General features: G+C 35.8%; 5 protein-coding genes across 6 annotated transcripts in view; 3 read left to right on the forward strand and 2 right to left on the reverse strand.

The window, feature by feature from the left end:
• LOC149794370 (homeobox protein BarH-like 1) overlaps positions 1-1,558 on the forward strand; it is a 13,821-nt gene extending 12,263 nt beyond the window's left edge. The window contains exon 3 of the mRNA XM_089966564.1: positions 163-1,558. Coding sequence (XP_089822690.1) covers positions 163-363 — 201 coding nt within the window. The 3' untranslated portion in view covers positions 364-1,558. The remainder of the gene's footprint in view (positions 1-162) is intronic.
• Positions 1,559-17,672: 16,114 nt separating this feature from the next.
• Positions 17,673-72,315, reverse strand: LOC149794371 (uncharacterized). 2 transcript variants are annotated; one of them, XM_089968545.1, is made up of 12 exons: positions 72,173-72,315; positions 65,276-65,357; positions 63,913-64,097; positions 61,722-61,904; positions 56,707-56,896; positions 55,665-55,753; positions 54,530-54,648; positions 45,618-45,796; positions 42,409-43,215; positions 33,119-33,287; positions 23,292-23,382; positions 17,673-17,964 (listed from the first exon to the last, which is right to left on the reverse strand). In XM_089968545.1, the coding sequence occupies exons 1-12, from the start codon at positions 72,205-72,207 to the stop codon at positions 17,928-17,930; spliced, it is 2,166 nt and encodes a 721-aa protein (XP_089824671.1). In that variant the 5' UTR covers positions 72,208-72,315; the 3' UTR covers positions 17,673-17,927. The 2 variants fall into 2 exon arrangements, with proteins under 2 accessions (XP_089824671.1, XP_089824670.1); XM_089968544.1 differs by having other exon boundaries at positions 56,701-56,896.
• Positions 72,316-72,537: 222 nt separating this feature from the next.
• LOC149794372 (prefoldin subunit 2-like) lies at positions 72,538-79,530 on the forward strand. Its single transcript, XM_089968546.1, has 3 exons — positions 72,538-72,689; positions 75,108-75,231; positions 76,173-79,530. Exons 1-3 carry the CDS (start codon positions 72,550-72,552, stop codon positions 76,347-76,349), a joined length of 441 nt encoding a protein of 146 aa, XP_089824672.1. The 5' UTR covers positions 72,538-72,549; the 3' UTR covers positions 76,350-79,530.
• A 16,407-nt stretch (positions 79,531-95,937) lies between these two features.
• Positions 95,938-119,876, reverse strand: LOC149794373 (ubiquitin-fold modifier-conjugating enzyme 1). The gene is made up of 5 exons (XM_089968547.1): positions 119,743-119,876; positions 113,366-113,497; positions 107,682-107,758; positions 102,691-102,781; positions 95,938-100,148 (listed from the first exon to the last, which is right to left on the reverse strand). The coding sequence occupies exons 1-5, from the start codon at positions 119,863-119,865 to the stop codon at positions 100,065-100,067; spliced, it is 507 nt and encodes a 168-aa protein (XP_089824673.1). The 5' UTR covers positions 119,866-119,876; the 3' UTR covers positions 95,938-100,064.
• A 14,438-nt stretch (positions 119,877-134,314) lies between these two features.
• LOC149794374 (protein yellow-like) lies at positions 134,315-135,259 on the forward strand. The gene has a single exon (XM_089969106.1). It carries the CDS (start codon positions 134,315-134,317, stop codon positions 135,257-135,259), a length of 945 nt encoding a protein of 314 aa, XP_089825232.1.
• Positions 135,260-144,179: the final 8,920 nt, after the last annotated feature.

Raw genomic sequence — 144,179 nt, forward strand, 5'->3', positions numbered from 1 at the left:
TATCGGTGGCATGATATAACGGAATTGCCGTAAGGACCAGCACCAAAACCAAACGAAACTTTAAAAAAAAATATCTTAATGAATTCGTATTATAGTGGCAGTATTGGCAGTAGTAATCATAATAAAATAGCGTTAGTGACATGGAATTTTCTACCATTGTAGGTTTTAAAGAAAGGAGCCACAGAACCACCGACCAAACCCAAAGGGCGTCCGAAGAAGGATTACTTCTTTGAAACAACACCATCCTCATATGGCGCACAAGACAAAATCAAAGAGGACGATATGAATAAAAAGCATCTAGTAGACAAGTATGATTCCCAATTGATGAACACATACGGTGATGATCACAATCATCAAGGATGACCGTGCGTAGTAACATGAACTAGAAATGTGCGCGTGCCGAAAATAAATGTAATATTTATCAGAATATCTCGGCCCATTTATGTGAACCGACTGCAAAGTTTCGAATGATGGAATAACCTGCATGGGGTCAAGCAATGTTCTGAATGCTGTACAACGTCTGACAGTAACACAGGGTAGTAACGCTTGTATGTGGCTTTTCCTTTTCTTTGTTTTGTTTATTGTTTTGTGTTTTGGATTTGTTTTATCTTTGTTTTTTGTTTTTGTTTTCTATTTTTTTGTTCCTGTGTTGTATTTCTTTCTTTGGGGTGGGTGTACAATTTTATTTTCGAAGCTGTTTTATTGCCATGACGGATCCCAATTGATTCGCAAACCTAACAGATTGTACAGGTCGAATGACGATGCAGTCGATTTTTCTTAAATCACCTAGATAACAGTGGTTATACAAAAATAAATCGTCAATAAATTATCATTCCGCAATATATCTTTAGGTTTCCAGTCTACAGCATAACATATTTTAATATGTAATAAGAATCATAGATGCTAAAATCATGCCAAGAAATTGCAACTTCTGGAAAACATGCAGTCGTTACTACATTGTGAAGATAAAATAAAACTGAAGTGAATGATGAGTTACGCTAACTGGGACTCTGATCTTGCAAGCTGCACGAGATTCAGAAATTGATAACACACGGACGTTGCAAAGGAATGTGTTCTTTGACTGCATTACTTGCGCAGAAACAAGTACATACGATGAGAAATGAAATCCATTGAAGAAAGGACAATATTACCGTTTTGGATTAGTTATTCTGTTAAAAAGGAACAAATAAATGATTACTGCTGAATGGATACAGCATTAGGTTGATGCAACCCAATGGTAACAACGTCATTCTAGTGAAATTTTACTGCGCTGAAAATAAACAATGACATGTCCAAGAATGAAATTACTCTGTATGGAGAGAGAGAGAGACAGACAGACAGACGGACAGACAGACATATACAGAGAGACAGACAGAGATAGACAGACAGAGATCTTAGATGAGAGGAGGAACTCTATAGAGATTTTATAAAGAAACTACAATTGTACATATGTATAAAGAATTCCTGATGACCTGGTGATTGAATCATCATGGTAGTAGATTCGTTATTATCTACCCATGTTAATTTTTTCATTTTCAAATAAACAAAAATTACTTAGCTAAAATATGTTGTCGATCATTTTATTAATGGAATTGAAAATAATGGTCTAAAATCGTAAACGTGACTATTTGCACGTACATATATGCATGTCTTGCATTCATGCATGCATACATACATACATACATACATACATACATACATACATACATACTCTTTCTTTCTTTCTGTCCCTAGCAGCTCCGGTGGCTTAAGTGGTTCTAGCGTCCGCGTCGGATGCGGGAGGTCGCGAGTTCGAACCCCGGCTGAATCATACCAAAGACTTATAAAATTATACTAACATCTGCCTCGCTAGGCGCTCAGCATTAAGAGGTTAATGTCAGTACTGGTCGGTCTAGTGTAACGATAATGTGGCTGGGCTGGGCATGATGATACAGGTCTGCGGCATGATGTCCCAGGACTAAACATCACTATAAACTGCCACGCTGCAGACAGCGTAGCGATTTGACTGAACAAGTGTTAAAGCGACCTTAAAAATCCAAATATATATCTCTCTCCCTCCCTTCCTCTTTCTCTCTGTTCTGTTTGCCAAACCAAAAAGTCTCAAGTTTCTTTTAATTTTGTTTATTAATTTTTCTTATTCCCGTTATATGTAGAATACAGAGTGAAAATTTAAAAAGAACTTACAGTAATGCGTACTAAATCCAAAAATAGTCCAAAATGTTATATCGCCATTTCTAATGAATAAAGTTCTAATTAAATTTCAGTGTTGTTCGAAATAGATCCAACGCTGAAGTTGCTGATGTGCCTGTGGTGGCTTGTGACTTGGGGATGTGACAACAGTCTTTTGATAAATCAGAATAACGTAATCAATGATGTCCTTGTTGGAATTCACTATAATTCCCAGTTAATATATCTGTCCAATAATATTATCGACGGGCACTCTGTGTTTCCAGTTAATAAATAATTTGAATAAATAAATTCCATCCCAAATGAAATACTGAACAATCACAGCTGTAATTATACAAATACTAAAATTAATAATGTCCTTGTTCCAAAATACAATTATCCATAGCATATAATTAATTGAAACCATATACGTCAATATTGTATTCCTGCAACATCAAACTGCACCTTAATAATCTCTGATTTTTGTTTTTCCTCTTGAAAAGGGGTTTGTTATCACTAAATACAATATTCGGATGAGCTGAACTAACTTTAAAGTGTAGCAATGCCAACATCAAAAGCCAAATATTCCTTCTCGATTGTGGAATAATTTCTCTGGTGCTTATTTAGTTGGGTTTTTTTAAATAAAAATAGCACACGGATGATCTACGCTATATTTTGTCTTCTGGAATCAATACTGCACCAACCTCAACATTACTTGCATCAATAAACATTTTAAATGATTGATTGAAATTTGGAGTTGAAAGCATTAGTGCACTCTTAAGTATAGCCCTGAACTTATCAAACGGCTCCAGCCACTTTTCATACCGATAAAACTTGGTTTTCTTGCTCAACGAGATGATCAGAGGTTCAGCAATTATTGAAAAATTGAAGCAAAATTTCCGATAATATCCAGCCATACCAAAAATGGCACCAGTTGCCTTTTACTGATAGCACAGTGAGTTCAGAGATAGCCTTGACCTTAACAGCTTTAACTTGTTTGTATTCTACGATGTGTCCTAGAAACGTAAAATGAGTACGTCAAAACTCCGTTTTGGTTAAATTAATTGTCAAATTTCCATCACTGAGTCTATAAAAAAAATATCCAAATTGTCTCTAAGCGATTTACCCTGGTGTCATTGTAGATGATGATATCATCGATGTAAGCATCACAATTATATAGACCAGTTGTAATCGTGTTCATTAAAGGTTAAAAAGTACAAGGCAAACTTTTCACTATAAACGGCGTTAATTTATATTGATAAAGTCCATCGGAAGTTACAAATGCCTAAATTTCCTTCGCCTTTTCCGTCAGTAAAATTTGCCAGTATCCTTTCACCGCGAATAACTTGGTAACATATTTTTGAATTCCAATTTTATCAATTCAGTCATCTATTCTTGGCAAAGGAAATTAATCTGTTTTGGTCAAACTGTTCATTTTTCTATAGTCAGATTACACACGGAAAGTATTGTCTGGTTTAGGAAAAAGAATGCATGTTTAACTCCAGTCACTTTTACTCGGTTCTATGAAATAATTCTCCAGAAAATACTGAATTTTCTTTTTCCAACATTCCTTTTTGAGAAGGTGCATCCTGTATGAATGCTGGTTCACAGGTGTGAACTGTAGAATTTAATAGTCATGGTAGATTTCATTTGTTCGTGTTTGAACATTTGGAAACAGGTGCTCATATTTAAGGAATAGCTGTTTTTTCTTATTAATGCAGATATAAAAGTTTCTGGTTCAGATTAATCATAATTTTTGAATTTCGAATTTTTGCCTCCCAGGAGTATTAATGGCATAATTTAAGTCACGTACTTTCTTTAACTGCGTAAGGATCATAGTACTTACCCGGAAGAGGCTTTTGAGGTAAGGGCAAGAGAGCCAGAACTCACCAGGCTGAAAACTCATTTCCTTTGTATTTTTTTCAAGCCTGAAATTTATTTACGATCGAGTAGAGAGCAGATTAGTTCTTCCAACTTCACAAGCCTTTGACAACTTATATTTAAAATTAGAAACATAGTCGAGAATATTCATTTCTGTATCTTTATTTGAAAGACGTTTCTCATTTAACAATTTCAATGGTCCACGGACAGTACTTTTTACACCCGAGTTGTTAGGGAAAAGTGCATGCTGACTTTGTGGCGTTGTTAAATAGCTGAGCACGCACTGCACACGATACTAATAGTATGTCCAAAAGTTTGTTCAAAGGGACTAAATCCTGAAAATTGCTTGACTGATCCCTGAACAGCAAACAACAGTAAACGAATACCTTCGCCTAAATCATTTTCAATATCTAAAAAATATGACCGAATTATATTTTCCAAAGTTTTATGAAATCTATCTAAAGTACCTTGGATTTCAGGGTGATAGGCAGATGACTAAATTGCTGAATGCCTAATTCATGCACAACTTACTGGAAAATTTCAGTCATAAGATTCTACCGCTGGTCCGACTGAACAGAATTGAAAAGGCCAAATTATGTATAAAGAAAATAAAACTTTATCAAAACTTTTACGTTGGTCTTAGTTTTAATATCCCTCCAAGTAATTGCCTCTGGGAATCTTGTGGACACACACTTTGTGGTCAGCAAGTATTGGTTGCCTGACTTGGTCTTAGGTAAGGGACCAACACCGTGTACCATTATTCTGCTAGATGGTTAATCAAATGTGCGAATAAGTTGCAGATGAGCCTTATGTATCTTCTGATTGGATTTTCCTACCATTTGACAGGTATGACAACATCCACAGTATTTACAAACAATTTGTTTTATAATTCTCGGTCAATAAATATGAATCAAGACCTCGAGATAAGTCTTACTGACCACTAAATGACCAGCAACAGGATTTCCTTGGGCTAAACTAAACATTTTCTGTCTATATGAATTAGGAACAACAATTTGATAGCTCACTGACCATTCGTCATCAGTCGGTACCTCATGTGGTCTCGATTTCCACACAAGGGCCCCATTTTGTAACAAAATAACGAACAAATGCTCCTTTGTTTTCAATATAGCTAATAGCTCTGTGCAACAAACAGGAGATCTCAGGATCATGTTCTTGTTCGATTACAAGTGAGTGTCGCTTGTCACCCTGATTAGAATGAAGAAACTGAGTAGTTCAAAGAGGATCACTGTGATCAATACCTTTTGATTGCTCCATACCAAGAGCAAATGAGCCATCATCAAAAGCCTGACCAATAATGGTATCATATGAAGGAGTAATTTCCTGATCAACATCATTCGCAAGACTTTTCTTTGCCATAGCACTAGCAACTGACGAAGCTGGGTATAAATCATGAATTCCATTTTCAATAGGATCGACTTTCTGATCCAAACAAGGCATGTCATTTTAAGGTGGATTAATCAGAACCTTATTCCCAGCCTAGTAATAAATTAATACTCTTGATGGGTAAAGACTTCACTGTCACGATTGTTGCGGGTTCTAAGACTAAGTCTGATGACAAATTTACACAATGGAGAGGAACATTAACAAAGCCGCATTCTACTCCCTGAATGAAACACTTTCATTAGAGGAAAACTTCTCAGAAAAAGGCAAAGTACCTGGTATTACAAGAATCCTTGAAGCTTTTGTATCCCTTAAATTGTAATAGGGATATGATTGGCAGTATCACTAATAAGTGATACAGAACCGTACGACATGGATGGTTCATAATTGTCCATAATAAAATCAGACTGGTTATTTTTTTTGACCCAACAATTGTATTGCTTGTAATATATCACCTTAACTTTAACCACTTAGAAATAAAAGCATTTGGAATATTTATATCATTACTATCTTGCTTATTTTTCATCTTATAGCAATCAGAGATAACGTGTCCTTTTATGTAATGATTTCATATTAAATACACCAATGTCTTCCAGTATGAGAAATATCGTAAAAGTTTTCACTTTATTGATTTCATGCTAAATGCATTTCCCAGTGTGAGAAATATCGTACAAGTTTTCACTTTATTGATTTCATGCTAAATGCATTTCCCAGTGTGAGAAATATCGTACAAGTTTTCACTTTATTGATTTCATGCTAAATGCATTTCCCAGTGTGAGAAATATCGTACAAGTCAATCCTATTGAAAATGAAATTCATGATTTATACCCAGCTTCGTCAGTTGCTAGTGCTACGGCAAAGAAACGTCTTGCGAATTATGTTGATCAGGAAATTACTCCTTCATCTGACACCATTATTGGTCAGGCTTTTGATGAGGTCTCTTTTGTTCCTGGTATGGATCAATCAGAAGGTATTGATCACAGTGATCCTCTTTTAGTTACTCATTCTCTTTACTCTAATCAGGGTGACAAGCGACAATTAGTATGACAAAGATCGTACACGTTTTCACTTTAACGATTTCGTGCTATTAACACCACTGTTCTCCAGTGTGATAAATATCGTACAAATTTTCATTTTAATGATTTCGTGCTGCATGCATTTTCTAGTGTGAGAAATATCTTACAAGTTTTAACTTCAATAATTTCATGCTAAATATTCCAGAGTCTTCAATTGTTAAGTCATCATACAATTATTCACTTTCATGATTTCATGTTAAGTGCATCAATGTGTATGGAAAAATAAAACTTGAAATTTCAAAACCTATGGTGTCCACACACGAAGATGAGGGACATTTTTTACTCAACCAATATATGTCGTATGTGCGGTCAAAAAAAGGCAAAATGTAACAAGGTTAGAGACCATTTACCGGCAAATATAGAAGCCCAGCCAATGACAAATGCAACACGAAATACACATTTAGAAACTACATCTCGTTCTTCATTGTCGGGTTCTCATTATAAAGCAGTTAAATTTACGACATCCAAGTCAGATTATTCTGAACAACGATGAGAACCAAATTTCACCAAGCGACGACTTCAGAGTTGAGACCTTCATGAAAAAAAGAAAAGAAATACTCAAAAGAATATTTGTTTGTAACCAGTTACCGATTTATCGAATAAGCACTGAGGTAATTATTGAAGATTTAAAGCGTACATATACATACATGTAGAGACATATATATATATATATATATATATATATATATATATATATATATATATATATATATATATATATATATATATATATATATATATATATATATATATTTGAATTACTAAAGAAATACTAAATCATATTTCCACCAGTAACATGTCAATGCTGTCATAGAAATTATATTCAAAACTGAGTTTATAATAATTCTTCCTATTCGTTTCTCGTTTCTGTTCTTCCTTTTTCCTTTTCTTCTTCTCCAAATTGTCTCCATTATCATCGTTTACTGATCTTTCTCGAAGTTTTTCTTGTGTTTCCTTCATTTCCAGATTTCTTCTTCCTTTTTTATTTTCGCTCTCTGTTGCTGTTATTGTTGTTGTCGCTGTGATCTTTTTTTAGGTTGGTGAGTGGCTCTAAATCCTTGTGGCATTTCCTTTTACTCCTTGTTGTTGCTCTTCATTAATTTCCTCCTGTTGTTGTCGTTGTTTTTGTTGTTGAATCTTCAGTTGCTGTCCTTCTTGCTGTTGGGGGGGGGGCCGAGTGGCCTAGTGGTCTAAAGCGCTCTCCGTTACGAATCACTGCCATCTCACCTCTGTCTGCGTGGGTTCGAGTCTAGGATTCGGCCAATGTGGGTATGTGAGAAAGCTTGCCTGTAGCTTCTCGTGGGTCGGTGGTTCTTCCCGGGGTTTTCCTGGGTTCTTCCTCCACCATTAATTCTGGCCGCCATGTATAGCCTATCGTGTGCTGAAAAATGGCGTTGAACCCCATAACAACAACAACAAAAATCTTGCTGTTAGGTTTGTTTCTGGGTTGTCGTTGTCGATCATGTTTGTTGTTGTTGTTCGTGTTGCTTTCCAGTATTCTCTTCCTTTCTCTTCTCCTTCTGGTTGGGACAAATTGTCATTTCTGTAACATATACTTGTCCCTCATGCGATCTGCAATTATCTAGGGATGTTGGGCATTTTCTCGGTGCATGCCCTGTATCGCCACAATGTTTACATTTTTTGTGGTATATGCAGCCTTTATACCACGATTTCACTGGAAAGCTATGCAAGAAGAAAACTGGTTTCATCTTCTTCATTTTTCCTTTTTCAATTTCAATAATCCTTACCTCATTTTTTATTGGACTTAGGGGATAAGTGTACATCCTAGTACTTGTTACTTTAATTTTAAATTTCTTTTCAAAGCGATCTACTGTAGCCTAAAAGGGTATTTCCAGTGGCAGGTCCGATAAGTGCAGTTCTCCCGTCTTTGTCTTTATTTTTCTTAGGATTTGTGTTGGTTCCTTTATGTACACCGTTTGTCCTCCAATATTCATTTTTCTGTATGGAATTATCGACTGGGTTCCCTTTGGTCTTAAGATGTAACTATTGGGTTCTTTCCTGTTTAATCCGTCTGTCAACTTAATAAAATCCTTATTTTCCAGTTCTAGAGCTATCATAACTGCTGTCAGTGATGGTCTTCTTTCCGTTGCTATCTCGGACATATCTATTTCCAGTGTACCCTCATTATATGCACATTCCAAAAATCATCCTTCTATTGATTCTAGTCTTCTTGTTCTGAAGTATTTCTCTAGTTCCGTCAGTTCCTTTCAGTTCGCCATTTTGCACGTGCTGCACGTTGTTTTGTTTCTTCTCCAGGTTATTAAACTTCTCGCTAGTTGTTGTTGTTATAGGGTTTAACGCCATTTTTCAGCACAAAATAGGCAGCCAGTATTAATGGTGGAGAAAGAACCCTGGAAAACCCCGGAAAGAACCACCGACCCACGAGCAGCTACCGGCAAGCTTTCTCACATATCCACATTGGCCGAGCCCGAGACTCGAACCCAAGCAGACAGAGGTGAGATGGCAGTGATCCGTAACGGAGAGCGCTTTAGACCACTCGGGGCCCCCTTCTCGCTAGTAATGTTGCTTTAAATTTTATTGTTACGATATGTTTTCTGCTTGGTTCTTGAAACTTCTGCTAATTTCCCATTTGGTGTCTGTATTTCTTCTCTATCCTGTGGACTTACGGACAGTTTATTTCGTTCTTGCCGTGTCAGTTCAATATCCCAAGATTTTACTTCTCAAGAATAAGTGACTTTCAGACATCCAAATACATCCACACACACATCCGGGTATTTTAGTATTTGAACAAACTACCTAGGGTATCCGCATGAATCCACATGTTGACGTCCCAGCTTCACATGTTCGGGTGTTTTCTCAAATCCGATCACTTCTTTCTTGGTATTATAGGATTGCGGTCTGCATGCAAAATTTACCTGCCTCCGAAACTGAAGAACTTGATAACATCAATCTACGCACCTCAGAGTAAAGATTTGACAACTGGCGTACTCCAAAAAACATGAGCATAATATGTTTTTAAAAACACGTGCTAATGCATTTTTACGAAAATTTGACCTTGTCGAAATTATAATCCAGATATATATCAGACTAACTTCAGCGAGTAATGAAAATAAAATTGTGGAGCCATATGCTTAGAACTAGTTTGTTACTCTTAACATACAGACGTGTCCTCATGAGCTTGTCGGCGTACGGATACTATCCAAAATTGGATATCAAAACGCCAGATAGCAGAGTCGCTTATTTAATGAATATGGTGCAGAGTGGTTAACCACTTTAGAAATCGGAAGCAGCGTGTGTCATTAGACATTGCATTGACGCAGACGAGTATTTATTTTGAAGCGTCTAGTGAACGCAGCTTAAACGCGAGTTACGTTTATCTTCTTATTTCATCCAGATGCACGTGTGGTCGTCAAAAACAATTCACCGCTATATTTTTTACTTGGTTTATAGTATTTTTTAAATATAAAAAAAATGTTTAGATTAAATTTACTTGATATGCCTAAAAAGACAACTGGATAGATGTGCTGGCTAGACATGTTTTGCCCGTGTACGCCGTGCAATTGCCTAGGACTAGTGGCAATTTGGCAGTCTGGTCAAGCGCCAGTTTCTACTTTGGAAAAGATTAAAAAGTCGTTCCTACCGAGTTTACGCATACGCAGTGAAGCAAGGAAGGTTATAAATTTCCTTGAAATAGTTTACTGGGATACTTGTGTATCCGTCTCAAGAATGGTATTACACAGCCTTGTGTAACTTCTATCCGTTTGCATTGTGTACTCATCCAGTGCATTTACAAATGTCAATAAGCACAAGAAAAAATTTAATTTATGATATAAGAAGAAAATTCATAAGATCTTTACGCACTCTTTCTGCATAGAAGATAACTATTTAGAGACCGGATTGTACAGGAAAAGAAAATTATTCATCTTCTAAAGAACCGAATGGTTTGGTTTGGTGCTTTTACGGTAGAACACTACTATATAAGTAGATGGTACCGACCCATCCTGCAAATACCGATCCGTGCTGCTCTGGTTTTGGGAATCGAACCCGCGTACTTTTTGTCAAGAACTACATGCCCTAACCACTAAGCCACCATGAGTTGCTTAAAGACAAACGGGCAAATCATACTTAAAAAGCCAAACCAAAACTAATCATGATGTCATTATTGATCTCTGCAAGAAGAAAATTTCAAACTCCAAATAATTCATTATCAAAAATTTGTGTAACTAGATAGAAAAGATCTAAGCTTTCCTGAACGCATGTTATATATATATATATATATATATATATATATATATATATATATATATATATATATATATATATATATATATATATATGTGTATGTATGTATATGTATATATATATATATCTATATATATATCTATATATATATCTATATATATATATATATATATATATATATATATATATATATATATATATATATATATATATATATATATATATATATATATATATATATATAAAATCTGTGTGTGTGTGTGTCTACATAGCCATAGCTAAGACAGACAAATGTACGGACGTAAGACGCGGTGCCGACCTTGTGCGGTAGGTAATCCCCTTTAAAATGAAACAAGAAGCGACAGGGCCTACATCGCAAGACTGAAATTTGATCTCTTCTCCCTGAGAGTTTCCAAACATCACCTGATCATGACGAGATGCGTTAATGATTACTAATTGTTCCTAACAGCCTTGTCAGCGTCAATTCTGGGTAGACAAATTGTTAATCCAGTTCTAGCCGCCGCGGCTAACAAGCCCAGACAGATGGAATCTGCCGACATGCTGTATCGTTTGATACCAAGTCTGGTATCGGAAATCTCTCATATGAACTTGCTCTTTTGGAAGATGAGGCTTGGCCATCTTCGAAATGGTTGATCGTTATCAAAATCGGAGTCATGTTTTGACAAAGTGAGATGCACACTTCTCATCCTACAATTACTTTCCAGATAATTATAAACACTTATTTAAACTAGTCATCCATCAATCCATCCACCGAGTAATATATTGATAGATTACTATAGTGATAGACTGATTGGAACATACATACATACATATATACAGACACACACACACACACACACACACACACACACACACACATACATACATACTTACAATACCGATCTGAATAACAATGACATGCAAAAAGTACTTTTCTTTCGAGATTGTAGTACATCTATTTTTTTAATGAAATTCCGCTCAGGACTTAATTAAGTGACATAACTATTTTTCTTACTGCAAAAATTTCAAACTCAAAAGAAACAAACCCACCGCTATATTTTTCGCACAAAATATCACTTGCAGATTTCTTGCATATGATCAATCTCAAAATCAATTACATGATCTCATGAAACAACTTCGTTTAATATGATTCCAATATGCATGAATTGTTACCTGTTGCTAGGGTGACTACAAATAACTTCCGAACGCTTTATTTCAGTTATTATGCTGCTATATGTCATTATGTTGATTTGTGCCATTGTCGATTTTGTAACAAACTCATTCATTGTCGTAGTGTGTGTGTGATTTTGGATTTTAACGCAGCTTTAACAATTTTGCAGTCATATCGCTACGATGTCTGCAGTGTGGCAGTGTATAGTGATGTCTAGCACTGGGGTATCATGCCGCAGACATATAGCACGATGCCCCAACCAGTCACATTATCCTGACACCAGGCCGACCAGTCATAATACTAACCTCTTAATGCTGAGCGCCAAGCGAGGCAGATGTTAGTACCATTTTTTATAAGTCTTTAGTAAGGATCGAACCCACGACCTCCCGCATCCAAGGCGGACGCTCTAACCACTAGGCCACCGGAGTGGTTCCATTGTCGTAGGTTAATCCAATTGATATTTACTGTGTTTACACCTTAGCTCCTGCTTGACTTTACATGGGAGGTCACCATTCGTTGTTGTTTTGTGGGTTTGGCAGGGGTGGATGGGTGGTAAGATAGAATAATAGTGATTTAATATTGATTAATTTATAACATATTACTCAAATGAACTGAATTCTACTTTATAATTTACTTCATTAATGGTTTTCACATATATTTAATTTAGGTTTTTTCGTTTTTGTAGTTGAAATTCTCCTTTCATATATACCGATCACAGTATCGTGTAAGTGTATAATAAACGAGTCACTTAAGATCTTAAAGTAGGAAAGAGGACGGGGGACAAGCTCCCCAAGCTCCCATAGTTCATGTGGTTAATACGCCCGTGTTTTGACCAATTCATCAGAAAATAAAAATAACAAATTGTCTTGTTCTTTCCAACAACGAATTCAATTACACCTGTTTCCACCAGTTTGCATCAATACGGTGGTAAAACAGAATAACAGCCATTCAGTTAGTCACTAACTGGCATTAAACAATTCAGAATAGATTGCGTATGACGCCAAAATACTGCTTTCCAAGCCGAATTCCTACCTTATTCATAACATATTGTTCTCAGTAATATGACAAAGATTAACATACGCTGAAAATGAGTGGTAATTACCATATAAATGGGTATTGAAAATAGTGCAAGTATTGCAAGGGAACAAAAGAAAAAACATTCAGATTACATATAAATGTAATTTTCACTGGATTCATTAAAACAATGTCATTTGTGTTCGTGTCATTTTAAATACATTGCTTTTTTGTCTTCTTGAAAGTATGTTGTGGTGTCCCAATTTTTGCATTAATTTCTACCGCGCAATAATTCTTGAGTTTGAGGTGTGGGGAAACAATAAATAAATAAATAAATTCGCAAATTACCAACACGCTTCGTTAGAAGAAAATTTAAATGGCACAATAATGATGGGCCGCTTTTTCCATCAAAATTCGAGTTTCGAAAATTGAAACAAAAAGACTCCATGGTTCATCTACATTCCTACAAACATGATATACCGCTCCGGTGACCTAGTGGTTAGAGCGTCCGCCTCGGATGCGGGAGGTCGTGGGTTCGATCCCCGGCTGAGTCATACCGAAGACTTACAAAAATGGTACTAACAGCTGCCTCGCTTGGCGCTCAGCATTAAGAGGTTAGTGTTAGGACTGGTAGGCCTGGTGTCAGGATAATGTGACTGGGTGGGACATCATGCTACATGTCTGCGGCATGATGCCCCAGTGCTAGACATCACTATAAACTGCCACACTGCAGACATCGTAGCGATACGAATAAAAAATTATTAAAGCTACGTTACAAAATCCAAATCAGGGGGCCCCGAATGGCCGAGTGGTCTAAAGCGCTCTCCGTTACGGATCACTGCCATCTCACCTCTGTCTGCGTGGGTTCGAGTCTAGGATTCGGCTAACGTGGGTATGTGAGAAAGCTCGCCAGTAGCTTCTCGTGGGTCGGTGGTTCTTCCCGGGTTCTTCCTCCACCACTAATACTGGCCGCCATGCATAGCCTATCGTGTGCTGAAATATGGCGTTAAACCCCACAACAACAACAACAAAATCCAAATCACACACACACACAAACACGATATAGTCTTACTGAGTAATATTCTTTGATCTTAAGACATTTAGCTCACTTACATTATATTTTATGTCTCGACTAAACGTCTAGATCGTTAGAAAGTTTGGTAGTCCAGTCGAAGCACTCGATTTTCACCTATGCGACCGCTAAGGCAATTACTTGAAACAAGTTGGTGGGCTTTTCTCTGGATAATACGTTTTCCGGAAAGACAATCATCTAGGCTTAGCAGGTATGTAATTTAAACTCGCAGCACTTTTTGAAGGATAAATGTGAAATAAAGTTAGATTATCTACCTCTATTTATGTCTAATTATCAGTCTGTTCATCGGCGTGCGTGTGTACAGACAGATAGAAACAAATACACACTAGAGTGAAATTTGTTATTCCTGGATACAATACAAGGAAGTATGATAATATAGTTAACTTGTTTATATACTGAGAGAGAGCATATCACAAAGGTTAGAGAATTGTTGAATTTGTCCCTAACAAAATTCGAACCTCAGTTACGGCACCAACTGCCTTGCGGTCAAGTACTAACTTTCATACCACATCGACCGTGCACACATCCCACCCATCCACTCCAAAAACGGAAGATAGCCCCTGATACGAGCATTCATTCGTAGCAGACACACGTTCATATATAAATTAATATAGACAGGTACAAATATACACCAGAGTTGAAAAGTGCTTTACCTGGATCCTACTTGAGGATGCGTAATAATACAGAGTGAAATAATATATAGACAAAGAATATTATCAAACAGGTTAGATAATAGAGAAAGAATATTATCAAACAGGTTAGATAATCTTGTAAGTTGTCCAAGCCGAGATTCAAATCTTGGTTCCAGCAAGTTAAAAGTCAATGCAAGTTCCTTTTCAAAGACCAAAGACCTTCGGTCGAGACAGACTGAAATTGGCTGAAGGTCGGGTCGGAAAGGTATTTGTTCTGGCGTGTGTCATCCCTTCCACGAGGGCGAAACATGTCGAAAATCATGGAACGATGGATTTCGATTGTGATCGGACCAACTTTTTATCTAAGAACCTCAGAAGGAAGTTAACGACTTGTGTTACCGAGGTTTTTAAATTCAATGCTTTATTGTTTTTTGGAAGATCCAAGGTAGTGCGATCAAACGGGTTATTGTTTATGATATTAAAGTTCTGTGTTCGTTGTCCGTGCCTCTTTCGTCTACCGATGTACGTACCTTCAAAGTAGTCAGGATTGGCTGTGAAGACGTTCCCTAACAAAAACTTCAAAGGACTCAATGACAAGCAGTGGGAACCAATGATATCGTCACTATCAGGATAACAGATGCTTATGTAAAGTGAAATTTTAGTTAATTCGATAATGCTGTTGGAGATAAAGCTCAAGAACTTTTCAATGTATATTCTGCTCAGCATTTTTGTACAGAGAGAGGTTTTTGCCCTGAGGGCAATTGTCCTAGGGTGTTAATGTTGGGAGGATGGGGTAGGGTGAGAAAGATATTCCCACGAGCGGGGATGTCAGAGAGTTAGTGTCCATTCGGGAAGGTGGGGTTGCCCTAAAACCCCGTCGGAAAGTAGGCTGGACTCTGTTGTTTAATATGTCAAAGGAGGCATATGTTACATAGGTGATCATTAATGAAGCTAACGAAAGAGGGAGAGCTTTGGGGACATCAGACGGAAAACTTCTTGTGTGGAGGCACAAAGGTTGAGTCTTCCCTAAACACTGTCTGTCCAGGTAGGGAAGGGACTTGTGATTGCCCATCTATTATCTCAGAGGTGTGTGACGACCAAGAACAATACTGTGATGATAGCCAAGGCTGAACTGGAGAAGCAAGTTGTTAGGGATGATAAACATGGCCGAGTGTCTGTACATGCTGAGAAATGGTAATCTCATTGCAAAGTGAGTCTGATACTGGTATTATGTACCCAGGAATGAACTCACCATCACCATATTGTGCGTGAGTCATGATGGAACTGAGCTCAATAAGAAAACAGCCCAGTACCAGTCCATGCTGCCATTTGGAGATTTGGTTCTACACATCATGGGATGCTCAACTGCTAAATCTAGTGCCAGTTGCACCATGCACCTGTGACAAATCTGGAAATGAAAGTGGCATGACCAGATGTCAGATGCCATTATCATTCTGAATCCAAGACTGGAAACTTTGGGAACACCATTTACCATACCCACAGTAAATCCCACTGGTCCTAAGACAATGCAATTCAGGGCATTACTGGATGAGCTATGATGTCAGCATATGTCAGGTCCCAAGGCCAGGTATTGGTTATATCTAAGGATTGCTCACTACAGCCATGTGGTACTGAGGGTTTAAATGCAGTAAGGGATTCAGTACTCTCAAATGCACCAACATGTCATGAACATATGCAAGGCTGCATATCTTGAGCTGAGACGCATCAGCTCAATTCGCAAATATCTTTCAGTTGATGCCACTAAAACACTTGTGTGTTCATTAGTACTTTCAAGACTGGACTATTGTAACTCAATTCTGTCTGGTTCATCTCAATATCTGCTCCAGAAACTTCAAAAAGTTCAAAACACAGCTGCTTGGATCATACTTAGAGTACCACGATCAGAGCACACCTCCCTGCTGCTCTGTACCCTACAATGGCTATCCATTCGATCCAGAATCAAACACAAAATTTGTTCTCTGTGCTATGTTTCACTGTTGGACTCTAGTCCAACATACCTATCTGACCTCACCCATGTATACACACCAGCAAGATACTTATGCTCCTCTTCTGACAATCGTATACTCATTATTCCAAGTATGAAAACAAAGTCATATGGACAGCGTTCTTTTGCATACCAGGGCCCAGCAACGTGGAATGAATTGCCCACTGAACTTAGACACAAAGACACAGTGATCCCATTCAAGAGGGCTCTCAAAACTCATTTATTTCGACTGCAAGAACAAACTTAAAGACCAAATAATGTTTCCTACCTTAAATATTCTCAGCATGTTTTTTAATGTTTTCTATTTTTATGGTGTTTGTTTTTGTAACCATATCATTATATGTTTTTTATTTTATAGGTGTTGTCTAATGTTATAAAGCGCTTAGAGCTTCTAAAGATTAGGCACTATACAAAGTCCTCATTATTATTATTATTATTATTATTATTCTCTAGAACTGATCCATATGGGCCACTGTACATCGTATATCATGGCTAGGAATCTGAATACCACTGGAATAACCAGAAGAAAGTGGTGGTAAAGTGGATGATAATGATGATGATATCTATAGTTCCCATGTGATAAAAAACTCAGGATGGCGCAGACATGAAAAAGAACACAAAAGAGAAAGTATTTGCCTCTTGAATAAACATGCTTACTAGAGTAGTAACTGATGATTGGCAAGATTTAGAGCCAAGCCTCTAATGAAAGGGCAACTACTCTTATCTGATTTCTGTCTCAATAAGCTGATGTTGAAGAATTTTGATTGCTAAAACATGCCAAAAGATACTGGCATTTGTTTGAGCGGGCTGAATATAAAAAGTAAAATGATCTGGAAATTTATCTGTAAAATAAATAAATACAAAGATGCAAGAATGATCAATTAGGTACGAATAATGGAATACAGAAATGAATATGGCAAATTTATATTTGCAGTTTCATATACTGGTAATATATACATTCTTTAGATTAAAACAAAATGAAGGTGAAAGAATGAACAGAACATATGGATATATACGAGAACTTTATTGATGACAATCATAAATATGTAAAGTTGTGTATTGATTAAAATGAAATTAGGTATTCCCCTTAGAAATGCATAGTTATAATTAATCTAAACTTAATATCTTCGATACCAATACCCGTGTACTTCTTTTAAAAAATATATGGGTAGAACTGATACTAGATTAGTCTCTGCATCATAATGCAGCTGATGAGGTTCAACAATCAATAGTAATGTCAAAAACTTCCAGCAACATTTTGTTGTCAAGACATCAACCTTGATAGTGCTCCATCAATTTCCCTGAAACAGAAAGTAACTGTATTAAAGCATTTTGCACTTTTGTTCTGATTTTTTAGGATTATCATTTTGCAGCCTTGGTCATGACTGGTAGATAACACTTAAAAAGCAACAAGATTAATCTCAGCATAAGAGTAATGTTCTTAAGTGTCAATAAATACATTTTAAAATGTTCTGAAAACGGTCCTATGGTAGCATATGTTATAACTATTTAGTCAAAACCTAGCAATAATCCAAAAGTTGGATAATCTGATGCCTGAAACCCTCAAAATCTGGAACAGGGCCCTCTCATACTCCAAGTTGCCTATTGGCATTGACAAAAAAGTGTTATCTAATTTGACTGATAAACCCTGAATGAAAGCTGTATTTTCAGTTTGAAAATCTTGAAAGACACTGGTAAATTATTAATATTCAGCTGGGACTCAATTTGTAGATTCATCACCCTTAAGAGGATCATCTGCTTACCTGTATGGTAAGCTATAAACTTTTTATAAAAAGCAAACCACATAAGCTATGTGATACGGTATCTGTTCTCCATTTCTTCTGTCACTCATCCTTCATGTCACTTACACACACCAAGAGAGCAATGCATTATTGGTTAAATATATCAATTGGTGCCTATGCAATTGTTTGACAATGAATCAAAGCCACAGTTTAGAAATTTAGAAAAAATAGTTTTTCACCTTAAAGAAACAGAGTTACTTAAACTGTATTTTTAAATCCATTAGTTCAAAGAGTTGGTAGCTACTGATTCTACTGATATATGAAGTGAGTACTGACTGTAATTGTGACATGTCCATTGAATAACTGTCATGATAAGGTACATGTCATGCAGGTCATTAAGACAACAGACTATTTCCATAATGGGTGTCATAATTTAGAATTTAATTATACATGATTATTCACTTTATTCAATATTCTTGCATCCATTTTCCTTGGAAGATCATTTTATACATGTCCTGTGAAACAAGTACATAAAAAACAATGATCATGTATCTGGATATTTTTGGATGAAGTCAATCCAAAGGTGTTATCCAGTACAACCCAGATTGAATGTTGTACACTGTGATGTGGATATTTTTGGATGAAGTCAATCCAAAGGTGTTATCCAATTACAACCCAGATTGAATGTTGTACACTGTGATGTGGATATTTTTGGATGAAGTGAATTCAAAGGTTTGATACAGTACAAACCAGGTTGAATGTATTTTGTATTGTACTACCCTAATTAGATGCAATGTCCTCCTTACTTGACCCAGTTTAGTACATGGCCTTCACTATGATAGCAATAAATAATTTTTGTCTGGAAGTTTCTGGATGACAATTAAGGTCATTCACCAACAGAAATGAAAAGACTTTGAGTTTAACTATATTAGCATTCAATTTTTGAACAACTATTAATATTTCATTAAGATAAGTAAATAAGTCTAAATGACTACACTTACATACAATTTAATTACAAAACATGAAGCTACAGATCACATTAAATATACAAACAGTATATCTACCTGACAGCATTAATGAAGACATATATGTACAGAGATGCCAAGTGCAGGAATGTATGCCAAACTAACTGAGAATTCCATAAACAAATATGCAGAAACTGTGAAATTGTTTGAAAGCATAAAAGTTTTGAGCCCCTCTGTGGACGAATGTAAATGTGGGTCGAGATGCATGAACAACACAAAAAGTGTCGAGAGAAACTACTGAAAACAAGACAGACCTCAAGTATTTATAGACATCATCAACTCTGCTGATCCTTTCCGTTAGGAGGAAAATGAAAGAGCAATCAGGCAATAGCTGACATCAGGACATAGAGGAAAAGATTACTTTAACTGAGATGGAATCACAATTTGAGTAAACAAAGTCACCATTGTTGTTTGAAAACAATATAAAACAAATTTGCTATAGTACTGGTTTCCAACAAGACCAGAAGAAATACCACTTTGAATAAAATCAAATCCAGTCAAAATTGTTGACAACAAAGTCATGCATTTTTGGGTTTTCTTCTGAAGTACGTTAAAAGGTGAATAAATAAAGAAATTAGTCAATTTAAAGTATTTTTATTTATCTTTTATTAAAGGAAACTGGCAAAATAATACCTTGACAAGGATATCATAACAAAAAAACTGCTGTAGTGGAATTAACAGCTGCATTAATCTATAACAGGGTTGGCCAGTAAATGATCAATTTTCATTAATGTGGAAAAATTTACATGGTGCCCCAAAAACTGTTACTGACAAATCATTTTGGAAATGGACTCAACAGGACTCAATACTAAGAAGAATGTATCATGTTTAAAGTGAAATATGTTAAAGCTCAAAATAATATTTAAACTAATGGATAAAGAAACAAAAGGCACATGTGCATCTGATCTCACTCATGTGGATAGATTATACATGTCAGTTTCTAAATGCAAATTCACACACATATGTAAACTCTGAAAGGGATAAAAAAAATCTTGACCACACAGTTCCTACAATGCCTATTAATGCTGGTATCAGTTATCTTCTTTTACACACACACACACACACACACATATATATATATATATATATATATATATATATATACACACACACATGAAGCTACAGATCACATTAAACATACAAACAGTACCATATATATATATATATATATATATATATATATATATATATATATATATATATATTGTAAAAAATATTTTGCCTATTTTAATGTATGAGTTTAAATTTTTCAACAAAATTCCAAGCTAATATTTATTCCAAAGGCCTTGTTTCAAGATTCCATTGTTACAACATTTAAATGGGTAAAGCAATTTGATCTGTATTGTCAACCTGAGAAAATTAACTCAAGTTTAATGTTTTTATCACCAGATACACTGAAGCCAAATAAAAAATGGTGGTCATTTAAACAAAAAAGGCACCAGGTAGCTAAAGCACAATAATCACATTCAAAATCAGTAAATAACAAAGGCCCAAGAGAGGCACCAAGTAACAAATACATGATAATCACAATGCATTCAGATTTGGTTTCTTTAGAATCTCGGAATAACTTGGAAACCACCTAGATCCTTGCCCAAGGAGCTTCCAAGGCTAAGTTGTTGGACATGCGGCCAGAAGGCTGTGAGTTTCATTTCCACTATCTGATCCTCATTCATAGGCATGGATGTCATTTAGAGCTGAACTCATCTGAGATCTTGGCCTAAACAGTGTTCACAAACTTAGCCTCTATTACACTAGACTGTCTCATTCATAGGCATTGATGTCACATATAACTAAACTCATCTGAGATCTTGGCCTATATAGTGTTCACAAACTTAACCTCTATGACACTAGACTGTCTCATTCATAGGCATGGATGTCACATATAGCTGAACTCATCTGAGATCTTGGCCTAAACAGTGTTCACAAACTTAACCTCTATTACACTAGACTGTCTCATTGATAAACATGGATGTCACTCATAATTGATTTCATCTAAGATCATAATATATAAACTAATGAACCAAGTATGATCACAATTATTTGATCTGAAATGAAGTCTCTAGAGAATCCACAAAGAGGTGCCATTGGATGGAAGGACAACCAATGGATGCAGGGCCATACCATAAATTCACTTAGCCTTTGGCCAGGAGGCCTAAAAGATTAGTTTGGTGACATTGATGTCAATCTGCATATAATACCCAGCTGACCCATGCTATGAAATATTAGAATGGAGAATATGAAAAGCTCTTTTTTGTGTTAGATCCATTATTAATATTAAGAAGAGTAATAAAAAAGACTGGTATGCTTTTATGTGCCTGCCAAATGTCTCTAATAATACTCTATTAAGTCTGGTGTGCTTTTCTGCATCTGTCAATGTCTCTCTATAACAATACTCTGTAGACTGGTACACTCTTCTTTGCCTGTCAATGTCTCTCTGTAATAATATTCAGTAAGACTGGTAGGCTTTTCTGTGTCTGTCAATGTCTCTCTGTAATAATACTTGGTGTGATATGCTTTATTGTGCCTGTCAATGTCTCTCTGTAATAATACTCAATAATACTAGTATGGTTTTCTGTGTCTGTCAATGTCTCTCTGTAATATTACTCAATAGACTAGTATGGTTTTCCATCTGTCAATGTCTCTCTGTAATAATATTCAATAAGACTGGTATGTTTTTTCTATGCCTGTCAATGTCTCTTGGTAATAATGCTAAATAATACTAGTGTTTTATATATATTTAATTTAACTGTTTGTTATTTAGGTTTTGTTTTAGTTTTTTATTTCATTACTGTAACATTGTATTTCGGACTTGACCTTGTTCAAAATTGAGTTCATTTCTGCTTGACCCAAATAATTTTTTTAGTTTATTCATTGTAAACAACTAATACACAGCTAAATTATTCTCTATATGTATGAGTTTAAATCAGTATTATTATTATTAATAGAAGAAATAAATGTTTATTTGGGTCCAAGTTTTGGAATTTCCTAAATGAATTATACATAATCCAGGTTATTGTTTTGTAATCATCAGGATCATTCTAGAAGTCATTTTCCAAAAGTACTCAGATACAATTCTTGGATAAAGACATTCACTTGAATTTAAAGTGTACTCAAACCTGGATTTATATTTCTGTGATTCAACACTGACACACCAGGAGCTATAACAGACACATCATTGCCAGCACTTTTTGGATTTATTCTGGACTTTAAATTATTAGGACTTGTGTCTATAATTCTTGGATTATTTTGGGATTTAATTCGCAATACCGTAAGTTCTTTTTTCTCATTTTCACTTTGTATTCTAGGGAAATATATTATTTGTTAAATTTTACAAAGCTTATTGTCTTTCACTCTTTTCTGTTAGTTATTTTAAGAGCACAGACTTGTAATACTAGTATGGTTTTCTGTGCCTGTCAATGTCTCTCTGTGATAATACTCAATAAGACTGGTATGTTTTTCTATGTCTATCAATGTCTCTTTCTGTAATAATACACAATCAGACTGGTACACTTTTCTGTGCCTTTCAATGTCTCTCTATAACAATATACAATAAGACTGGTATGTTTTTCTGTGTCTGTCAATGTCTCTTTCTCTAATAATACTTGATAAATGTGATATGCTTTATTCTGCCAGTCAATGTCTCTCTGTAATAATACTCAATAAGACTGTTATGCTTTTTTGTGCCTGTCTGTATCTCTGTAATAATAAACAATAAGACTGGTACATTTTTTTCTGTGTCTGTCAGTGTCTCTCTGTAATAACACTCTGTAAGACTGGTACACTTTACTGTGCCTGTCAATCTCTCTCTGTCAACACCATCTTCTGCTTCACTAAATCTGCACATGCAAACACTGTACTCACTGTAACTGTTGCTCGTATTGTGATCTCTTTTGGCGCAGCATCTGTAACAATTGGTCATCTGAGAATTCTCCTTCCGACACATACTCTTCATCTGAAAAATAAAATATTTAAGTGATAACTTGCGCAAATGTTCTTAAGATTCAAGGTAATAATATTATTACGAAATATCCATGTGATGACTTGTACAAGTGTTCATAGGACTTGAGGTAATAATATTATTATGAAATATCTATGTGATGACTTGTGCAAGTGTTCATAGGACTTGAGGTAATAATATTATTATGAAATATCTATGTGATGACTTGTGCAAGTGTTTATAGGACTTGAGGTAATAATATTATTATGAAATATCTATGTGATGACTTGTGCAAGTGTTCATAGGACTTGAGGTAATAATATTATTATGAAATATCTGTAACAAGATAACCGGGTGGGATATTTCGGATTAACAACAGAACACGTAATGACGACACATATATATGATTTAATGTGGCGATTTATATGAATAGTGGATTATGAAGATGTGTGCGTATTTATAATCCACTATTCATATAAATCGCCACATTAAATCATATATATGTGTCGTCATTACGTGTTCTGTTGTTAATCCGAAATATCCCACCCGGTTATCTTGTTACAAATGGTGTCAGAAGTGGGATCATTTCGGATATAACAGAGCACTGAAATTGTTTTATTATATTTGTATGCTTTTTGTGTGTTTCAGATGCGTTTGACAAAGCACCAAGGTTAGGTAGATACCTAATTTTATGTTATTTTTTGTATTTAATATTTTTGTTGCATTTCGTGAAAGAAAATACGGTTTGTGGTAATTACGTATTTTGCATACAACTGCACTTTAAGGTTGGTCACCACCAAACTTTTGAAATGTCTTCTATGAAAGAACTGGTAGAACTGGGGAAACAGTTTGGTTATGAGGGGGAGTCCCTTAGAAATTTCGTTCGTGAAGAACAAGCCCGGGAGAGGGACCAAAGATTAAAGGAGAGGGAATTAGAAAGGGAAAAATTTGAAAGGGAACAACAAATAGAAAAGGAAAAAAAGGAAACCCAGAAGGAAATGATAGAATTAGAGAAGGGTAAGATAGAACTAGAGAAACAGGCTGAGAGGGAAAGGATAGAATGGGAAAGGGAAGCAGAGAGGGAGAAGTTAGAAAGGGAAAAACAGGTAAGGTTAGAAACTTTAGAGATGGAAGATAGAAATCGGCAGAGGGAATATCTAAGAAATTCTGAGCTATTGCAAGCTAAAAAAGAGGGGGAACATGACGTTAAACTGAGAGGTCCAAAATTGCCCCCATTTGAAGACGATAAAGATAATATGGATAGTTATCTAAATAGGTTTGAGAGGTATGCTACGGTACAAAAATGGAAGAAAGACGATTGGCCGCTCCATCTTAGCGCGTTATTGAAAGGTAAAGCGTTAGACGTGCATTCGCGTTTATCCACGGCCGATTCGCTCAATTACCCCGTGTTGAAAGAGGCACTTCTCAAGAAATATGAACTAACCGAGCAAGGGTTTCGCAAGAAGTTTAAGTATAGTAAACCAGAGAGAGGCGAAACATTCACTCAGTTCGTCAGTAGGACTTGCAATTATTAGCAGCGATGGGTGGAATGTGGTAAAGTCAAGACATTTGAGGGTCTTGTCGATTTCTTGCTTCGTGACCAACTGTTAACAACTTGTGACAAGGAGTTATATTTATTCTTGAAGGAAAGATCCTTCACAAATGTACATGAAATGGCCACACAGGCGGATTTGTTCGCCGAAGCTCGGGGAGGTTCGCAGAATGTCATCACGCGAGATGTCAAAGGTGGGAATCAGGTCAACGACAGAAAACCCAGGGAACCTGAAAAATCTGGTAGGAGTAACCAGGGGAAGCGGAGTGACATGCAATGTTTCATTTGCAAGGAAGTGGGTCATATCTCCCACTATTGTCCTAAGCGGAAGGGACCAGTCCAGAAAGTAGCGGTAGCCATTAGAGGCAGAAGATCGGTAAATGGAAAACTTAATGTTTCCCAGCAAGTTAAGCGGAAAGCAGTGCGTGAACCGGTGGTGCGTTCAGAGACCAGTCGCGATGTGATCCAATCAATCGGCACGTGTATTTTTCCAGAGGCACGGGTGCCGACCACAAACGGCACTGTTAACGGACAAGAAGTCACCGTTCTACGAGACACGGGATGCACTACTGTAGTCGTGAAACGGAGCTTAGTCTGCGATGATCAATTGCTTGGGTTTAAATCACCTTGCATGTTGCTTGACCAGACAATCGACCACGTTCCAGTTGCAAGGATAATGATAGATACACCTTTCTTGACCGGGACTGTGGAAGCTTTATGCGTAGCCAACCCGATCTATGAACTGACGATTGGCAACGTACTGGGTTCAAGACTTCCAACCATAGCAGATTTCCGATTCCCTATCATCCAGGCAGTGCAAACTAGGGCTCAGGTAAAGGAGGAAAATAAACCTTTGCGTAAGTTAAAAGTACTGGAAGCCATTACTGATATATCCCGCGAAGAATTCCAAAATGAGCAAAAATGTGACGCGTCTTTACGTGTAACCTCTGAGAAGGCATTAACAGGTACTGTGAGAAAGTGTAAGAACGGGGGTTCCTCTAAATTCCTTGTTCGAAAGGGTTTAATGTACAGGGAATACTCTACATCGGATAGGAAGTTCTTGCAATTAGTGGTTCCCCAGAAATTTAGGGCACATGTATTAAAGGTCGCGCACGAGTCGAGTATGGCAGGTCATTTAGGCGTAAAGAAAACAACGGATAGGGTATTAAGAGAATTTTATTGGCCTGGCGTCAATAGCGACATAGCGCGGTTCTGTCGCTCGTGCGACGTTTGCCAGAAGACGATCTCTAAGGGCAGGGTAACTAGAGTACCGTTAGGTCAGATGCCCTTGATAGATACTCCGTTCAAACGAGTAGCCATCGACATTGTAGGACCAATATTTCCGCATACAGATCGGAAAAACCGATACATCTTGACACTGGTAGATTACGCTACCAGATATCCAGAAGCCATAGCTTTGCCATCAATTGAAACCGAACGTGTAGCCGAAGCGCTCGTAGACATGTTCAGCAGGGTCGGAGTGCCCGAAGAGGTTCTTACGGATTGTGGAGCGCAATTCACCTCAGATCTTATGGCAGAAATTAGTAGGTTGTTGTCCCTTAAACAGTTACGCACAACACCTTACCATCCTATGTGCAATGGATTGGTCGAGAAATTCAACAGCACATTGAAGCAAATGTTGCGGAGAATGTGTGCGGAAAGACCGAAGGATTGGGATAGATATATGAACGCCCTTCTGTTCGCATATCGTGAGGTTCCTCAGGAAAGCTTGGGTTTCTCCCCGTTTGAACTATTGTACGGTAGGACAGTTCGTGGTCCTATGCGCATACTTCGTGAACTGTGGACAGACGAGGTCGCGGACGAAGAAGTTAAGACCACATACCATTACGTAGTTGATTTGCGCGAAAGATTAGAAAGTACTTGTCAAATGGCGCAAGACGAACTCGCGAAATCTAGTCGTAGGTACGCCAAGTACTACAACCGAGGAACTCGGAGTAAAAAATTTGACGTAGGCGATCAAGTGTTGGTGCTTCTCCCAACGAATAACAACAAGCTGCTAGTCCAATGGAAAGGGCCATATGAAGTCAGACAGGTGAAAGGCGAAATGGATTATATCATTGATATGGAGGGGAAGTCCAAGACATTTCATGCCAATATGCTTAAACTCTACGTAGCGAGACCTGGACAAACGATTGATAAAGGGATTTTGAATGTAGTATGCGTAGCGGTGATAGAGGATAGGTCTGGTGACAAAGCGGAATTCGTCTCCAGCACAGAAATACCCCTTGAATACCCCATGGACGTTGGTAAAGAAAGTATTGACCAGATAAATGTATGCCCTGAGTTATCGGAGGGTCAACCTACACAGATTATGGAGGTTTTGTCCAAATATCCAGATGTGTTCACGGACAGACCAGGCTGTACGGGTCTAATTCGACACGAGATCAAATTGAATACCACTGAGCCTATCAGGATTAAAGGATATCCGATACCCTTTAATGTACGGGAGAAAATCAGCGAAGAAGTGATGAAAATGTTAGACCAGGGAGTGATCGAACCTTCAAACTCCCCATACTCGTCCCCCGTGGTGTTAGTCAGAAAGAAAGACGGGACCAACTGGTTTTGCATCGACTTTCGGCAATTAAACAAGATCACCGTATTTGATGCAGAACCAATGCCAGATATGGAAAGTGTATTTTCAAAATTGGCAGGTCATAAATACATTTCCAAATTAGACCTAAGCAAGGGATATTGGCAGACACCCATCGCCGATAATGCCCGCGAGTTAACGGCATTCGCGACTCCCAAAGGACTGTTTCAATTTAAAGTTATGCCTTTCGGTTTAGTCAACGCCGGTGCGTCGTGCGTTCGTCTCATGCGCAAATTATTAAACGGAACGGAAAACGTCGACAGCTTCGTAGACTACATCTTTGTTTACACGCATACATGGGATGAACATGTTAAGGTATTACGGGATCTGTTCGATAGACTTCACATTGCAAACCTTTCAGTTAGGCCTACTAAGTGTAGCATAGGGTATTCCAGTTTGGAATGTTTGGGACATCTGGTAAGTGGACTAGGCCAGTTGCAACCTCATCCAGATAAAATAGGAGCAATCAGGGATGCCCCTAGACCAGAGACAAAAAAACAAGTAAGGTCTTTCCTAGGTCTAATCGGGTTCTACAGGAAATTCGTCCCCAACTTTTCGGCTATTGCCAGCCCATTAACGGATTTGACTAGGAAGGGACAACCGAATAAAGTTTCATGGGGTGTATGCCAGGAAAAAGCGTTTAACACTCTAAAACACAAACTGGTAAGTGCACCAATTTTAAAGTTGCCGGAAATAGATAAACCTTTTGTACTGAGGACTGATGCGTCCGATACGGGTCTTGGGGCTGTTTTGCTACAGGAGCAAGGGGGGATGAAATTGCCCATTGCTTATGCAAGTAGGAAATTGCTCCCTAGAGAGGAAAAGTACTCCGTGATTGAAAAAGAGTGCCTAGGTTTAGTATGGGGAATAGGAAAATTCCATACATATCTTTTTGGGAGGGAGTTTACCTTGCAAACGGACCATCAGCCGCTTTTATATTTGAATAAAGCAAAGGTCACCAATGCAAGATTGATGCGTTGGGCGTTGTCTTTGCAACCATACAGTTTTCGAATCGAGGCAATTCGAGGGTCAGAAAATGTGGGAGCTGATTTTTTAAGTAGGGTGTAATTAGCAAATCATTTCGTTCGGTCTGAAAATTGGAAGTTTTAATAATGATTCATTGTTCACATTCCGTGATTGTTCTAAAAGTGATACCACTTTTTTTAGGGGGGAGGTATTGTCACGGAATGGTGTGAATGTTGTTAATTAAATACATGTACTCGGGTTTCATTTCTTTTCTCTGTACAACGATACCCGAGGGTGATTATAATATGGTCTATGTATTTCGAAATCGTGAGTACGATTCGTCCTGTGCCACACGTACAAGGTGCCTTTGATAAAGAATAACGAAAATTCTAAAGGTATAAATACGTTACTACATGTAAAGGACCTTTACAATACTAATGGTTTTGTCAGCAAGCGGCCTGCTAAAAGGATTCGCACAACTCCAGCTGTAGGGGTAGGTAATTTTTGGGTTTTAAGTGATAACTAGTGTATTACCATATTTGCCTTTGCATGTTTTGTTATAGTTTTCTTTACATACCATTATGCGTGCATTTTTTATTCTTGTTGCGATGTACACTTATATTGGTAATGTAAAGCTACATTTTTTAAAAGAATTGTTTACTATTGTCTTATCAAGCAGGGTTAGGTTTACTATTGAACCTCTGGTTTGTAATTGCCATTATAATATAATCTTTTTAACTTACCATGTATAACGTCCTTACGTTATGTCTGTATCAAGTTTAGTACACTGTATCGGGTATATTTTCAGCTGAGTGAGTGAGTGTTTTTGATGGTAGGAATATCCGGGGTGTCCGGTGTTGTCTGAGAGTAGGAATATTCGGGGTGTCCGGTGTTGTCAGAGGGTAGAAACGTCCATGTGTCCGGAGCGTTTAAGGTGCTGAAGCGTCTAATGTCTAGCGTCCGGAGTGTCCAGAGTGACTAAGGTGACCCAGCTGTAGAGCCGTCAAAGGACCAGGGGGTCCGGAGGGTCTAATATTTCAAGTATCCGGAGGGTCTAATGTTCAAGTGATCATAGTATTCCGAGGGTCCGGAGTCTATATTGGTTGTGAAATTGATTCGGAAGAGCAGCGGATATGGTGCACAGGTGACGGAGTGCATCTCCACACATGTATTTTTAGCTGTATGCTAATTTTGGGTTAGTAAGACCCAGTGTGTTATTCAGGACTGGAAGGATAGATTGTATATCCGTTCTTGTTTAGTGACATAATTTTGCAACCTGAGCGAATACATTTTTTTACTATGTGTAAAGACTTACAATGTTTACTATTTGAGTGAACTATATTCATCTTTCCATTATTGAATCATTTGTGAAATCATTTATCCTGTGTTTTAGTGTTACTGAACTAAATTTATTTGTATATTTTTTTTCCCATCTTTGAAACTGTGCGTTTTTTATGTTAAATAGATCCAATATTTGGATTATAAATACGCACACATCTTCATAATCCACTATTCATATAAATCGCCACATTAAATCATATATATGTGTCGTCATTACGTGTTCTGTTGTTAATCCGAAATATCCCACCCGGTTATCTTGTTACAAATGGGGATATTCCTACCATCAAAACACTCACTCAGCCCTACAGCTGGAGTTGTGCGAATCCTTTTAGCAGGCCGCTTGCTGACAAAACCATTAGTATTGTAAAGGTCCTTTACATGTAGTAACGTATTTATACCTTTAGAATTTTCGTCATTCTTTATCAAAGGCACCTTGCACGTGTGGCACAGGACGAATCGTACTCATGATTTCGAAATACATAGACCATGTTATAATCACCCTCGGGTATCGTTGTACAGAGAAAAGAAACGAAACCCGAGTACATGTATTTAATTAACAACATTCACACCATTCCGTGACAATATCTATGTGATGACTTATGCAGGTGTTCATAAGACTTGAGGTAATAATATTATTATGAAATATCTATGTGATGACTTATGCAGGTGTTCATAAGACTTGAGGTAATAATATTATTAAGAAATATCTATGTGATGACTTGTGCAAGTGTTCATAAGACTTGAGGTAATAATGTTAGTACAAATTATCTATGTGTGTGTGTGTGTGTGTGTGTGTGTATATACACTAACTGGACATGAGTGTGTGTGTGATTTGGTTTTTTAACATAGCTTTAAAAAAAAATCAGTCATACTGATACATTGTTTGCAGCATGGCAGCCTATAATGATGTCTAGCATTGGAGCATCATGCCACAGACATAAAGCATCATGTACCACCCATTCACATTATCCTGAAACCAGGCCAACCAGTTCTAATACTAATCTCTTAATGCTGCATACCTACCGAGGCAGCTGTTAGAGCCATTTTTATAGGTCTTGATTTGACTGGTCGGGGTTTGAACCCACGACCTCCTGCATCCTAGACAGACGTTTTAACCACTAGACCACCAGAGCGGTCATATCTATGTCATGACTTGCACAAGTGTTGATAAGATTTGAGGCAATAATATTATTACAAATATCTACGGGGCCCCGAGTGGCCAAGTGGTCTAAAGCGCTCTTCGTTACGGATCACTGCCATCTCACCTCTGTCTGCGGCGGTTCGAGTCTAAGATTCAGCCAATGTGGGTATGTGAGAAAGCTTGCCAGTAGCTTCTCGTGGGTCGGTGGTTCTTTCCGGGGTTTTCTCTGGTTCTTCCTCCACCATTAATACTGGCAGCCATGTATAGCCTATCATGTGCTGCAAAATGGCGTTAAACCCCACAACAACAACAACAACAACAACAAATATCTACATGATGACTTGAGTAAGTGTTCATAAGACTTGAGGTAATAATGTTAATAAAAGTGTATTTTAAATGATACAAAATGCAGATCACTACTGCAAAAGCAAAATTAAGTTCTATATACTTCAGACAATAAAGTAAAGTATGTTTTTACATCTCCTCTTAAAACCACGTTAAATACACAAGCATCTGCATTACTCACCACCAGGTGTCTTGGACTCATAATTAACAAAGATACATATTTGAAAATGACAAGTAATTTTGGGACCGCTTAATTTAGAGGTTAAGAATTATTCCCTTGTGTTCAAAGTAATGTAAGCACACAAGTTTTTTTCTTCTCAAAAGAACAAATACAAACTTCTTTCTAAATATATTTTATTTAAGATCTGTATTACCTCAGTTCAACTGTCTATTAGCTTAGATAATGTTCAGAAGGTATGGGCTGTAATGACTGATTCTGTCTACCTTTCTCTCTAATTGTGCTACTAATATGTATTATTATTTCTAATGTTGTCAAAAATGAGACCAAATCAGATACTGCTTTCAAATTACTTCAAATTTGACTGTAATAGCTGGTAATTCAGATTTAGCATCTAAAACTAATTAGGCATTACTTATATAGCCCAACAAGAATGACCTTTCAATCTGAACTTTGATGCAATGATAATGAGGGCTAAGAATGCATCTTGTCTCCACAGTTTGGGGGAATTATCTTGTGTGCATACAGTATGCAGAATTCATGCATTCAAATGTACCTTTTCCTGATGTGGACAAAACACTAGAATATTCTAGGTTACTGTTGCCTGATTAAAACTGACTGAACAAGAAGCATGAGGGAAGCAGAAATATTTTGAATGTGGTAAATGTGTTTCTTTAACCTTCCACCCAAAAGCATGCATATTTTTCTCTAAAATATTAGCGTTAATGAAACTGGTCAGACAGTCGACCTTTTGTATCACTATGTCAAATTCAGTACTAACAGTTTTCTGTCATCAAGAATTTTACATCCAGTGATAAATGAAATGATCATGTCTGTGAACTATTTCAATGACAGCTTCTAGCAGCAACCAAATTAGTTTAGCATCATAAAAAAGGAATTAAATATTGCTTTGGGTAGGACAATTTCAAAATTACATTTTCTGCAATCTTTGTCTGTGAACAATAGGACTGTAAATTGAATGCAAAGGCGTTGTTATCTGAGCACAAAAAGATGAGTATATTGACCCATATTTGTGTATATTTGTAGGAACATTTCATATCACAGCATTGACCAGAAATTGAAAGAGATGAAGAGATCATAATGGCAAAGTGGTTCACCATTTTAAGAAAGGCCGTCCTCAAAGGCCAATGTATCCTGCAATGAGGCAATGCATTTGTTGCTACCATCCTAGGTCAATCCACATATGAGGCCATAATTTCTGCACCAATGGAGTGGCATCTGAGTACACAAACCACTGTAAAGCTCCCCTGTACCCATGTAAAATGAACTAAAACACACATCATGCCAACTTATTGTACCAACCATCTGTACCCATGTAAAATGAACTAAAACACACATCATGCCAACTTATTGTACCAACCATCTGTACCCATGTAAAATGAACTAAAACACACATCATGCCAACTTATTGTACCAACCATCTGTACCCATGTAAAATGAACTAAAACACACATCATGCCAACTTATTGTGCCAACCATCTGAGCAGTGTCAAAATGCTGGGGGTGGGGGAGGGAGAGGCTTAGAGAAGGTGACTTTGTCAGGAAGCTTAAATGTAAATGGAAAATTAGCATAAAGCTCCTTGGTGAAAATGTTACCTTTTTCTGCAGGCTCTACAGGCTGTCTCCCAATTGTAACATTTTGTTGTCTCTGCTTCTGTGAATGCTGAGGTTGTTGGACAGGTGACATATGTGATGGAGGAAGACTCTCAACACTGGACAATACAACACTACTCTCGGACAAGTTGAAAAGTCTGTCTTTCACTACCTTTACCAAAAAAAGGTTGTATGACATTTAAATCTTGGTTATGTGCATTCTGTGGCCTTCTACCAGTCCCCCAATTAATGTAATAATATTGTTTATTATATATTTATGAGTGAAATGTAGTCACCGTTGAATATTTTTTGTTACTATATTTTTTAAATGTTAAAAAGGTTTCTTAAATTTGCACAATCATGTACAAACACAAGATTTCCAATTAGACTACGCAATGTTTGAGTACACTATTCCTTTTTATTCTGTACTCAGATAACTCATCAGCCTACTTATAATGCAAACAGATCTATGGATTCCATTTTTTAAAAGTTGAAAAAAAATGGATGATGACAAAGTAAAACTGTTTTTTGCAGTCTATCCATACTGAATGTATTATCTGCACATCATTAATTTTAAAACTGGAGTGTCAGACTCATGATCCAAGAGTTGCAGTCGGCTGCCTCTGTGTTTCCTTGAGAAAGGTACTTAGCTCTGCATCATAAAACACATAATCTATTAAAAGTACCATTTAAACACCAAAAATAAAGAACAAATTTAAAATATGCAATTCTCTTTTGATATTGGTATATAATAAAAGAGAAATCTTTGAATATATCAGCATGTAAACATTGATACTGACAAAATACTGTTTAGCTTTTAATAAAAGGGCTTCCAGAAAAGTGTAAAATCAAATGAATGTTTTAAAAAAGCTCTACTCTTTGGCTCAACTGGATTTATCGACACAACTGCTAAGGACTTAATTGTACTTGGATATTATGGCACAAGCTAATAATGTCACTCATTCATAATATATGAAGAGTACACACATAACAATAGCATCTATATGTTGGGGAAGCTTAATTTGTTGTTAAAATCATGCATCATAGAAAATTCCTATGATCAAGCCTTGGACTAACTGGGAAATCTGAATTTTGTTCAAAAGTTAAAGTGATGTAAAAGCATTTGAAAAAAAAAAAACTTCTAAATCCTAATCAAACAAATAAAAATCTCCATGTTTTTTTTTTTTTATTATGATTTAATTTTTTTGGACTGTATGACTATACCGCATGCTGAGTTTTTAACTAAGAATAACATGGAGTTAATCAACTATTGCCATGTCCTATGAAAGAAGATATGCATGATGACATTTAGAATAGTCAACTTGAGGAATTAACCAGTGAAAACATATAGATGGGATTGACTCAAGAAGTTTATGAATTCAATTCAAGTACAAGCTTTTATATCTTGATTAATCCTGCTAGCTTCCTCCCACCCCAACCCACCAAAAACAAAACAGCTAACCAAAATCTGAGTCTTCCTATATGTATATATCTCATGCCCTCTCCATCTTAAATGCCTTTGGCCATCTTAACAAGAAAAAGCTTGGAGGAAAACTCAAGACACTGTGGATTCATAACAATCTCCACTACCCACTTCTTGATGAGCATGCAGATTGCTTGTTGCAAAAGTGTGTCGTATACAGAGTCTGACAGTACTACCATCAGGATTGAAGAAGACGAAACCGGATGGGGTTAGCAAAAGAAGAACTGAAGCCCCTTTGAGACAATTTGGATTACCCACTCATTTGACAGAAAGAAATTGATCCAACACAGTTGAAGAAACAAAAAAGACTTGAACTCTTACCAGATAACTGTCTGTGGGCAGTCAGGGACCCAAGTCGACGGTAAAAGAGTAGAGGCATGGAGAGGGGGGTAGAGAAACTTTGCATATTGTCTTCGTGTATAAGACTGGGATTGCGGCTGTTTTGGGGGTTGCACAGTGAACAATCCCATATCTCCTTGCCTCAAGTCATCATATCATTAAGAATGCATTAGAGATGATGCATAAGGCAACAGATGCTGCACAGAGAGATGGAAGGACAGTACATGTGCTGCCTATCTCTGCATCTCCTCTATCTTTCCACTAAGACAGAAGAGGTGATCCAAAGACTTGTAAGGTCAGAGCAGGAGGTGCATTGCCGGCTTTATCTGGAAGACTGAAAATTCACCAGAACCACCAAGTCCAACAATGAACATGTGGTCACTATACTGTGAACATGCTTTTATGTGGTGTGAAGAATGTTTTTATCCACCACACAGAAGCAGGCGAAGTCAGATTGACCACGGCAAAGATCTGTCTAATGCTGGGAGATCTGTGATGAGGGAAACAGAATAGGTCTTATATCAGTGAGATTACAAAGAACGCTGGAAGTTGACACTCAAAAAAGATCTTTGGAATTGCCTGGGTCACTGATCTTCCCAGACAGACTCTGCAATTTCCTTGATTTTTTTCCAACAGAAGAAAGGGCTGACTTCCTCATCATCAAAAACAACTGAGTCATTAAGCCTGAATGCTGGTGTAGAAGAGGGCGGGTGGTTTGTATTCTGAGTTCAGCCAACCCCATCAATTCTTCTACTGCTGCCCTTAAGCTATATTCAGTCAGCTCTATGGTGGGACATGAGCACGAACCGTCATCAGGTTTATCCCACACTCAATGTGTGGGTCGTCCGGGTCGGGATCAAGATGAATATCAGTAAAATACATTCCCAGAGGCATAGACAAGACATGAGTGTCATCTCTAAGACTGTCGCAGTCCAAGATGGAAAGCTCTGAGTAAATGGTTAGTCATTGAATCCACAGGATGTAGGATGTAATCATCAAATTGGTATGGACAGCATGTCAAATAAAAAACAGCCAGCTTGATTGTTGGGCATACAGACTAAAGAGTAGACAGCTGTACCGCAGGAGCAATGGTAATGTTAGGCAGATCAATGGATCTATCAGTAAGATCCCTGGTTTGAACTGATGAGACATAGGTCAATTTGTAAGAGAATCCATAGTCATGGAATGGTATGGATCAGCAGCTGGACAGTATGGTCAGTAAAATTGAAATGCAGATAGATGGTATTGATCATGAGCCAGACAGATGGATGGTATGGTCAACAGCTGAGATAACATCAAAACTGAGGTGTGGCTAGATGGTAAGGATCAAAAGCTAGATAGCTGGATGATATGGTCAACAGCTGAGATGACATCAAAACTAAGGTGTGGCTAGATGGTATGGATCAAAAGCCAGACAGCTGGACGGTATGGTCAACAGTTGAGATAACATCAAAACTGAGGTGTGGCTAGATGGTATGGATGAAAAGCCAGAGAGCTGGATGATATGGTCAACAGCTGAGACGACATCAAAACTGAGGTGTGGCTAGATGGTATGGATCGAAAGTCAGACAGCTGGATGGTACAGTCAACAAATGAGACAACATCAAAACTGAGGTGTGGCTGGATGGTATGGATCGAAAGCCAGACAGCTGCATGGTATGGTCAGCTGTTGAGACATCAAAACTGAGGTGTGGCTAGATGGTATGGATCAAAAGCCAGATAGCTGGATGATATGGTCAACAGCTGAGACGACATCAAAACTGAGGTGTGGCTGGATGGTATGGATCGAAAGTCAGACAGCTGGATGGTATGGTCAACAGCTGAGACGACATCAAAACTGAGGTGTGGCTAGATGGTATGGATTGAAAGCCAGACAGCTGGATCGTACAGTTAACAATTGAGATGACATCAAATCTGAGGTGTGGCTAGATGGTATGGACCAAAATCCAGACAGCTGGATGGTACAGTCAACAATTGAGACAACATCAAAACTAAGGTGTGGCTAGACGGTATGGATCAAAAGCCAGACAGTTGGATGGTACAGTCAACTGTTGCGATGACATCAAACTGAGGTGTGGCTAGATGGTATGGATCAAAAGCCTGACAGCTGGATGGTACAGTCAACTGTTGAGATGACATCAAACTGAGGTGTGGCTAGAGAGTATGGATCAAAAGCCAGACAGCTGGATGGTACAGTCAACTGTTGAGATGACATCAATCTGAGGTGTGGCTAGATGGTATGGATCAAAAGCCAGACAGCTGGATGGTACAGTCAACAATTGAGACAGCATCAAAACTAAGGTGTGGCTAGACGGTATGGATCAAAACCAGACAGCTGGATGGTACAGTCAACTGTTGCGATGACATCAAACTGAGGTGTGGCTAGATGGTATGGATCAAAAGCCTGACAGCTGGATGGTACAGTCAACTGTTGAGATGACATCAAACTGAGGTGTGGCTAGATGGTATGGATCAAAAGCCTGACAGTTGGATGGTACAATCAACTGTTGAGATGACATCAAACTGAGGTGTGGCTAGATGGCACAGCTCATTCAAGTCATTTATAAACCCCATACACCCAAACAGACAGACAGGTCCAACAGTCATGCCCAGCCATGCTGGGGAACTTACGCCAGCTGTGGTGACTATAACTGTATGGAAACTCCCCCAAAGTGTCAAAATTCTAAACTAAAAAAGAAAAAAGGAAGGATGGAGGAAAATTTGCCATAACTAATAAACTCTGTTGATGCTTCTTGGACCAAATAATGCACCTGGAACTCAGCAACACTGTAGACTGTGGGGAAGTCACAGATTCTTCCATTTTCCAGGCTGACCAAAGACTCAGTGTAAGATGAATGTTCTAAACATCAGTACCCTTGGTCCATTGATTTTCCACATCACTCACTGTTTCTTGCAGTTTTCCTCCAACCAACTGGCACACATCCTGCCATACACCTGACAATGTACATTGTTCATACAGGACATAAGTTAGGAGATTTCTCTATAGCTTCAAATTCTTTCATTTTTTTATTATTATTTATCATAGTTAATTATGAAGCAACAAAAAAAGAAAAAAGAAAAGAAATGCATAATTAACTGTGTTAAGAATGCCAGAGATACCTGCTACACCTGAGTGATAAATAAACAGACAGTATGCATGAACACAAACTTCAAAATGATCTATTACAATGTAACCATAAAGGAATGCGATCAGCGAACAGAGAAACTATATCCATATAGGTGCATAAAATTCACAAAATTATGGTCAAAATATTTACAAAAAATAATGTATACCACCAATAGAATAATCCTTAATGAAAGTAAAAATACAAAATCCTCAAAGGATGGGATCAAACGTAGCACAAATTCCCAATGGATTTAGGGTAGCATGGTGAAGAATGTTGTGAGTTCACGGTGAATGCTCAAAACTAGTGCCACCTGTAGGTGGCAAAGAGGAGATAATGGGCAAGAGTTATTGTCCTTTGGGTATATATATATATATATATATATATATATATATATATATATATATATATATATATATATATATATATATATATACAGAAAAGACAAATTTTTATCTTTGAGAGAGCTGGAATCAGGAGGTAGTAGGGTTTGTATTCCTAACATTGATGTGATCGGGGAATGTATTCAAAGGAGAAAATATCAAATAAACCAGAACTTTCCCATGTAATAAATGGTGACTGATCCCTTGGCTCTCTTCACAGCTTGTAATCATTAAGTTATGGAGGCAGACATAAAGTCCTCTGGTATGAGACTGACTGAGAGAGACCCAAAGATCAAATATAAAACGAATGTCAGCCACATTCGATTTATTTTCATTAAGTCTTTCTTCATACCTGGATTTAACTGCCTGATATCTTCCCAAAATTACTGAGCTCTTGGGTGTGTCATTGCCACATTCAAGATCAAATGTTTAATCTACTGACAACTGTTTTGTCCTCCGAGCAACATGACCATGATCCTCCTGGAATGATAATTCCTGATTTGGATTCCAACACTATAAACATTACCAACATGGTTCCCACACTTTTCTAAATAAAAATTTCCAGGTTTTTTCCAGATGAAATTAATTATTTCAAGGTTGACATATGACCATTACTGAATGGAATTAAAGAGAATATTGGATCATAAAATATGCATTTTCCGAATCTGAAGATATTTCTCTTTCAAGACTCTCCAAAATGTATATGTCAGAAAAGATAATCATGTATAAAACCACAAAATGAGTCACATGAAACAAATTTAACTTTATTCCTATAAATTGGCATTTAAAGCCATTTCAATGTACAGAATACAAATTCTAACTTTACTTTGCTGACCTGCATTATGTTGCTACATGGAAACAATATAATGAGCATAAATTATTTTGTTTCCTTTCAAACTTTTAATTCCAAAGAATTCTAGAACAGTATACGTGCATGCTATACAAAGTAAACATTTCCTATCGCCGTATGAAAAAAAACCACTAAATGCAAAGTATTAGAATCTTATCTTGTAATGAAAAGTTTAACCCTGAAATTATGTGTGCCAATAAAATCTCAAACAAGATTTTTCAACCAACCTAAACTCCTTAAGACGATTTAGTTAAAAATGTCATCATTTAAAGACATTTACAAAAGGGTTGATTTAAATTTTGACAAAAGACCTTCAAAATTATATGCCGTTGTATAAACAAGGACTGAATTTTCTGTAAAATCAACTTGTCTTCTTGAAGTTCAATAAACCAGTCCCAAAACCTGTACTGATACATAGACTCTTCTTGTTTCTTAATACATAATAAAAGGGATGACAATTTCCCATTTCACCTATTTTCTATTTAAGATCTGAAACCAATGGTTCAAGCTACATGTCATTGTAACAGATTTGCACCAAAGTTCCGCGCAGAGATTCAAAATTTTTCTAATCAGGTTTCCTCTGAAAATTCCAACCCCATTTTTCACTTTTGGACATTTAGAATAGAGTGTGGGTTCAGAGCAATTACCTACAAAAAACTGGAATTTGCCGCCACCGTAAGATAGCTTACCAGGTGACCTAGCAAATTTAAGCTAAGTTATATCAACTGATACCTCAAAAATGGAAAGTATTATACTCGTTATGTCTATAATCCACTGACAGACTAGACGAAACTTGGCATAGATGAAACCTGACCCTGTACTCGCCAACTGCGTTAATAGTCACATTACTTCAAAACTCACACAACGACATCGGAAGTCCAATAGTCAAGCGATATCAACAACTCCTTTTTAGTGTCACTGTACAAAATTTAAATTATTAAATGAAAGTCAGAAAGAATATATAATTCTCAACATAGTTATTTCGAGAACAACTACAAGAAACTTGGTCAGTCTGATTCATCAAGCAGAGTAGTCTAGTTCCCTGCTTTGTATGCTCCCTGTGTGAGAGAGCACATGTCACATGATACAACTGAAACTCTGTAAGTTGGTCTTGGAATAAAAATAGTGAATTTTGTGGTCTTTCGTTTTTGTATTTTTATTACAACCAGTAATCAAATTTGTTTTAATTGTTTTTCTACAACATTTGAAAATGACGGCTGTGAGATTATGTGTGCTCATGCGAATAGCAATCAAAATTGCTAGTACCAGCTAAAATTTCATCAACGCATTAGTTTTATCGTCTTTCAGCAGATTAAAGACATAACAATTTTAATACTCGCAATTTCTGAGAAAATAAATAATTTTCATATCGATTTCATGCAGGTTTAACTCAATTTAACAAAGTTTAAGTTTGCTAGCCCATCCACAAAGCAGGTATAACAGTGCCAATTGCACATGTCCAAGTGGGTGGAACCTAAGGTGTAGGAACATTGCATTCAGAAATAAAGAACAACACTAGCTGTGATTGGTGCATTATGTAAAAATTGTACTTTCTGTTAGGCTTAAAAAAGTTGTGCCTCTTGGCAACATGTGAGATTATGTTAATTCCTATCTAGATCATTTCATACTTTTTATGACTTTTTTTAAAATGTGGTACACATGGCTGAAACTGTGTCTGTTGTTACTAGATAACTCTTACCCCTGTCTAGTTCCAGCAGAGTTATCTCTCTTAAATGCAATGGAGAACCTGGTTTTATCCTTGTCAAATTGACAATCTAGCATTGTTCTCTATGACAGTGTGTGACATGCATGCTGAGGTAGGATAGAAAGTATATTTATTTCACAAAACATTAGCATTGAGGTATATGGAAAAACAATTGGTACCGTGATACCAGCGGCTATGTGTTAACACCACCATGTTGGCCTCTTGTGACGCTAGACTGGTTTTCATACCTTCCATATCAACAAAATATATGGATATCGAACTGTCTGTGAAACAAAAAGTCTACCAGACGAATCTAATCCACTGAGTGTTTGGATTGTCTCAACAAATTTATTTATGGCAAGCACCCAAATGATCCATACTGCAACTTCCTAATATTCTGGTTAGAACTCGATAAATAATAACTCATGATCAGTTCAGTTACGACTCATTTATGTAATTGTTTCAGGTGTCAAGTTGTGGAGGAAAGTTCCTGGGTTGTTCCTGACTTTCATCAATATTTGCAAAATTCAAAGACTTTTAATGGACGGGGAAAAAAATATAATTTCTCCCGACTTTTTCCAAATAGCATGGGAACCCTACAATGAAAGACTCAGGTTCAAGATTATAAAAAATTGCAATGAATAAGACAAGAAAGTTCTAGATCAACCCTTTTGCTCACAATTTGTATCCTCCCACTTGATTCTCATTTTCTGAATGTCCCCTTTTGTGAAATCTTTTGAAATATTTCTGCTTTACTTAATGTACTATTTCAGTAACTTTAAATATCTTTCATGACAGTCATTGTGATGGCAAAATTGGATGTCTCAGCAACACCATCTTCAGTGAAGACAAACTAGACCATGGGATGAATGTGTGTATAAACGTTCATGGCAATCCTCCAAGAAGATTAAGAGGAGCAGTGACCATCCCATAAGCTCTCCTGCTAAAAATATATTTTAACACCTCCATACAAAATATACTTACCCATGAAAGACACTTACATGTTTAACCTCTATATAAGCAATACCTGTTCACATAGGACAAAATTTAATGTTTTCTTTAACGTCCTTTACAGACATGTTTTGCTGTATCATAACCATCCAAAAAGAAAATGCAACCAAATAAAAACTGGAACTGGAACATGGTTGCCAATGTGACTACAGTCTTAGAATCGACCTGTATATGTTAAAAAACCCACAAATTTGACCTATCTGAAAAAAATTAGGAAAGTAGATTCAATCAGTTTTGTGAAGGCATCTTAGCTGCAAGATTGATTAATAATCCCTAAGACAAAGTGTCTCTTTTAGACACAAACAACAAAATTTGCTTTTTATAAATAATATACCTTAAAGCAAAAAAATTTCTTTTTACAATCAAGATATCAACATGACTGTCCTTTTTATCTCACCTGTCCAATGGTATCTTGAATCATAGGGTCCTTTGTGGGACTACTGGATTGTTTTGGAACAGGAACTGCCTTTTTGTCATTTTGACCTTTCATCTTACTGCTTTTACTTTTGATCCTTTCCTCACTAATAGCACCTGACTCCCTATGTTTGGATTTGTTTGAACTAGAAAACTCTAAATTCACTTCTTCAAAGTCCTCTTCTAGTTGATCCTTATCTTTCTCTTTTTTCTTTCTCTTGATCTCTTTAGTCTCACTGCTCTCTGCCCTTTGACCTTTCTTGACCTTTGACCTTTGAGGTTCTGGTTGAGTCTCTTTCTCAACATCAGGTTTCTCGGCTTTGAGGTACATTTTATATTCTCTGTCTTTATGAGCCCTTTTTTTCACCTCAGTATCACTGGATACCTCTGTAGGAGGTTCTGAATCTGTGGAATCATGTACTTCAACACTTCTTCTGAGGTAATCATCAGTATGAGGGCAAGGCAACAAATCACACATTAAATGAAGGTGAGGATCAACCTCTTTACTTGTAATTTTTTCTTCTCTTTTAAGGAATGGACTTGCTATAGGAACTTCATACTGATCTGGGTCTGGCACTCTTCGATGAAATTGTTCTGAATCTGGTAGTCTTTGATATACACCAGTTCTTTTATCTGTAACTACTCCATAAGATGACTGTGGTTGGGACATGTGAAAATGCTGTGGTGTAGGAGTGAAATGAACATGTGGCACTCTGTCTTTCTCATCACTTGAAACATTTCTGCCTGCTAGCCTTTGCTTGAATAGTGCCAACTTTTCATCAATCTTTTTCTTCAAAAAAAAGAAAAGAATAATCAGACAAACATTCCATGGACAGTGTTTCACCTGCTTCACTGGAATGATATACACTATTCCCCATCCCATGTATAATTCATAAAATATTTAACAGTTAACCTTCATCTTGATAATATTGTTGTGACTGCTGATGTTGCCACCAGAAACAAATCATACCTATGTCCACCATGCCTACACAGATTGGACAATAGAGTTAAAACTGGAGAAGGGAAATTTCAATAATATCAACAGGTTTGTTTTTGTCTGTTCTGTACATTCAAATGTGAAAAATGCCCTCTAAAACAGGTGCTTTCTTAATTATTCAGACAGTACTTTGGTACAAGGAAACTTTAACTGTTTATAGCAATCAGTTACATAATAAAAGTGAAAGTAGAAGCATTTTTTATCACACTTTTTCATACATTCAGAAATTTTTCATTTTACATTAATGTCTATGTGCCTTAAGAGAAGGCTGTGTTGGAAAATACTGAAATTCTGTCAGTATGGAACATTTTGCTAGACAACTAAAATTTTCAGTAACTTGCCATGAACTGAAGAATATGTATTGTCTATAAACTGCAGAAATTTTGGATATATTATGAACAAAAATAATGTGTTCCAAGTGCCGGTATAAATTTAGAGTATGCGAGGCAATACACACTTCAGTACAGTTAAAGGCACAATGATATGAACAATGAATACATGACAGTGTTGTCGCTAGCCTACTTTAGAAGGGTGCTCTGACATGCCCAATCTGTGTAGTTTCCTGCTCTGAGTGGGCCTAATGCTTTTTTAATCTCCAGAAGTTTAATATATCACAAATGGTAACATTCAATATGTACATCATAGGCACAAACTTAGAATCATGAGCTCTGTGTTTCACCTGCAGTTCAAATTTTGTTCCACTGTACAAGTGGAGTGTATAAAAATGCCCTTCTGTCAAGAGGGGGCCCTCATACATTTAAAATGCCCAATTGACAAACCGGATCTACCAAGTGGTTCAGAAACAGCATATATGCAACCAAGTACTCAAACAATAGCAGCCAAAAGAAATTTAATTTAGTTCCCAAAGTGTTTGGCCGATATTGTCCGTTTAAGAGAAAACTCATAATCAATTATGAGTCAGTGATATGCTGCAAATGTTTTTTGATGTTACAAAGAGAAGGATGAGAATTCTTTTCTTGCAATTTTTACTTTCACTCCCCAAAATCTACGTAAGTGAGTGCAAACAGAAGTTCTTTGAATAATGTGGACTAATACATGATAATATATTTACATGGACTATAGTGCTTGAAGATCTTGTGACTGTATGTAAATTAGATGTCTGCACTTCAGTATTATGTTCCAAGTAAGGCACTGGTTGTTTGAAACATTTCAGCTTTATCTGAAGTAAACTTGAAATGCCACAACAACCATGGTACATCCAACTGATGATGGTGCGTGTCATTCTAGAGGCCAGACTGATATATATTTATCGAGGTCATTCTGAATGTCTAGGAACTAGCTGTTGAATACGTGAAAACTTTGGCTCTTTGTTTTTCAATTCTTTATATCTTACAAAAAATGTCTATGCATCACAATACACCATATTTTATAATGAAAAAAAACGGATGCACTGACTCCTTTAAAATGTATTATATACAACTAATTCAATCAACTCTTTTCACTGAGACCATTTGCAGCAAGTACCCTATCTAGAACTAATTAAATAAAAGCACTATAATGCAAACAACTAAATGAAGAACTAAATTTTTCAACTAACTTTCATATCTCAATGCCATTTCTACTCTGTGTGATCAGGCTTTGTAAGGTCAACTTTAAACTATGCAAATCTTGGTGAATCAGATGTTTGTTGTGATAGAAATCTCTCATGGACTTGTATTTGTTGGATTAGCCAATCATTTTGTGTATATAGGAGTAAGTGCTTGATAGTTTTAGAAAAGCTTTGGTTATATCTCAAAATCAGACTCATGCAACATCCCAGGAGGCATCCTGATGTAGCTACTCCGGATCACCACGAGTAACGATGAGTTCTCTGAAATATGTGTGGAAGCCATAGTTTTGGCATTGCTAAATGGAACATTTGTTTGAAAATTTAAATAATGAAAAGAATGGAGACTCATTTTCCTCAAAATTGTAACAATGTGTGCTTCAAATTTATCAAATCTAGATAACATTTAAAACCATGATGGGTCTCGGAAAAGACCAATACATGTTTAGGCAGAAATAGATACTGTGCTTCTGTGATAACGACTGCATCAATGAATCCTTACACATGTATTTTATGGTTGGACACAGTGTCATTTATTATCAGCTCAGGCCCTACATTAATCTAGGCAACACTTTAAGCGAACACTTCCCTGGAGACAAGACAATAAAAAAAATACATATCTTGTTACCTCCTGGTCTGTTTTAGACAGGAAACCAAACTGTCTGGAAGTAGGAGGTGCTGATTCTTTGGCAGCCTCCATTTTCCTTTTCAGTCGCCACTGGTAGAGAATGTCATCTATTGGTCTTGTCTTGGGAACATCTCTGTATACCGGGAGGTTGAACTCCAACCTGGATGGAAAGCCCCTGTCTGAAAAGCAATTAAATTTATGAGTGGGTTAGTGAACAGAAGACTCTAAACTTCAGTTTTCATATACATAATAACATCATTTCATCTCTCAGATAAATGACTGGCATATTTTTGTATGTACTAATTGCAAACTGAGTGTTAAAGTAGTTTATAATGTTTATGGTATGTATTCTTATTCTACTTGTATCAATCACAGAGACAGGATTTAAGTATTTTCCTATTATTATGTACATAAAACCACAGGCACCTGTACAGTGGACTGAATCATAAACATGCACTTTCAAATACAAACTGCTCATTTTTACTAAATCAATTCAACTAAACTAATCTCTTAAAATAAAATCCAACAGTAGGCATAATATATATATTGACAGGTTTTCCAAACTGAAGGTTTTTGTACCAAGGGTCAATAAAATGGGGATATAACACAATACATTGGGGTGTACACTGTGAAGAAAGTCAAAATAGTATTGTTGAACCAAGTATAAATAAGCTAATTATTCTCCCCAACTGCCACAATAATGTACTTTACCTACATAGTCTCCTACCTTCCAAGATAATATGGTAACGTTTACCTTGCTTGTGTATCAGGTACTACATCTGAGTGATTGTATTAGTCTAGGCATGATTACTGTATGATAAGTAAAACAGCACAAACCATTAGTTGATTTGCAACCATCTGCTAATTTTGCATGCAGTTTAATCAATCCAATTTTAATAGCACCTGAAACAGTGGAGTGATTTGTAATTATGAGTGATGAAAATCATGGAGAATCGGCTGCCGTAAGTAGATTTACTGACTCTAATGTATAATTTTAAGGAACCTGATCAAATGAGATCGTCAGTGACATTGATTCTGTTGTTGTTGATGTGGGTTTAACACCATTTTTCAGTTCACGATAGGATATACATGGCAGCCAGTATGATTGATGTAGGAAATACCCACAAAACCCCACTAAGGACCACCAACCCACGGGAAGCGACTGACAAGCTTTCTCACACACCCACACTGGCTGAGCCCAAGACTCAAATCCAGATGTGAGATGGCAAAGGCAAGCACTTTAGACCATTCAGCCATCTGATGCCCACATTATTGGCATTGAAATACCAGCTGAAGAAGACAGCAGCACTGTTGGAAGTGAAATGAGACTGAAGAAGACAACACTGAATTAGAAGAAATTATTGATTGGATTGATTGATCATTATTGATAGAAACCATATTCACATTTTGGATTGATTGATTATCATTGAGAGAAACCATATTCACATTTTAGATTGATTGATCATCATTGATAGAAACCATATTCACATTTTGGATTGATTGATTATCATTGATAGAAACCATATTCACATTTTGGGTTGATTGATTATCACTGATAGAAACCATATTCACATTTTGGATTGATTGATTATCATTGTAAGGCCATTTACAAGACCATCACCAGAACCAACAATGAATTTAAATGCAAATGCATTTTTCAGTGACTGCGGTGAAGAATATATTTTGTTCTGTGGAAATTATTATGTGCTGTTTGGATTAATGAATTATTTATGTCAAGAGGACCAATACTGGAATGAAAAACACATTCCGTATTTGCTTTTTTATTTCTACATGTTGTCAAAAATGTATACCATTATGCAGATAAATTTGATGAGAACAACTTTACCAACTTTAGCTTAACTTTAGAAATTCAAAGCTGGAAACTACCAATTTATTTCATTTGGCACACTCTTTAAAAAGGTAATCAAGTATTGCCAATGATTCCAGGGATATATGCACTGATAAAGCTATAACTCCCCAATGTGATCCCTCTAAATGTATGCTGTAGTGGACTACTCAGCTGCTTGGCTCAGGGTATAATGAGTTAAATACAAACGCAATAACCACTTTATATACTGGGAAGTTTAGAAACGTAATTCTAATGTACAGAAGTAGTCAGTCTTTTTAACAGTTCCGTATTATAAAAGTTTCCATGTTGGTAATTTTCCTCCTCAAAATGTAGTCATGTTATTTCTTTGGTTTTTTTATAAATGGAAATAACCAAAAAGAATTAAAAAAATGATTCCATTAATTTTAAAGTCAGGAATTCAGTATGCCACTCCAGAATTTGTTTTTATCTCAGAGTCCATGTTTTTTTTTTTGTCCACCTGTTCTGTGCATTAAATATTAGTAGAGAAGTGGCAAGGAACCAGTCAATCCTTCATGGCCAATATCGCAACCATAATAGTGTTCCTTCTCATATGCATCATAAAAATTGCAGCTGTGTTTACTCAGGTTCTCTTTTTATGTCATTGAGAAATAATTAGAAATTGAGTAACACTGATACAAAGCTACAAATTCATTTTCTAAGACTTAGTTTAATGCATGTACCAGGATTAAATACCTATGTGTGAACTGCATGTATTAGGTCAATGTTTTCAACATACCAAGTGCTTGTAAATGCATGATAAATTTTAATCTGAATAGGGACTGTGAACAAGGCATGTAACTTTATGCCTCAGACAAACCTTTGTCCACTCTGAGCAGCTTGCTGAAGACAATATTTAATACAATGTCCAAGAAATTGAATGGAATGATACAACAATGAAAGACTGTAAAGTAAATACTTCACTAATGACCAATCTTTTAAAAATGGTAGTATTCAGATTCTGTGGACATGATATCAAGCTTAATTATGTGTTATATCTGCAGGCAACATTCAGTCCAACCATAGTTTTGTTTTACAAATCCTTATTACAAGGTCATTCCAGACACTACTCCTCCAATGAAATTTGTACTAAGCTGACATACAATTTACCTTAGCATCAAAGTGGATAATACTAACAAAGATACATCCAGGCATATTGGTCTGATTCTTGACAGCAGTTTTCTGTACATGATAAACCCAATTATCAGTTTTTATTTAAATTACATTTGTCATAAATGAGCCAAAAGATATGCCTCTGATTTGTCATTTTTTCAATTACTTAGACACAACTTGTAAATACTGTCTTCAACGTGCTGTTAAATGTGGACAGGTATGTATTTGGGACAAAAACCAGTATGGCAGCAAGTCACACTCATCATCTCTATATTTAGCATAACTAGTGGTATTTTTTTAGGGTAATGGTTTACTTGAATTAGTACTCTCTACATATAATCATTAAGTAACTAAGAGCATATCTATAACACAATCCATTCTTCAAGCTCTTGTGCTTTAAATCAACCCCAATTATTTTTGAACGATTGTGGCCAAGTAATACTTTCTTGTATTCAAAGGTGACATTGTCATATTGTAGCCAATCTTTTGCATATACAGCTATCAACCATGTGCCCAAGGACTTCTGCTTACAGGCAAATATGGTGTCCAAAGAGATGTCTAAAGTGCTTTTGGCAGGAGTGATAATTTATTAACATCTGTTTCTTTCATTTCATTACACACATATCATGGCCTATTTTGGGGACCCAGATGGCCAAATGGTCTATAATGGTGACTTTTACAGGTCATTGCCATCCCACCTCTGCATGGTTCTGATCCTCAGCCTCAGCCAATGTGGGTACATGAAAAAGCTTGCCAGTACCTTCCTGTAGGTTGGTGGTTGTTAACATGGTTTTTTTCCAGGTTCTTCCTCCACCAGTTACACCAGCTACTATGTATAGACTATCTTGCGTTGACAAATGGTGTTAAAACCAAAACAACAGCAACCATGACCTATAATCATTATACACCTATCATGACCCATAATTTTTAATCACATACCACAGATTATAATCATACACATACCATGCCTTACAATCATTATACACATACCATGCCCTACAATCAATATACACATACCATGCCCTACAATCATTATACACATACCATGCCCTATTATCATTATACACATACCATGCCCTATTATCATTATACACATACCATGCCCTATTATCATTATACACATACCATGCCCTACAATCAATGTACACATACCATGCCCTATTATCATTATACACATACCATGCCCTACAATCATTATACACATACCATGCCCTATTATCATTATACACATACCATGCCCTATTATCGTTATACACATATCATGCCCTATTATCATTATACACATACCATGCCCTATTATCATTATACACATACCATGCCCTACAATTATTATACACATACCATGCCCTATTATCATTATACACATACCATGCCCTATCATCAGTATACACATATCATGCCCTATTATCATTATACACATACCATGCCCTATCATCATTATACACATACCATGCCCTGTTATCATTATACACATACCATGCCCTACAATCATTATACACATACCATGCCCTATTATCATTATACACATACCATGCCCTATTATCATTATACACATACTATGATCTATAAACATTATACACATATCACATTCTATAATCATTATACACATACTATGGCCTATAACCGTTATACACTGAGGAAATGGTCTAAACTTTCCATCATTATGGCTGTGATTTCATCTTTCTTGCTGGATAAGGGTTACATAAGATTTATGACAGTTGACTGAAGGCTTTATGAGACTGACAGTGGGTGGCCAGCTGTGTGTTTATTCAGTAATTAGAAGATTGAGTCATCTAGTCACTTCAGAGGGATTAAACTCTTTGTGTCACTAAGAAAGGCCAGTTTTCTGCATTCACATGTATCTGTGAAAAGGTCGGATCAAGCATTGAGAACATCAAACTAGACATACCAGCCAATCGGAATCAAGAGAAATTTTAAAACCTACCAGTAGGAGAAGCTAATGACTCAGACAAACAAGGGGACAATGAAACATCTAACCATTACATGTGTAAAAATAATCACTGGTATACTAACCGTTTGAATGGAGCAAAGGATACAAGGAATTATCAAAAAGTATTCTTGGGGAAAAGACCACTCTAAGCAAGAAACTCATACAAAGGAAAGAGAAACTGAACTGGGAAAGAAATAGAAAGCTTCTAGGTAGGAAATATCTCAGCCAAACATGTGTGTTGATTTGTGCAAGTAGGAATTTAAAAGATTGTGCATTTTAATGTATAGCTATTTTACCAGGACATGGAACATAACATACCGCAGAATTATTAGAGAATATTACAGTCTACAGCTGAATCAATCAGAATTAAATTGCGATGTGTATTTGTATTTGTCAGTACGTAGTTTGCATTTTATGTATCATTCTATTATTCATAGGACATAGGCAATGCGAACGAATACCATAACAATGATAGATTGCTGTGTTAAAATGTAACATTTAGATGAATGTGCATGTGTTACAAAACTTCGTTAAGTAATATTTTTTCATGTTGAGAAGGCATGTATGGAATGAGAGATGTTAATACATGTGAGAATGACTTGGTAAAGTGTTGGACATTTGTCAGATGAAAAGTCCATGAGTGGTAGATTACAAGGAAGTGCATAGTGAGAACCGGATGTAAGTCCCTTATATTTTCTATTCGAAGCTCCCAGGGTGCACATATAGATGGCACTAAACTCTCAAGGGAGGGAAGGATGAAGTACGAGAATAGTACAGAAGGGGTGTGGAAGGAATTGGTACAAGGAGTAGCACAAGAAGGGTGCAAGAGAAGGAGAACGATACCAGGAACAGCACAGAAGACGGCAGGAGGGAAGGAGAAGGAAGAACAGGAGGATGAAAACAGATGAGTACATGGGACTATTCACTGAAAGGAGACTCCATCACATTAAGACATTAAGTCTCATGTGATGCAATAAGAAGGCATTTGCTAACAGGAAACACTAATGTATTAATTTATGAATGAATTGTAATTGTATGATTTGAATCCAGAAATTGCTTGAATAGTTTTATTTATTATTAATATTGATTAAATTATTGTATATTTTACCTTTAGTTGTTTATGTATTTAGGCTATTGGCATAGGTGACTGGGGGCTCGTGAGTTATTCAAAATTTTAAAAAAAACACCTTTCGACCATATTAGTCCTAATACTGTTATGGGGTTGTGACATACACATACCATGCCCTATAATCATTATACAAATAATATGACCTATAATCATTATAGAAAATAATATGGCCAAGAACCTATAATGATCTTACACATACAATACCCTATAATCACTATACACATACTATGGTCTATAATTATTATACATGTACCATGACCAATTATCAACATACACATAATATGGCCTACAATCATTATAGATGGACTATGGCCTATAATCATCATGCACATATCATGGCCAACAATTCATCATACACATACAATGGCCTATAATCATTGCACACATTGTTGTTGTTGTTGTTGTTTTAGGGTTTAAAGCCATTTTTCAGCACAAGATAGGCCATACATGACGGCCAGTATAACTGGTGGAGGAAGAACCCTGGAAAACCCAGGGAAGAACCACTGACCCACAAGAAGCTACTGGCAGGCTTTCCCACGCACCCACGCTAGCTGAGCCTTGGACTCGAACCCACACAGACAGAGGTGAGATGGCAGTGATCCGGAACGGTAAGTGCTTTAGACCACTCGGCCCCCATTACACACATACATGACGGCCAGTATAACTGGTGGAGGAAGAACCCTGGAAAACCCAGGGAAGAACCACTGACCCACAAGAAGCTACTGGCAGGCTTTCCCACGCACCCACGCTAGCTAAGCCTTGGACTCGAACCCACACAGACAGAGGTGAGATGGCAGTGATCCGGAACGGTAAGTGCTTTAGACCACTCGGCCCCCATTACACACATAATATGGCCAATAATCGCTATACACATATGGCCTATAATCATTACAAACATACTATGGCCTATAATCACTACACACATACTGTGGCCCATAATTCATATTAAAATACAATGGCCAATAATCACTATATAAATACAATAGCCTATAATCATTACACACATGCTATGGCCTATAATTACTACACACATACAATGGCCCATAATATTATAAAATACCATGGCCTATAATAACTATACACATAATATGGCCTATAAGGCTGCATATCTTGAGCTGAGACGTATCACCTCCATTCGCAACTATCTTTCAGTTGATGCCACTAAAATACTTGTGTGTTCATTAGTACTTTCAAGACTGGACTATTGTAACTCAATTCTGTCTGGTTCATCTCAATATCTACTCCAGAAACTTCAAAACGTTCAAAACACAGCGGCTCGGATCATACTTAGAGTACCACGATCAGAGCACACCTCCCCGCTGCTCTGTACCCTACACTGGCTATCCATTTGATCCAGAATCAAACATAAAATTTGTTCTCTGTGCTATGTTTCACTGACGGACTCCAGTTCAACATACCTATCCGACCTCACCCATGTGTACACACCAGCAAGATACTTATGCTCCTCTTCTGACAATCATATACTCATTATTCCCACTATGAAAACAAAGTCATATGGACAGCGTTCTTTTGCATACCAGGGCCCAGCAACATGGAATAAATTGCCCACTGAACTTAGACACAAAGACACAATGATCCCATTCAAGAGTGCTCTTAAAACTCACATATTTTGACTGCAAGAATAAATGTAAAGACCCAATAATGTTTCCTACCTTAAATATTTTCAGCATGTTTTTCATGTTTTCTAATTTCATGGTGTTTGTTTTTGTAATCATATCATTATATATGTTTTTATGTTATAGGTGTTGTCAAATGTTGTAAAGCACTTAGAGCTTCTAAAGATTAGGTGCTATACAAAGTCCTCATTATTATTATTATTATTATTATAATCATTATACACATACTGTGGCCTATAATTAGTATATACATACTATGGCCCATAATTCATTATACAAAAACATAGCCTATAATCATTACACTGTTACAAATTTATGTATCATTTTTTGAATTTATAATATAATTTTTATTCAAGCTGTTTGAGACTATGATAGTTATTTTTTAAATTCTTTATTCAGTGATTAGCACTATAGTAAAAGTGCTTGTACTCTTCAGCGTAAGAATTCCATTAATCACAAAGCGATCACTAAGGTGAAATCAACTACTAAGTAGGTCCAGTATTACACACATGTATGACAGGGATCACATAAGCAGGGCATGTGATTCAAAGTGCAAATGTCCTGTGGAGAATTGTCACACTTTGCTCTAGCATTTGATTGACTCAATAAGACTTGAAGGTCAGAACAGGGCTGTTTGTGTATGCTGATGACCAAGCTACTGTGAAAGGGAATGATTTAGATTATTCTAGAAATTTTTGTTAATCAGAGATTATTTATTTGACATGCAATTGGTCACTATACAATGACCATATCACTAATTTTATATTCTTGTTCAGTTATAGTAGCATTCATAAGAGTCACTGATAGGAAAATACTAATTTACAAGTATATGTTTGTTGGATATAGACAAATTGATAATCATTAATTTACAGTCAGTACTTCGAGGATTGTGTGACTATATTCAAGGACTTGAATATTTAACTAATTTCATCAGATTATGTGAAACTTTCAAGGACTTCAGTACTACTTTGGTGGCCTAGTGATTAGAACATCTGCCTCAGATGTGGGAGGTCATGGGTTATAACCCATAATATAATAATTATAACATACTATGCCCTGTAATCATTACACACATACTTGGGCCAATAATCATTATATGCAGTTGTTGTTGTTGTTATAGGGTTTAACGCCATTTTTCAGCACAAGATAGGCTATGCATACTATGGCCTATCATCATCATACACATACTATATCCTATGATCATCATACACATACCAGCTTCCCTAGCAAAGCCTGGTCGATAAGCTGGTTCTTCAAAGCTAGACAAATCGCTTCCAGTACTTCCCAGACCAACTGTACTGACTATAGGGCCAGAAGATGTTAGGGTACTTGAGCTGAAATGAAAGACCTACATAAGTAAACACTGTACATAAGCATCAATCTACTAGTAACATTTTGAGTAGAAAATTTTTAAAATTATTTACTCATCTGAAGCAACTGCTGATCACCCCCCTTGATCTGTGACCATGAACCTTACCTTATTATTTTATGACTAAGAGAGTCTTAAATATTGTTTATTTTACCATTTTACCTTTGTTCTGCTTGAGATTTAATTCAACTACAGTTGGTTGTAAATAAACAAATGCCAGCATGTTTCTATGGATATATATCCATTCTACTATAGTTGGTAGTAATCAATCCAACACCAGCATCTTGCATCTTTCCATGACTTTTATAGATGGTTGTAAATAATTCAACACCAGCATCCTTCATTGGAACTGTATTCAGTTTTTTGCCACATGAAATCAATCAACCATGTAGATATGCTGACATTTAAAATCATTATCTTAAGGAATCAGCCAGTGCAGATATATTGATTTAGCTCCAGCAGTTTATGTATGGAATACAAGCTAGGAAATCCAACAGTGTACTTATGTACAACTTTGGGAGTACTGCATGTCAACTTGATTTATATTTACAGTCTGTCATCAATTTTTTTTTCTTTAACTGACTCACTAGGAACTACAATTATTAAATCCGTTAGAGGAATACTTGTACAGAACAATGGAAATTATAATTCTCATGTATCAATGACAGTTGCTAGTCCCTCAAAAAAGGAACAAGCATTTGAGTCTCCCTATTTAATGCCCTTCATTATGCTGCTGTTAATGTTTATGAACTATTGAGGGAGATGTAACAAATAAATATCCAAGAGAAATAGGTATCCTGCTACAGAAAGCAAAGAGAAAATGTGCATCCAACTGAAAGTGAATCAATAATGCTACTGCAGGTCTTGAATTATAAACTGATGTACAGCTGATAATGACATCAAACTGACACTTCAAAACAGCATATTTTGAGCAATAGCTAAGAAGGTTAGACAACAGATTAAATAGCATTCCTCCAGCACCTTTTCTCAAGCAATCTATCTGCTTTCTCTTGAAGATGTCTTGTCTTTTCCTCCCCAGGGGAAGGTGGCACTTCCAAGGGTCTTGATTTCTGCAATGAACAATTGCATTGACTAAATTCCAGATTTATTTTAGTTTTCCGTGTCTATAAAGTACTGTGAAAGAAACTAAAACTCCAGAATGTTTTTAATTGTATTCAGCAATAGTCAATGTTGACTCTGTTAAACAATTACCTTCACTAAATCTAACAACTGTTCCTCAAACAGATCTTTAACTTTTTTGTTGTTTGAATCAGATGAAGACATCCTTTAGCTGCATAATGTTTGCTATGTAGCACATACATATTCTTCCCATTTGGTCCATTTGGAAAATTTATTGACTGCCTATGTAGCCCATAAAGTCTTATCAAGGTCTGATGTCATCAACATTACACTGAACTAAGTTTACAGCAGTGGAGTGATTATGAAAAATAAAGTTCTAATAAAATCAAATTTTTATATTTTGTAACAAAGTCAATTATACAGTATAGGAATCACACTTAACAAGATTTTGGTGAGATTTTACTCTAGGTTTTTGTGGAAAGAAAAGAGGTTCCTTGTATGCCATCTACATTGTCCAAAAGAGTAGTGTAACAGTTAAGGTTTTTCATGCCAACAAAAGGAATTTGCATGCTAGCTATTTACATATTTTGTTTATTCTTGAGTCTCAAAACCAGATCTCTGAGAGATAGGTTTGAGATATTTATATTTTATTATTTTCTGTAAGTTATCTTCTTTAAGCTATTTCCTGGATGTTGTACACACTAGAAAAGTAACTGATGAATGGATTCTGCATTGAATGATGTTACAAAAGTTCCCCATCTCCTGTTTCAGAAAATGTTCAAATATCTTCCAATCAATCAATCATATTTTTCTCACTTTCTGTAATGAATGGTTAATAATATATGTAAATTACCAAGATGCAATAGTGGCTGGACAAACAGACAAATGAATGACATTCTGTGGAAATGGAAAAATAACTACAATTTTTCACACTGACTCTCACACTGTCTTGGAAAGTTGGCAAGAAGCTGCGAGTCCTTTTTGAGGTTTCGTCATCTTTTGGTGTCGAACTGCTGGTAGGGGTGGGTGGTTTTCCCTGTGACAGCCACCAGAAGTCTTTCTCCTCCTCAGTCTTTTGCTTTTGTCTCTCCTCCCTGCTCATTGGGGTACCTTTCCTAAACCTGTCAACATACCTGAATGAAAAGATGTTAACATGTGAATGCCATTATGATGGAGTAGCTTTCTACCTAAGTAAGGCAGGAAAATCCAGTATATTTGGGTATAAACTTTATGTTGTAATAAACAAGATTTCCTTGAAGGGACTGGTGACTACAGTAGTGGCCCCATTGGATGTCAGATTAGCATCATCTTCATTCAGTACCAAATAGACATCATATGAAATCTTCAGTGAAAACCTCATGTTGACGTCTTTTCATACAGAAGAAGCAGTGATAAGTTTTCAACACAGCACTGGGGCATCATGCAGCAGACATGTAGCATGATGTCCCACCCAGTCACATTATCCTGACACCAGGCCGACCAGTCCTAACACTTATCTCTTAATGCTGAGCACCTAGCGAAGCAGCTGATAGTACCATTTTTGTAAGTCTTTGGTATGACTCAGCTGGAAATCGATCCCACGACCTCCTGCATCTGAGGTGGACGCTCTAACCACTAAGCCACGGAGCAGTTAAAGAATCAAGCACTTGCAAGATTAGATTGAGCTATTTAATACAAATGAAGGTTACAGTTTAGTTAGGCTCACATCAAGTCGTCTGTGCGTGATTTTAATATGCTCACTAATTCTGAAAGGGTGATTTCTTAAAATTATTGGGTATTCCCACAACTAACTCTCCTGAAGAAAACACTGCTCGAGTACCTTACGAATAATAGTACTTTTCATAATGTAATGGGATCCATTCCTATACCAGATTTGTAAAAATTTACCATGTGATACTGGAGTACATTACATACATTAATACTATTACACAATATAATGGAGTACATGACCATACTCGCTGTGTAAAATAGACCATGTTATACAGGGGTTCATTATACAAATAATTACTATTAAAAAGGACCATGTTATACTAGAGTACATTACATACATTAATACTGTTACACAATATAATGGAGTACATGACATACTCGCTGTGTAAAATAGACCATGTTATACAGGGGTTCATTATACAAATAATTACTATTAAAAAGGACCATGTTATACTAGAGTACATTACATACATTAATACTATTACACAATGTAATATAACCTCTCTGGTGGCCTAGTGGTTAGAGTATCCATCTTGGATGCGGTAGGTCGAGGATTCGATCCCCAGCCGAGTCATACCAAAGACTTACAAATATGATACTAACAGCTACCTCGCTTGGCACTCAGCATTAAGAGGTTAGATAATGTCTGCAGCATGATGCCCCAGTGCTAGACATCACTATAAACTGCCACACTGCAGGCATCGTAGTGATATGACTGAAAAATTGTCAAAGCTACATTAAAAATCCAAATCACACACACACAATGTAATATGGTACATGACCATACCTGCTTTGTAAAATAGACCACGTTATACTGGGGTTCATTATACAAAGAATTACTATTAAAAAGGACCATGTTATACTGGAGTACATTATATATGGTAATACTCTTACACAATGTAATGGGGTACATGTCCAAACCTGCCTTGTAAAATAGACCATATTATACTGGGGTTCGTCATGCAAAGAATTACTATTAAAAGAGGAACATGTAATACTGGAGTACATTATATATGGTAATACTCTTACACAATGTAATAGGATATGTGACCATACCTGCCTTATAAAAAGGAATCTGTTATATTGTGCACCTTTTAGTGTTGGACCACACTAGAACAAAATGTTTTGGGGATTCAACAATTAAAATGTTTCCACTTCATGTGAAATATTTTTTATATATGTTCAAAAATGTAGTATTTTTAATTATAAAATTTTTTTAAACCATAAATCTGCTTGGATTTTTCTCATTCTGTGTCAGTGTGATTAACAGCTGTAAAAATATATCAATAAATTGTACAATTATTTTGGCAAAATGAAAAATCACAAATTTAGCTTCTACATCCAATGTTTCATATTGTCCATTTTGTCAAAATAATGACCGTATTTGTAAATTATGAGATTTTTTAAATTTTGTTTTGCTGATTGAAACTGTTGGGGTGGTGTAATGTAGAAATATCACATAGTACTTATATACTCCACTCCCTCGATAACTCGTGCCCAGATAACTTGCAGGTCAGAATTGATCACTATTGGTTGAACTTGAAGAAATTCGCGATCGAAATTGGAAATGGAAACTTTGACGTATCGCTCATATTATCATCAAAAACGGTACATACAACATGGAAATTTTAATCAGCACTATGAAATATCAAATTTAAAAATTGGTCATACAACTTTTTACATTTTCTTTCCAAACGACATTTTTAGTACACCACAATTAACGATATGTAAAGAAATTTTGATCAATGAAAATGTCACTTATGCTGAGTGGAGGCAGTACTTTAATAAATAAATACAAATTAAATAAGTCATTTTATCAATTGAAATTTGTGTACCAGTTCTATCTTTTAGTTCCTTTTAAGTGTAATCATCATAAATACAATGTGTCCTCTTGTAATTAAACATAAAATGCGTCAATCTACCGTAACAGCTATGTCCGCAAACATTTCTCTGATAACCTAATTAAGTGCCGACCGTGTTTTGATAACTGACTTCCCGAAATATTTGTTGTATTGTTGCACTGAATTAAAAGCTGGCCTCCTTTATATTATCATGTTAATTATGTCTTTTGAATCAAATAAAGGAGGTGGAATAAAAGAAAACTTTAAAGGCACAAAAATTCTACAAACTTAAAAATCTAGTGGCACTGGTCGTATGTTAAATAAACTCACTTCATTTTATCAGTCTAACACTTATAAATGTTTTTGTGTATGTAACATAAACTACCTTAAATTAACAGACTCTTTCATTACTGTGATCAAAGATAACAAGGTGGCCAAGCGAAATGAATACTTTGTAAAATAAAGAGCTTGATTTCACTGATACGGACCATTGTGGGCAAGTGAGTTTCAGAGAATTCTAGAACTGGCACTTAGAGATATCCTCAAGGATGATAAGAAGTTTCATTATTACTTCCAATGAAATCATGACATTAATATTGTACTAATTCAACAATATAAAAATTGAGTTTCGACGTAGACAATTGTCTCACCAAATAAATGTTACGTGTTTTTGATAAAAAGTGATCTTGTTTGGTGGTGTATCAACAGTTAGTCTAGTTCCCTGCTATAGGGACTCCCGATTTGGCAAGTTAATATTAAACACCAGTACAGGAACCAGACTCATCAAGAAAACAAAAAGCAGTGACGTAATACACAGATTTTTTTGTGTACATGTGATGGTTCTTGAAACCAGTTAGAATGATCTTTCGTATGTGGGGCATTTTGAAAATAAATGTTATTTAAACAGAATAAAGAACAACTTCATTAGAAAAAGAACGTTATTAAAAATTATTATTGACATGATTGTAAAATGAGGATTCAGTCATTAAACAGTCCAGTTCCCTAATGCCGCCCCCCCCCCCCCCATGGTTTCCTTGATGTCAAAGCGATTTCTTTCAATTTTTGGAGGTCCCTCTGTAACTCGCGCCTAGCTTATAGTGCGGTCTATGTTTGTAAACCCAGGTGTGCGCAAGATATTGAGGGAGAGGTGTATGACACTTCAAGCATAAAATCTTAAACAAAACATTTCAATGATATGAGTCTAGATGCAAGAATTTTCATTCTTTATGTTCTTTATTTCTAGTCACACTTGAATTTATTTATGTGGCCTTGGCAGACACTGCATCCAATATTTTATTGTCATTTAAGTTCAGTTTGCGATCAACACCCAATTTATCCATTGTTTTCAAACACAACTATAACACAAGTTAAAACTGCAACTTAAAAATGTTTATATATATATATTTCCAAAATGGGGAAAAAAGAATTTCTAAAAGTGATAACACCACTGTGGCAATATAAATAGTATCACCACTGTGGCAATATAAATAGTATCACAACTGTGGCAATGCAAGCAGTATAACCACTGTGTCAATATAAGCAGTATCACCACTGTGGCAATATAAGCATTGTTATCACTGTGGCAATATAAGTGGTATCATCACTATGGCAATACAAGCAGTATCATCAATGGCAATATAAGTAGTTTGATCACAGTGGCAATAGAAGTATGATCACCACTATGGCAATACAAGTAGTCTCACCACTGTGGCAATATAAGTAGTATGATCACTGGTAATATAAGTAGTATGATCACTGTGTCAATATAAGTAGTATGACCAATATGGCAATACAAGTAGTATCACCATTGTGGCAATATAAGTAGTATGATCACTGTGTCAATATAAGTAGTATGACCAATATGGCAATACAAGTAGTATCACCATTGTGGCAATATAGGTAGTATGATTACTGTGTCACTATAAGCAGTATCACCACTGTGGCAATAGAAGTAGTTTGATCACTGTTGCAACAGAGTAGTGTCGCCACTATGGCAATACAAGTAGAAACACCTATTTAGCATGATCACTGTGACAATATAAATAGTATGATAAATAATACAAGCAGTATCACCACTGTGGCAATATATGTAGTATCACCATTATGGCAATATAAGCAAAGATGCATAATTGTCCATCAGTATATGGAGGATAACTATTTTGGGACTGCAAAGAAAAAAAGTTTCCTACTCCCCAAAAAACTCCTAAGGCAAAAACAGAACTAGTTTTCAGTATTAAAAGTTGCTACACCTAAAATGCTGATGCAAACTGAACATTGAAAACACTCATATGAACTGAACACTAATATTAAAATTGGCTAATTGGATGAAAACTGAGCATCATTTCTTGGTTTCATTCTATTAATAAAATTTTTAATTGTTTTTGGTGAGTGCAGATAATCTCCTTACTTTTGAATTACAGATTCTTCAGCAGATGTCTTTCTTTCTTGGCTGTCCACTGCACTTATCTTTACACTAGCTGTAGTAGGAATGGGCACTTTTTCTCCGAGGTGCTGCTGTAAATCTGCTAACCTATCAGAAGCCAACTGGAATCTGTTCCCCAATGGATTGATATCCTCGCCATCATTTATACTAGGGGTAGAAATACATTTGTAATTGTATGTGTGTTATGTATGTATATGTGTTATGTATGTACGCATGTACGCATGTATGTATGTATGTATGTATGTTGTTGTTGTTGTATGTTTTAACACCATTTTTCAGCACAAGATAGGCTATACATGGCGGCCAGTATTAATGGTAGAGGAAGAACCCAGGAAATCCCCGGAAAGAATCACCGACCCTCGAGAAGCTACTGGCAAGCTTTCTCACATACCCACATTGGCCGAATCTGAGACTCGAACCTACGCAGACAGAGGTGAGATGGCAGTGATCCGTAACGGAGAGCGCTTTAGACCACTCGGCCACTCGGGGCCCCTGTATGTATGTATGTGTGCTATGTATGTATGTATGTATGTATGTATGTGTGTATGTATGTACCTGTGTTATGTATGTATGTATGTATGTATGTATGTATCTGTATCTGTGTATGTGATTCAATGGTACATCAGCACAATCCTGGCCATATAGTGCGAAATTAGTTTAAGTATAAAAAAGGCATATAAAACAAAAATCAATGCAAAAAAGTTCAACTACAAAGGCACATTCTATACATTAATCACACTTTTTAAAAATGTCCAATTCCTTTTATGAAACATCATCCTAGGGCATGAACACCATCACAAGATGCATCCCAGGGCATGAACATCATTACAGGATGCATCCGAAGGCAAAAACATCATCACATGATGCATTCCACGGCACGTACATCATCACAGGATGCATCTTAGGCCAAGAACACCATCACAGGATGCATCCCAGGGCATGAACATCATCACAGGATGCATCCGAGGGCATGAATATCATCACAGGATGCATCCCAGGGCATGAACATCATTACAGGATGCATCCCAAGGCAAACACATCATCACATGATGCATTCCAAGGCACGTACATCATCACAGGATGCATCTTAGGCCAAGAACACCATCACAGGATGCATCCCAGGGCATGAACATCATCACAGGATGCATCAGAGGGCATGAATATCATCACAGGATGCATCCCAGGGCAATAACATCGTCACATGATTCATCCAAAAGCATGTACATCATCACAGGATGCATCCCAAGGCATGTACATCATCACATGATGCATCTCAGGCCAAGAACAACATCATAGGATGCATCCCAGGACATGAACATCATCACAGGATGCATCTCAGGGCAAGAACATCATCACAGGATGCATTTCAGGGCATGAACATCATAACAGGATGCATCCCAAGGCATGAACATATTCACAGGATACATCCCTGGGCAAAACATTTGCCCACATTAATCATCTCTTACAACATGTAACAGGGCACACCAGGCCTCTTCTACATGCTTGAACATGCTGGGGCATAATTGTGCTTTAAATGCTAAATGGATACATATCTTTTAAGAAGCATCATTAATTTCAAATTATGTCACTACTTAAGTTTTGTGACCATAGGTCCTGGTTCATTCATAACAACTTCCTCAAATTCAAATCAAAAGTTAAAAAATTCTGACCTATCAAAAGATTAGATTTGTAAAGTCTGAGCAGGATTTCAAAGTCTGTTCAAAATGCTGGGTAAAGTTTTATGAACAATAGGCCTGGCATCATCTATTTTTGAAAATTGTTTTTAAAGAAAAAGATAAAAACACTCATTTGCACCAGTGGTGGATTGTTATATTTACTTTGCATGTAAATTTATCTGGGAAGCAAACAGAATTGAACATGACATAAATAATAAGGTCAGTGATGAAAATCATGGATGGACAATGTCATTCAAAACTCTATAGAGAACTATGTCATCGCAGTATCATAATGAAAATGGTCTTTCACTACTGGGCCAGGATTCATCAAACTTGAAAGATTCCAGTTTCTAGTCCTGGACTCCAAACATTTACTACTGAGGCAAGGTTTATTATACAATGGACCCAAAGTTTACAGATAAATAGGGACATGGACTTCTCTTTACAAAACCCAGATGAGACCTATGTTGATGGAGTACCTTATTGAAGACTGTCGCTCACTACTAGGCCAGGACTCATCAAATTTGGAGGAGGATGTATCTTCCTCAGTGCCTGGTTTGGTCTGGTAGTGATGCGTGCCCTGTAAAAACTTCTCATCTGCTGGGCTTCCTTGTTTCTCCTTCTCTGGTGCCTTTGCAACTCTTCGCTCTGGACTTATTGTTATCTAGAAAATAACAATCATAAACATTGTTACCTTTTCTGTTTGTTGTACATTCACTAATCAGTGTTTTCAAGACCAGTTGCTAATAAGGAAAACAAAAATAATACCATTTCAGAACATTTTCTTTTTGTAACGTTGTCTTATGCTCCTGATAACATGTATCTTACCTCTAGAAAAAATGGGGGAAAAAAATAAAGTTTCCTTCTTTTTTTCTTTCTTTCTACTATGTGTGCCACTTTATGATTTAAAGAAATGCTTTTATTTGTCTAGTAAATGTAAAAATTATTTTCCATTTTATTTAATGAATGAATATAAAGACCGAAGGTAATGAAGGGATCAAAATAAGTTTATAATGGTTGGAGTTAATGGCCTATTGTTAATTGCCTTGTACAAAATTTAAATTAGTTACACAAGATGCAAAACAATGAAAGCCATAGGAAAGTCACAATGTTACAGATACAAAATACTGTATATGTATAAGCAGTGTATCTTCCACATACATGTAGGAATCTATCAAGCTTTATCTTTATGTCATATCTTACAGAGTGAGGAAAGGTCTCAGAATTTTGTCTCACTCCTTTAAGAATAAGATCCATTTCTTGCTGAATACCAGTAATGAGTTTATTACATGTAGGCAATATATTTTCTTTGTGATATTTTAAACCAAAAAACCATTTCCTGCAACTGTTGGATGCATATTTGAGAGGAACTGTAGGAATATATTAAATAGTGTTCTCCTTCCTTGTCCATGCAGACACTGTGTACATTAAAAGGAGATTACCTTATAATGAATTTTACTACCACTGACTGAAATGGGATACATGAAGGGCATTATAGTACGGGAGTGTTGAACCATTTCTGTCCTGATTGTGCACCTAATCCACACAACATGCAACATACATATATATGGTAAAAATTAACCTAAGAACAATTTGTTCACGTCTCCAATGCCGATGGCAAAAACCTACAACCACAGTTCACTTAAATCTCACAGAATACTTTGTCAAATCTGACAGACTTAAATCTCACAGAATACTTGGTCAAATCTGACAGACATGTACTCTGAAGATAGCAGAAGACAGGTATGCATATACATTTATCATGCGAGAATCACTTTATTACATAAAAGGTAAGTGTATCATCTGATTCTATATTAATTTCATTTCATGCAAGATACCTACTTTCCTTTTGTCCTTGGACAACTTTTTCTCTGGACTTGGATGGTAGAATGCCTTGGGTAGTGGATCTAATGCAAATGGATCCCTGTAAAAGAAACCACAACACTAGGGTATAAGCTGATACAAAAACAAAGATGCTACCTGGAAACATATGCTATATTAAGAAACAGAAAAAGAAGTGTACTATATATTACTAGTTTATATATGTAAACTGGATTTAAAAATTTAACAACGGATGTCATAATTCATAATGTTTAATCTATACTTAACAAGTTGGGTTTCTTTTATTATAAATTCTTCTCATTTAAATAGTCCTCCACTCAGAAACCTATGAAGCAGATGAAATTTAATGACTGGTCACCAATTTTCATAAACTAATTGAAAATCCATTAATAATTTATCTTGCAAAAGATGTCTTGCCAAAACTGGGTGTTTTCAGTAAACCTTAAACACTTCGAGACAGTGAAAAAAGCAGTGCATAAAATTTCAACGAAAATTCATAATTGATTGATGGATCATTTCACTCAAGAGGCCAATGATCAATGAAAACAAAATAACTGGATCAGCACTTTTAGATACAGTGCTCATTTTTGATTACACTGTTTATATAAGCCTTGAATGAGTCCCACCTTATGAGTAAAGAAACATGATCCTGAGGTGTGTTCCAACAAGGATGTATCCTGATGGTACATTGGGTCACAAAGTATTTAAAGATGCAAAATCACATTATTAGTTCTCATGAGCATAGAACTATACTAAAAATAAATTATGCAGCAATGATTAAACAAACATTGACCAATTAAATGGAATCTATGACTATACATGCATTATACTGAGACTTTATTGAGACAGACAAATGTATGAACCTAACCAGGCATAAAAATGTTCATAAATGGTGGGTAGGTAGGTGGGTATTTTTGGATCTTTAACATAGCTTTAACAATTTTAGTCATATTGCTATGATATCTGCAGTGTGCAAGTTTATAGTGATGTATAGCACTGGAATATCATGGCACAGACATCTAGCATCATGAACAACCCATTCACATTATCCTGACACCAGGCAAACCAGTCCTAAACACTAACTTCATAATATTGAAAGCCAAGCAAAGAACCTGCTAGTACCATAGTTATGTTGTTAGTATGACTCTGTCGGGTATCATGGAAATATCATATTCCAATTTGTCTTTCCTTTGTTACAGACCATAAAACTGGTTGTAAGATGAAATAAAATTCTGTGTAACATATAACCTCATTTTCCTTTTTGAACCTCCACCATGAAATTTTAGGCTCGTGCAGAGGTCCCTTATGGTAAGGATTACCACAAGGACAAATGTCTGTTTGGTATATTACTTAGTCTTTCATGCCCAGTAAGTATGTACATGGTAATAGAGAGGGATCTCAATAGTGTTCAAGCTATACCTTGGGAAGGAAGTGGCTATGATCTTAGGGGTAGAGACAGACCTTTAAGTCAATATCCATTTCATATTTTTATCGAAGTTACATATAAATGGTTACAGAGTGATGATCTCAATAGTTTGCATGTGCAACCTATACAGCCCGCAACCTGTTTAGAGTGTGCCATAACAAACTGCTTATCCAGCCTGCATTCTGGAGGAAGCTGAAATGCCAGTTTATATATTATGATCAAGGGTCAAAGTTCTTTATGGTTAGTAAAGACCCTGGGGTATCATGAATGGACTCAAGTCTGATAAGTTTTGAAGTTTGGGTCATTTATCACACAATTCAGATCACGGATATGTGAAATATAAAACACCAGACTTATCTGAAATATTAAATGCCCTCTACCCACAAAACCCACCCTACAATCTACATCAACTGTAACGACTCTAAGTTCTGGGGCACCACATTTTTTTAAAATTATTTTGTTTCCCAAGATTTATATGCATTTAAAAATTATAGCATTTTCGGTGTCCCAACACGTATAGATATAAAAAAGTAAAGACAAAATTTGCACGTTTGCCATACTGCACACAGCACTGACCAACTCTTGTTCATTTACCATGTCAATAAACTGTTATAAACTACTATGATTTGTTTTTTTGTTATTATTTTGCTTGTGCATATTTTCTGATTTTCCAACATGAAATAAAGGCAAATAAAAACTTATATACCGCATACAGAACAGCACTTACACAGTGCAAATTGTATATCCTTGTGTATGAAGATTTTGCTTTATTCATTGTTTTTACCAAATCTTGTTCTTCCAAATTAACATTTATACAAGATGTCCATTGCTATTTTATTTTATTTTGACCCATGCATTCATGACTTACAGTTTTTCAGAAATATAAGCGATCCAACAAGGTGATGAAAATCATACAAAATGACATCTTTAATTACACTAGTCAAATAACCAGCATACAGTATATTCACAAAACTGATCATCATTGATACATTTTAGTTTTGTGTTTATGCTAACTGTAACACAAATGCATAACTTTCAACATAGTATCCACTCCACATTTGATTTTGGACAGCTGCTTGTTTTGGTGCTGCCTTTTGTTTATAATTGGCAGATTGTCTTTCGTTTTTTGACAGGAGACCAGGTAATTGTTTCAACCATGAAACTGGCTTGGGAAATGAGATTTTTGTCTGGCAGCAATGCCGATAACCATTTGTTCTACAACAATATTTCAGACCAATTAACTGTTGTAAAATCTAAAGTGGGTTGAGCAGGCTGAGATTCCGTGCATAACAGCAGTACTCAATTATTTGCCACCTCCACGAAAAAAATAATTGATATTGGACTAATTAACCACTTACTATCATTATCAATCAATTAAGGTAAGGACACTTGCTCCGTTGAGGAGCATCATTACTATAGCCTATTAAACAGGTACTTATGGTCACTTGCATCAAAGCAAACTATGTCTGAGTGTTGAAGGTATTACAATTATTTTCAGAGCATTATTTTTAAAACTTCTTTATTGTATTTTATGGTTATTTCTAAGGGATATACTTCATTCAGTGTAAGACAAAATCTTCAATGTACATGCTAACTAAATGCGAGCATTGAACCAGATGTTATTGTTATTTATTCTTGTCATACTGGGAGAAAATTTTTAATGAGTTATTATTTACATTTTCAAGACAAAATGTAAATTACTGGTCCACTGATACAATATTCTAATGCAATAATTCTTAAACAAACAATAATAAATTGAAGAAAAAAGGGATAGCTTACTGTTGTAAATGCTTAAAGCAACCCACTAATGCTCACAGCTTGCTATCAATCAAATTATACTTATTTAAATTGGGTAGAAATAATAAGGAAACAGAGTAAAATTAAATATATCTAAGTTTTGTACTTGAAGTGCCTCCTTTATAAAGTTATTAATACATTTGGTGATGCAATCGAGACCCATATACCAGGACTAGATGGCTTATGACCAAGTAATTCAATAAGAAAACAAGTAAGTAGCCCATTCTGGTAATCCTAACTCCCAGATTACAGAAAGAAACTCGAATTTGTTTGTAAAACACATACCAGTTTTTACCTCCACCCCCAAAATGAAGGCTCTTCAGAAAGGTTCCCTTAGATAAAGATGCCGCAAGTACAATTTATTATCCTCTGGAAAATGCCTCTATATTAAAAAGTGCTGATGATTTTTTTTCTTTTTAATTATAGTACAATATATTTTATTTTGAGTAAAATCGTTTATATGTTGTTTCTAAAGCATGTGCATGTTTGGTAACTACTGCTTCAACATCCTGTGGTTTAAATGCATGTTGTTTTATTCCAATATCTTGCAATAATCATAAAAAATGATAAAATGGTCCAAAACATCATTGATCTTTGAACATTTGTGAATTTATTAAAATTGAAAATTGAAAAGATGTTAATTTATCGCTCTTTCTTGGTTTTCGATAGGAAATTTCCATATAAACTGTTAGTTTTGTTGTCTTTCCTTAACGTGTATATGTCCAAAATAAACTACCAAAAAATATCCATAATGTAAAATTGATTTTATTATATTTATATATACCATGTGTTATGAAGAAAACAATCAACATCAGTAAATAAATATATATATATATATATATATATATATATATATATATATATATATATATATATATATATATGGCTCGAATTTAACACAAATTTCTTTGTAGCCAGAAGGACTAGTATATTGAGAAATTTACTAGTCCTGCCAAATCTTTACTAGTCCTGTTCACAAAACAATGTCACACAGCTTTCATGCACGTTTACCGATTCAATTTTAAAGTTCGAACAATGTTTTCTGTGTGTTTGTTTTTGCGAATTGCGTACACCAGTTACACCACATAACGTTCCTTTCCTCATCATAATTCAGCCATTCCCTGTCTTTTGTCCATTTCTTATGAAATTTTCCATTATGCTTTTCCCTATCATAAATCATTTTCATTCAACTTTTGGGTTTTTTCCGGTGGCTGAACACCTTCTATCAAATGCCACATTTTGCCTGTCTTATAAGGAGGGAATTGTGCCTTGTTTTGAAATACGAGATGCTATAGTATAGCTGACGTGAATTATTTAAAGCAAGAAAAGGAATGGCACAGTGTCCTTCATATAAGAAAGTCAGAGCAAGAAACACGTTTCAAAACACGTGTCTTTGCCCCCTCCCACAATTAAATGGCCTCTCCCTAACAAAGACTTAACTTCAGCAGATGTTCTGCATGATCAAAGCAGTGGCTATTGTGAACACTGTTATAAAATATTAGCATCAGAAGATAGTGTTAATTTCAGCTTGGAAAAGGTGTGTTCCCATCAAATGAAGCCATTTGACACTCGGCGCGTTGTATTTAACAGCTGCAATTAAGGTATCATAAGTCATAAGTTTGGTAATTGTTCCTAATTAATCGAACCTCAAAGTATTGTTGAAATTAATAATAAGGCGGAAAATTTTCAAATCATGGATGCCCATGCTCAGAGATTTTAATTCCCAACAAATGTATGGCATTCTGCTTGGATATCTCCACATGTATTCAATTATTTGTTCATTCTTGTAAGGGAAAAATATAAAAACTATTATCATCATAGAAAAAGTAGTTGTATGGAAAGGATGTGTCATTAATGTAATCGTAATAAATTGATCTAATTCTTATAATTATTTCGATGGAAATGTAAAATATGTAGTTTCCTGTTTGTGACTGTTGGAGTGTTTGGGTAGCAAGCAAATAGAAGAACCTTAAACAAAAAAACGTGCAAACTAATTTCTTTGAACAGTTTTTGCCATGTTCTTTTGTGTGGTATACCACTTTGTAGTTTGTTACTGTGGTCGAGTGAATAAAGTGTGATACGTCATTTTTTCATTTAATTCGTTATCAGATTAATTAGGATCAATTACCAAGCTTCCGTTGTTAATGACGGGACCATAATTTGCGCTGTTAAGTGGTTTGCACAAAATCGGATGGATTCTTGTTATAGAAACGCACTTTCCGAGGCAGAAATTGACTTCATCTTCTCATGCTAATATTTTATGACTGTTTTACAATGGCCACTGCTTTGATTCTACAGGAGATCTGCTAAGTCAAACCTTTATTAGGGAATGGCATAAACAAACGCTGACTATTGATAACCGAAACTTACTAGCCTATCGGACTATTAACATTATGAAAGTTAATAGTCTGACAGGAAATCTGCTAGCCTCAGGCTAGCAGACTACCACTAATTTCGAGCCCTGTATGTATGTATGTATGTATGTGTATATATATATATATATATATATATATATATATATATATATATATATATATATATATATATAAAATAATAATAATGAGGACTTTGTATAGCGCCTAATCTTTAGAAGCTCTAAGTGCTTTACAACATCAGACAACACCTATAACATAAAAAACATATATAATGATATGATTACAAAAATCAAACACCGTGAAATTAGAAAACATAAAAAACATGCTGAAAATATCTAAGGTAGAAACGTTATTAGGTCTTTAAGTTTGTTCTTGCAGTCGAAATAAGTGAGTTTTAAGAGCACTCTTGAATGGGATCACTGTGTCTTTGTGTCTAAGTTCAGTGGGCAATTCATTCCATGTTGCTGGGCCCTATATATAATTTTATGAGTTATATGATTGACTTAAAAGAAAAAATATATAAAAAATCCAATATTAATCAAGTAAAAGATATTTTGTTAATAATGCAAAAGATTATTATGATTTCATGAATATACATAGTGTTGTTTGCTTTAAATGGACTGACAATTTTAAAAGTAAATATTTCTTATGTTTCGGCTTTGTTAAGTAAGAGCACAATATGTTGGAGTAAAGGTTACACATACATTTAAAAATTTCTCAAAAATTCTCAAAACCAGTATGAGTTAAACCTATAGCAAACACCCTTTCATTCTGCAGTGTGATTAAGCCATAAATCGAGGTATTTTGTTTCCAATGTACTGAGTATGCTAACATGTTAAAGTATAATTTTCTAGAATGAATACATGAAGGCATGTTTTTTGCAGTGAGCTTTTGTCGGCGCACTTTTGTTGCACCACTACTGAAGCCATGGAGGATGGCAGAGTTGTTAATTGTGTTTTTGGTAAATGTCTTCTTTATGAGTCTTTACGCCCAAAAATCGATGATGTTTTGGACGATTTTTATAATTTTGTTACAATTATTGAAGTACAAAGACGCGCCGCAGATCACTTTTACCGATAACACCACGTTCTGCAAGCAAAATATCTGCTTTGTTTTTCTAATAAAAAAAAAAAAAAAACTATTTCTCATCATTTCATATGTTTAATATTATTTTTCGTTTTTCTAACCTCCAAAGGACACAAATGTAATCAATCGCAGTGGATGTCTGTGCATCTCAAGTTTTCACCTGACAAAAACATTAGCAAAGATATTATGTTTCATTTAACGCAATTTTTCTACCTGTATATTCTGCCTCTCTGAAGATCTGCTGTCATGATATCCTAATTTTCGGTGCACCCATTACCAATGTAAACAGATCTTTCATGTTGCCACACGCCGGTTAACCGCCGCTTCTTGACAGATTCGTATTGTACAAGGAAAACGTTCAAGGTATTCCAATGTCCTAATGTTACAAAAGAAAACATAATTATTTAACGAAGTTTTAAGGAATACAAGTTAATAATTGATCAGTTATGTTAATTTGTCAAGTATAATAAATTTTAGCAATATTATATTTATTTATATTAAGTATAATAACTTATATAAAAATCTGCAATTATTGCTTTATTCATTTTGTTCAATTCTTATTTGTAAAATACACTCACCCAAACAAAATCATGGCTTCAACGAGTTCGCAGAACAAGTCAAAAGCAAAGTCTCACGAGCAAATTATTGCCGGTTTTCAGGATCTCCGGCAACAACAGAGAGGAATAGCATCAAAAATATCAGAAATAGAGATGGATATGAAAGAACATGAGTATGTTCTTATTGTATACCTACGTTAAAGGCCGTTGTCAACTGGCATCGTCCAGCATGTTTTTTATGAATGCTTGCTGATACGGACCAAATACCAGGCTGATTCGGACCTTATGAAATATTTTAACAACAAAATGAACACATATGCCTGTAACTCTGATGAGAACCCTGCCATATTTTCTGTACTTAATTTGTTCGGTTTTGTTTTGTTGTTTTATGAGCATGCCCTAGTTCCAATATTATAACTCGTTCCTGACAGTATCGCGAAAGATATTCGCGTCTGTTTCTAATTGAATTTTCACGTCAGCATCTCGATAAATATAAAAAATTACCGATTTCGTGTCGTGCATGAATGATTTAAATATAATTCATATTGACATACACCCATCATTCGATACATGCTGAAAAAAACTGATTTTTATATTAGTCCTACAATGTAACATGTCGACCCTATGTTTTTTAGAAGCCCTCTTACTGCCTAAATAACGGCATTGTGTAGAATGTTCTCAAGGCGACTGAGAGTGGAACAAGAGGCTACATTTTTAGGAATATGATTATCACACACACTTGGCAGCCCATATCGTAGTACTAATATTAGCACCTCTACTTTTTTGATGTGGTACTAACATTAGTCTTACAGTGTAAAATATCGAGCCTGATATTTATGTTTTGGGGTTGAAGTCTTACTGCCAAAATAATGGCATTGTATATTGTGTTCCGATGTTGATTAACATCATAATGATAAGTCAAATTTTCAGGAATATCCCACACACTTGGCAGTCTATATCGACACTTTTCTACAAGTTAAAGTCATAATGTTTTAGTCAGACTTTACTCTTTTTTTTTCTTCTAATAAATTCAAAATACTAACACAAGCAAATGAACATGTTTTCATGTTTAGTTGAATACTGAATTCAGTTTAAAGGATTATAAGAATGTTGAACAAAACAAAGCTATCTAAAAGTATGAATATATTTTAATTCATTTTATTAAAGAAACCCACTTCAACTTGAGCTGATTTTGGCATACATTGCATTCCAGGCAACTAAAACAATTGAAAGGTTTCTAGGTCATGATAATGCTTAAGTTCTGTATAGTCAGCTGTTGTCTCAACATTATGTACCTTATGAATGGATTAAAATGAATTGGGTTATGTGAAAGTTGGTGGAAACTGGCAAAGATATTTTAGATATTTGTTCTGAGTGTAAGCTTGTACCATGTTTTTTTAATGAAAAGTAATTAAATACTTATGGAAATATCTGCTGGCTTCTTCACTTAGGCAAAATGTTACTTAGACTGCAGTCTTGAATATACTGGTGACCTGGGTCAAGAAAAACACTGTTATCCAGACCCCTAAAGAATCAGAAAATATTGACATTCACTGGCTCTTAACTTCTCACAGGTATTGCTCATAATGATGTGTGATAGCTGGTTGAAAGAGAAAAAATTTCCATATCTGATGATGCCTAGACTACTGAAGAGTGTTACTGTAAATGCAAATGCATGAGGAAAGTGAGGGCTAGGTGTGAAACTGCAATTATTTCCCTCCAGGTTAATATAAAAAAATCCATTGTCTCACTATATTTCTCAGAGAAGCAGTTTATTAGAAATGTGCTTAAGATGAACATAATATCTTTAGTGTGCAGACTTCATGTGATATTTGTCTAAGAAAAAAGAAAATTTCATATGCAACATGCTTGAACTGACAACAAGGAGGCAAAATGGATAAAATTAATAAATAATGGACTTGTGCGGTGGGTGGGGGGGGGATTTTAACATTATTGACTATATCATACAGAGGAAATGGGAGCTAAGTGCCATTCCCACCATGGCAGCCAACCCTGACTTTATTTTCAGTGTGTGAATCTGCATCAGCTTGGTCCAGGGATAAGTAAGTTGTTGTTGTTGTTGTTGTGGGGTTTAACGCCATTTTTCAGCACACGATAGGCTATGTATGGCGGCCAGTATTAATGGTGGAGGAAGAACCCGGGAAACCCCCGGGAAGAACCACCGACCCACGAGAAGCTACTGGCAAGCTTTCTCACATACCAACATTGGTCGAATCCTGGACTTGAACCCACGCAGACAGAGGTGAGATGGCAGTGATCATTAACGGGGATAAGTAAGTAATAAAGTTTTACTATGTCCAGCTAATTAATACCTGGTCAGGATGAGAGGATGATTAGTTTCCAATACATGCATCTGTTATATTTTGCTGTTGTTTTAGATTTGCACTAAAGTGATTATCACACAAAATTGCAAAAGAAAATGGCCATGAAATTCTCATTGTAAGTTGCTTCTTCCTATGCAATTCTCTGGAATATTTTCTTTCTTATTTATGTGCAAATGCCTTTATTGGACAATAGTTTTATTAGAGTGAGGTAATTTTCTTTTTTTTATGTTTGCTTTTCTGTTCCAGGTTGGTTATCGAGACACTAAAGGATGTTGATCAAGACAGAAAATGTTTCCGATTAGTTGGAGGGGTTTTAGTAGAAAGGACAGTAAAGGACGTTCTTCCAGCATTAATTAGTAATAAAGAACAAGTATGTTTAGATCCAAATTTAAATTTAACAATAACAAGAACGTATAGTCCAGGTTGAAAAATATCCTAGTACTTTTTACTTTGAATATTTTCATGAAAATGATTTTAAAAAGATCAAAAGTTTACTTTGTATTTGATATGAGCAGCTGGACAAGAGACAAATATCTGTTTATCCAACAAAAGGTTCTCCTTTCCTTGAGTTCTTGAAAAAGATACTCACTTCTGATAGTTTACACAAAAAGACAACATAGAAAAACACTAATATGTGCTATAAATGAATGGAAAAGTGTCAAGTGTACGTTTTGTTTTCACATGATTTGTCCTCCCTTTACTGGCGTATGTTGTGTTTTTGTACAACAAATTATCTTATTTTGGAGATATGTACTGTCATTATTTTAACTTGCTTTAGACTTATAGAGAAAACTGTCTTGACATGCTGTACCCTTTTGTTGCGTATTTCACTCTATATAAACACATTTGTCCACAAAGAGCAACATTTGATGGTCCCTTGATTGTCCTTTATAGACAGATTTAATTACGTTATTTAACTCATACTTCATCGAATGTCATTTTGGTTGAAAGTACAGTAGTTATTCATTTTGTATACTTAAGTGGTTTGAATGTTTCTGCAAATACACATCATATACATTCGTAACACTTTTGATATTCGTAAGGGAGAGGGAAAATGTTTTGTGATTCTGTATTTTTAAAATATCAGTGATATATTTTGTTTTATTGGGGAAATAATTTATGTAACCATAAGAAAGGGAGACATCTACAGCAACTGCACAGCTTGAGTCATTGTTACTTGACTGTCAGATTCTAAATCTTATTGAAATACTGAAATAATTGTTTTGATTATTCCACCTATCATTTGCATTCACTTGAGAAATACAAAATTTGACATATTCATAAAAAATATTTTAATTTTTTTATTTACAGATGTTTAACATGGTTAAAAGTTTAGCCAAACAGCTAGAAAGTAAAGGTGTTGAGATCAACAATTACAGAGAACAGCATAATCTTAAAATAAAAGGGGAAGAAAGCAGTCAACCAGTAGAGAAAAAGGAACAAGATTCTTCCAAAGCTGGTGGAGTTTTAGTGGCTAAAGACTCGTAGTACTTTATATTTTGTACATAAAACCACCTTCTGCTAAGTGCTTCACATTTTCATGCCCATGGCAAGACATATTTTGGTGCATTTTTCTCAAAATTAAATATACAGTGTATAACATTTGAATTTCATCTGGTTCATTTAAGACCAAGATCCACAAAGCTGCCCTACTAAGACAGATAGTGTCAAGAAGAATGAAGTCTTAAAAGAAAATGATACTGAGATAAATACATAAGAATGAATATTTTTCTTTGAAATTTTTTATCTTGACATAAGAAAAACTAAATTGAATCCCTAGAGGCATACAAATTTAAATGAATGGTAGTAAGGTACTTGTGTTTAACAGTTCTTCCTTATTTGTCAAAACTCAGTTCTCTTTATGTCATTGGAAACATTTTCCTGCTTGCCTATCACCAGAGTTACAGGTTATGATTAATCATATTCATCATTGTCACAACTTTTAAGATCGATTAATTCTCTGCTAACTACATTTCTGTATTTATTTGCTTTTACTTTTATGTTGTGGGCAGTTTACAGGCCTCATGCACTGCGCTTCTGCCATTATCAAGTTCAGCTTGGAACTGGATTACCCTGGCATGGTTTAAGGTCACTTATTCTAAATGCTTAAAGGACTCACAGTACTAATTCAGCTCCCATAGTTCTCCCATGGAAACAACATTATATTAAAATAACATTGCATTTCTGAATGCTCATGATCAAACCTGTATTTATCAGAATAAACTCCTCCTTGATGCAGGCTTCTTTATGGAGAAAACCATATGAGCTGTGGCATTTTGTAAAAATCTACATGTGTTTCAAACATGATTTCATTTCTGCATTTCAATAATCCTAATTTCAGTAATAAGTGTTTCAAAGTCAGGTTTGTAAAACAACTGAAATTCAGTCAATTGAACATTGTTTTGTTTAGGTACAAATCAGATAAGCTATCAAAAGATTCTTTTTACTTTCTGTGTGTGTGTGTGTGTTGGATTTTAACATTTTTTTAGTCATATCACTACAGTCTCTGCATTGGCAGTTTATAGTGATGCCTAGCACTGTCATGCCACAGACACGTTGCATTATGTCTCACCCAGTCACATTATCCTGCAACCAGGCCGACAAGTCCTAACGCTAACCTCTTCATGCTGAGTGCCTAGTGAGGCATCTCTTAGTACTAAGTCATTGGTATGACTTGGCCAGAGTTCAAACTATGACCTCCCGCATCAAAGATGATCATGTAACCACTTGGGACACCAGGGTGGTCATTGATTTTACTAAAATTTTACTTCCCCAGTCATGGCGAGCCAAACCTGTATACCTCTATTTACTCCATTTTGTCATCATCCATTTCTAGATTGGTTTCCATCATTTCATACTATTGGTACTGTGAGACTTAGAGCCCTGAGGGCCAAGGTCATATCCATTTGTAACAATTGAATGAGCCCATAACATTGAAATGGAGTTCTTTGCATTTTGAGACTTCATTTAATTGATATAAGATTCGGCATACAGATAGTTGTTCTCTCATGGAAATTAATGTATTTATACTTTTGCATATATAGCCCATCAGATTTTATAGTTTGCTCTAGTTTAACATACAATATTGTGGGTTTGTTTTAGTGCTCTTTCTACCCACCTTACAAATTTCTTATGGAGTTGACTCAATCCATGTACCTTATATACTTGCATATAAGCTGAGTCAAACAGCAAACAACAAAGATCATGATCTCTCTTAGAATAATGCACCTGCAGATCAGGGGCTTTATTGTTTATTCTACTGATTACTCCTAACAAACTGCATAGTACCAGATTTGCCAGTGCATTATGTGACCTCAAATCTTGGTTGGTGCAGTTTGCAGTTGAACTCCTCTTATAAGTGAGTATATGTGGTAGGCCTTGTGGCAGCTTGGCTTGTCCTGGCAAACTGATGTTGAGCATTTTCATACATTTGGTGATGTTAGTATATGGTTTCTTCTTAAACAGACCTGTAAGTATGTGTATTAGGAATGCATATATTGTTAAATTCAAGCTTTGTGACAATGAAACACGGAGGTGATTAACAGTGATATTTAATAACACATCAGCATATAAAAGGTTATGTTTTGAAATATTGTCCACTCTTTGTATAATATCACCATAAATAACATGCCTTTGAAAATGATTAAGTCACACTAATTTAGGATTATAAAGTTTTCTTATTAAATGTCTCACTTTGATATGTGTAAATCTCAGGCCAAGTTCAGCCAATACACAGCATTAATATTTCACAAAATGCTAACATTATGTATAAGGTATATATTTTGTTTTCATCATAATCTTTAATGTGGAATTTTTTTTAATTGAAAATAGTTTCCTCATTAATTATTCTGAATATGGTTTCCTGAATAATTGTTTTTAAAAAAACGTTAGACCTAGAAATATTTTAGATTGAAATGTTCTAGATTTTTATCAAAACTTGAATATCTACCCTCTTAACATCCTGTAGACCATCAAGCTTTTGATGACCTTTAATGGTCATTTTGAAGGAAAAAAAGTCTTTGGTTTGAAGTATGGTGACTCGGGTGTGAAAAGCCTTATTACAGTGAAACATTTTGGTTTTGTTATATGGTTCTCAGTAAAAGGTTATGAATTAGATTAAGAGCACATATTGTTTTGTTTTTATAAGGAACAGAATTACAGTATGACAATTTTATTTTGTGTAGACTAGTACAACTTGTTTGCTTTCACTGGTTAATCCCTTTTCTATTTTTGCCTTATCATTACTGTTGATAACTGTATAACTAAAGATATAAAAGAAATGCAAATGATAGTCACTATTTTAGAATCTTATTTACTGGGTTATCGCTCACACAAACCTATTATTTATGATTAATTATGTTTGGATTATGATGTACTTGAACTGAGGAAATTTTTCCTTTGCTGAGAATTGTGATTATTTTAGGCAAAGGACAGGTTGGTTATTTTGTACACAATTTTCTTACATGTTTTGCAAATCTCTGCTTTCACAAACAAAATCTATACAATTGCTTGTTTGGTGTAAGAGCTTATCATTTCCCAATTAATAATATTTGTATGACTGGTCAGGTAAAATATCAAAACCTTTATGATGATCTTTCTCTCTCTGTTGGGTACAGAAATTATGTCAGAATAATGAAAATAAAGCAAGTAACTTTAGGAAAAAAAACAATTTGTTTTTATTCTTATGTTCATCCATTTACATTTTAGTAATGAAAAACTGTTTGCTTCACCCTTTTCCCTTCATAGGTTCCTTGTATCACATTATCCTTTGACCTCAGATGTAAAGAAAGATGTATCTATAAGAATTGGATCACGTAACCAGGGATGGTCCTGGCGTTTAAAAAGCTGTCGCAAAAAAATCGCCAACCTCTATTTTGTCGCCAATTTTCAAAAAGTGTTGCCAAAACAAGTAGTGTACATTTTTCCAAGTGTTAATTTAGTCTATTAATGTAACAGGCAATGAAAATTACAAAAGATGGGTTAGTTAATACTTTAATTACAACAAGCATTAACAAAATGTTACAAAGTGTTACATGAAGATCCGTCGCGATTTTAGGGCTGTCCACTTGTTGAATGCAGTTTCAAAGTCTAATTTTTCACATCTGTACATGCTGATTCTCATTAAATTCTCGAGAGATGAGATGCAGAGCTTATTTCTGATGTCAGTTTTTATGAGGTTCATCATACGGAATCCACGTTCACAGTCTACAGTGCTGACAGGTGACACTAGTAGTCTCTCAGCAGCCCCCCCCCCCCCCCATGGCTAGCTTCACAAAGCTTGTAGCGAATTGCTTCCTAACTCCCAAGAATGATCACTGAATGCTGTATAAATTTTCTCGACAAGAAAAATAGGATCTCCATTCCCACGAATGAAATGTACACGAGTCAACACCTGGCAATACTGGACCGTATATATAAGCATAAATTCACACCCAATTTAGGGATTCTTTCACTCCTGTATTTTGAGAAATAAATAATTATTATTAATTATGCAAAACTGTTTTTTTTTTTTTTTTTTGCTATTTCTTGTTGCGGAGTTTAAGTCTCTGCAGCCGTAACACAGGACTGATGGCAAAAGGAAAAGATCAATGAGTAAAATGCTGCAATTGGCGACAGATGTAATTATGATTGAGATTTTTTCCATTTGCTTTGTATTTATACACAGTAGTCGGTACTTCAGAGGTTATCAGTTTTCTATGAAGGTTCAGCAAAACTATTGTATTGGTATATGTATAAAAAAAACAGAAGGATTAGCCATACAATTAATTGTATCTGTTCTATTCGCGTCTTCAGAAGTCGGTCAGTTGTAGGTATAGTGCGGTAGCATGATTGACTGTATCGCAGCATACAGTCCTCAGCCCAGATGTCAGCATAAGCAGATTATGATGTAACAATGCACTGTAAAGATGGGGTTGTCAATAAGAACAAAGGATCGTTTGTGTAACAGATTGATTCCAATGCATTGCTTAGTCAAGTTTGTGGCTTCCTTTCGTTCTGCCTTTTAATTTATCCAGTCCAAATCCATGATTGTATGTACAAATTAAATAACCAAAAAGTATGTCGCCAAAAAAATCGCCAGATGGGATATTTTTGTCGCCAATAAGGAAAAAAAATCGCAATTTGCGACATTGGCGAAGCCCAGGACGATCCCTGCGTAACTATGCAATCTATGAAATGGCAAATTACAGTTTATAAATGCTTTTGATATGGGTCATGCACTGATGTGTTAAAAAGATGAAAGAAGTTTTAATTTGTACCAATGAGAAGATAAATATTCAAATTATCAATACCAGTCAGTTAGGATTTGATGCAACATAGCCTAATTTTGCTAACATTGTAAAACTGAATCCTTATGCTGCTAGTAGATGGTTTAAGTGAATTCCATGTTTTCAACAGGGAATATGTTCTGACCTCCCTGCCCAGCATAACTGTCAAAATATCTGTAACTGGCTGGAAAGGTTAGAGAAAAGTTTAACATCACTCATAACAAGACTGGTTTAATATTTTATGGTATTAGACTGTTTACCAAGTTTGACATAAATCAAATGAGAAAGAGATAGACAGACAGACAGACTCTGCCAATTAGATGCAAAATCGCTTCATTAATATGTGTGAATCTTGCTGATTTTATTCATTCGAGATCTTGACGATTTAAGTCTACATGGATTGATCAGGTTTATTAAATTCAGATAAGAAATAGTCTCCAGAAATGGTAACAAGTTCAGCTCGTCCGGTGCAAGATAACATTTTGAAACTTACAATTACAACTTCAGTAATGAGTGAGACCCACATGCATTCAGTACAGGGATCCCATTCATTTTCAAATTCAAGCAAAATCAGGTTTATATAAGGCTGTATTCCAGGTTTTGTCAAAACTGGATTAGAAATATGACTTCTGTAGTGGTAACAAGCTCAACCAATCAAATGGAAGGTCACATCATCAATATGCCTGATATCATGTAAGTGTCAGAAATAGATTAGAAATATGGCTTCCATAATGCTAACAATCTCAACTAGATGCAGAATCACCTCATTAACATGCAAGAATCTTGCTCATTCAGGTGGTGACATTTTCCAAACCAAGACTAGCATGGACATCTGAAAATCAACATTGGGCAAGAATTTGATATTAGTACCCCAAGTTTTACATCAGGGACTTTTGATACGCCAATAAGGTTTCCAGTGTTAGCAGAGCAACAAGATCACAACAAGGGGTGAATTTGCCATATGGTCGTATACTGAAGTTATCTCTAACGGTCTTCTGTTTAGAAAGAAATTTAAATTTTATACCTTTCCAGACTTAAATTAAGATTTAATATTATGGTAATGCTGAAAAGAAACATCGATGTCTCCCCTCCAATCTAATGTAAATTCTTTTTGTTATAATTTATAATAGAGAAACAAAGGTTTTGTTACTGAAAAGAAACATCAATGTCTCCCTCCAGTCTAATGTAAATTCTTTTTGTTATAATTTATAATAGAGAGAAACAAAGGTTTTGTTGCTGAAAAGATCATTTTTTCTACTGTCATTGACCGTTATTATGAATTTTAAATTGTTGGGTACAGTTAAATTAAATTAAATTTTCATGTTAAAATTAATAGCAGTATAGTATTATATATATATGTAAATATTATTCAATGTGCAAATATCTTAATTATCCAAAGAAATGAGACCAGTGCACTCCTACATCTTAATAAAAGGATATCTTCATTTTGTATGTTCATGATGAAATATAGCAGTATGGCATACAACATATGTAGTAGGAAATATTCTCTGACCCACTTGGTAAATTCAACTTACAGTCTTACAGTGCATTGGGAACTTCATTTGCATGAGAGGGAGTGGATAATATATGGTGAGCTCGCTATGGAGTTTTAAGTCCTCTGTATATTATTCTTTGGGAAATATAAAAAGAAATTATAATTTTATGACCATGTTCCAGACATATCTTGTCAGGCTAGAGTGAAAAATTTTTAATTGTTGTCCAAAGATCTTGCTGATAAAAAAGCTTGTATTCCATGTTTGATCAAAGTCATGTCAGAAATATGGTTTCTAGTGGCAATAAACTTAGCCAGTCAGATTATTTTATTTCATACGTTCATAATGAAATTTAGGTGTGGTTTAGAAAAGATGTACTATAAATGAGTGATTCTAGCTCATCCTACAAGTCCACCTTCGGATTTGGGAACCTAATTTGTATTATAACAGGGAATGGGTGATACATGGGGGTAACTAAGTAGGGAGATTACAGTCCTCCTGTATGTTAGTCTCTGGAAAAAACTAACAAATTTTAATTTTATGACCTTGTTTCCAGCATAATCTTGCCTAGCTAGTAGGTGAGAATGGAATTGTTGCCTCCTGTCATTATTGAACTTGTGTGAGATATTGATTATACAAGCCCATATTCCATGTTTGATAAAACTCAGATGAGAAACATGGTCTCTGGAGCAGAAACCGGCTCAGGCAATTAGATGTATGATCACTTTGCTCCTATGCTTTGATCTCGCTCTTTATCAGACTTGTAGGAGATCTTGATATTATAAGCCCATATACCAAGTTTTATAAGATGTGATCAGAAATATGGCCTCCATACTGGCATCAAACATTTTTTTTTTTAAAGGCACAGACAGGCAAGATAATGCTTGAATTTTATTCAGAGCCTTATAAATACAAGATGCCTGCTCTTTTATCCATTCCACATATTATTTAGCTAGATGCTAGAAAGAAAAAGTCCTTTTACATTGAGTTTGATCTAAAACCCTTTAACATATGGTATCATGCCCCACCAAGTCACATTATCCTGACGCCAGGCCAACCAGTCCTAACACCATACATGCCAACCATTACACTTTTGGTGTAATCATTCCGCTTTTTTCACTAAATTATGCCTTATGTGTATCTGTATTCGGATTACGCGTTTTCAGTATATCCCCCTCCCAAAAAAATTAATTTGTTTTCTCATGCAAGCACTTTTGGACACCTCTACTCCATTCGCATAGAAGCGCCTTTGGACGCCTCTAAACCATTCTTATGGAAGCGTCTTTCGACACCTGCTGTAAACATTAGCCATTTTTAGCAGGTTATCGTAGCGCCACCTTCGGGGAACCCCCACTATTAGATACTACATTCACTGCTGTGAATGACCATTACGTCAGATCACATGGTCACTGTTTATGCTCTGGTCGAAATCTGCTATTTAAAGTAACTGGGTCGTATTCTCCACTCTCCAAAATGGAGGTCACGGATTTCGTTCAGTACTTACTTGAGTTTTCATGATTAGAATCACACTATGAAAGCTTCAATAACTTAGGTAAAGGCTCTGATATTTATGTAGGCAGCAATTAGTTTTTATAAATTATCAAATTCAGATGACTTAGTGATGTAGACGCAGACAAAGAACTTGTAAATTTCAAGTATGAGAAATGGCAGCTACGGTTGGTCACGCGGCTTCACTGACTTGATGGTGAACGAATTCTCTCAAGATTTTAAAGCACATAAAAATTCTTCCATGACAAAATACTTACACAGCTGTAACGATTGGACTTTACTCTTAAATTTTTCCATGCATAAAAGATGTGTACCAAAAATGTAAAATGGTTAAAATTGCTGTTAAACGTAACATACACTGCACTGATTAACAGTGTGTATGGAGTCGAATAGGTAACTTGTTCTATTTATAGCGCACTACATGTGTATCGAAGAGCTAAAAAGCCATACACTCTTTTTAGGGTCTGTGTAAGAGACTTTGACAATGAAAAGGGCAAAGTTAGAGTGCTCTTCTTTCATTACCAGAATCAACAGTAGATTCCACTGGAGAAAACATTTTTTTTGTTGCTTGACAATGTTTTGAATAAATATAACTGTGAGAGATTGTTCAGTTTTGTTAACATAAATAAAACTGAATTCAGATCCAGGCTCAGTAACCCAGCACTTAGTGCTATACTGGTGTGCAAAACATTCATAGTCTCAGCTGGTACAAAAAGTTTTGAAATGCAATATGAGAGTCTATTGCTTTTTAAAGCTCAAAGTGCTATATACGAAAACTTGAAGCAGTAGTTGATGTTAAAAGTCCAGAGGGATAAATAAATTATTTTGTACATATGCTCATTGAATTTTTATCATATTATATGTGGATTACTCTTTTTCTGCTTAGATTACTCTTTTTGTCCACTTGGAATACACTTTTTCCTTGCCAGTGGTTGGCATGTATGCTAACACTAACCTCTTAATGCCAAGTGCCTAGCAAGGCAGCTGTTAGTACCATTTATATAAGTCTTTGATATGACTTACCTGAGGGGAGGGGTTGAGGCTAATGCTCTAACCGGAGCAATTCTAACAACTTGTGAGGTCATGATCTAAATGCAAAGACTTACCCAAGGCAAGGCAAAATATGTCACAGTGACCCTCTTTTCTTGTGAGTGTTGTACTAACAGATCACCATCAATTTCATGAATCTTGCATAAAAAATGCCTGTTAAATAAACATCAAAAACAAAATTGAATCTAAGCTGGTGCAGCATTAAATATGGTCATTACTCACCTACTATTGATACAAGAGTGTTGTGCTAGTAAAGAAGCTTATTCAAGTTTCAGGATTCTGTATGGGAAAGTATGCACAGAGCATGCATTAAATATGTGATCATGAGGTAAATGCAAAACTTTACCTGAGCCAGTAAAATGTGTATTGTAGGTCACAGTGACCATTTTTGCATGGGTGTGTTACAATTACTTATTTTAATGATTACAGTTTAAACAGTAGAATGTCAAAATGAACCAAAGTCACTGAAATATTAAATATAGACCACAGTGACCTACTCTGATCATGTTTGTGTAGGATACAGATCAAGCTACATATTCTTGCCTTGTCTCGTAATTCCAGATATAGCAGTATTATACAGTAGATAAAACACCAATGTAGTTATGGGCTAAATGCAAAAACATAACACAACAGTAAAATGTTAATTGTAGATCACAATAACCTTTTGGATGTAAGGGTATGGTACGATATGGGTGCATAGTTACCTAGTTTGATGATTCTGGCATACACAGTGTTGGAGACTGAAACCAAGGCAGTGAAGCATGAAATGTGTCACAGTGACTAACCTGTGTGAAGAGGGTGTAGTACTTGTCAAGGTGCCTTCCAATCCCCAATTTGATGAACCTTAGTATCGCTATGTATACAGATGTTTAAAAAACAAACCATTTGGTTGTAAGCAGCAAAATACCTAGTTGGTCATGAACTAAATGCAAACTTACCCCACACCAGTAATAGTGTGAAATCAAGGTCACCATTACCTCTGTGGTAAGAGTGTAGTGCTAATGGAAATAAATACAATCATATAGTTTGATTATTCTATAATGAACAGAACTTGATAAATAAACCAGAAATTTAACCAAAGTCAGTGAAGCATGAAATATAGGTCCCCATGACCTACATTTGTAATGAGCATGTAGTACTCACCAAGATGCATCACCTCAGCAAGTTTCATGATTCTAGGTATAACAGTATTTATAAAATGTGCTAAAAACCAGACCAAAATGCAAAAACTTCACAAAGAAAATATAAGTAATGTGCATGTACAAATTAGCCCCCTCCCTTGAGGGGTAGGTGATATAAAACACCCCAAGCTGTTACCTATGATCCAGGAAGAAAGAAAGGCTGAGATTCAGTGAGGGTGTACATATGTAAATATTTTTATCTGCACCAATGCTGGGGTAGAATTTTAGCAGGCCTTTACTCTCATGTGTTGAGCTAAAAATAACTTAAGAATACCTTATTATTCTAATTCAATAAAAACAATTTATTTAAAAAAAACAAATATAATACAACTTAGGAATTCATTTTAATAATTTGTAATTTTAAGTTGGAAGAAAAATATATAATAGAAATATAACAAGTAACTTTAGTGTGGATAATAACAAAGTGTATGCAGGGTCTATGAAATGAAATTTCACTATATTGTATCCTTTGATAAGACACCTAGCTTTCATTGCCAAAGAAAAATTAACCAAAGTCACATAGCTATCTTAAAATTGTATTGAAGCATTAAAACATGTTAAATATTTGTTCTTTATATGTTAATAGATATATATGCACTATTTTATGGCATTTCAGAAATTAACTGAAATTAGTCATTTTAAATTTATATTTTGTATATTCACATTTTATTATGAAAACAATAATAACTTGATGTGTTTTTCTTCTGAAGTACTTCCAAATTTTTACCTTCCATTATTAAAATATCAGGACCTTCCAATGTTCCAGCCACCATCCATATCATTTTCCATCCATGTAGAAAAAAAGAATTATAAAAACAAACAAACCACAAATGAATTTCAGATTCTATTAATTTTGTGAATAGATTTCATCCTATCAAATATAATAGTATTGGACATCACATTCATTAAAATGAGCACTATTTCCTCCCTTGGCCCTGGGGGAGTGGGGCGCAGGGGAGGGGGGACAAGTGGTCAGAGGTACTAGGTTTTACAGATCACCTGCACATCTCACCTCCATCGGCATAAATTTGAGTTTTGGTTCTACTGAATTGGATATGTGAAAAAGCTTTGCCAATAGTTTCCCATAGGTCTGTGGTTCCTCTCAGGGTTCATCCTCCACCAACTATACTGTCTGCCATGTGTAGCCTATCTTGTGCCAAAAAGTGGCATTAAACCCCACAAAACCAAAAGCAAAACCTATTTCCTCCCAATATATTTTAGTGCATAATGATTCAGTAAATGGAATGGTAAAAGGAGTAAAAAGAAAATCTTACTCCAACTGACCAGCCCAGTTTTCTTTTAATATAAAACCAGAAACAGGCTTTTCTTTCTTTTTTATGACTAATAGAAAATGTGGAAACTTTGCACTCCAAACTTTTCTTTCCAATGCATGTATGAATTTGCTTTTACAAGTTTATAAGTCAGTTGAGCAGTATCAGGTCTACTTGGACCTCTTGTTTAAATGATTTGTGGTAAACATACCAGCAAGTTGGTCATCTAACTGCCCAAGTATCCATTTCACCATGAATATGCATTGAAGTACAGTACACAGTACAGTAGGTCTATATAAATATAGGAACAATCGTTTTGTCTATACTGATTTTCAATACTGTTTAAATTAACCTTAAAAAGTAATTCTTGTGGTGTGCAAGAACCTGTCAAAGGTGATGGGGTAACATCAATTACGGTGTTGTGGGGCTAACAAGGTGTGGGGTAATTGCAATGCAGTGCCAACTAAAGGTCTATTAACTCTTCCAGAATTGGTGCAAGTAAAATGATTGGTCAATATGCATCTCTGATGATGATGAGCAAAACATACACAAAGTTTCATGAAGATCCATTGAGGAACTGTGAGACTAGTGTTTACTAGATTCTGTCATACACTCATAGCCTACATCAGTCTGCATCAATACACTAATAACAATGAAAGGAACACAGTGAAGTGTTGGTATGCTACATGTGAAAGTGCTGCCAGCTTGCTCGTCTGGTACAAAAAAAAGAGTAGACAATCCATCTGATGACCTGGATTTTTAAGTATATGGAGTAAATTAGACCCGTATACAGTAAACTTTATCATCTTAAAAGAAATAAAAGAAAGCATGTGAAAAAAACAAAAGTGAATTACTTCTGATGACAACTCAAAAATTATCTGATCTGCTGGGTGTGATGAGAATGGAAATGGAAATGTGTAGGTCTGTGTACAATCGATAGATGCAACCACAGTTAAAAACTCTTCTGCATTTGTGTGATGTCTGATGACACATGCTACATCCAATTCACAAGTCAACATGTAGAGGTATTTGGATCCTTCAGAGTTTGATAGATTGATCTCCACCAGCCAGTAGTGCTATATGTAAGACAGTTTCTCTCAAATGAAGACACAACAAAGAAACAGAACATGTCATGTGACCATGACAGTACTGTTAATTGTTCAGCTGCCTTTTGACAATTTGGATGCATTAGATGCACTGCTGGAACTCCTCTTTCTGCAGACTTAAAATTTATTGGCAACTTTACTTTGAATACCATAGCCTCATTTTTGGAGACTGAGTCTAGTTCTGGTGCTGTCTTTGTTAATGGATGAGGATCATCATTCCATTTCTATTATTCCAACTGGTCATCTGATTCTACATGAGGTATGTCTCAATCTGGATCAGCTGGACAGTTAACAGCATTGTCCTGGTCAATAAACCATGGTGCTGGAGTTAATAAAGTGTGACAAATTATATATATATATATATATATATATATATATATATATATATATATATATATATATATATATATATATATATATATATATATATCTTATTTTGTATCATTCTTTCTTTTTCCATTTTTCATCACATAGATAACATTACCAAAGGCAGATGTTCATGTCTACTTGCATTTACCATTGAGTAATTGACTGCATTTCTCTTCTTCCATTATGAAATGTAGGACCAGTGGGTTGTGAACAGGACCAGTAGCATTTGAAGGATACTGGTCCTGTGGTTTGCTGGAATATTTTTGAGTATCACACACTGTCAGTACTCACATCTTCACAAGATGATCATATTTTCAAAGTTTCATGTCCATCCATTTTAAACTTAGAGACTTGTTTCACTAAATTGTGTGCCAAATGAAAGGGCATATGGTTATTTCCCCAAGTTTTATGGCAATCCTTTGAAATCTGTTAAACTAGTTGCTTTCAAAAGATTCCATCACAGACCACAATAACTCTCATAAACAATGTAAAACCAGTCATTTAAAGATATATCCATCAAACACTCGATGAGCAACTGCAATAATAAGATGGTGTCATACACTGCAATAAGCTACAAAACAAAAAAGGCAATAAATCTAAAAAACAAAGTGATCTTGCAATATGCAGATCAAGTGATGACCATCATACTAACTTTATTTCATGCCAGTCTAACAAAACTGGGTGACTAGTTGTACTGACAAGACTGTGTCATTACTGTTACAATTCAAAAAGGGCAATAACTGTAAAAGAAACTATTGGGGAGCAAAACGATGTCTATATACACATCTTCTGGAGCTTTACCAATGTCCATAGTATTTACGTTTCATGGAAATACATTAAAAACTGGGAACCAAGTTGTGCTAAAGAGTTTGTGGCATACGCTGCATTAAGCTACAATAAAATAAGGGAAATAACTCTAAAAACAATTATTATTGCAGAGCAAAGTTATTTGTCAGTATGCACCTCTTCAGGTGACAATTATATTGTTTACTAAGTTTCAAAGCAGTCTTTCAAAAACTGCATGAATAATTGTCCTAACAAGGTTGTGTTTTACATTGCATTAATCTGCAAGACAAAAAGGATAATAAAGAAAGTGATTTGTCAATATGCACAGCTACAAGTGGTGTGTGTGTGTGATTGGTATTTTTAACATAGCTTTAAAACATTTTCAGTCGTATCGCTATAATGTCCTCAGTGTGGCAGTCAGTAGGACCACCGGAAAAGCGCACAGAAATAGTTAATTTTATCAACAACCAGAATATTGACATCTTTTTCCTGACAGAAACGGCTAAAAACATCAGGTGATGAGCCCAAGTGTGCGGATCTAACACCCACTGGTTACTCCATCAAGTCGTTCCCCCGTAACTCTCGTGGAGGTGGAATTGCTGTCATCACAAAGAACTCCATGATCAAACGTCTTAACCACACCACAACATTCAATTTCAACCACACATTGTTTGAACTAGTCCAAACCACACTCACACTGGAGCAAAGGTCAGTCCATTTTTTCTGCCTATACCACCCTCCTCCTAGTAGAAAAAACAAGCTGACTGAATCTCTTTTTGGAGCAGTTTCCAAATCTCCTGGAGTATGGAAATTCGATATTTGGCAACCTGATTATTCTTGGAGATTTCAACTTTCACTTTGACTGTCCCGGAAACCCAAACACATCAAAACTCCATGATTCTATCAATGTTTTCAACCTCAAACAGTCAGTTAACCAACCCACCCATAAACATGGTCACATTTTAGACTGGATTCTTCATAGACCTGACATTCTACGGTCCTCCCTGGTATTCCATGAACTTGCATCAGATCACCTCTGCATTATATGCCATCTTGACATATCAGTCCCTAACCATCCACCTTTATCTGCTACTAAGAGAAACCTCCGCATGATAAATAGAACCAAACTAATGCATGACATCCAAGCAAACCTAACAACTTGCTTACCTCCTACAGCAGAACAACTTGATAACTGTCTGCGTTCATTGCTCGACAAACATGCCCCAGCTACCAAGTGCAGAGTATCAATTCAAAAGTGTTCTCCATGGTATAGCAGTGTTAGGGTCCAGTTTCGCACTGCTAAAAGAGACCGCCGTAAAGCTGAGAGGCTTTGGCTTTCCACCAGACTCACTATTCATATGCAAATCTATGAAGCCGCTAAGAAGAATGTCACAAATATAGTCCATGCAGTGAAATCAGCTCACTACACAACTAAAATCATGGAAAGTTCCAGCTGCAAAGAGCTCTTCGAGATTACTAACAAGCTAATGTCAAGGAACAAATCTACACCACTGCCAACTACCTTCTCTCTAGTTGACCTTCCGGACATGTTTGCAAATTTCTTCCGTGACAAAGTACAAACCATTAGAGTAATGCTTGACACCACACCTTCAATTCACTCGTCGTCACCATACAGGTGGGATACAGAATTTCAGCGTCAACCATTAGCAGCATTTGAACCCGTCTCTATGGATTTCATACATACAATCCCGATGAAGAGTGCACCAAAGTCATGTGAACTTGATCCAATTCCAACATCACTGCCGCTTGAGTGCTTAGATCCAGTATTGTCTTCACTATCTGATGTTATTAATACCTCTCTCTCATCAGGGGAATTCCCATCATTTTTCAAAACTGCCATTGTAAAGCCTCTGCTGAAGAAACCAACACTAGACCATAACGATTTAAAGAACTACTGCCCAGTTTCTAATCTCCCATTCATATCAAAAATCTTAGAAAAGGTTGTTCTATCCCAGCTTGTATCTCATCTGAATTCAAACAGTCTTTTTAGCACTGTACAATCTGCATATTGTGCTTGCCACAGTACTGAAACTACTCTTCTAAAAGTACTTAATGACATTCTCTCTGCTTTGGATAGCGGAAAGATTACAGTCCTCACCCTTTTTGATTTGTCTGCAGCATTTGACACAATAGACCATGATATGGCACTTCACCGTCTCCAGCATGTATCTGGCATTCATGATACAGCCTTACTGTGGTTCAAGTCCTACTTGGTCAACAGGACACAAATTGTGTCTGCAAATGGAATAGACTCCAGCCCAGTTGATTTATGTTGTGGTGTTCCACAGGGGTCTTTTCCTGGACCTGTTCTCTTTATTCTATACACTCAGCCGCTCTCAAGTGTCATAATTGATCATCATCCAGTGTCTCACCAATTGTATGCTGATGACACCCAAATATGCAAATCTAGCCACCCAACTGAAGTTGATGCTACCATCCAAGGTGTAGAGAGGTGCATTTCTGATGTGAAATCATGGATGACATGTAACAAGCTGCTGATAAATGATGATAAAACTGAGGCCATTCTGATCACAACACAAAGACTTTCTCATTCACATCCTTTACCTCAAACAATAAATGTCAGCAACACCAACATTAAATTCATACAATCAGTACAAAACCTAGGTGTTACTCTAGACAGTACTCTCACATTACACCAACATGTCATGAACATATGCAAGGCTGCATATCTTGAGCTGAGACGCATCAGCTCTATTCGCAAATATCTTTCAGTTGATGCCACTAAAACACTTGTGTGTTCATTAGTACTTTCAAGACTGGACTATTGTAACTCAATTCCGTCTGGTTCATCTCAATATCTACTCCAGAAACTTCAAAAGTTCAAAACACAGCTGCTCGGATCGTACTTAGAGTACCATGATCAGAGCACACCTCCCTGCTGCTCTGTACCCTACAATGGCTATCCATTCAATCCAGAATCAAACACAAAATTTGTTCTCTCTGCTACGTTTCACTGATGGACTCTAGTCCAATATATCTATCCGACCTCACCCATGTGTACACACCAGCAAGATACTTACTCTCCTCTTCTGACAATCATATACTCATTATTCCCACTATGAAAACAAAGTCATATGGACAGCATTCTTTTGCATACCAGGGCCCAGCAACGTGGAATGAATTGCCCACTGAACTTAGACACAAAGACACAGTGATCCCATTCAAGACTGCTCTCAGAACTCATTTTGACTGCAAGAACAAACTTAAAGACCTAATAATGTTTCCTACCTTAAATATTCTCAGCATGCTTTTGGATGTTTTCTAATTTCATGGTGTTTGTTTTTGTAATCATCTCATTATATATGTTTTTTATCTTATAGGTGTTGTCTAATGTTGTAAAGCACTTAGAGCTTCTAAAGATTAGGCGCTATACAAAGTCCTCATTATTATTATTGTTATCATTATTATTATTAGTGATGTTTAGCACTGGGGCATCATGCTGCAGACATGTAGCATCATGTCCCACCCAGTCACATTATCCTGACACCAGACCATTCCAGTCCTAACACTAACCTCTTAATGCCGAGTGCCTAGCGAGGCAGCTGCTAGTACCATTTTTATAAGCCTTTAGTACAACTTAGCAAGGGTTTGAACCCATGACCTCACACATCTGATGTGGACGTTCTAACCACTTAGTCTCACCAGAGCAGTCTGCAGGTGATTTGGTGACCATAATATGTACCAAATTTCAGCAGTCCATCAAAAACAGGAACTAATTGTGCAAACAAGATTGTGTCATACATAGTAACAAGGCAAAGAGGACAATAACTCCATCAAAAATTGCAAAAACAAAATGATTTGTTAATATGCATGTCTTCAGGTAATTACCAATATATTTAACACGTTTCATTTCAATCAATCAGAAACAGGAAGACAAGTTGCACTAACAAGACAGAAGGATTGATGGACATAAGGATTACTAAATACCCACACCTGGGCAGACGGGTATTAATATTGAATCTACGCTTAGTTTGAAAAGTGAGCTTTCACCTGTATCATCTATTTTACATGTGCACACAAACACACAGAAATCAACATGCTTGTATATAAAATGGGTTTCAGTGATACAAATTATTAAAATCAAATTATCCAATTTAACTAATGTCACTCATGACACAAATGTGATCAGATTTGGAAGATCCTCTTTCTCATTTATTAATCATATAAATGCATTCTTTGATCTTATGGTCAATACAGTCCTTTTTACACGGAGATAAATGAATGTACATCATATTTTTTAAATGTTTAAAAACATCTTTCTTTCATTCTCTTTTGCAACTGTTGATGGGAATACATGAATAGAATTTTGTTCCTAAAAGTATTAGAATGTCCTGCTGATAACATGCTTACCACATGTGCTTTTTTTTCTTCACGATGAAAACATTTTGTTGTCGTTGCAGATGTGTAGATTCATAATGCTTAAGTACAGATTTTTTCATTTAAACTCGCTTTATTCATTCTACTCCTACTGCTTGATGTTCTTTGCAAAATATCCCTGGTATTGTAACATACTGCAGCCTGGAGGGATTGGCCAGAGCAAAATACCATGAAAATGATGGATATCTCCGATGTCTCTTCTACTTCTGCCACTTTCCTTTATGATTTCCTTTAAATATGGGTATTGTTCCTTAAATGTAGATAAAAGTAAGATCTGTTCAATCTATGGTAAACCTGTGAAAATTTAGAAGGCATTCACTGATTCAACTTTTTATGCACACTAAATTAAATCAATGCTGTTTTAAATCTGTCCAAAAATAAGCTTACAGGGAAGCTGGAAAGAAGTAGTATGCATATCTTCATTTTATACTTGCCACACTAGATCCTACACAAATTCCTTTCAATAAAACCTTGTCTGTCCAAGCTGGTCTTTGTTTCACACAATATGTTTATTATTTTACAATACCTTATTGGAAATGTTAACAGCAGATTTTTGCGATTTAAAAAAAAAAAGACTACACATACTTAACCCAGCATAAGCAAGAACATATATATACTCTAACATGTCAATATACAGACTGATTTTTTTCCCTGCTTGTTGAGGTACATGCAACATTTCCATCATACAAAGTACAAAATGATACAAATGCATTATGACACCACATTGTTCCATGTGATCTCTCACACTCAGTGACTTCTACTTCACTAGTTCATCAGCTTAAGTGTTGATTCTCTTTGCTCAAAATATCAAATCCTTCATATTTTTCTTTTAGCTAAATCCCAGCTGCAGTTAACACATTCACATTGATTTTACAAAATCTCTTCATAAGAAATTAAAATTTAATAATCAGAATACAAAAAGTTGATGACTTTTCAGTGCAATGCTTTTTTAACAACTTTTGGATTCTGTTCTAAAAGTTAACAATTTCCAAGGATACACAAAAGTATTCTACAGAAATAGTTTTTCAATAATCCATAATATGCAGTAATTTATATCATCCATTGATATTTTGATGGCATGAATAGAACATATCAAGAACAAATAACAAAGCATCTGATTTTATTATATGAAGCATACAATAACTGTTTGAAACATTTTGTTTCAAGTTTAGAATTTAATATTAAATGTGAGCAACAGATAATGTGTTAATTGGTCCCCATGCTGTTCAATCATGGCAATGAGTGGTACACCCTCTTCACCATGGATCTTTAGGGGAACGTGTGGATCATAGTCACCTTCAAGCTGCACTGACTATGGCCCTTACCATGTATAAGCAGGCATTGCATGGATCAGTATGGATTTTCTATATGGTTGCACTAATCCCTTCCATGTATGATTACATCTGTCACACATGCATGGAAAATGTTTAACCTATGATGACTATACTATAACTGAAATTTGTAGGAGGGTTTTACAATAGACCATTCCTTCTCTTTGTATTTACTCCATGCATTCATGAACATTACTATTTTTGTTCTTATTTTATTATACTAAAAATGAATAGTTGCAACTATACTTCATTTCATTACTTAAAAGGAATAAAAATTATAACAAACTCAAAAGTATAATTTTCATTTCAGTTTATTCATTTTATTTTTCCCCTAGTTATTTTCAGGTCTTTTTAAGGTATAAATTGCAATCAACAGACAAATGCATGCAATCGTCAATTTGTATATTCCCATTTTTAATTTCAACTTCAGTTTGTTGACAACAAAAATGACTTTAAAAAGTGGTATCACTCTGTATGTAAGACAAAAGATACCTAACTTAAATCAACCACAAAAAGCAATTTGGTTGACTTGACCTACTATATATTTTTTGTGATCTATTACACTAGGCCGATAAATCAGCTGCTCTCCCGTGATGATATTGATTTTTGGTTTAGGGGCTGATATCGCCTATTTATTAAAACATGCAAAATTCTGCAGCCACTATTTGGCTGCACACATCAGTGTATATTTTATAACCTTACTGGTATTTCTTGTGGCTGTGGAGCTACCATTGGCTGAAGGGTTCTTTTGATGACATTTACATTGTACTTCTGGAGAAATTCCTATGTTTGGTGAATTGTAAATCAACATGGAATAGTACAACCATCTGTCCCATGATCATTTTGAATTTCACACTAGATATGGCTGTTACCAATTACCAGTATGTGTCTAAAGTGTACACAGATTTGTTCCAGACAGATCTGCATGCAGAAAAATTGCACATTTTAATGAACAGGTAACATCACACCCACATATCGTCCATCGGCATCAACACACATTCCGGGGGTTGATTTATCGGACTACTATTACACATCATCAATTCACAAAAATAATATGTTGTAATATTTCATACAGAGAAACTCTTTCTGAGTGAAAATATGCTGATTTTCATCATTGAGCAAATGTTGAACATTACAGTAGTCCCCCTCTTGAACGGCCCCCCGACCAGCGGCCACCCACTCCTTGCAGCCAGAATCCATTGGCACCGACGAGTTTGTGTTCAAAAGTACCCCTCGCGAAAGGCCACCCGGCTAATGCGACCAGCATATTAGTGCAATAATATAAAATTTACCCCTCACAAGCGGCCACATTTTATTTTGATATATATCCAGAACCAGTATTGTATTCATAACGTATGTTAAGTAATCCGATTTATGTTTCCCAATGTCAGGTTTTCGTTATTGAAAGAAGTGTTGACTAAAGTACATGCACCACTAAGGTTAATATTATATCAGTTACGCCTCACGAGAAGCCACATTTATTCCATAAAGCCAAGAAGGACTTCAATTTTAATCCATACAAAAGGGTAAGTACATGTAATCCAATTAGCCTTACTGCTGTGTTATCATAAGATGTCAGGTTTAGTCACTGATAATTGTTAAGATTACAATTATTGAACAGTAGTAACAGCTGAGAAGTGGCAGTATCGATGTACAATACACAAGTCAGCAGGAAAATGATTTGATAGCCTTTATGGCTTCCCTTAGTAAGATGTTGAGCTTGTTGACTTTGATAATTAGTGGCTATTACTACTAACAATAATTGTCAAAATTACGAATCCTAACAGCCGCGAGGTCAAATCTGCGTGATGTTAATGGTACATATCGAAGCCGTATTGGCTCTCTCACTTAGTGTAAAAAAATGTAAAAAACAATAGGGTACCAGACTGCGACTAACGAATCACGTGACAAGATCACTTCCTTTATAAACACACGGCAATTTGTTTAGATGCATAAAAAATTGTTTTATCAGTATTGTAGTTGGCAACATGAATAAATTAGTGCAAAAAGATCAACATGTCATTGAGGAAAAGAAAAATTCTCAGTTTAGAAGAGAAAGTGAAATTAATTCAACTGACCAAGGGGGGGGTCGAGGATCCTTGCAGAAAACTAATGTCGGAAAGACTCCGATAACAATATCGTGAAAGATAAGGAAACAATTCTGCAGAAGCGGGAAGGTAAAATGGCCGGAGAAAGGAAGATTGTTTGAGCCAGGAGATGTTTGTATCTTCATTTGAATGACAAGAAAAAGCAACAATTTTGTCAATTGAATTGGGATATGACTTTACTGCAAGTAACGGATGGTTGCACAGATTGCAAGTGCGACATAATATTAAGTGTTCTGTCCTTAGTGGAGAATCAGCTGATGTTAATAATGAAGATTAGAACAAAAGACTAAATGATATATGCATGGGATATGACAGCAAGGATATTTTTAATTGTGACGAGACTGGTTTGGTTTTTAGACTGTTAGTGTTACCAACAAAGTGACAGATGATGTGATTTGTAACATAATTATAAAGACAGTTTTAAAACTATATCAATGGTTATTCATAACATTCTTTTGAAAATGATGAAACAGTTTGTTTTACATTTATTTCACACAATATGCATGTGATTTTTTAATGAAAATATTAAATGTTTTAGAATTAAATGTACTTGTGACTTTCTTCATATGTATTTACTATTTGCATTGGTCATCCCCCTCTTGAAAGGCCACCCTCATCATAAGGCCACTTCCCTGCTGCAATAGGGCTGGCCTTATAAGAGGGGGACTACTGTATAAGAAATAGTTTCTACACCAACATTATTCCTACAATGGAAATATCTGACCAAAATAGTACCAAAATTAAATACAATATACTATACAAAGTATAGGTTGGTCCTGCAGCCCTTTATGGAAGGTACACATTCATATTTAAGATGGGTGAAACATTTAAAATCCTGACATTTCCTATATCCTATTCTTTAACAAAATCTGTTAAAAATACAACAGGAAATCTTACTTTTATTTCAGTAGTGACATCAAATTCCTGTAGAAGTGTAATAAATATACTACTCCTAGATGACAATGTCAAAAGCTCAGCCATATTTTACCAGATGCTAAGAACCTTCCACATTTTTAGATTTTGCCAATAATGTTGTAGGTGGGATCTCATTCCAGTAGCAGTGAGTCAAGAATGAATAATTACCATCAAGACCAGTGATTAAAACAGACATGACACCATAGTCTCCTGTGCAGTGTAATCATAGATACAATATGGTTTCTCAGACCTCATAAAATCTATTACAAATGGTTTACTTTAAATGCAGATCATGGTGTTACCTGTGAAATACTGACTCAAATATCATCAATAAAAATGATAACATTTCATTTAATCTTTGCTCCCTGAATTTGCTCTAAAATTAGGCAAAAAGTTATTTTTGTACTACTACATGTACCAGAAAGTTTAAGTGAATTAGTGACTAAGAGAGAGACAGTCTAAAGAAAGCCAATTTAAACCATACAATATTTTGGTAGCCACTAGCTTCTAATTATATGTAAGCAATATTATTTGCCTCATGAATCAGACATAAATTAAATCAACTGGAAAAGGTAAAGTAACATTAATTATGTCATTGAAATGGGATCAGTTCTGAATAATGAAGAAGTAATTGTCATAAAGTGATAGCTGGCTACAAGGAAGTCAACATAACAAGACTTGATTACCCACAATACAGCACCCATCACTATAAGTCCATTCATTATAATACAGTTCCTGTTATAAAACAAATATGATCATTGATCTCTTCCAATGAGTGATAGTAAAATTACACATACATGTACTTCATTATATGACAGTATACTCTACGACTCCCACGGACAGTTTCATTATGAGCAAGTACTGTATTTTGTTGTTTGAGGCAAATAATTCATGCATTTTTATGTAGTATATATATATATATATATATATATATATATATATATATATATATATATATATATAAAATAATCAGTTGCAACTTTCATGACTACAGCACCAGATTTCACATGTCAGTCTTCATTAATAAAAACTTGCTAAATTTGGACATTTTTATCAGACTTGTTGAAAGATATATGAATCCTGAACAGTGTAGAAAGTAGACACAATTAAGTATGACAAATAAACAATCCTAAGACAGGCCTTGAGAGTTGTTAATCAACTGCAACTGGACAGTAAATTCCTCCCTCCTTCCTGGGAGTCATAAAAGTTACTGGCACTATCAAGAACACAGCTTTAGTGCAAGAAAACACAAAATTTAAGTAACCTTGGCAATCACAAACTGTGGTAGATTACTGGAGGTCAGATCCATGTATGACTAATGTCAATGTCCGTAGAAATCCAACTGTGAACATCACAATTATGTGTACAGATGTCGGGATTATTGCACTAATATTAAATATCATTTCTCTGCAGCTTTTTCTTTGTACTTTATAATTCCTTTTTCTATCAAGTCTGGAATTTCCACTGCTAGCCAAGGTCCCAACTGAAAAAGAAAACATGCATTAGTCAGCAAAAGATGTCTTTCAGAACAGATACACATAAAACTGAGTATTCTGGCTCACAAAGAAAAAATCAAGGCCAATAGGTATAAATAAATTACAATCCAGTTAATTTTCAACAACTCAAGGATCACTTTTTCAAACTCAAAATCAATGCAAGATTTATCTGGTCTCAGTAAAGTCTTCCCTTTCTGACTACTTTTAAAAACTGGAACAAATGAAAACTCAAATCAAATAAATGTGCTGCACGCAGTTTCACTTTTTAATATTAAAATTTATATTCTGTGGTGGCAGTAACTACTCATGCAGAAACAAATACAAACTATATTTCTTGGGTCAAACTGAAAGGCAAAAAGAAAGAATCTGTATCACACTTGAATAATGTTATTAAAAAACAGCTGGCCTTGTCATGACATACTAGCACATTATACACAATGTTTTCATTGTCAGATCAAAGTCCCTCTTATCTCGTTCACAAGTCAATCATTATATATTTAATAAAGAGAATCATAACAGCTTTTCAAAAGTGAAAACCTTCAAGTTGGCAAATATAGATCACAAATCTGCTGTGATCTCAGCCCAGGTACCAACCTGAATTGGCCCATTCTTGTCTTTCTCCAAGGTGGATACTTTAAACTCTTAGACCACCAAAAGAGTCAAGTATACTGTGCATTTTTATGTCAATAATAAATATGTTGAGTATATTGTGTGTTTTAATGTTAATAATAAATATGTTGAATATATTGTGTATTTTAATGTTAATACTAAATATGCTGAGTATACAGTAGTCCCCCTCTTATAAGGCCACCCCTAATGCAGCAGGGAAGTGGCCTTATAATGCGGGTGGCCTTTCTAGCGGGGGATGACAAATGCGAATGGTAAATACATATGAAGAAAGTCACAAGTAAATTTAATTTTAAATATTTAATATTTTCATTAAAAAATCACATGCATGATGTGAAATAAATGTAAAACAAACTGTGTCATCATTTTCAAAAGAATTCTATGAATAACCATTGATACAGTTTTAAAACTGTCTTTATAATTATGTTACAGTTCACATCATCTGTCACTTTGTTGGTAACAGTCTAAAAAACAAACCATTCTCGTCACATTAAAAATATCCTTGCTGTCATATCCCCTGCATATATCGTTTAGTCTTTTGTTCCAATCTTCGACAACTTTATTATTAACATCAGCTGATTCTCCACTAAGGACAGAACACTTAATATTGTGTCGCAGTTGAAATCTGTGCAACCATCCGTTACTTGCGGTAAAGTCGTCATATCCCAATTCAACTGACAAAATTGTTGCTTTTTCTTGTCATTCAAATCAGGAAACAAACGTCTCCTGGCTCAAACAATCTTCCTTTCTCCGTCCATTTCACCTTCCCACTTCTGCAGAATTGTTTCATTATCTTTCACGATATTGTTTATCTGAGTCTTCCCGACATGAGTTTTCTGCAAGGATCCTCGACGACTCCCCCCCCACGTCAGTTGAATTACTTTCACTTTCTCCTCTAAACTGAGAATTTTTATTTTCCTCGATGACATGTTGATCTTTTTGCAGTAAACTATTCATATTGCCAACTGCAATACTGATAAAACAATTTTGTATGCATCTAAACAACGTGCCGTGTGTTTTTAAAGGAAGTGATCTTGTCACGTGATTCGTTAGTCGCATTCTGCTACCCTATTGTTTTTATACATTTCTTTACACTAAGTGATAGAAGCCAAAACGGCTTCGATATGTACAATTAACATCACTCAGATTTGACTTCGCGGCTGTTAGAATTTGTAATTTTGACAATTATTGTCAGTAGTAATAACCACTAATTATCAAAGTGAACAAGCTCAACATCTTACTAAGGGAAGCCATAAAGGCTATGAAACCCTCCTGCTGACTTGTGTATTGTACATCGATACTGCCACTTCTCAGCTGTTACTACTGTTCAATAATTGTAATCTTAACAATTATCAGTGACTAAACCGGACATCTTATGATAACACAGCAGTAAGGCTAATTGGATTACATGTACGTACCCTTTTGTATGGATTAAAATTTGAGTCTTTCTCGGTTTCTATGGAATAAATTTGGCTTCTCGTGAGGCGTAAATGATATAATATTAACCTTAGTGGTAAATGTACTTCACTCAACACTTCTTTCAGTAACGAAAACCTGACATCGGGGAAACAGAAATCGGATTACTTAACATATGTTATGAATAAAATACTGGTTCTGGATACATATTCAAATAAAATGCGGCCGCTTGTTAGGGGTAAATTTTATATTATTGCTCTAATATGCTGGCCGCTGGTCGCGTTAGCCGGGTGGCCTTTCGCGAGGGGTACTTTTGAACACAAACTCGTCGGTGCCAATGGATTCTGGCCGTAAGGAGCGGGTGGCCGCTGGTCAGGGGGGCCGTTCAAGAGGGGGACTACTGTATTGTGTATTTTAATGTTAATATTAAATATGTGGTCTTTTTAGCATAATATGAGATAATTGGACCAGGTGTAATATCCTTACCCCTAATGCCATTGCATGAGCTATACCAAACTTGGGTACATTTCTGGCCCACAATGGTTTAAAGTGGTCTGTCATACAGATTTTTCCTCCCCTGCAAAAGAAAAGGGATAGTACTTACCACATTGTCATGTATGTATGTATGTATGCATGTATGTATGTATGTATGTACGTATGTACGTACGTATGTATGTATGTATGTATGTATGTATGTATGCTGGCACATCAGCACAATAATGCCTGTATTGTGCCAATTAAAGGTAAAGTACTAAAAATGTAAATATAAAGAACTGCAAAACAAATTTTAGGAAGATAAACCTTTCCATATAAATATGAAAATGAAGTACTATAAAATAAAATATAAAAGGTAAAAAGTTTACAATTCTTTAAAATATATGCCAAATAACAGATCAAGCTAAAAATTCATAAATATATGGTGAAAATTTGTTACATAAACCACATTCATTGCTATTTTTCTGGATATGTCACGAACGTGATAAATCCATCTAACTGTACAAAAGAAAAAAAAATTCTATACATGAAAGCCAAGGCAGTTGTTGCAGAAAAGAATGCAACCCCAAAAGTTTACATGTGTAGCAAATGAACAGCCTTTCTAGACAGTCTTCTAGACCCCTTCAAACTAAACTTCTGTATCTCAATGCAAGTATATTGTATCCATATCAACTTGAAGTGATGGGCTTTGGTACAGTACTTCAGTGCCATTCTGTATGAATTCTACATACTGCTTGGTTATCATTACAAGCTTCATCCAAATTCATACTAGAGTGCTGGAAGAGTCTATTTTGAGAAAACATAAATGTTAAAGGAAAGTCCCACTTAACTAATAGTCTTAGGGACAAAAGCTTTCTGAGAAATATGAAACAGCTCAATTCTGCATGCACAAACTGATTCAATCATCCAAAACTGAATCACATGAGGATCTCAATCATCAGGATTTAGATTCCAAAGAACTAAACAATTCTCTGTCGAGTCTTTGACACTGGGGATCTTGGACTATCAGTCTTCAAGAATTTAATGTCTAATATGACAACTTAATGTCCATTGAAAAGGACAGCAAGTTCATCCATACACATACATTATTCCAATTTACAGAAAACACAGTCTTTGAATACTGCAGTCAGTGACAAGCAAAATTGTACATAACAGTCACAAAGATCAGTTTCAAGCTGATAAAGCTAGTTATATATATACCCCTTTAGAATGAAGCACAGAACAATATTGATACAAAGAAAAGGAGCAGAGTATGCTCAGAATTAATTAACAGATTAATGCTTATACAACCAGAGGTGACATCTGTCAAAGATGTTGATTTTAGTAGAGCTATAACAAAGTGGAGCAGGAAGAGAGAGAGACAGATATTGATGTTTAGATAAAGATTGACTTATGATCATTTCCCCTCCTTTGTCTCTTTGATAAAGGGGGAAGTCTCCTTGAAGATAAAATCATGTCATCATCTCTCCTTAAATTGGACATGGGAAATAAATTTGGAATTTCTCTTGTTTATGGAGAGATATTTAACAAGTGAATGAAGGTGCTGATGGAATAAATGAAATTGGCATAGAATGAGCAATGGGGCAGATTTCAAACTGCTCAAGTTTATCACCTTGTCTAAGTTAAAAGAAAATTGTAGAATATGACTGGGTGCAGTCCTTCTTCACTAACAAATACATGTACCTGTGGCTGTAGCAGTCTTATGCATGCACAGGAAATAAAATGTTAAAGATTTTGTTGGTATTCAACCTTATTCCCAGGTCCAGATTTGTTCTAGATGAGATTTTCTTTGCACAAGGAAACTGCATTATTTCTTCTGTTTCGAAGATAACATCGTAGTATCTTCCAAACATAACTGAGACACAAAACTGGTAATAATATGTTTTCAAATCAGTCATGTTGTACAAAACAAAGAGAGTTAAATGGAGCCACCATTAAATGGCATAAAACGCTGGGTGAAACTCACTGCAACCAACATGTCTGTTTGAAAGTATTGTTCTTATCTTCTCATCAGTGAGAATTGCACATAAATACGATAACTATATGCCTATCTGTAGTCTGCATACAGAAAATACAACCAAGAATGTCACATACATGAAAGGGCACCACCTACCTTCCAAAGATGGAAAGACCATCAAGTTCATATGTGTACTGATATGTACTATATCGTAGGCTGCTTATCATGAATCATATTTATGCATGGCACTGGTGTATCATTTCACCCCTACTGGCACATGGGCATCACAAAGTGTACAGACCAACATAATAGATAATTATCCAGAAAAGAAGGAAAAAAAAACATGCATTAAGCAAATTATGAAATTTTTCAGACAACAAAAAGAATTTTCACATCACAAATTGATATTTTTAGATTACATGTTGACTGTAACAAATCCATATTAATCCTTGTCATTTACCAAATCTGCACAACATAATTGCTTTGAAACATAATAATTAGAACTTGTACAGAAATAAACTAAGGGCTGTTCCAGAAAAGGTACTTTTAATGTGGGGTACTCACCCATAGATGCAATTTGGAATTTTCTTATCATTTGAATTTGCTATCAAAGTAGCCTGGCATATATTTTTTTTTAAACTGCCAACCCTGGGTAACATGCATGTTTAAATGGAACTATCCTAATGTGAAGCACTGTTTCATCAAAGAGTCAACATTTAATCTGAAGCATATTCTAAAGGTAAAACAAAACAATCGGTCAAAAGCAGTAGCTTCCCAAGGGTCAGTAGATTTTTTTGTTGCTCTTCCTAAGACCTTCCTCAACCAAATAGAGTGGCCACCATGCATAGCCTGTCATGTGCTGAAAATAGCAATAAGCACCACAAAAACGAAACAAATGATAGAAAAGCCAACAATATGATCTGAAGCTGCTTACATGAACCTCATATTTTAACTACAATAATCCAAATCAACATGGACAACAGTTGTGGACAACTGAGTTTGAAAAGAAAAAATAAATATGGCTGATATGTAACTACTTGATAATGAGTTAATTTCTACTGACTGATACCCTGTGCTCACCACTTTTATATAGCAAAGGTTATTTCACACAAATATGAATCCATGGGACACATGGCTTAAGAATGATGACTGTCAAAGTTTCACATGTGTGCATCCAGGATGTAGGAATGCCCTACCAAGACCTCTGGGTAACATTACATAATGATAAGCCTGTCATTAATGACAAAAATGGATACAGATGATGCTCAATTTATGCCATTTTGATTCATGCGCTTTCATTTTAATGTCATTTAAATTAAAAAATAACTTTCAATCTACCATGTTCGGTTTTACTGTCACTGGCATCATTTGCTGTGACATGCTCACAGCTCATGTTCCAGCATTTACATTATTTTTTTATTTATGCCATAACCTCAGGAATGCATCTATGGTGTAAACCAGTTGGCAATAAGATAATGACTTAGTTAAAAATTTAAATACTTTAAAAAAAATCAAATCATTTTCATGCAATTTTTTGTCATATTGTGCTTTTTTTGTGGAAGATCTAGATACCAGTTCAAGCATAGAATGTAAAGCAGAAAACTATAGGATCTTAAGACTTTTTTACAGAAAAATGGCACATATATGACAATACCATATATACATAAATTTTGACAATAAGCAAACCCTTAATATGAACTACATCTCTGTTAATATTTCCTACTTCTGAGATACATCACTTGTATATAAATTCCTGCCTCATCATTGTTTTTGGAATAATGTTATTAACATTTACTCCACTCCTATTACATCCATGCTATAAATCACAGCCTGTTGAATGAAAGAAATTAAGGTTCATATTCTGAAATTTACCCATCTTAAGCTAATTTCAACACTTGTACATGGGAAACAAAATCTGTAACACCTATTCAATTTGGGAAAGAATGTTAAATTAGAAAATATTTCATATGCTGAACAACCTTGATCTAAAAGATTTCTTAATGTCAGTAATAGGAGACTTGTTGGTTGCATTAGTTTTCAGAATGTTATGCAGTGTTTTTGTTCCCACTCCAGATTTTCAAAAATTTATTTGCAGAGTTTCACATGCAGCTCTGAAGATGGTAGCCTTAAAGCAAACTACTAAAACTTCTGTTAAGTTTAATTTTCAAAACTTTGATAATACATTAATCTGCTCAAAACTATCAGAAATTATTTCATAAAAATGCTTTCAAATTCATCGATTCCAAAAGAGCTAAATGTAACACTGAATGCTCACCACAGATAACTATTTACAACATCCACACAATAGAAGATCACTGACACAAATTTGTTGTATAATCTGACCTGTGTGTGTGATTTGGATTTTAACATAGCTTTAACAATTTTTCAGTCATATCACTACAATGTCTGCAGTGTGGCAGTTTATAGTGATGTCTAGCACTGAGGCATCATGTCGCAGACATGCAGCATGATGTCCCACCCAGTCACATTATCCTGACACCAGGCCGACCAGTCCTAATACTAACCCCTTAATGCTGAGTGCCTAGTGAGGCAGCTGTTAGTACCATTTTTTATAAGTCTTTGGTATGACTTGGCTGGGGATCGAACCCACAACCTCCTGCATCTGAGGTAGACACTCTAACCACTAGGCCATCAGAGCGGTTATAATCGGACCTGTGTTTATGAATGTGATTTAACACCACATCAGCACAATCATGGCTATACAATGCCAAATAAGTTTAGGTATCCCACAAAAAGCACACAAAGCAAATCCTTCACATAAAACATCAAAATTGTTTGCTCAAAACTGCACTCTTTTAAAGGGCCAGTACCTGCTCAGCTGACACATCATCCCCGAGTAAAATGGTTGCCTTCATTAGTTGCCTCTTATGGCATACAGGTCTAGGTCTACCCCATTTGATACAAATTATAAATAGAATGAACAGGACAGAATCTGATCTGTCAGCAGGTAATTTATAGACTGCAAGTTGCCTAAGCAAATTACTCTTGGAGAAAATAAACTTACCTGTACATTTTTGCTGTTTTTCCATCTAGCTCAGGCAATGCTATTTCCGGTGCTGTAGTGGGATATGTAACAGGAATCTGAAGTACAAATTATAGACATAAACATTTTGACTTTTCATTAAGAAAGTGGGAAGGACTATTGTAATTGCCCATTATCTTGCAGAAAATGGGAAGGTAAATTTTAGGTTTGTATAATTTTAATTCCTAGCAAGTCAGCCATTTTTTTACAACCATTTTCAAAAAAGCAAATAAATTTTTAAAAACAAAAGATTACACCAAGGGAGATAACCTGGAGAGCTACTAACTAATTATAATCCCTCTCGCTAACTGAAAGCACATATTTTAACCAAATAAAAAAGGAAATAGAACATGAGACTCACTTATATGGTACATGTATACGGGAAAAAAAACTGAATTACTAAAGTCAAACAAAAAACTGAACCAAAATTTAGAAACAGATTTATAATAACAGTACTATGTTACAGTTAAACTATGATGGTTCTAGTTGTTGCCAAAGTTGCCCAAATGAAAATTCTCAGACACGAATTAATTTTAATATAAAGAATTCATTTGCCAATTGTAAATTTTGAGATTATCCAGTTGTCTGCCAATGTTTGGCTTTTAGTTTCTGCTGGCTGCATGTAATACATTGACAAGATCATATGAATATCGTTCATTGATTCTTTCTTTAGGATAAACTTTCAGAAAAATTTAATACATAATAAATATGTTTATTCACACAGGAAACAAATTCTGAACATCATTTAAATAAAATACAAACAGATGTGAGTTTCATGAGGGTAACATCTGGAAAGGAAATTCCAGAGTGTGGCTCTTTTCTGGTATACCCGGTAGTAAACACCTAATTTTCAAGAGCACAATTTTACAATCATTGAGAAAATTAGTATGCCAAGTCAGGCAACCTAAATTCAAAACTTACCATGATAGCTTGACAGACATATAGAGAGACAGGTGGAAAAGGATATCTCAAAATTAGCCCTCCTCATTTATGAAGAGGCATAAAAAATAGATTTTATCAATATGAACATATTAATGGTATCTTCTTCAGGAGAAAAGGTAATGAGATGGAGGCAGCTACATGCCCTTAACCCAGAAAGAGACCGCCTACAGTCCACTACAGTAAGTGAGGCAGTTTAAGATTGAAAAATTTCTCCACTTCCCCTTACAGGCTTTCAAAATGGAGGGTCTTACTACTCAAGCAATTCTCTCCACTACTTATGAGAACTATTTGTTTTTTACGGCTTTGGATTCAGGTAAAACTCCTTCCATCATGATTGCTTAAACAGATGAGGATATATCTCTTTTTTCCAGAGATTTCTACTGCTAACTTTATCAAGTCATTTATCCATGATTTTCCCATTTGAGGGGAGCGATTAGGATGTGACACTCTGATTCTCTTGCATTTTGAAGCACCTTTGGAATCCGAGGTATTGGAGGGTAAGCATATGTGCCCAAGCCATTCCAATCAATGGAACAAACGCTGACTGCACTGGCTTTCAGATCCAGGACTAGTAAGTTGAGAATTTAGCATCTCACATTGTCACAAGTACATACATCAGTGGTCAATCTCAGTGAGTACACATTTGACTGAATACCAAGGGATAAAATGACCTTTCCATTTGTATCAGTTGATGTTCTCAATACTGCAAATCTACAAATACATCAAGACTGCCTGAATATGATGAATTTGAACATGGATCTGTCATCGATGACAAAACATTATTAAATCCCAAACAAGAATGTTGAGGTCTTGGATTTGGATCCCCATTGATTTTTGGATACAATTCGCCATAGTGGAGTGGAACTGTTAGATAAGATGAGAATGCTTCTCCTGCCACCAACAAAATGGCTTTCATCTCAAGGATATTTATATACAATAGAAATCCTAAGTAAGCCACTGTAAACTACTCTCCTGGAATGATGGAAGAAGATATACATTCCAGCCTGTTGCCACTAGTGTTCATACAAACCATCAACTTCAGAGATTGTACCATCATGAGAACATCTAATGTAAGCCAAGTGAAGTTCTCCCATTTCCTGAGATGACACCTCATATGCATGGGGACTGGTATTGTTTGTTTGTTCCAAGGGGCAAAGTTTCTGCCTTTATTGGGACAAAAGCATCATTTGTAATGACCTCATAAATAGGCGACCTAGGTCAACAAGATCCACTGATGCATTGAGTAACCCTGGTTAGTGAAGGGCTTCTCTGACAAGGAATCCAAGGCTGAAGAGGAATATAACAATGAATTCATGCCAGGATTTAAATCATTAAACATCTGGTGTTTTGAAGACTGTCATCTAGGTTGCTGAAAGTCATGGATGAGGAGATGGTCCTAATGTGACCCAATACTCTGTCTATAATACAGTCCTACCCGTTTATGTCGACATCCTCGGGCCCGAGGAAATATTGTCGATGTAGGCGGATGTCGAGATTAGTGTTTGGGGGGGGGGCTCAAAAAAAGACAAGTTAAATTCGTCAGTAAGGGGTGACCTGTCATCATGAGAAGCATTTACACTTTGAGAAAACAATGGAAATTTTGAGTACATGAAGACAAAACCAGTGTGAAATACACTTGTATATTGACAAATTACAATTTGGTTACCTTTATGTAATAAAATCCACATAAATATACTGCATCTGTCACATTCTGATATGAAAAACATTCACTATGGTATTCAGTGTCAATATTCAATGTCGGCATTAGCACATGGTTGCATAGTTGTTATTTACATGCTTCAAGTACATGTACTTAAATCAGCCTAGATTTTGGTCAGTCTGTTCCCATCTTATTGAGGCTACCAATGGGATGGGGCTATTCACAGGGAAATGAAAACCTGTCAACAAGTTGGTTTAAACAGTACCTGTATTTAGTTACAGAAGTCATCATTAAAAGTACATAAAAGCAAACAAGAGAAATGCGGATGATATGATTAATGAAGGCATAATATTGTATTCACTGACACATGCTAAATAAAGTTAAAAAGGAAACTTTCACAGCACAAAAAACTTGTTTTAATCACCGATCACTTTGGAAAATGCAAGAATCAACCAGATTTCATTGCTTTTATTCAAGTTGCTGCAAGATGCCAACTTTATAGGACCAAACAAAAGCCTGTTTTTTTTTTTATCCAACAGCGACATTAAAGCCTGGCGGCAAGATCAACTAATTGTTGAACAAAGTACATGTATGGGTCGGAACTGGCAGCTTGTCGACATAAATGATTAGAAAACAAAGGATTTGTTCAAGCTGGGACCAACGGCTTCTGTCAACATGTACATTTATTTTTTTATCTCAACGTCGACATAAGCATTACAATTTTGGTAGTAATAGTAGACCAATGGACCGGGACTTTGCTTTTTTGTCAAAATAGGAAGCTTGTCGACATAAGTGATGTCAATATAAGTGGGTAGGACTATATATGTGAAGACACACTGACTGATTTTGAGATTGAAAGGGAGTGCAGGAAACTGGTAAACTATCTCCCTTAAGGCAAAACGCAGGAACTTCCTGGAATATATATATATATATATATATATATATATATATATATATATATATATATATATGCATCTTGCAAATCCACATTGTAGTGAAGTCTTCTTGCTAAATGGCATTTAAAACCACCCTTGGTAATTCCATCTTGAAACATGATACATGGATTAAATGATTAAAAGCAGTTATAACAACTGGTAAAAGAATGCTTCTGGGCTTTAGGACCAGGAACAGTCTTGAATAAAACCCAGGTGATTTTAGATTGTGAATTGATCTCTACCACCTTTTCCTTGATTTCTTGCTGCAGTATGTCTGCCCTGAATGGGTCACTGGAGACATCTGTAGTTCAAGAGACCATGGTCCCTGGACAACAGAGGCTGTTGAAAGTGATGCTGAGGCCAACTGAAACCACTTGACAGGTCCATTGAAATGCATGAAAAATTCTGTTCCATTCAACAGCAAGTCTTGCCCCAACTGGGATATATGACAAATGCAATGTGAGAATGTCAAAAATTTCTCTTTATAAGGAGGATACTTACAGAGAAACTGAGGTGAGACAGGCATACACAACAAAAACATTCACTCCTTTGACTTTAGGGGCAAGATCAACTGTGATGCTGACCTGCTGCAATATGAAATGTATGCTGAGTCCAGTCATGGAGGAACAGTGCCATTTTATCTTCCATAATGTCCACTTCTTTAAGATGGGATGGATTAGGGGAAATATCATCCACAGAACTAGTCCTTACTTACATGGTGAAACAGCGGAGTTGGCTTGATTTGATCTTGCTTATATGTACCCAGTAGAAACATACCGCCACAAAACCCCTGCAGTATCAGGTATAGATTCTGCAAAAATGACTCATCACGTTTACAGTATAGCTTGGACTGTAGCCAAATGCATAAGGGGCAATATATGCAGAAATATGGAGTAAGAGACATATCTTGGACCACTTCTTGGTTGGTGGGCCCTCTGAATTGTGATACTAATCCAAAAGGAAATCATTCATTGATTAATGGTGTCCTTGCCTCTCAGAGTGTGCTTCTGCATTTTTCCTTTATGTTTTTATTGTGCTCCACGCACTAAAGCACAGTCACTTTTAGTACAGCCCATGTATATATTACATGTGTTCCTACAGTGGCTACCAATGCATGCTAAACATGTATTATTGTTGTTATCCACACCTTTCCAATATTTAAATTGTTTGCACTTTGTCCTGCTAATGGCTGAAAGCTGTAACAAGAATTAGAGGAGACAATAATATATATGGGTATCCAGCCATGCATCATGCTTGATAAACCCAAGTAGTACTGGGCTACTACACCATATTATGTAAAGTTACCTGTGAAAACGAGCGCACATGGCAGCCTATACAGGTGACAATAGAGAAGCATTGCTTTTTCAGTAACTATGAAGCAGATGCTACACATAAAATATATGGTGAAAACTTAACTTTAAGAAAAGTCCCCAAAGAATGCCTCTACACTTAGAAGCATCACTTTTAACAACTATGAAGTGGACACAATGACTATATATTATGTATAGAGACTAAACTGGTATCTGTCTGAATTAAAAAGCGAAATGCATGCAGCAATAAGTTAAATAATTGCTGCAACCATGAGTTTTCTATAATACAAACATTACCTATGCAACACAATAAAATTATTAAATATATGAATTCCCATTACTAAGAGAGAGGTCACTCTAGCACACATGCAAGTGAGTACAAAATGTTTATCACAAAGTTGTAATTCTACAACAGATAAAGACTTTGTCTGTGAAAGAAAGGAGGAAGAGAAAATTGAAAATATAGATGGATATACTTCCCTGAGAAGAGAAACTCCTTCAACTTGCTCTAATGTTGAATGTCTTCCAAAATTCTTGGATATGAGATGGTATCTCAACAGGAGAGAGAGTGTGCTACTCAATACAAGCTTAAGTAATGACTAATGTACATGGATTTGACACCAACCTATATCAATGGGAGATTACTCTTGTGACAGCCACATGTAGCCAGAAAACATTAGCTCACATACCTATAAATTTGAGCTGGGAGGGCTGGATTTTTGAAGCAGCGGCAGTACTCCTAAAGTATAATGACTGGGTAAATAGGCAAAGAAGAAATACTACTATGCAGTGTACAGAAAAGCAAGTAGTAACACTTACATCAAATTCAACATCAAATTCATACTTCAGAAGTTCATGTATATACCAACATTTCCCAAACCATCTTGTCCCTTCCTTATTTGATTCTAGACGAAACCAGTCATTATCCGCTGCTTTATTGTTCTGAACATACTGCAATGGAAGGAATAAAATGTAAATTTAGTTTTATCAATGATTAAATGAAGCAATCCTTAATAATAGAACTTTGTCTAATCAGGGTTTTCCCTGAAGCAGAAAACATGCAACACTGACTTCCTTTCTCATCAGGACACTCATGCAAAAATCTGAAAAGATAAAACAGACACAAATTCTGAAAAATTTGTTTTCCACTGAAGAGACCCTGAAAGTTGATGATACATATGTATTTCAGAATCCTGATGCAAAAAGCTGATGAGTCCTGGGATTTCCTTTTTTTTTAATATATTAATTTAAGGAAAAATCTGCGACAGCAACTAAAATGAATAATGTAAGAAATTTTTCTGAGATTTTTTATTTCAAATTATTTGTTTAAATATGAATCCTTCTCCATCAGGATATACAGTACCTGTCATTTTACTCTCATAAAAAATTCCCACTGCCATCCATCCAACCATCCTGAGACAAACGGTTAACTCATATATGTTAAAATTCCCACTGCCATAGATCCAATCTTCCTGAGACAGACAAACCCACTGATGTTAACACTCTCACTGCCATCCAACCAACCATCCAGAGACAGACAAAAACACATATGTTAACATTCCAACTGCCAACTGCAGACCAACCCATATATATCAACATAATTGTATACCTGTGATTCACTGCAAACGTATGAATACTGCACAATGTAGAAAAGAAGACATATAGAAAAAATCATTTTTAAAAAAGGCCACAATCATCTATAAAAAAAGACTACTTTTCCACTGTTTTTCTAATAAGGATTAACTTTATATTTTCACTTTTTCATCAAACATTAAAATACTGATGACTACATTCATTACCAATTCCATCTTTTTCATAATGCATTAAACTGTAACTATAATAAATAATATAATTCTGATGTCACGTTTGCCTGCCCGCGATTACGTAAGTCAGGAACAAAGGAATGGGTTAGCGCCATGTGTAGGTAGACCCTGCATCTATCGCAGCGATTCATCTTTGTACAAGAGCCCACATCATTAGGTGTCAAAACTAACATGTAGACGTTGGAAGCTTTGTTCTAAGAATAAAGGACCCTCGATGCTGTTGTAAATCTCCCCGCATTGACAGATGGCCCGAGGCTTGTCTGTTAAACCGGACTGACTGGGGTAGAATTGATATCCAATCGGAACTGAGGAAGGGTGGGGCCATCAATTCGAACCAGAATTTAACAGTCATTTGGGCTGGGAGCAAATTAGTCATTGTGAAGCATCGTGCTGGGAAGCTGTAGCAATAACTCCGAGGAAGCCACTCGTGAATTGGCGGGAAAAGAAACCTTGGTACATTCAAGGACAGAAAGCTTCGTAAGGGTCAGTGAGTTATTTGCTCGATTGTTGCAGAATGTTATGGCATTGTAATTGTAATTATGTGCAGTATGTATATTTACTTACTAGAATTGTTAGTATGTAGAATTACCTTTGTATTGTTTAATTTACATGCGTACTTGAGAAATGAGCCATGATTATGTAGACTGCTAGCTCGTAGTCAGAATTAAAATTGTAATTCGCTATCTGGTTACTCCGTGGTAAACTAGTGTATTTATTTATGTGATATTCTAGATTTTGCAATTGTTGAATTAAATTGTAACTTTGGAAATGGTTGCACTGTGTAAATTTAAATAATATGGATATTTGAATATTTGTGTACACTTGTGGGAGTGTAATGTACAGAAATGCGTCTGATTGTTGTGATATTGTTCAGAATAATTAATTAAGAATAAGATTAAGAATATATTGATGTGACGCAATTTAGTGATGTCTGTATGATAAGTAGGATACCGCTCTTTATTGCAACATTGTTTTCTAGAAGAACGTGTGTGGTTTTCAATGTGCACGAATGCGTGACCAAAGATGTAGATAGCCTCTATCTGATGATTGATTGTTGATTTAGTGTGAGCGAGATGGCTAACGAAATGTGCTAACGTCCTTGTGTTTTTCGCAGGAAGCTTTTGGGGACAGAACTACCAAGTAGTCAATTCCCAAGTCTCAGAGAGACAGGATAGAACAAAGCAGTTGGCAGAGAATAAGCCTAGTTGCTAAAGAAAGAGAGAGAGAAGGGGAGGAGAAAAGGAGACAAAAGGGGAAGAGGATAGGAAGAATCGCAGTACGGAGAACGCCGGAAGAAGGAAAGGAATTAGCAGAGTAGAACACAGATGAGTAGACCCCAAGTACAGGGGAAAGCCATCTCACACTATAATCACATGATGAAATAGGTTGTTACATGGTCGAGAGGAAGCAGATTGGTTGAGAAATTAATATCGTTTAAATTGTATTAAATTGTTATTCTTTTGAATTTCACCTTTGTGTTCTTAACAATTTAATTGTCGGTATTGCATTTGGGGGCTCAGAGCTGTACCTCTCTCTATCACTAATTTCACTTCCTACAAAAATGAGCCAGGGTGGGAATTCCATAGAATTCAAATAAATATTGGGAGCACCCCACCCCAACTCATAACAGAACGTTCATAGAACCCCACATCTGACACTACTACAAACTTTACAACTTTATATTTCAACTAATTTGACAACTAACTTGAAGCAAAGTCAAAACAGGAAAATAAAATGATGTACTGAAGAATCCATTTCAAAATCTCTGCAAAATCATGACTATTTAGTATGATTTTTCAGCTAATTTTTCTTATATATGACAGACTTCACATCAAATATGGAATCAAATTATGAGAATTGTGTGTACTGCACATTACAAAACACATTAGGTTGATAAATAAATGACACTGAAGCAATTTTATTTAGACTATGATACATTATTTACCTCTGAAAAAATGGTCTGCATCAAAATTACAATTAGTAATATTTTATGGAACACATTTGCACCTTTTTAAACTACTACAACATTTCCAAGTAACTGAACATTCCACAAAACAATATACCTAGTGATATGTTGGGCACAGACATCAAATCAGATCAACGATAATAATTTCATTTTTAAACAAACCCTTTTTCTACATTTTATAATATCTTATATTTAAAGCTCTGAAATAGTAACATGAAAGCAATTTGTTCGATAACTTATTTGATACTGGCCAGCTGAACACAGGAACAGCTCTTTTGTGCTAACCATTATTTAGACTGACCAGAAATCTGGTAGTATGTGCTTTCTGTGAAGTGCTTTGTGCACACGGTTAAACCTTAGAAGACCTTCTTCAGTGAAGAAGAATTTTTTTTTTATTATCCCTGAAATAAACCCAGGATAATCTGTTGCTCAAGATGTTCATCAGTTAGTAAAATACCAAGTATAAACAGCCATGATATTTTGGTGATTGGCAAATTTCATTGTAAAATACCAAGTATGAACAGCCATGATACTGTAGTGATTGGCAAATTTCATTGTAAAATACCAAGTATGAACAGCCATGATACTGTGGTGATTGGCAAATTTCATTGTAAAATACCAAGTATGAACAGCCATGATACTGTGGTGATTGGCACATTTCATTGTAAAATACCAAGTATGAACAGCCATGATACTGTGGTGATTGGCAAATTTCATTGTAAAATACCAAGTATGAACAGCCATGATACTGTGGTGATTGGCAAATTTCATTTTTGTTTTCATTTTAATGAACATGATCTGCATACTAATGAAAAAAATGGACACCCCAAAGTTATTTATGAAATATGGGGGGATTTTTTGTGATGTAATCAGCCATTGTTTTGTTGTCTCTTACAGGACTGCCTCATTCAATGCTATGAATGAGCCAGTCTTTGCTGCTAGGTGCACCACAACATTTTAAATAATTGTTGTTGTTGTTGTTGTTATGGTTTAATGCCATTTTTCAGCACACAATAGGCTATATATGGTGGCCAGTATTAATGGTGGAGGAAGAACCTGGGAAATCCCTGGAAAGAACCACCAACCCTCGAGAAGCTACTGGCAAGCTTTGTCATATACCCACATTGGCCAAATCTGAGACTCGAACCCACGCAGACAGAGGTGAGATGGCAGTGATCCATAACGGAGAGCTCCTTAGGCCACTCGGCCACTCAGGGCCCCTATTAAATAATACCTAAATAAGCTACATTAATTTGATGAATAATTTAAAGAGAAATTCATTCAAATTTTTTTTGAGAATTACTGAATTCACAACATGGCTAGCAGGTTAATATTTTCAAATGAGGATTTAAATTTGATGATTTAATCAAAGATCAAGGTAAGGTTTCACCAAGCTGGATGAGGGATCAGCTTAAAATTAACAAGGATTTTTTAATTTTTTTTAGAAACCGTCAAGGAATCGCTAAATTTGTAATTTATGTGCAATGTCGATGCACAAGTGATTAAATACGCAAGGAATATTCAAATTTGGTGACATCAAAATGCACTCATGAACACATTAACCCCTTGACGTTTTTGTCGTTTTGGTCTGAAATTCAAGTAGGAAACATGTTTTGAAATCTATTTCTGAATACATCTGAAAACACCAACTTCCAGGTAATCTTCCAATAACATACTGCCTAGTTGTGTTAGAAACATCGTTTTTCATTGGCTATTTGGCTTGCACATGAGCAGAAGGGTAAAAGTTGGAGTTCTTTTTTTTTCTTTTTTTTGTTGTTTAACGGACCCATTATTTTTGTATCGAGACCACTATTTATTCAAAATGCCCATCTTATCCTACTTTTTGAAAAGGTTCATCCGTCTGTTTGCAGTTCATACTGGAAGGCCTTAGATCTGAAAACAAAAAGTCTAAAGTCCGGACACAAAATCAGATTCCGACCATGGGCGAATTTGGGGTAGAAAAAAATCAGGTCCAAAAAATGAGGTTTTTCCCTCTGTATTTTGAAGCTTAACTAGAAATTCCAGATAATTTAACTAGAAATTCCAGATAATTTGGTATCATTGTAGAGCTACATCCGTCTACCTTTCTATAATACCACCCACTTTAGTGTATTGTACATGACCTTGACGCTACAGAGCTCGGCAGTAGGCTACTACCTCCTGCCACTTAAACTGATCACCAGGGGTTAATGTGTTAAACCATGAAAACAGTCCTATTACTCGAGAAGCTATCATATTTTACACCTTAAAAATGGTACTCACTGATCTCTGTAAACTAAAACTGCTGAAATTCATGCCAATGGAATTTACACCTTATAAAATTTACTAAGTACAGGCACATTCAAAATTCGAATGGTTGATAAAGGAATCCGATATATTATGGAATGCTACAAAGACTGGCACAATTTACATCAAAATGTGAGGTCAGTCTGTAGATGATGTTAATTTACAAAGGTACTGGTTCTGAGAGGTTTCACTGCTGAAATTTTTATTACAGAAATAATATAGTCTATGGTGTAAATGGTCTTTATACTTTTTAAAGTGTGCATGTTGGAATGATGGTTGTCTTGGGGTTAGCATACTAGCCTCTGACACAGTTAGCATACTGGCATCTGGTACGAGAGGTTCCAAGTCTGAATTCCAGTGAGGGGGCAAGAACATATATTTCCAAACACCTCCATTAATATAACTTTAAGCTATGGAACTAAAACAATGTACTGTCTGATGGTGGTATTAACTGCAATCACCTTTGCATACCTGTCCATAATACTCAATATAAGAAAGTGTCATTAACTGCAATCTAAATAGACTGATCCACTCAATACTAGGTTGCAGTAATTATGTATAGCAATACAGATGCTGGCAAATGTTCATGAAGTAAAAAACTACAGCTGATTGTTTTTCCTATGGATATGTTTTATGTACAGATTTTGAAGAAATTCCACCTTATTACGAAGTTCAAGCAATTCCATGTATATGAGCATATGGTACAGTATAATTCTGACTTGAGATATTAAATTTTATTAGCTATTTTTAAGTGTAAGTATCGAATCTTTAACTCAGTCAAATCATCAACCATCTCACATTTTTCAGAGGTGAAACCCATCACTTTCCAAATTAACATATGGTAGCACAATAAAGAGAAATTGACAAGTCTTTGATGCAGGAGTGAGCTAAGCCCCTTTCCAAAAGGAAAATAAACATACATTAAAATGTCAAAAATGGTGTAGACGAAAGATTTCATTAAACATAAATGTCTTATCTTATTCTGAACACATGAATGATTTACCCATATCAATACCCCTCCCCCTCCTGTCAACATTTCCACGTAGCAGCTGGGAGAAGAAAACGTAAAAACAGGACCATACCACACAGTTTTCAAGCTATAATCATATATAAAATTCCACCTTTATAAGTGACTGGTATTCCTCTTTTAATCTTTGAACCCAAAGCTCGCCATCACGTGGACTAGCCTTGGTTTTCAGTAAAGTAATTTCGGCAAGTGTACGTTTTGTTGCTTCGTCAACCATATTGGAGTTTAACTGGTTCAACCTAAACTGGAAAACAGAAGTGCACGCGTTAGCTAAGTCGAACATTTCCTGCGCTTATAATCCTTAAATAAAATCTCAAGTCAGACAATGTGGATGTTTCTTTTATAGTAAGATACATTGTCATAACCAAATTTAAAATGTCGACATGACTAAGAATTCTAGTGCGCCCACTATAATCATCGTGACTATATGACTAAAAATTCTAACGTATCCATTATAGTCATCGAGACAATATGACTAAGAGTTCTAGTTTATCTATTATAGTCATCGTGACGATATGACTAAGAATTCTAATGTATCCATTATAGTCATTGTGACGATAAAAATACTAGTGTACCCACTATGGCCAGTCTCTAATGCATACAGTGCAAAAATGCGCAAAATAGAAAAATTACACAAATTTGTGACATTCTAAAATTGGCATCATCTGAAGTGATGAAATGGGTATAATTATAATGTAAACTTTCTATTTTGAACATTTCTGCTTTGTAAACAGAGGCTGACTTCCAGGACCAGTCAGTAGTTAAGTTCAAAGTTTTTACATTTTTGGTGAAATTAGATCTGTCCAAGTTGCCCTTATTATATTGATATTTGACATGGCTTTAACGCAGACCAATAAACCTCAAATAGGGTACAATGAAAACATATGTTAAAATCCATTTTAGCTAACCATAAACTTACCAATAAAAAGTAAACTAAGGTTTTAAAAAAGTAAAATAAGGAAAACTGAGTAGGGACCAACCAGAGTAGGTGTCCTTGAATCCTCTTAGAAGTTTTGATTAATCGACAAGGATAACTATCTGGGATAAAAATAAATCTGACCGACCAATTAACCTCAAATAGGGCACAATAAAACACATATATATATATATATATATATATATATATATATATATATATATATATATATATATAATTTAAAAATAAAATACATAAAAAATACAAAATTAGGAAAATTCAGAAGCCTAAAACAAATATCATAAACAACATAATAAGGAATCAGAATAATTAGATAAGTGATACCCAGATTAGGAGGCCCTGAAAGTATCTTAAAGATAGGGAACCAGCCAAACAACCCATCTCCCTCTACTCCTATCATAACACTCTCTAACAACATCCAGCTAACAACAAACGTAACTATACCAAACAACTAACACCACCACCTAGGTGAGAGCACCATTAAAATACGTTATACCCGCAACACCCCAAATTAATACGTATAAGGTGGTCTAAAACCCAGACCATCAGGGCTGCCCACATAACAAGATAGGACCCAAGACTAGATTATATAAGGTAGTCTAAAAGCCCAAAGACTATCAGGCCCGGCAGCACAAGGCTGCAAACAAACTCGAACTAGGCAGTAGGACCCCAGATTAGTACATATAAGGTAGTCTAAAAAATTAAAGACTATCAGGTCCGGCAGCACAAGGCTGCAAACTGAATAGAATCAGGAATTAGGACCCCAAACAACCAATTAACAATAACCACTGCGCTCTTGTCAGCAAAAAGTGGACCAAAAACCCAATACCAGCAGGACCCGCCACATCAAGTGGCAACTCTCACAAACATAGCTGTCAACCTAGACTCTAATAACCCTTCTCTAAAGAACTCTCTAACAACAACAGCACAGAGGTTTTTTTATTCAAAATTAAGACGGAATTTAGACCATGGATACCCGGATGTCTAAAGCACTAACGACATGTGCCATTGGGCGCCTCCCGAACCGCAGCCTGGCGTCCTTTACCACGAACAGACACCAATACCACACGTGCAGTGCACGCCTAACAAGCAGCAATGCGACCGTAGGATGGGACGATTCCTCCTAGTTGCATATCATAGCAACTGAAAACTGTGTGTTGGGTCCAAACCCACTCTTTCTGGCCTTACACTCAGATCGACAGGCGCTCAATAGTACCTCGATCTGACGGCCCAATTAATAAGTACTCTGTGAGTACAGTAAAGCCTGGGGGATGTGGCTCTAATTCCTTCCCCCAGGAGTAATTAAAAAGATGCCGGTGGCATCATTAACTAGTGGTATATGTCCCTAGTTGGACGAACACCACCATAATTAAATAAGATTAGATTAGATGGCTTTGGCCGTAGAGTCTTCAGTGACTTGAGGGAAATACAATTTTGTAGACGTATTTAAATTCGGTTTGAAAGCCTGTATGCTTGGATGTTTATAGAATGTTACTGCATAAATCTTCAGCAATAATAATGAAATCATTGAAGACCTCTGTTACACAGTCCTGATCAGAGATAATTTCATTTTGGTGGAGTATAATTATGTTCTGTAATAAAACACCATTGTTTACCAGAAATCCTGGAATTTAGTAACCAAACTCGGGCGTGAAAGTGTAATTTTCAGAAAGCTGCTCAGGCGGAATAAATTCCGCCTAAGCAGCGTTCTGAAAATTACACTTTCACGCCTGAGTCTGGTTACCAAATTCCTTTGTTGTTCATAGTTGTTCCAGTTTTTGGATGTTATAGATATCTGATCTGTATGAAATAGCGGAGCTTTGGTGTGTATTGCTTTTCAATGATCTGTATGAAATAGTGGAGTTTTCGTGTGCACTGCTTTTCTATGATCTGTATGAAGTAACGGAGCTTTCGTGTGTATTGCTTTTCTATGATCTGTATGAAATAGCGGAGCTTTCGTGTGTATTGCTTTTCTATGAACTGTATGAAATAGCGGAGCTTTCGTGTGCATTGCTTTTCTATGATCTGTATGAAGTAGCGGAGCTTTCGTGTGTATTGCTTTTCTATGATCTGTATGAAATAGCGGAGCTTTCGTGTGTATTGCTTTTCTTTCATTTTTTTTTTTTTTTTGTTTTTTTTGTTTGTTTGTTGTAGAGAAGCATGTATCTCAATCACATTAATGAGCAGATGCTCAATTAGCCAGTTGTGTGTGTGTGTGTGTGTGTGTGTGATTATAATTTTTAACGTCGCTTTAAAAAAAATTCAATCATATTGTTTCGATGTCTGCAGTGTGGCAGTTTATAGTGATGTCTAGCAATGGGCAGCAGACATGTAGCATGATGTCCCACCCAGTCACATTTTCCTGACACTAGGCCGACCAGTCCTAATACTAACCTCTTAATGCTGAGCGCAAAACGAGGCAGCTGTTAGTACCATTTTTGTAAGTCTTTGGTATGACTCGGCCGGGGTTCGAACCCACGACCTCCCACTTCCGAGGTGGACGCTCTAACCACTAGGCCACCGGAGCGGTGTTAATTAGCCAGCTGAAAAATTTTGGAATCATCAAATATGCAATGTAGACGACATAGTGTAAATTCATTTGTCGGCATTGAAGTTTTCTTGATTATAATCCTTAAAACTGCGGTATGCATGTGCGCCAGCAAGATTTTCTGCAAGGGGGGAGGGGGTCATTCACGGCCGGGAGAGTTAGTTGCGTAGTTCCGTGCGTAAGCAGTCTGAAATTAAAGCTAATATTTAAGCTATTTGAACAGAATCTTGTGAATATTTTCAGCTTCATTTGCATGATTAAACTTGTCGGAATATATATATATATATATATATATATATATATATATATATATATATATATATATATATATATATATATATATATATATGCAGTGTCTGGCGGTACGAACTATACTGCGGGTTGTTGTTGGTACTCTTCTTTTGATCATTTTGAAAATCATATGGAAGTTACTAATGCCAGTGTTAAAAATTTTAAAAAGTCCAAGGTTAAATAGGTACTGATTTTTATTTACTACAAAACATCTACTTGTGTGCGTTTGTTATGATTTTTGGAGCAGGTTTACCCAGAAGTTATGTTTATCCAATAAGTATAACCTTTTGAGCCAATCGTATTTCGGCGTTGACGTGTGTGCCGCATAGTTTACCTATTTTGAAAATAGAGTCGCTTGTATACGATGTATGCGCAGTGAAGAAGACAATGTCTAATTCTTTCATGGAACAGGATTCCTAAAGTTGAATCGAGTTAATGATAAGAAAAAACTTACTTTTGCATCTACCACAGTGCTATAATTAAAGAAGGGATGTATCGTAGAGTCGCAAACATAGTACATGTAGCTCTTTTCACCGGTTGTCACATGTGCTTGGACTTGTCCCAATAGGTAAAATTCGCGAAAATCGCACATTGCGGATCCCCTAAGTTCAGTTTGGTACAATGCAGAAATATTAGTGATGGTATGATGAATAGAAAAATATCTCAGGAGTAAAACAAGCCATATAGTATGGTCGTGAGCCTTTAAAGACGGAACTAACAGAAGGAAATCGAGGGTCATCGGTGGAACAAAGTATTTGGAAGTTACGTACCTTCTCTATTTTATAATATGATAGAGAGGGTCCTACGTCAGAACGGGTCATGGGGGTAATCTAATGTATTTTTGTCACTCTATATGATTTTTGTACGCGTTTCTCTGAAGTTATTTCGACTTACTTCCTTAACAACGATAAACCCGCCGTAATGATCTTTTAACCTCAATTCTCTTGTGCTATCAGTTAAATTTTAGTGTCAGCTTCTTTTACCTGTTTGGTCCAGCGTTTGGTTTTTCTATTATTAGCCTGCATCTCTATTTCGTCAGGTACTTTAAGATGGTTGCCATTGTAGAACAGCAGGTTCTCTTGGGCATTTCGGTTGTGCATAAGGTTAGATAGTCCAGATGCACCCATTTGTTGCCTTCGTTTGTCTAATGCTACCAACATTTTTTACTACAGTGATGTTCCCTTTCATCACAATTTATACTATTTTCACGTCACGATTTAAAAAAAAAAGAGTATTTAATTTTAAATTTATTTCTTTATAGTTTATATTATGCTTCACTTACACCAAGTCATTTTGTATTGCATACTTCAGGTAAAACTCGAGTATCTCCAATTTATGTCATGACTACGACATCTTTCTCAAGATTTGTAAGATCGTCGATTGCAGGTACAGCATGTACAAAACAAATCACCATCACCTTCATATGAAAGATTTTCAACTAAGTAATCCAGGGCATCACTAGGACCTTCTGTCGTTTTTCGGCTACTTAAATAGTATGTTATGTATATTTGATTTAGTTTATGTTTGATTTAATTTAATTGTTTGTAGGTTTTAAAATCTTTTTTTTTTAATTTCATTACATGTCAAAGTAATGTAATTTTGTTTATTAGGAATTTGATATTTTCCAGAAATTAGTTTGACCTGAATGTTTCGTTGTAAACACCTAAAGCTGACCTAGTTTCCAACTTGATTCAGAAATGAGTGAGTCAAAAAAACAACTTTCTATTTTTATCTTATTATTAGAGTAAAATGATTGGTTTTTGTCAAGGTCATACTGGGAATACGTGACTTTAGATGTAAACAGCCTCTATTTCGAAATTCTGGTTTTATACCGATGTTTATAGAGAAATTAGTTTAGTTGGGCTTTTACTTTGGACACTGGAAAGTGTATCACTGTGACCAGTTTGGAGCTACATTTTAAAATTTTATTCACATTATTTGGATTCTAAAAGATTAATTCTTATTCCTGGAAATATTTGAGTGCTCATACATAATTCTTGGGCAAAGACATTCCTTTAAATTTTATTCGGAAATTCAAACATATGATTATTGTTTGTGAATCAACAAAGAACTGTAGATACATCTGTGCTATAAAGGCTACAGTTTACGTCATCGCCTTCCATTTTGGAATTTTCATCCGGACTCGAACTCAAATTTCATTAGAACATTTCATTACTAGGACTTCTAAAATTTAATTCGTGGATTATTTTTGGATTTGATTCTTAAAACCGTAAGGTCTTATTTTTTTCAGTTTACATTGATTTTTTTTTTCTTCCAGGAAAATAAATTATTTGTTAAATTTTTCAAAGCTTGTTGTTTCCACTCTTTCTTTTGTTACTGTTAATTAGAGCCTAAGCACGTAACGTAAGAAGTGAAGATTGGTTTATTGATAATTGGACAAAAGCAAAACTGGAAAAGGAATTAGGATTTGGGAATCTTACAAGGAACTTTACATATTTTTACTAGCAATTAGTCTGCAGGAACTGGAGGATACTAACAGGAAGTTAATCAGCTACTTCAGATGAAACATAAAAGGATGCAACGGGTGCGAACTTGTCAGAAAAATAAATGTAAAGAAATCGACGGAAAACAATTCCATCAGACATGTGAAAACTTTGCTAGTACTAGAGTGGCTAAAATCTCCATATCAGTGTCAAATGTTGTAATTTACACTGTGGCACCATTGATTAAGTGGATTTATCCCAAATAGTCGTTTGGACAGGTTACAAAAACGAACTGAAAGATGACTACATGACATCAAATTTATCTAGATACTAAACTGGAATTTTGTCAATCAAACTGAAATTGCCACTGTTTGCCATGAGTTCAACTTTCATAAGAATGAAACATTATAAATTCAAAATGTAAACAGAAAGTTAGAAGGATGTAGAAATACTAAAATTCAATAGTTGTCAAGTTAGAAGGAAGTAGAAATACTAAAATTCAATAGTTGTCAAGTTAGAAGGAAGTAGAAATACTAAATTTCAATAGTTGTCAAGTTAGAAGGATGTAGAAATACTAAAATTCAATAGTTGTCGATGCTGGAGAAGCTGCTTACCATGCAGTAAATAATTGCAGCGAAAATAGGTTAGAAACAGCTGTTTAAAGTTGCTCAGTGATAAGGACAGGAATTTTGAATGATTCAACTTTTTATTTGTGATCTTTTTCATTTTTAGATGCCAGTATTGGCATGCTTTGATATTTTGACTTGTTTCCATTGGTTGTTGTCTTCATGGTGTTTGAACAATGATAGCATTTTCTTTGTTATTCAAAAGCAGAAAAAGCAAATGTGAACAGAGGGTTAAATGATTGATATGAAGGTCATCTTCACTGACAGGTTTAGGTTTTGTGGCAAATTTAGTCCCCTAACACAGAAGTCAATACACGGAATATGTGACTTTTCGGGTTGGTATTCTGATTTTAAATTTTGTTATAGTGCTTATAAAAATATATTTCTTGCTAAGTGTCATCCGGTTGTTTTAATCATTTTAGCATTTTTGCATATAACACCAGGAACAGCCTTACCAAACGCGGGGCCCGATTTGGAACATTTTGGTGGGGCACCCTAGATTTACTCGCGGAACCCCTGTGATCATGGCATTTGGAAATAAACTTTTTAACAAGTATTATATGATAATGAACTTGAAATTTTCTTCCATCTCTATAAAATGACTTTCTCTATATATACATTTGTATAAAAAGATTACTAACGCGCGGGTCCACTGTGAGTGTGGGACCCGATTGGACCAAATCGGTCGAATCGACCTAAATCCGGCCGTGTTTAACATTATCGTACGCTCCGTTTCCATTTTTTAGCACTCTTTAATGTAGTACTTGTTTTTTTTATACCATACCTTGTCATATGCTTTTTAAAAGGTTTACAATATCTCCTAATTCTTTACAAGTCTGGTGATTTGTCCTGAGTTTCCCCATCCATTCTACTTGCCCTGAAATGTTACCTTTTATAACTTATTTAAATTTCAGTTATTTTTATTCAGCATTCAAAATAACATTAAATAATGATTTACAATAAACCTTTTCTAACTTTTTGAAATTATGAAAAAATTCCAAATTCTATTGGCAGCATATTTAAGGTGAATAACTTAATGAATCAAAGTAACAAAATGTTAAATCACCAAAGAAAGAAACCTGACAAAAGTCAATAAATACACATTTAGCTGAACTTGATATACAAGTTGGCACGCTTACAGATTAACTTTAGTACGTGAATTTTTAAAATGCAAAGCTGAACGTTTAAAAAAAGAAAAGTAAATACACCAAAAAGAGATGTTGCAAGCACACTACGTGAAAGACGTGACACAAATTAACAAAAAAGCAAATAATATATTGTATATGATGTATCTTTGTAAGTATTTTGTTTATTTGGTCCCAAAATAATTCAGTTTTGATGAAGTTGAGCGAAGTTCCGAAATAACATCACACACCGCTGTAAGCAGTGAGTACTCAACCAAAGTATAATAAAACAATGATATCTGTATCACACAATGGCGAAGCCTGTTTATGTAAGATCCAATCACATAAATTCTTCGACTTATTTCAGGTAATAAATATCACTTTATTGCAAATGTCTAGTAAAAGAAAATATATTTTTACCTCAGTTTACAATCTAGTGTATAAAAAAGCTCTCATACTTCCCTGCATTGTACTTTGAAGAAGTTTTCCCTTACATGAGTAATTATGGTCCAAAGAACTGTATCTGGTCTGGTTAAAGAGATCAAGGGCTATAGTGGTGTCAAAAATAAATAGTAAATAGTACACAAAGTTAGGACTTGGGTGGAGGTTAAATTAGAACAATTTCAGGTGGTATGAGGATATCAGCAGATAGGTTATGTGTTGTCGGAATAGCTACGTGTGTTGTTCTTCTTTGGCTTTTACTGAGTTTGGTGCGATTTGTTATCAAGAAGAGTTGATAAAAATAAAGATATAAAACATGGTGAAACAGTAACATCGGCCACTAGTAAGTTGAACGACATCGGCGACATGACAAGCGAAGCAATTAATGGCAAACAGATCAAAGATGCCTACTATGTTTAATCATCAGTGAGCGCATCATAACAAAGTAAAACAAACTCAGTCAGAAAACAAATTAATAAACAGCACATACAATCAAGACGTTGGAAATACAGAAATGGTGGGCATGGAGATATGTTTAAAAAGGTTTTGTTAGAAGAGGGAAGAAATTCAAAGAGAAATGAATACGCTCTGCTCTGAATGAACATTCCCTACCCTTCTACCGCGACACTTTGGAGAGAAACTCATTTTTTTTAAAGTTGCAAAATAGATACAAACTGAACAAAATAAATTTTAATATCTGGTGCCTTATATATTTGCCTCCATCAGATCAAAAACATAACACATAGCGTTCATGACTACTTTTGTTATTTTGCTAGAGTTTTTGCACGTTAAAAATGTTTACACCAGCGCTTTGCTTCATGGAATCTCACTGATAAGTGGAAACAATCACAACAAGGGAAATCAAGCAGGTTGAATATCAGTATAAAAGCTGAAGACGGAAAAGTAACAGATTTTCATTATCATGATATGTAATATATTATTTTCAGGTCAGATAGGATAGATAAATATATCTATGGAGGTCTTATTAAAATATCTTTACTGTTAAATACTGAGATAAAAACAGACGAGAATGACATAACACTATCAAACATGACGTTGAATTTAGCTGTAACAAAAGTTGTATAACAAATTTATGCAATCCTATTAAATTAATTGATGCGGCTCCCAGGTGTTTTCTACAAGTGCATGTTGATACTCCGACATGTACGGCCTTGGATGATAATAACGAGTTGTATTAAGTAATAGAGAAACAAGGTTCACGATTAACTAACAACTATTGAACAGACTGGTACTGAAAGAGCTCAGTATCTCCCAGTTCTAGAGAAACATATTGACGAGTACAGAAAAAAAGATGTTAGATGGAAAAGACTTATTTAACACATTAGTGAACGCTCTATAATGTTATACAAGCCTTGAACGCAGCAAGAGAAAGACCGGATAAAACGATCATTCAAAATATCTACAGCCTCTTGTACAGCGGATAACAACGAAACTCAGGCTTTGGGGATAGATATATGGAGCTAAAAAGATTTATAAATACTTTACTTTACACTCTAAACTGAACTATTAAATACAGATTTGAATAATCAAATTTGAAATGCAAAATAAATGAACAAGAATTTTAGAAGCTAATTGGTGATTTTACCACAGTTTTGTTTCTATCTTACTGACGTGAGCAAATGATAATCGTCAACAATAATAACATGTCGGATTTGCTGATAAGGAATAATTTCAGCGAAATGACCAAAACGATTAACGGCAATAAATACAAAATAAATGTATATGAAAAGAAAAATTAAAACTATAAACATAACTTACAGCATTAATTTTGCAATTTTCATTGAAGTGGTCAAAACGATAAGAGAAATATCCTAATTTACTGAATTTTGCAAACAAGTCAAATGCTGAGGCTGAAAAGATACAAAAGTTGGTATAGAAATGGTTACTAATATCATTCCTTTCCAGGACAGTATTGATCAATGAGACAAAAAAAGAAACGATATTAACGAGAAATGATTTCAGTGATTTACAATTAAAACAGAAGGTTGTGCAACGCACAACATATGCATTAAAATCTGAAATAGATAAAAAGACTCACGTATTAGGTTATAACACTGATGCAGTTAAAAACGAAATAAAACAAAGTATGGAAATATCAAAACAGAATTAAACAGGGAAGCGTGTATAAAAAGTCTTGCATTATGTAGTAGAATTGATGAAATGGATACACACTGATTTACCTCTTTCAAATTCTTGCCGAGTCAGCAGTAACCAGATAGATAAAATTAAGATTCAGTTGTTAATGAGACAAAATCACTATTGTTGGGACATGCTACTGAAACACAAACAGGAAAGATTTAAAGCTGTAACTTACTGATTTTACTGTACCGCATCAAAATTTGTTCATTCGATTACATGCAATAGTCTCCACAACACTAAGTCATTTTTGTCAACTTATTGTTGAATGTGAAGGACGATTATCTAGAATATTCGTTGCAATAGAGGTAAACGAACAACATGCTGCATGTTAGGACTTAAAGAATGTGAACCTTATGTAAATGTCAAAGAATAGCGTATATACCACCCAAAACAAAATAATGTTTTAGTATTTCGATTGCAGCCTGAAGGATAATACACCAGATAGGATAGAAACTAAAACTCCGACAGCAGTATCAGAATTTGCTTAGTATTGGCAGGGTGAAACTAGCTGTTCAAAATTAATTAATCCCAATGTAGATGATAAAGAAAAAGAAAGAGACCAAAGACTCGGGATTTGTTTAATTAAAGCTTGACAGTACAGGGTTTGGTATTAAACAATCTGGATAATGTTTCATTCTTACGCAAATCTACTTGTAGATCAGTAGGCACACATACTTTGCAAGATCTGGATGCATCTGAGTATTCCAACATGATATAAAGATCCTGATGTTATAGCAAAACTTGAAAAAACGACAAACCTAAAACTGAATGATTTCCACCAACCATCTGATGAATAAGTAAAATGCTAGTATATATTGTATTGCAGTTGTGATGGTGTGGGGCTTATTTAGTTTCTTTGACAATCCACATTCGATGAGGATTCCCCGTATCTAACAATCTGAATTGGCAATACATACAAAAGATGTCAACATGTGATAAATGCATAGCTCGTCACAAGTAAGAACAGTGAGTCAATGTACTCAATACTTAAGTCAACGACTTCATTGTATGACATGCACTTCAAGCAAACTGAAAACTAAGCAAACGTTACCAATAGCAATTCCAAAGCTGAAAATCTCTTCGATTATTCTTTGTAGTTTTTGTATCACTTGAAATTAAGGTAAAATAATATGCTAACAATATGTTTGGTTAGAATACCTGTGAAAGATGTCACCATATCCTACGGAAGCCATGGTCGTTTCAAGATGAATGACTACACCGCTTTCACGACATACAAATATGTATTGTTGCCTGTTTCGTTGTGACCTGTTTCGATGAGAGCCAATAGGATTTAACAAGGCATTATGGATGAAAACAAATGTAGAAAGTCATGTACAAGCTACTGGTACGGAAACTATACAGTTTGCTGTTTTCAGAAAAAAAAAAAAGAAAACTATTCAACTTTTAGACACTAATTGACCATTGTTCGTATTGTCCTTGAGGTCTTCCACAGGTTTAAGAATTAACATAAAAAGCCACTTACGTTATAGAGAGTGGAAATCATGGCAATGAACTGGAAAACGTTTGTTTACAGTACGATACGAACATTTCGGAATATTTTGTACAATTGGTAAACGCGAAATACTTAAATGTAATTGCTCTACTACATTATTAAAGAAGTAATCATTGGCATAACAGCCAATACAAATTTAACGAATCACACACGTATTCTCCTAGGAGAAGTAGGAAATGTGTTTGGATACTGTACAAATGTGGAAGAAAAAAACAAAGAACACTTTTACAACCCATGAAAAGAAAAACATTTAATGTACTATGGAAAGTGTGCCAAAGGTGTGTTTCTAGGGCTTTTGTTTGAGACAGGTTACAGAAGCCTTGAAGTCTTTATTAGATTAACATCAAGGACAAACAAAAGCTTGCAACTCAAGTATTAGTACATTCTACACCGACAACAAATGCAACTAGCTTGATTTGCGATGTTTACGTGATAAGAGATTGAACAGTATTTTTCGCAGATTGCTAATGTTCAACAAGATACCCATATAGAAAGCCCATGGAAAAGAAAATGTAGACCCTCACAAAATGTATATATTTGTTTCTGACTGATGCTTTTGCAAACATTCAAAATAATCAAGTGTCAGACTGTTTATATTACCCAGGATATGTACAACATTAACCTACGATACACATTTCGCATGATCCTTGGTGATAAACACGGATCAGAGTCATTCACAATCGGGTGGGTAGATATCAGGGCAAATGGACCTATATTACGGTTTTTTTTTTCTTCTTGATATGGCGTCAATATACTTCTGGTAAAAACTCTTTCAAAGGTAATCACACGAAATGACATTGTAATTTGGGTCGACATTCCATCATTTAATATGGAATATTTATCGTTTGTTGCTATCGGTTTTATTGAATTTATGCAATGAAAGACGAGATTCAACAGTTTTGGCCCCAACATAAATATCTAGACAGCTTATGCGGCAGAGAAGTGATGTCTATTTGATGCTTACTCAAAAACTATTTTCAACAGTTCCTTGAAATTTGGAATATGCAGTGTAATCGTTTATTTTCTTGCAACTGTTGTAGACTTATTGATGTGAGAGGGAGACGTTTCATTCCTGCCTGCCTAAGTGGGCATGTAATTAAACAAATACATACAATTGTATTGAGAGCCAATACAACACTAAGCACACAGACAAGTAAAGTTATAACTTCAGTGATGCAACTTTTTAAATACTTTTACCTCGTGGATTTCTCGCATTTATGTGAAAAGTTTTAAAATGCTTTTAGCAATCTTGTTATTCATGCTGTCTTTAAGAGTTTTATTAATTACGGAAGACTCATATTTCTGTTTTGGAAAACATTCAATTTCAAGTTAACATTTACATGGCCTCTTTGCAAAGCGTCCTGATGACGATGCTAAGTAAAACTAAAAGTCCTAAGTCAAATTCAAGGCTTCTAAACTTTAGAATACGTAGACTATTTCGACGTTTCAGTGTGATTAGAAATCATGAGGTTGTCGATTTTAAGTTTATGTCCGAGTTATACAGGTTTCATAACTAATGAGCTAGATGTCACATAATGTAAAACGTTTTCACGAGACGTACAAAAAGATACTGATGGTGATGCTGATGCTGATGATGACGATGATATAATACTGTACGACATATTTGGCGTTGAATTCTTATTTTAATATACTGGTACGAGATTATGCTTCAAAATGGTTATCTTTCTCAACAACATCTTTCTATATATATCTATCTATCTAACGATTTATCCATCCATCCATCCATCTTACCACCCATTCATCCGTCCAACCATTTATCTATCTGTCCTTTGCTTTGTGTTGTTCTCCATATTTTTTTTTAATCGGAGCTGCGGATGACATTTCGATATGGGCAACACACTTGAGATGTTCCCATTAGGAAACCCGACGTCTTTTGAAGTATAGAGTTGTGCCAAATGTTGTTCACGTTCAATCTTCTCCCCGTATCGTTCACAGCAGAAATGTTTATCCTTTGATTTATGGCTAAGTCGTTATCAGAATCACGCAACTGGAAGCTAACATTGTAGATAGAGCTGTTTTTAATATTGCAATTTGACCTTGTACTGAATAATGCCGCAGTACAGATTTAACTTGTACTGAATAATGCCGCAATACAGATTTTCGCGAGAGCCTCATTTCGGTTTTCAGTAGATAAAACAGGTACCACGGTATCACGTGACGGTAAATTGTGCTAGCACGTCTGAAGTTTATTTAGTGTGTTACATTTTAGAGTACCAAACATTAACAGGATGAGAGGAAATCTTGATCCTATCGCTCTTCTATTTTTTCTGTGCGTGAAAGGCGCCCAGTTAGTAAAGGTTGGGCATGGTGAAATTATGCATGAATTTCTATATATAGACTATGAATGGATCAACGAATCAATGAAACAATCATATATCGCCAATGGCCAGTATATCGTGGAAAATTGCATCATTGCAGGCATCAAAGTATACAATAATAACGTATACGTCACCGTTCCGAGATGGCGAATGGGAGTTCCGGCAACTTTGAATCTTATTGCGACGAGCGGAGCAGAGACTGCGTCGCACACTACCGTTTTGGAGCCCATTCCTTCATGGGAAATGAATGAAATGGGTGATTGCCGAAACCTCCAGTACGTACAAAGCATGGAGATAGATCCTAACACGGGTTGGATGTGGATTATTGACATTGGGCGAATAAATATATTCGCTGTAGATGGGTCATCACCAAAAAATCTTTGCCCCGCTAAGTTGGTGATTTTTGATATTAATTATAACAGAGTTGTGCACATTTATGAATTTCCGAATGAAGTTGTGAGCCGGTCTTCTAATTTTATCAATGACATAGTGCTTGACTACGTAGATGGTAAAGCCAGCTTTGCTTACATTTCAGATACTTTAGACGCCAAGATTGTAGTGTATGACTATTCCACCGACTCTTCCTATGCATTTCATCACTCCTCTATGGTAGGTGGCACCAATTTTCCTGTTGCCAACACTCATGTAAATGGAATTGCTCTTACCTCAGATTTTTCTACCGTGTTCTATTGCGCTCTTTCTAGTCTTACCTTGTATAAAGTACCTACGTCCACATTGAGAACCCGTGGAGATTTCAATCGCACTGTCGTGGAAGTTGGTCAGAAACGTGATATTACGGATGGAATGGTGGCAGGACAAAGACACCTTTACTACGGACTGCTATTTCATGATGGCGTAGACAGACTTCCGATAGATGCGCAGTCAGCCATGAACAGCTCAAACCTCATCACTAAAAATGGAACATTAGCTTGGGCTGACACTTTTGCATTTGATGGAGAATATTTGTGGATATCGGCAAATAATCTACATGCATTTCGAATGGGAACTATGAAATTTAACGACTCAGAACCAATAGTTAGAATATGGAAAGTGTTTGTCGGAGAAAAGGGATATCTAACAGACGCTATTACCAAAACTTTCGTTAATGGAGCAAGGAAAAGTAAAATTTATCATGCATACTTTTGCTTCATTGCGTCTCTTTTTGTGGCGTCGTTCAGTATTTTGTAGGAGAGGTGTGGATTGGTTCTCATACCCATTAATCTTCCTCCTATAGTAATCGAACTAGTGTGTTATATGGATAGACGCTGTAGCCAAAAATCGGTATTTCTAATTTTGAAAAAAAACTCAGTATCATTTTCTAATATAAGAAAATTAGTATGATTTTTAATATTGGAAAAATAATTTGTAACATTATCAAATAATTTGTTATATTACAAGATGTTTTGTTAAATTAGAACATGATTTACAAATTTCTGGAAATGCTCTGATGGCATAGCAAATCAGTTCCTAAATAATGAATTCTTCTTGACATGTCGCCGTGGTTGGAATTCCCAAATAACCTGTGAAAAGTCGAAGTGTGTAACAGGATTGAAAATATATTAAAGTTTCTAAGAGATGGAATCAATATACGTAAATTATGGAAATTGCAATCATGTGTGTAGTTTCTAAAGTCACGTGAGTCCGAGTGCATATTTCAAACCATAACAAGAGCTGCTGAGTTGCTAACATTTTAAAGTATATCTGTGTTTTGCATTGTCCACGCAATATTCGTGTTGTTTGATTAAAATATTTACTGCATAGTAGATTTACTTTTCAAAGCTAAGTTATTTTGAATGTTTTGTTTTAGTGTTTTAACAATTGATATAAACAGATAGTAAATTGACATAAGTTCTTCATCAACATGTACGGACCAGTCTTTTTACAAAAATAAATCAAGCAAATCGAAGGTCGAGACCCAACCAAGGTACAATTTTGTGTTGTTCATTGTCAATCGACTAATTATATTAGCGCACGTGTCCTGGTGGTGAGTTGGTTAATCTGTGAGTAAACACCGTTATCTTCATGACCTACTATGCCCTTCTTTTATTGAAACATCTATTAAAGTAGATTTAGTCTTGCTTACGTGCCATGGAAAGATCGTAAACTATTTCGAACAGGGAAATGCTCAAGTGGTTGTACTTACTATTGATTTTGTTGTTTTTGTTGTTGTTAAATTTGCTTCTGCTTCTGACAAAAATAATTATCTACACTTCATATTTAAAAATGCTTACACAACGGCCACTACTACTACTACTACTGCTGCTACTACTACTACTAATAATAATAATGATAATAATAATACTAATAATAATAAAGGTATTTAGTGTGTAACAAAACAACGTCGCATATATTAATTGTATATGAAATTAATCATTATTGTATTTATTATTTTAACTGGGTGAAATACAAATATATGTCAAGCAATATAAACAAAAGAGATCTCTAAAGCGTGCATGGAGCAAACAGAAGTATTATCGTATTTATCTGGAGTCTATGTAGCGAGAGTTGCTGATAAAAACGGCATTTTTTAATATGTAAGACTTTTATAGTAAACAATGTTAAATTCTTCATCGGAATTTTCTGGTAGCATTTTGTATAAATGTCCTTCGTTTTTTTAATTTTTAATTTTTTTTAACAAGTAGTGTTAATATTTTCATCCTAATACTACATATAGCATACACTCATTTAAAAATGAATACATTTTCAATATAATCATTACAAATTTGACACTGTCCTTCGTCATAATAAATATTTTTATATTTTGCCGTATTACATCTCATTTGCAGGTTATCCGCTCTAAGATCAGTAATTATGCAACAGTAGTATATATCTCCTAACAATTCTATATTTTTTTGACAAGTGACTTCTATTCTCAATAGCCTATAGAAACGCATTCTTACCTGATGCGTTTTGCCTATAAATATCTTCATATCTCTGTCTAGACATTCTACGTAATGTATTTTCATCATTCATCCACTGACTACACCAAGCATTGCCAAATCCAAGCACAAAGAAACGTTCTCTAACGTTGTTAGCCCAGCAATCACAACTTTCACCCCATCTTAGTTGTTAATTGTAACATTGTTTAGGATATCTGTCCTTGGGCATTTTTTTTAGAATTCTAAACCAATATTTCAAAATACGTTTACATTTTGTATTCTGCGTACTAATTCGAACTAATTCACTATATAAGAATGCATTTGGAGTAGACTTAGATATACCAAGAATATATTGACAAAATTATACGTGAGCTTGTTACGCTGTCTTTGGCATCATAAAACACCCAAACCTGACACTGATAGTTAAGAATGAGACCTATATTCGCATCACACAGAAGACGCAATACAGTTACTGGTAATTTGCCAAATTTTTAAAGACTCCGTTTCGAAATATGCACAGCCTTCAGTGCTTGCGATGATGGAGTTTTCTGGCACATGTACGAGGTGTCTGTTTGAAGAAAATATGCATCCCTATTGTTTGTAATATGATTCAATTTTTACTCTGTTAGGTTCATAGTTCCACTTTCATAACTTCTGAGGAAATACAACCCCTCTTGTCATTATTGCTTTTCATATGGAATTTTGTTTCCACTTTAGGCAAAAATTTTGAGCATATTTTGCAACTGGTGGGCAGTGTCAGCAAAGACAGTTAAAATACAATTAAATCGTCTGCATACAACTGTTCTAAGGTTTCTTCCGAAATTAGATTGTTTCATTATTATTATTAGTAGTAGTAGTGAAGTGGGGCGGTATAGGGTCTATGTGAATTAGCATTAAAAACACCCCTGGGTCACTATAGGGTCTATGTAAATTTAACATGGACAAAACCCCTGGGTCGATATAGGGTCTATGAGGAATTAGCATTACAGACTTCCCTGGGTCTGTATAGGGTCTATGTAAATTTAACATTAATTACCCTGGGTCTGTATAGGGTCTATGTAAATTTAACATGGACAAAAACCCCTGGGTCTGTATAGGGTATATGTAAAATTGAAACAGGGAGGGGTCTCTATTTTTAAAAAAAAAAAAATATAAATAAAAAAAGGGGTAGGCAATTGAAAGTCTATCTCTTTTCGAGAGATTGAAGTGGCCCTGAAAAAGGCCTTTGGTTTTCCTCTTCTTCTATTTCCTCCACTTCTTCATCCACCCCCTTATCTTTCCTAATAACCCTTTCTTCTTCTTCTTTATATCTGACTCTGGTAACCAGTCAGGATGGCCCAACTCTCTAAACTTGGTTTGTATCTTCATCCAATTCCGATTTAGCCTCTCAAACTCTGTCTGTTTCTTTTTGTTTTCCTGATCTTTTCTTTCTTTGCTCCATGTCTCTTTAATCTTCTCTACTTCTTCCTCCATTACTTTTCTCATCAGATCTTCCCCTTTCTTCATCTTGTCCAAACCCCATTTTACCTTCCTCCACTCTGTCCAATACAACATCTTTTCTAGGAAGCACCGGACTTGGATGACATGATCCAGTGCTTCCTTCAAACTTCCCACTCTGAAATAAGGTGGGTCAATGAAGCCTCTTGACTTATTGACTTCTTCTTCTATCATCCCTACGATGATATCTCTGGATGCCTTTAGACCTTGAACTTGACTGGTTACCAAGTCTTTCATATCTCCATGCCTCCATTCCTTTTCTATTATTTCCACCACATATTCTACATCCATTATCCAAAAATAGATGTCTCTCAACAGATTAAATAAAGCTGATACTTGAGTCATTTTGTCTCAGTTATTCTGTAGAATGGTGTGAACGACGAATACTATGGGTTCTTATACGAAAAGCGCGGACGTGAAGGAAAACATCCCCTAAGACAAAATTTATATTACCCAGATCACGACCAAACAACGCGCGGACGTGAAGGAAAACATCCCCTACTTTTCTCATTTCATATTATCTACTATCCACATACGTGAAACAGCAATAAACAAACCCCAAATCCACTATCCACACACGCAAAGCATTAAAATGAAACCCAAATCTACTATCCACACAAACCAACTTAAGCGCTTACAAAACCCAATAATCTACTATTCACACTAACGTACGTGAGCGCTTACAAACACAAACACATACAATCACACCAGAAAAGAGTGAGTGTTTATATTCACACTACTCTACATACACACATTGGCAAATAGATTACTATATCTTTTCTAAAGGTTTGGGTAGCCCTGAAAAGGACTGTTTTGTTTTGAACTCCAGGGCACCTGGTTAATGATGGCACCTTCCAGGCCTGGCACCACACACACATCTTCTACTCCAGTCTCTTTTTACTTTTTTTGTTGGGAGTGCAGAGGCGGGATAAGTGGCTTCAGAATCCCAATCTTCTGTCTCTGGGATTCTGACATTTCCTCTCTCCTTTTCCTCCTCTTCTCTTTTTCTTCTTTCCTCCTCTTTCATCCTTCCCTCTTCTACTATGGCCTCCACGGCCAGTTCATTTAGTATGCGCCTGGCATATTCCAGGTGCATCTGGAGTTCAAGAAGTTTGCTTATTCTGGTATTCATCGTCTTGTTAACGAATGAACAGGGTAGCTAGACTGCCAAGCGATTTTCAATTTATACTAAAATTGCGTACGTGGAGGAAAACATCCCCATAAAACAAATTGTATCTTACCTAGATCATAACCAAACAACGCGCGGACCTAAAAGAAACACTCACTCACTTTTTTATACTACCCATCACTATTCTAAAAAATTTTATTAAACAAATAATATACTATCCACATACTTAAATCATTTAAATCCAACCCAAATTTACTATTCCCACACTTCAAACAACAAAAAATCATTATCATTATCTACTATCCACACAAACGTACTTGAGTGCTTACAAACACAAACACAAACACATACAATCACACTAGAAAAGGGTCAGCGTTTATATTCACACTACTCTACATTGGCAAATCTATTGTTATTTCTTTTCTAGAGTATTGGGTAGCCCTGAAAAGGGCTGTTTTTTGTGTGCGAAGTTGAAGCTAGGGCGATCTTTTAGTTTATAAGAATGCGACGTCCTCTGACGATAGACTTTCTGACGATAGGTCTGCTTCTTCGGAAAGAGAAGAAGAACTCTTTGGTGTCGATACGACAATCGACAAAGCCTCTGTCAGGTTCAGGTTGCTGCTGCTGCTGTTGCTGCTGTTGCTGCTCTCTCTGCTGTTTCTGAAGTCTGTACTTCTCTGTCCATTCTTCTTTCTCCCTGTTCACTTCTTCTCTGAAGAGCTCTTCTATCAGGTCTTCAGTGACTTTTAACATTCTCACATTCTCTGTCTCTTCTGGCTTCGGTATCAGACTGTGTCTGACCCTATGCAAATTCACGTAGGCTTTGTTTAGCTTAGCTAGTTTGGAGCACATCTTCGTAGGAGGATGAGTCGGCAATGGATGGTTAGACTGGTTAGTTAGTTATAGTTAGTTAGTTAGTTAGTTAGTTAGTTAGTTGGATTATAGTGGTTTTTGTTCTTTTGAACATGTACCACTTGTTTATTCACGCACTGCGTGATTTTTAATTACTCCTGGGGGAAGGATAAGGAGCCTCATCCCCCAGGCTTTTATGTACTCAAAGAGTACTTTTTAATTTAGCCACTCAGGTGTAGGACTAACTAGTCCTTAACAACCTGACTGAAAGGTTAATAAACATGAGTGGCAATAGTCACACCACACACTCGTGTTTCTTAGTAGGATTGAAATGCCCCATGTGTCAAACCAAGCAGTATGTGACTCCCGCTACGATTGGTCGGCAGCGATGACGTCACATTAGGACACCTGGTCTTGTGGCATTGTCGAAGTGGCCCGCTTTTTTGATATCATCAATTGCCTTTCACAGTCCCATATTCAGGTAGACAGAGCTTTCCTTTTTTCCACTCTGTTTAGGTGGTGCAGGTTCATCAGCTTCATCGCCGCTGGATGATGATACTTACAGGGCCGCTGCCAGCGTGGAAGTTTCAAATTCTTCAGGGTCATCTGCCAACATTGCCTGGATTTGGCTGAGTATGTTAGGTTAGACTGGAAACTACCCCGGTTTTTAAAGTAAAATCGCGGACGTGAAGGAAAACATCCCCACACGGTTTTCGAGTCGGACCGTTCAATGAGTGTCATGAGAGGGATAGTAAGAAGTCAAAGAGCATGAATCAAGATTCCTATAGCCAAACAAACCACAAAGGCATTTCTTTTCAAAACACAACATTTTTTTATTCAAAATCACTAACAAACAACTATAACATTTTTAACAATAATCCAACAATATAACATCAAACATTTTTTTTCTTCAAATTACAAACATTTTTTTTCAACTAACGTAATATTTGACAAGGCTGACAACGTTGTGAATGAAATTGTGATTTTCACTGTTGGAAGTCATTAGGCCATTGATGGACACTACGTTTCCTAGCTTGAGACAAAAGATAAGCATAATGGTCACAAAACCATTTATCTACTTTCACATCGTTTCTAGAAGAACGAGGATCAAAATGAGTCACTAAATGTTCTAAGGAATAACCCAGGCTGCGATGATGCAGAAAATACACACAGTACTGTCCACACACCAAGGAATCTGTGCCTTGTAATTTCACATCATTGAATCGGGTGGTCTGAGCATTTCTTCTCATAAAGTCAATGATGTCGTCTTCCAAAGGAGGCAATCCATACGAATCGAAATATTCCACACATCCTTCTTGAGGAAAGTAGACGGTTACCCAGTGGGTTCCTGGGAGATGACTGTCGTCCGTGTTGATCACATAAGCTTGATGGTCTTGAGGTTTGCGATGAGGGAGTTCATCTTTAGCACAGACGACAGGATTTCAAGAAGCCGTGTACGAACTGTGGTTCAAAAGGTAATAAAGTTCCCAGGTATCCATTGATTTGTGTGGGTTTTTTTCTTCACAGGTAATGATAAGTGATCAATTCGATCCTGACTTTTTGCTTGAAAATGTCTGACAAGTAAAAGGCGTTTAGCTCCGACTTCTTACTCTGGTCCAAGAGAGATTCGATGCGACGGCACTCCAGAGACGTTAATGGAGGAGAAGAATGTTTATCCAAGCCTTTATACCACTCGTTCAACACGAATTCTATTTCGATGTGACCCCAAGCTTTGTCCAGATATTCGGCCAACTTTTCTTCTTGACTTAACATCAGGCATTTGTCGTGTTGAATTTGACTGGGATGATCGTTGTGACATCCATAGCACTCTTCCTTGATCAGTTTTTTCATTATATCTGCCAGGAATGTAGCAAAACAGGAGACTAAATGGGCTTCTTGTTCTGGCCATCTTGACTTCATCATGATAACTTCTTCTTCCACAGTCTCCTCACATTCCATCTTCAAAGTTTCTCCACTAGGTAAAGAGGGATAACAGTCTTCCATGGCTTCTAATAATCTAGAATGACTTCTCTTAAACTGTTGATATCTATGGTATTATCGAATTCGGCATACAGGATGACGTTCACCGTGTTATTTACGGGTAAAGGTTCTGCAAACTGAAGTTCCGCACGAATCTGGCCGGATTTTATAGAGTGGAAATGTCCCTCGTCGCTGCCTTGGTCTGGAGTGAAATCGAAAGCCCACAAAGCATAAAATCCTGCATAATCGTCGTACGAAATACCGTGACTGGTGTTGGTTCCTAACTGTCCCGTGGCTTCGTACAGCGACAAGTACGATCTCAAATAATTCTTCTCGGGCTCAAATTTAGGTTCAAAGGGTCGGGTACACAAGGTCTTGCCGTCGCGACTGACTTCGATTTTGGACACTTTGTAATGATTAAAGTAGAAAGGATTTTCATGGTAGGTCCGTTGAAGGCTGAATTCTTCACGATACCAACGATTAAACGTTTGGGTAACTGTCCTTGAAAGAGATGATCGTCGATCATGGATCGCTGTCCAGCAGGAATGGTGAACGTTTTCACTTCCACTCTTCGTATCGGATACTTGGCGGTCGTTCTGCTCAACGTCTGACTGATGTCGTTTCCCACTTTAGGCAACACTTCCACACGACGCACGTAGAGTCTGGCTTCTTGAATGATAGTTTTGTAAGTGGCATCATGAGCAGCCATCAAATGGAAAGCAGCAGTGCTACGATTCGGTCTAAGGCGGATATCCACCCCGTTCAGCAAATACTTTTCTTGTAACCACATGTCCAAATGCAAGCGATCCATCAGTTCTAAACTACGACTTCCAGCAATTTTCGTTCGTCGTTCTACAAATCCCGTTAAATTTGAAGTATCCCCAGCAATTGCAATGTTGTCGAACTTAGTCGCTTTGTCAGGTTTCCATACCACGCAAGCATCCAGATGAATGTTCTTGGCTTCTTTTCCGTACGTCAAGAGATTTTCCAGGTACGCTCGGTAAGAGTAAGTATCCATGCTGCTGCTGACCAGTTTGTTATTCAAGTACAAGTCCACTTCGCTAAACAAAGAATGCATAACATTATTAACGGGAGCTACTGCTTCATCAGCGTCTAGGTTAGCGTTGGGTGGTTCGATCACTTTCACTTTCAAGTACAAGTAACTATTATTCAGATCGATGTAATCTTTGGGTTGTCCTTTGATTTCAAACTCGATGGGAGCGGAATCCGTCAAAGAGGAGACGGGATGAAATTCCACCCACTGGGATTCTTGCATGGTCATCATCGTAGGGGGCATGGCAAACAGATCCAGTTCCGACTTGGAACAGGCGCAAGACTCTCGGTGCATCATTTTTTCTCTGTGTCTCAATAATCGAAAACGTCTAAGTCTCGAACAGTTCTTCTTTTCTTTGCCTTTCTAGCTTTAGACCTGTGAAGTCTGGTGAAAGGGTGTTTTCTTCGTCGTCTCTTTCTGCCTTGTCCTTGCTGAATGCCTGACTCGGTAGCGTGCAGGGCATTTATAGGTGTTTCTCGTCGGCCCAAAAGGTCTTTACCCGTTTGCAGCAAGACATTTTTGCTTGCCTCAAGAAGGCTTCTTTGGGGTTTTGTTTGTCAATGATGACATTTTGGAGAAATTCTTTGCCTTGCGTCAGGGCAGCATCTTTCAAGGCGTGCAATCCGCGTGTCACCATCGGTTTCAACACAAGGGCGACCGAACGAAAGGCCGATTTCAGCATATCTCCTAAACCGTGTCCTCGCTGTCGAGCAACCC

Source organism: Sinohyriopsis cumingii, chromosome 8 (genome assembly GCF_028554795.1).
Source record: "Sinohyriopsis cumingii isolate HCF-2022 chromosome 8, ASM2855479v2, whole genome shotgun sequence".
Lineage (NCBI taxonomy): Eukaryota > Metazoa > Mollusca > Bivalvia > Unionida > Unionidae > Sinohyriopsis > Sinohyriopsis cumingii.

Excerpts from the sequence above, each read along its gene's own strand:
- LOC149794371 (XM_089968544.1), bottom strand. The coding sequence starts at position 72,207 with ATGACAGCAGATCTTCAGAGAGGCAGAATATACAG. Across the intron at positions 45,797-54,529 it reads AGGCTTTGCTAGGGAAGCTG|ACAGGGGCTTTCCATCCAGG; the intron begins GTATGTGTATGA and ends ATTGCTTTTCAG. Across the intron at positions 17,965-23,291 it reads CAATACGAGCAACAGTTACA|GGAAATTGATGGAGCACTAT; the intron begins GTGAGTACAGTG and ends TTTCTGTTTCAG.
- LOC149794374 (XM_089969106.1), top strand. The coding sequence starts at position 134,315 with ATGAATGAAATGGGTGATTGCCGAAACCTCCAGTACGTACAAAGCATG.
- LOC149794372 (XM_089968546.1), top strand. The coding sequence starts at position 72,550 with ATGGCTTCAACGAGTTCGCAGAACAAGTCAAAAGCAAAGTCTCACGAG. Across the intron at positions 72,690-75,107 it reads ATGGATATGAAAGAACATGA|GTTGGTTATCGAGACACTAA; the intron begins GTATGTTCTTAT and ends TTTCTGTTCCAG. Across the intron at positions 75,232-76,172 it reads TAATTAGTAATAAAGAACAA|ATGTTTAACATGGTTAAAAG; the intron begins GTATGTTTAGAT and ends TTTTATTTACAG.
- LOC149794373 (XM_089968547.1), bottom strand. The coding sequence starts at position 119,865 with ATGGTTGACGAAGCAACAAAACGTACACTTGCCGAAATTACTTTACTG. Across the intron at positions 113,498-119,742 it reads AATACCAGTCACTTATAAAG|TATGTTCAGAACAATAAAGC; the intron begins GTGGAATTTTAT and ends CTTCCATTGCAG. Across the intron at positions 107,759-113,365 it reads AATTTGATGTTGAATTTGAT|ATTCCTGTTACATATCCCAC; the intron begins GTAAGTGTTACT and ends TTTGTACTTCAG.